General features: G+C 42.7%; 2 protein-coding genes across 3 annotated transcripts; both read left to right on the forward strand.

The window, feature by feature from the left end:
- The first annotated feature begins 9,007 nt into the window (after positions 1-9,007).
- LOC134624848 (NACHT and WD repeat domain-containing protein 2) lies at positions 9,008-72,499 on the forward strand. 2 transcript variants are annotated; one of them, XM_063469946.1, is made up of 8 exons: positions 9,008-9,136; positions 10,507-10,678; positions 22,915-23,003; positions 35,003-35,119; positions 54,434-54,637; positions 55,921-56,071; positions 57,971-58,560; positions 64,877-72,499. In XM_063469946.1, exons 2-8 carry the CDS (start codon positions 10,528-10,530, stop codon positions 68,771-68,773), a joined length of 5,199 nt encoding a protein of 1,732 aa, XP_063326016.1. In that variant the 5' UTR covers positions 9,008-9,136; positions 10,507-10,527; the 3' UTR covers positions 68,774-72,499. The 2 variants fall into 2 exon arrangements, with proteins under 2 accessions (XP_063326016.1, XP_063326015.1); XM_063469945.2 differs by lacking the exon at positions 9,008-9,136 and adding an exon at positions 9,402-9,526.
- Positions 72,500-78,171: 5,672 nt separating this feature from the next.
- On the forward strand, positions 78,172-106,157 carry zgc:194930 (uncharacterized protein LOC557813 homolog). The gene is made up of 3 exons (XM_063464369.1): positions 78,172-78,359; positions 97,867-97,919; positions 104,248-106,157. Exons 2-3 carry the CDS (start codon positions 97,888-97,890, stop codon positions 104,963-104,965), a joined length of 750 nt encoding a protein of 249 aa, XP_063320439.1. The 5' UTR covers positions 78,172-78,359; positions 97,867-97,887; the 3' UTR covers positions 104,966-106,157.
- Positions 106,158-114,253: the final 8,096 nt, after the last annotated feature.

Consider the following 114,253-nt stretch of genomic DNA (forward strand, 5'->3'; position numbering starts at 1 on the left):
TGGAGCATTAATGTTAAATTTGTAGGTTTTATTGGGTATACAGAAATGCCACCATATTCAATCACCAGCCACATTATTAGGTTCAACTGCTCATTAACACAAATACCAAATCAGCCAATCACATGGCACCAACTCAATGCATTAAGGCAATTAGATATGGTCGAGACAAGCTGCTGAAGCAGAGGTCAGAGGACAACGGTCGGACTGCTTTGAGCTGAAAGGCAACAATAACTCGAATAACCACTTGTTGCAGTCTGAACATACAGCAGGTCTAACCTTGAAGCAGATTGGCTACAGCAGCAGAAGATCACACTAGATACATCTACTGAGGCTGCAATTCAAACAGGCTGACCAAAATCGGACAATAGAAGATTGCAAAGATGTTGTCTGGTCTGATGAGTCTCGAGTGCCGTGTGATATGAGGATGGTAAGGTCAGAATTTGGTGTAAACTTGAAAGCAAGGATCCATCCTGCCTTGTATCAGGCTTCTGACTTTAGAAAACCTCAAATCATCTCACACTGAACACAACCAGTCAATCCAGTAAAGCACCTTTGGGATGTGGTGGAACAGGAGACTTGCATCATGGATGTGCACCTGACAAATCTGCAACAGTCCCCACGCTTTTCTTTCTGAAGTAGTTCTTCAGGAAGCAGCTGACACAACTAATTACCACCAGATGGAGGTTCATAATTCCTGTCCTGACATCATATTAATCCCATGTGACAAGGAAGCAGAGGTCGCAGGCTACCCATCATCCTTAGATTAATGTGACAATAGGTTACGTCCATGCTGCTGTCACGGTTTTGCCTTCACCAAGCATGCCAAACAAAGCGCGGAAGAGTCGTTGTTATTACTCCAGCTATTGTTTCCTCTTCTCAAGTTTGACAGGCTGTTTACTCTTTTTGTTTTCTATCAGCAGGACGACGGGAGCGTCAGGGAATCTGCTTCCATAAGCTTATTTCTTTGAAATCATGAGGCATGTGGCAGAATGTGTTCGCTCGCCGATCACAACAAAAGCTGTAAGAATCTCTCTGTATTATGGATCGCTGTTTGATCTGTCACTTTTTATCTGTCACTGTCTCCCTGTTAATTTCACCCACATGTGCTGCTCCTTATTGCTCTAATTTATTTATTTTTGGGGGAACATCCTTTCATGTTTCTCGATGCTGCCGCCATTTTTGCACACAATGCATACCTCCTGCTTGACTGTATCTCCTAAAGCAAATGCATGCAAGTCTGATCCCTTATTGGATCTGACATGTTAAAGCAGCTGTGTTTCTGCTCCTGCTTTGCACATAAATAAATCAAACATGCAACACAAGTATTGTTTTTGTTATGCATGACGGGAAACCTGAGAATCATCTGTTTAGTTGATTGATCTCCCATTTGCAGTTTCAAGGGGTTTTTTTTGGTCTTTTATTTGCCCCCCACCCGCTGTTAGTTAAAGAAAGCGGCTTAATGACAGACAGAGCAGAGGGCTGTGTTCTTTCCGCATTAGCCGATATGTAGCCATTACAGCCGTCCCTGCGCTTGGCAGCCTGACAGTTTAAATTGTGGAGAGAGAAACAGCAACTTCATTTAACATTACTCAAGCTAGATTGCCCAGTGGTTGCCTCACACACTTTGTTTTTGCCACCACCTCACAGGTTTCACTCCAAACTCCTCTATTCAGTAATTTCAGGAAGCAAAGAAAATAAAAAAAGATCTCCGTGAGGTCTGATCTAAAGAGGAAACCATCGCACGACCCATACTCACTCAACCAGCACAGGTTCTGGGGCCAGTCTGCTCTGCTGTTGTTGATTCTGCGTCAATAAAACCTCCATTCAAAGCGAGCAAATCACTGCAATGCACAAAAATGTTGTATCTTAGAAAAATACAAGATTGTGAATGCCAAGGACTTGTTTTGGCATCTCCGCAGCAGGACCGAGTGCAGCTTCCAGTGCCAGAGCCGTCTCAGCATGTGCTGAACACAAGATTGATTGCATAATTTGCTGCATCTATTTGAAGCTATAGACTTGCTGGCAAATCATCTGTTTTCCAGTAAAGTGCACAAGGACACACAGGAAACGGTTAATTAGTTAAAAATTGCAGGCAAATATGAAATTTCTTTGTGATTCGGGCAACGAGTGCAGATGTAGTATCACGCACACAGAAATATGAGACTGAAAAGTTGCAAAACTTGGAGCAAAGCAGCGTCAATATCATGCACATAATTGGGTCTGAATGACTGCAGCAGGCAGTGATCACTGGTCTTTTCACAGGAGATACTCTGACATAAACAGAGGCTCTGTTCCAACTAATCCCAGTTTAGAGGGACGTCAATACACTTCACAAGAACTTAAAGTTCACTGCACGCACATTATGAGATACCTAAAGCTAATTACCTATTTTTTAATCATTCCCTCTGAACGGGCGGTCGTGGCTCAAGAGTTGGCAGTTCGTCTTGTAATCGGAAGGTTGCCGGTTTGAGCTCCGGCTCGGACAGTCTCGGTCATTGTGTCCTTGGGCAAGACACTTCACCCGTTGCCTACTGGTGGTGGTCAGAGGGCCGGTGGCACCAGTGTCCGGCAACCTCGCCTCTGTAAGTGCGCCCCAGGGCAGCTGTGGCTACAATGTAGCTTGCCATCACCAGTGTGTGAATGGGTGGATGACTGAATGTAGTGTAAAGCACTTTGGGGTCCTTAGGGACTAAGTAAAGCGCTATACAAATACAGGTGATTTACCATTTATTCTTCTTCAATAGATTCTCCTCCCATACACTGATCCCCAGCATCCAAGCATTTCCACTTCCGGCTGGTCATTCAGTGAGTTTGTACACTTCGGACCTCCTGACAACGGCGCATCTTAACGAGGGTCGGCCGTTATTAATTTGATCATTTAAACCTCTGCTCTTCCTCCTGTGAAAAGAAGCCTAATCGGCTTAAAAAGGTGAGCTGTATCTTTCACTAAACTTAGATGATATAGTTTAAAGCCACAAGCAAATATAAACTAGGATTTTCTAATGTATTACAATTTTAAATAATAACATAATGCATCAGATTTTTTAAGAGCAAGAATATGTTTATTAGTGGATTTAAGTTTGCACATTCATGTCCGTCCATTAAGAGGCCAGACTAAAATGTTCTCCCACCAATAACTCTCACTGTGTATATGTGTATATATAAACTTGCAGTCATATCCAGTGCTGTGCAATTGTAATACTGGTGAGTTCATAACCAGCAGACTGAGTAAAGAGGAATAGTTTAAAGCAATCAAATCATGACCAAGCTTTTGCTGCAAAACAAGCAGGAAGCTAATTTCCATGTTGATCCGTCTTCATCTAATTCTAAAGTGTTAATTTCCATCTAAAGGCTCTGCAGTTAAACATGGCTCCTGAGCCTTTCCTCTGTGTGGGTATTCCTGCTTATGCACGTCTATGCACATCTATACGCACATTTGTGAATCTATGTGTCCCTACATGCAAGCACTATATTCCTGTGAGCATGAGCATTACGCAACGCAAGCAATCATATGCATCTATGTGTCATGTACAGTGTGTCTGTGTGTTTAAGACTCCATTTCAGTCATTACACCTTCAGTCACACCTACTTAAAAGAAACAAAAAAACAAAAATAGGTCCAAATGATAGAAAAAAGGTCAGAGCGAGAGCACAAACACCTGCTAATTGGTGAGCGATGAAAGGTGGCTCAGTTGATATGGCTATAAATACGAATGAATAACTGTAGTTTGGCACTGAGGTTTTGCAAACATAGCCAAATTGCATCTCACCCTCCCAGTGACCAAATATAACTACAGTACCTTGGCTGATGCTTGTTGTGGTGGAGGATTCACACTCCAAGGGAAGTTAGCAGGAGGAGTAGGAGGAGATATGTACATGTTGTGCAAAAGTCTGTTTGAATTTGGCTACAAGTCTTCAAGATTCACTAGTTTGGCTCCAAAAAAATCTGGCTGCTAATCTTTGCAGAATAAACTGAGATAACTGAGTTGCCGGGGTTTTAGCATCTTTGTCAGGAATAGAGTACATGGTGGGGATCCCACCCTCTGTGGTTTACATGTCCCACCTCTGCTATAGTGTTTTTATTCCCACCAGAGATACATCTTTTCTCCCTCTGATTTTTAGCCCTGAATTTCAAAATATCTAATCTATAGTGCAAACAACAGTAAAATCAGAAAGTGACTTCCACCTTCAGTGCTCGACATGCTCTTGACAGCAGAGATAACACTGTGGGGGGGGGGGATTTAACTTTTTTAAACCCCTATGTACCACCGATTCACAGTGAAAACTACCGTTAACTAACTAAAAGAGAAATGAAAGGAATTCAGAGCATCGAGCTTTACAACAGAGTCACAAAAACTCCTTGAAATATTTCTATTGTGTGTCAAACACAGGCTGATTGTTGATATCAGGATTCCCTTCAAAGGTGAGATCTGCACCTCCTTATTCTACCTTGTTGAACTGCAGTGATGCACCACGGCTACTTTGTGCAACATCCTGCAGTTAAAGTGACTTACTTTGAAGAGCATCTTCTTGTATTATGTATTTTTTTTTCAAAGAAACTGCAAGTCTGCTCTTGATCAGTTTGTGCTAATTAGCGAGGATTAGCATGCTAAACTAGCAAAAGCAAAATTATAAACACAGTAAACATTATATCTATAAACTATCCAAGTATTAGCATATTAGCCACATAATTGCAACCTTGTTACCACACTGACCCTAAGGTCAAAGCACCTTTCTGTCATATTTTTAAATCTGCTAGCTTTAAAACTTCTCATATATACACAGACTCTGTATATACTTATATTTTTTCTGAGATTTCTAAAAAATGAAGTACAAGCAATTACTCAAGATAATGCATCTATTAGTAATAAATTTGTCATTTAAAATAATAAAGTGCTTATAGTATATAAAATTTGTTAAACAGCTTAAATGCTCACCATGTCGTTAGCTAATGCTAGCACCAGAAAGGCTATAGGGCAGAAAGCATCTTTTCTCTAATGTTATTTGTAGTTTTCAGTCGCATCTTGCTTAGGTTTAGGAAACAAAACTACATGGTTTGAGTTAAAATATATTCTATAAGAAATGTTAACTACATCTAAGAAGGCCAGTCTGACGCAAAGCCCTGGAGCAAACTCCCTGCTTCATCTTTATGCGCTATCTTTCTGGATTATTGCAGCCTATAAAAGACATGTCTTTTATTCAGCACCATGATAGAGATCAGTGTTTTTCTTGGCATTTGAACTGGTTGCGACCGAATAAGATCAACTTTTTAAAACTCAAAGCGTTTTACTGATCCCATATATTGATGCAGGTGGGTGGTGGGTGGTGGTGGTGGTGGTGGGGGGGGGGGGGGGGGGGGTTGCCTGTCACCTCAGTGTTTTTCAGGTTAAATAGTGGAACAGTGAGGGATGTTGCTGTCGAGCTCTGATTGGGATCCTGTCTTGGCTAAAAGCAGGATTATGACTGAGTCGCTCTAATCCAGCACTGTTGCATTTTCATTCAGCTACATCCTGCGAATCTGCCTAATTTTTATCACGAGAAAAGATCCATTGCATGTCTGAATATAAAGGCTGGTGGACAGATCCTCTCACAGAAAAAAAAATCTAATGCTCAGAGAGGCCAAATCATTTAATGCATCACAATCAAAACTGGAATAGCAGCTCTTGTTTATCGATCGTGGAGATTTTTTCACTCATGAATAAACCCAGCGATTCGGAAGGTGCCAAAGTTAATCTGCTTTGCATAAATAAATTGTTAAGCCGCATCTGTTCCTTCGACAAGCTTGAAATGGAAGTCAGAAAATTACCCCATTATTTATACACTACAGAAACACCTGAACATGTAAATAAAATTACAGAAATGAGCTTTCTTTCTATGCAAATTCTGCAAGGGGTGGCGGAAGGAAGGCTTTCATGAAAGCGCTAGTTTAAAGGGAACCGTGATCACACAGGCAATATCTCTGCGCATACAAATTCATTCAACACTTTATGGAAATGAACACTAAGCAACGAAATGAGGTGGGGTCACAGTGCATGGTAACATGAGAATGCTTTCCCAGAAGCAGACTGGGGGATTCAAGGACTTGTCAAGGGAAAATCACAGGAACAGTTTTCACAACATTTCAAGGGATCCATGAACATCTTTTGATATTCCAGATTTAATTTAGTCTTCTGGCTTTTTGGTTATGTGAAGAGACGTGTTTATTGGAGCGAGTTCCCATATTGGCTACTGTATATTCTGTTTATCTGAAAGAAAAGCATGCCACTCACACTGACATAATTCAGCAACTATGGATAAATTGCCACAAGATTTTGTACAGACACTTCAGGATAATCCTTTGATCCTTTTTGTTGTTGAACAAGTGTTGGTAAATTATAATGGCATTAAGCCTGGTTCGGTACTATTTCAGGCACAAGTATAACAGAAAGCTGCAGAATATAAACAGTGTCAACCTATGTGGACAAAATGCCACAGATTAGCTGAGGTGGTAGGTTGCAGCAACTCCTTGTTTTCACTTTGAAGTTGTCCGCTGGTCACTTGTGGACATTCCAAGCTCCGGTTACCTTGGTAACACTCTAAAGTATTGACTGCCAGGTCATATGTTAGTCAATGCTAACCTGTGCTCTGATTCGTAGTCGCTTTAAACACTCACCTGGAAGTTGAGAAAAGCATATTTGGGTCCTGCCAATTTCACGTGGCCAGTGGTTGTAGTCGCTTCAAGTCACCAAGCATCACTTGCCTTCTGTGGCTGTGGTCCAGCATGTGGAGCCAGCATAACTTTCTAGTGTTTTGAGACCTTGGTGTTTTATTTTTTTCCTTTTTAAAAAGAAATGGAGATGAATTGGTCATTTGTACATTGATTCTATTTTTTTCCTTCAAGATTTTATTTGCAGTGTTCACAGGGAGTATTGGATTTTGAGAGGCAATTTGCTCTTTTTAATCTATACATGAATATATGAAGTTACAATTTCCTCTTGTTCACTTACACCCTTGATCTCTGAGTCAGCTACCTAAAAAAAAGAAAAGAAATCCAGAGTGAGGATTTCAATTAAGGAGTTAATGTAGTGGTGCCAGTGGGTAGCATACAGAAATAGACATTCCCAACTGCCTCCCTGACTCCCACTCCCCTTGCTTCTTTCCAGCTGTTTTAAAGAAACAACCATCCATCACCAGCCATTTTAAAAGCTGGTGTGTATCTGCGAGTGTGCGTGTGGACCTGCGCCAAGTGAACAGCTAGTGTCTGTCTTGTTCGCCTGCGTGTCTCCCAGGTGACACATCGCATCTCGTCACAACGGTGACTCACAGAGTGGTCCAAGGTTTGAGGAGCGGGAACACGAGGAGAAGCACATGGCTACAAACCCAGCAACTTGCAGTTACTGTGTCTGCGCATGAATGCACTAACATGCTCAAACACACCCAAAGGTGTTTGCTCACTCTCAGGGGCACCAAACCAGGGAGCGCTACTAAATGATTTAAAAAGACAGAGCTGGACAGCAGCCCTGGAACATACTGCACATACTGTTGTTTTTTCACTCTTAGAGCTACTTCCAAATGGCGCTTCACTTCTGTGCATGTGCAGAAACACTGTTTTTGGCCTGCCACATCACATTTCACCCAACCAGCTGTGTGAAGTCTTTTGAAAGACTGTGGTACGTTAATCCAGCGCAGGTGCGCTCATGATTAACTGACTGGGTATTATAAGAGGAAGCGGAACAACCAAGTAAAGAAAGGTCACACCGCTGTTGGGAACAAGGCTCCGGTCTCCGGTGCTCCACTTGTGCTTTTCCGGAGTCTCAGTTTTGTTCTGGTGTGAGCTGGATGCCCTGCAGGCTGCCTTAAATGGGTCGGCACGAGCCTTCAGAGCCTGAATCATCTTCGAGACCTGCAGCAGTAAGTAAGTCACATAGAAGCTGATTATTTTATTGCATGAGGATAATGTATTTAATTTGGTGTTTGCATTCATTGTAACCTGCTCTGCCTAGGCTTAGGAATCAGCCAAGCATAAGGTAGAGGAGCTGTTTTGTTTTTTAATCTCATTGTGAATTTTTCTGTATAACTGGCTGCTAAAAGATTGAATCTTTCCTTTGTTTCCATTACGTATGATATGGATCCATGTAGACATCTTAAAGGTTAGTAATATGCTTAAACTCCTATATAAAATTGTAGCCATGGATATTATAGATCCGTAGGCCTTTTTTTCTTGTGTGGGACCATAATTCAAAAGCATTTGTGCAGCTTCGAGCAACAGACACACTCTTCATCATACAGGTTCAGAGAAATGCTTCAACACCGAGACTGAGAAGGGAGAGAAAAATATATGGTTCAGCATCTCCCCCACCCCCCAATCCACCCACCTCACAAGAACAGCACAGTAATCAATTCCGTTTAGTACAAATCCAATGCACTTAAACTTCCAGCACGAATAACCAGAGGCTGCAGAGCAGAGGTACATTTATCGATAAAGCAATTAATTCAAACCACTCCTCCTCTTTCTCCTTCTCCTCTGGCTGCTGCCTCCCCCATGCTTGGAAAAAGGGACTTTCGTACCTGTTACTCAAAAAAAGAAGTAATACAGGATGTAATTAAAAGGTAAATGTAAAAGCAGCAGCGTGTGACAACGTGTCATTTCGAAATGCTAAGTTTTTTTTGTTTTTTTTTTAATTTAAGGACATAAAGTTGGGCAAAGTTATAAAGTTAGCTAGGAAGATAGCGAGCTAGGGGGGGGGGAAAAAGCCAAATACAATGACGAGATTTTATAATAGAATTAATTTTGATAGGCACTTAAACTTTACTTGACGTCTACTGGGTTAAAAAAAAATAAAAGCCTACCAATAAGGGCTTTTGTGTAACTGTAACGTCGCTGCTCGTTACTTTATTTGCGTCGTGACTGCTTTAAAGAGTTGTAACGTCATTTACGGCAGCACACTGCTGACTTCGCGGTCCACTGCAATCTTAATAGAGACTGAGGGAGCACCAGTCCGTCCACTGAAGTGGAGGGAGACAGTGGAAAAAGAGCATCTAGCAGAGCTTCTCTCTTCTGTCACCGCCGTCAAGTCAGACGTTAAAAGCTGGGGCACCACCGGAATTGAAGTTCTCACTCTCAACATAAAAGCGCAACTTCACGGAACGAAGGCTAGGTGAGTACGGAGCTGAAGGCTGTGCATATTTCTTTGCTTAACAAACATATGATATGGGAAATAATTATATCCCTACGTTTAACGTTTTCTAAACTTCTTGGTAGACCCTTGAAAAGCGACATAATCAAAGACGGTGGCTTTATTTTGAAAATATCCACCGGTAGCCGCGGTCTTATTTTGTCCGGCTTCGCGCTCCCTGTGCCTCTCAGAGCTCGGTCGGCTCGCAGAGACAGCAGGATGCCAAGGGGAGCACTCCGGCACACGGCGTCCGTTTTACCGTCTCCCTACGTCGTCTCTCAGTCACGGCAACTCTGATGGGCGTTTTTATCTTGCCTTTACCGCCCTCGACGCTTGGATATTTTCGGAAGCCACGAAATGAAGCGAATGAATGTGAGCAACAAGAAGTATCCTGTTGTTGTGCCTGTCTCCAGCATCACTAGTAGTCAAGTACTCTCTGTGGATGCGGTGCCTCTAAGTGATTGTAGTTGTCTGATTCTTAAGAGGATTTGATGTAGTGATCAGTAGTGGACTACCCAACTTTTTTTCCCCTCCCGCCTTTTTGTTGTCTATTTTTTTCTTTTTGAGGTTTTCCGTCTTTGAAACAAAGATTTCAGGATAGACCAACTCCGGAAAACCGGCGACTTCACATCTGCTCCCGGCGGAATAACCATTGTTAGCGGTTATTCGCCTTTCACAAGCATCTTCTCTGGGGTGGGAACACGACTGATGCTTGCCTTGTTCGTCCATACGAGTTTTGTATCGTCTCGTTCTTGTTTGTCTGTTTGTCCCACAGTGGCATGAAAATTCATGAATGCGTCCAAGGACATGTATACAAATTACGCATGCACCATGACGGTAGTAGTCTGTGCGTAATATCCTATTATTATACCCCTACTACACAAATGCAATAACAAACACATTCAGTCTCATACCTGTGCTTGGAGAAGATTTGACAGATCCATCCTAACTTGATTGGTGTGTGTGTGTGTGTGTGTGTGTGTGTGTGTGTGTGTGTGTGTGTGAAGCATGGACGTTATGACTATGACAAGGTAGACTACTAGATCATGTTTTATAAATAGATTATTTTAAGTAAGCAGAACCACCTTAAGAATAATTAGGTTTCATGCCATACCAGTGCCTGTAAAGGTGGTCAAACTTAGTAGCAAATTATAATAATAAAATAATAGCAAACATCTGTTAGACACAGCTCCATGTCTTTGCCATAATTAACGCTCCCTGCATGCGTGTGTGTGTGTGGATGGATCAGGTGAATCTGCGCGCAAACATGCATGTGTTTTCCATGTGCCTGCCTGTGGGTCCCTGGCCGTGCTAACATGCCCTCCCTCCCTCCTTTCTGTGCGTGTGTACAGCCACGCTGGAAGTCGCCTCCTATGTGGCCGTCGGGAGTGGGGAGCAGGCAGCCCTGCCCGCGGGAGTCTGCGCTGCGCAGGGCGGCCATCAGCGGCAACATCAACGCCCTGCCGCCGCACCATGTCCCCACCGGCCGCAGCGTCCGGGTCTTCATCTGTGCCAACCCCGACGGTAAGAGTGTCAGCGTGACACCCCCCCTCTCTGCCTTCCTACCCACCACCCCTTCCTCCTCCTCTACGTCTCCCTCTTTTGAAGCACATGCACCCTCACAGTGACACAATGCTCTCGAGTATTTCACCATATTCTTCATGTCTGGAGCTGTACTCTGGCTTAAAAAGAATTTCTGGGTGAAATCAGCCATGCTCATTTCAAGACAGCGTCTCAAAAGTGCAGCAAGAGGCTCGTGCAGCTCCGCCGCTTTGAAGCTCGCGGTCCTGTGATCCACTATTGATTCAGGTCTCCTTTGGAAAGACGGGTCAGGACTCTTAGATTGAGCCACAAGCTGCGACATTTAAAGACCGGCTTACTTTAGCGGCTGGCGACATCTCAGATGAGGTTACATTAGGCCATGTGACAACTTTGACTCAAGTGAAATTGTGTATGTCACTGATGCAATATAGAGCAGACTGCTTTCAACCTAGCAGAGTGCAAGACAGTCGGGTCGTGAGGGAGACACCCAGTTGCAGCTCTGTATTTGAATATGCCCTTTGGGTAAGGGGGTAAAAATAGGCTAGGCAAAACTGGAGTAAACAAGGCAAGGGAAGTAGAGTAGGCTACGAGAGAAAGGGATGGAGGGAGAGTGGTGGAGGAGGAGAGAAGCAGGGCATGCCAAGGATTTAAAAAGAGAGTTTGCCTTTGTCGATACGTCACTGTCATTTGCCTTCCCTCACTGAGCAAAATTGCTCTGGAGCCCAGAAAAACTTGAATGAGCTGACCCTGGATTATTGCACTGTAATGGCCTCTCGGTCGCCGCTGAAAAGTCTGGCATTGTTTAGCCACCTGTAGCTGAGTCAGATGTTTAAACCGTCCCGCCTCAGCACGAATTTAATGCTCCAGTCTACACGTGGATTGAAAATAAGGATGAGGGGGACTTTTCACACCGATCGCACTAATGGAAAGACACGCATCTCAGCCTGAGGCACGAAGACAGCTAATTATGAGCTGCTGTTTTGAGATGTCTGGTATCCAGCTTCTAGTAATGAAGCCGTAGAGGTGCAGAGGCACAGGCGATTCTCCCTCAGCCTCACCTCGGTCAAATAAAACAGCAGTTCTTTGCGTTTCTTTTGGTTTCTTTGGTCAGAGGTCAGGCAGTTAGCCACATTATCACTTACATAACACGCTCGTACTGTTCTCAGGTACTTTCCCATACTTTCAAACTTTCTTGTTTATGTCTGCAGGCACTGCATGCAAGGAAAGCATAAAACACAGACTGTTTTTAGTGGATGTCACCCAGGTCAGCCCACAGCCTGACTGCAGAGCTTCTTTCTGCATGTTCACTAGAGGGGGCTATCCATGCATTTATTTACTGCGTTTCACACGACTGTGCATGCATTCAGACAGCTGTTGTGCATTATTGCACGTCGACATCACACTTTTATGTCATTTTTCCGCAACTCATCATTTAGTGAAAAAGCAAGTCGGGCTTGAGGCTGGAAACTCAGACAAAGGTCAAGTTTGCAGCCCTTTGTCTGAGCTGCATTCAGAAATGGGAAGATGAGCTCTGCTTCCACATGCAGGAGTTGATGGTCAGGTGGACTCACTCAGTCTTTCCCTTGGTAACAGTTAGCGAAATATATGCTGCACATAACGCAATAGATTTACTATTTGTAATGTCAGACACTAGAAAGGGGAACAGCGCTGTTGGAAGTGATCACCTCGCTGTCGTAAAAGTGTAACTGCTTGGTTTTATTGCGCCTGATGATCCGGGGACCTCTGCTTTGACTTATATATAAACAGACACACACATATAGTTTCTTGCAACGTGTGTTACGGTGTAGGCTCTGCTGAATACAATGACCCTGATGCACCTTAATCAGAAAGCCACAGATGACCGCAGAGCACGGTCTCCGCTGCGTTCGCCCTCGCGGACCTCTGCTGTGTTTGTTTACATCGCCTAAAAAGGGGCACGACACTCAATTTGAGCAGTAATTTAAAAAAAGAGCGCGAGATCACTGCAGAAAGTTTACTTGCCAGTGCGGTGATACAGACTCTATAGAGGTATTTGCGTCCTTGCCACAGTGTACAGCAAAGAAATCCCTCCTCCTGTGGATTTTAATGAGTCTTGGCTCAGGTGGATCTGTGTGTGTGGGTACAGCCGATCAATTAAAACCCCCACTATCTGTTCTTGCCAGTAGTCAGACGGCGGCAACAAACCAAAGAGAAATGTTAATGTGATCCATTACGCAGCCCGTCTTACCGGCCCATCTTTGTGTGTCTCAATTCATATGAACATATCAATACAACTCCATTACCTTGCTCTAGTCACCCCAGGGGCTGTGTTACTGGGTATGCACTATGGCGAGGTATTTGTATGCAAGCTATCACATCACTTAAGCTGTTTAAAGTTGATAAAAGGCACCAGACCTTTAGGGATGTGATGCATGAAATCACCTAACCCTCCAATGCGCCGTCATCAAGGCCTATAGCATGTCACCACAGAGACCACTAATTATATTACATTTCACCTTGCAATTATTCCCAGTGTTCCAACTGGCTCTATTTAACTTTCTTTTCAGCTTGTTTTGTGGCTTCTGAGCGCAGATTTCCTTTAAAAAAATTCTCCCTAATTATCCACTTTTTTTGGGATTGAGTCTGGTGAAAGAAAACAAAGGGGAGAGAGTGGGAGGGATCGGCAGGCAGGACCTGCAGGGAGATGGCAGGTGGAGAGGGTGGCTTTTGTTCAGCGAACTGCTCATCCCGGGCTCGGCAAGCGCCGGAGTTTCGGGACGAGCCCAACCCCATTACGCGGCGAGTTTATGACACGTGCCGCCAAGGCGGTTTTTACCCTCTTGTGGCGTCTGCTTTCCTCCTGAGGGTAGCGAGGAAGCTCACACTCACTAGTTTGGCAGCAGCTTTCAGTGACCTCTTCTCTGAATTTTCCAGAGTGCTGCGGAGCAGTTCGGCACCCTCCCTCCGGGAACATTGTTCTGACAAATTCTGCAGCTGCCCTGTCATGCCCGTCTAACTCCCTGGGTGTTGGAGCCATTTCATGGAACGCACTGTAAAATATTTTGTGAGGAGTGATGGCGATGAAAGGAAGCAACGTGCTCACATAATTCCTGGAAAACAGATGCGACTTGTAATCGGTTTATATTAAATAAGCGAATCTTTGTGTTTGTGTGTGAATGTGCACATAAACTGCACTTCAGAGGCAGAGATGGGGCGCTTTTCAATCTCATATTGAAACTAGCACGCGCCAGTAAATGGTTTTTTGTGCATCTTGAGAGATATTTTAAATTTGCTAATGGTTTCCGAGTCAGATTGACTTCCAGTTATTCAAACTTACTGATGGAATAAGAAGAGAAAGGCAACTTTCCAAACTGATCAAAGTAAAAGGAAGAAAGGAAAAAAGACACTTTAAAAGACGGAATTTTTCAATTTCGAATTTTATGATTTTGCAAAAAATTCCTCCTCAGAAAACATGCAGGGGCCAAAAACGGAGTCGACATCAAGTGATGATGAGCAGGTCCTGATGTTTCTAAGCAACAAAAGGAAAAAACTGAGGTTCTGGGTTCATCCAGTTATCAGGAGCAGGGACAATTTCATGGTTTGATCCAGGAGTTGAAGCTGTATCACGGCCGCTTTTGTACATATTTCGGGATGTCAGCAGAGAAATGTCAGCAGAGTGGAGGCAGAGAAATAATTTGGGCTACAGCCCACTTATTACCAAACGCAGCGCTCTGATTGGTCAGACCTGTTAACTCGCATACGAAAACTGAAAAATCGAGCTTGATCCTACAAAATAAAGGCCACAAATTCATCCTGCAAAATTATGCGGTCGATGTCAACGCCTGCGTCTGAGCTGAGTCCAAAAAATATTTTTAACAAACAAAACATTGGGACAGATTTTATGTGTCCAGAGCATAAAGGCCTTTACACTACACGGGCCACAGCTCGTAATTTTAAACTCTGAATTCGGGTGTTTTCGGTCCCTTTGCTGCAGGTGTATAAAATCCAGCTCCTAGCCAAGCACTCTGCCTTTACAAACATTTAGAAAAGAGTGGGTCGTCCTAAACAGCTCACTGAGTTCAAGTGTTGTGCTGTAATTAAATCCACCATCAGGAGCCACCAGGAGCTTCATGGCACAGGTTTCCATTGCCGAGCACCTCCCTTTGGTGTAAAGTGTAGGTAACACAGTACTTTTCGTCTATATAGTGTGCATGGTTTCCAGGTTTATGTGGCTGACAACAGTGTTAAAGTTCAGCAACATGACAGACAATCCCGAAATGATTAATCACCTGCAGCCAGCGTTCATCCTCAGGATAGCTGTGACAGTAGCATCGATGCATGCAAAGGGGGCTGGAGTCACATACATAAACTACAAAGCAGAAATGGAAACGTGGAGAAAGACCTGCAGCTTCAACACTTATTTAGCATCTACATTACTTTAAGTTCATTTACAGTAATAAATTATTTATGGGTTATTTTAATTGGTGAGTCTAAATGTACAGCACGCGTGAATATGAGCGTCTGTCTCTCTGTTAGTCCTGTAACAGATTGGCGACCTGTCCAGGGTGTACCCACCCACCCCCACGCCCCCCACGCCCCAACCACCGCGACTCTGAACTGGATAAGGAAATGGATATTATTAAAGAAAGAACACTAAAATAGCAAGATAATGACAGCCAAACAGGTGGAAGCATTATACTGTAAGGTAAAGTCAGTGGATCGTTTCCATAGTTACGTTGTCCTATCATCCCGTGTTAGATTGCCAATAACTGATACACTGGGGCAGGTCCGGGGAGGGTTTAATTGGCACTGCGCACCCTCCATAAGGCAGGAGCAAGAGGAGGTGCACACCTGGGAGTTTCATTTGTTCCATGATGAGCAAAAACATAGATTATCAGCAGTAGAGCCTCATTCACAGACACGGTTGAACAATTTAGTGTGCCAAAATTAGTAATGATCAATGGCGGGATATCATATAGACATAATATTTGCCTTTTTGCTCCTTTATACTTGTTTTTTTTTCTGTAAGCCTATAGTTCTGCTGACTTGTTCGGTCTGTTTTTATATGTGAATATCGGTAAAATCAATCCACCAAGAGTGGAGCCTGCAGCTTAAGATGACTCAACACAGAGATGCTTGACCCCTCTCTCCTTTACGCCTTTACTCCTCAGACACAGCGGAGTCTTTCACCAACAAATACAAACACCTGGTAGAAAAACAGTTGATGAGAAGAGATAGACCTGTGTCTCTGCACGTGCACGGTTACATTAAGTTCTAACTGAAAGTCGAATGAAGAGATGGAGACACCCTTTCTCTGATTTCTCTGGTTTTATTTGGAGTTATATGCAGAGGTACTGACATGAGGTAGATTGCTTTTAATATGACTCATAATTATTTTAATATAGCTTTAATGGAACTGATAGAAAAACATCACCTTGATTGGGAAGCTGCTGGCGATCCTGTGACCATCGTCAGTCCATGAGGTCATGGTCCAGCTGCACATACAAAGCTTACATTCTGCATAGAATAGCAAACCTAGCTGTTGGTCTTCCTCTATAGTTCCTTCAAGCACTCAGTAAATACACTGCAGTTGTCTTCACAAAGGTCATACTGCATGCAAGTCGCCTTTCTAAGATTAGAAAATGTTGGTATAAAGTAGATGTAAACACTGTAAGCCGGAACATAAATGAGTCTGAATAAACAGTACTCTAAAAATCAAAGCAAATGTAAACAAGCCCAATAGGCGTCTGATTGCACATTATATAAAAGGAGCGTCGATATCCTCCACATCTGCTGATGTTACAAAACAAGCAAAAACATCCAGGAAGTCATCTCCACCTACTAACATGTGGAGCGCCACAATAACTCAGGAAACCTTACCCCGTCCGCCATGGATAAAATGCATAATAATGCAACCTGGCTCTATTTTTAGAGGGTCACAGAGGGTTTCCACCTGATATTACTGTGACTAAAATGTTTGGAGCATTTGTTGTGCTTCATTTTCGTTGTCTAAAATTTGGTAATTTTTCAGATGAGACTGAAACAGGTGCACTAACATTAGAAATTTGTGACTCATTGGTATAAAAGGTGTTTATTTGCTCTTTAATTCACATGCGAATGGAACTCTGGGCCGGCTGATCTGAGCCCAGTGTTGGTAATTTCGACAGCTTTTCAGTCTTTGGGGCTGAATTTCTGGGTATTTTTCAGCCCTGGGGCTTCAGGGGTTAACCAGAGAGCTGAGTGAGTCTCAGCGAGGAGGCAAGATATTAGTCTGAAACTTCCATGAATTACAAGGTAGCATGCCGTGTCCATGGTTACTGCCATCTTCTACACGGAGGAGAGCCTGTGAGATGTTGAAATTCTCCGCTTGTTGCGGCTCGCTGCAACATAGCTGTAAAAGGTTGTGCATTTAAGGCACGAATGTGAACATGTCAAGCCGTAACTGCCCTACACGAGTGGCTTTTGAGTGAACAGCTGCAAGCACAGATGTTACAAAATGAACATTTTCATGTTGGGTAGACCGGTTGTGCGTGCGGTCACTGTTGTGGATATTAAATCAAATGCAAATTAAGTTGCTGGCAGAGAGACCGTGGGGAGTCCTCTAGTCACGGTTACATCCAATACCGAGGTACCATCCATTACTGTACATTGTTGTTTTCCCTAGATGCGCGTCATCAAGCGCGGGTGGAGGGGCCGCGGTAACCGGCCCCCCACGTAACATACGGGGTCTCCTTGTGCTCAGGGAATGCAGGAACATCTGGCCTTTATGGATGGCCGATTTACACAGCCACAATTTGCCTTCAGTATCTTCCAGGTCACTCGGTATTGATTTGCTCACTGACTATGCGTTTACTTTTCCGCAGTTGACGCTTGTGTGGTACAGTGAACAGCCTGAGAAGGAAATGCTTTCATTTTTTAGCCCAGTACATCACCATCCAGTCGAAGTCTAAGTGTAAACCCTAAACCGCAGTTTGTTTTGTCTCTCGTCTGTGTTCGTGTCATTACGTCCAAATAGACACAACGCATAGTATCATCCTAGAAAACATTTGTGCTTCACTTTTTATCCGTCTCCAACTTTTGGTCATTATTCACAACATACAGTCGAACTAAACTGTCCAACTAAAAATGTCATAAATTGACTTTTCAGAAACTCATGATGTCATCAGAGAACAGATACTGATCATCCCAATCAGTGACCTTAATGCGGTATGATGACATTCTACACAGACTTTATTTTGTTAAAGAAGAATTAAAATGAAGATATGTGCAGATGCATGATTGTTATGAATCACCATCTTGATCATGTATGCATATGACCGAGAGGGCGTTTTTGAATTGCTTTGTGAAAATGTAAACCCCATAAAATTCTAAGGTTTTACATATTAGAAGATAATAATAAAAACACCTGATCCTTAACAGATCCATCCATTTTCTTCCGCTTAACCACTCAGGGTCACAGGGGTGCTGGGTACGCCCTGGTTAGGTCACCATTCTGTTTCGTGCCATGTCATTATTTATTTACATTATAAGATTCAGTTACTTGTAAAACCACCTTTAAATGGTAAATGGCCTGTATTTGTATAGCGCTTTACTTAGTCCCTAAGGACCCCAAAGCGCTTTACACTACATTCAGTCATCCACCCATTCACACACTGGTGATGGCAAGCTACATTGTAGCCACAGCTGCCCTGGGGCGCACTGACAGTGGCTAGGCTGCCGGACACTGGTGCCACCGGGCCCTCTGACCACCACCAGTAGGCAACGGGTGAAGTGTCTTGCCCAAGGACACAACGACCGAGACTGTCCAAGCCGGGGCTCAAACCGGCAACCTTCCGATTACAAGACGAACTCCCAACTCTTGAGCCACGATCGCCCATTGCTCCACAAGTCTTGTGCTTTAGCAGCAGTAAGTCTTCAGGACTTTGATTGGAGCATAGCGCACCTTGCAACTGTGCTTTAGGTCATTGTCCTGTTGTATGACCCAGTTTTGGACAAACTTTACCTGCTGCACAGATGGCAGAAGACTCTGGAGTACTTTGGTAATCAGACGAATTCATGGTCGATTCATAGCCTGTGGAGGTAAAACAAGCGCTAATCATGACCCCTCCACCACCGTGCTTCACAGTTGGTACGAGGTCTTTGTGCTGATATGCTGTACCTTGTTTTCACCAAACATAGCCCTGTGCATTAGGGTTAAACATTTCCACTGTGGTCTCATCTGTCTAAAGGACATTGTTCCACAAGTCTTGTGCTTTGTTGAGATGCAACTTTGCAAAGCTAAGCCGTGCTGCCATGCTCTCTTTAGAGAGAAGAGGCTTTCAACTGGCAGCATCTCCAAACAAAGGATACTTATTATCACTACTTTTAAAAAACTACTCTAGTGTAGTTTAAAAATATATACAAATGAAGCTGGAAATGAGCATATTAGGTCAGCCTGCAGAACCAAAGATGACAAAAAAGGACTGTAATTGTCTGGACTGTGTCTGTCAGACTTTCTTTCTCTGCTCCAGTACAGTGGAGGTGAATGGAAGCACTGATGCATTGTAGATCCTCCAGAGCAGCAGAGAGTCTGAGTTTCTCCTGAATATATTAAATTCCACTGACCTCTGTGGTATCCGGCAGAAATCTGAGCGACAGATTAAACCTGGCCCTTAAACCCTTAAATCACATCAGAAACGCACACACATACATCGTCACGACAGTGAGGATGACCGCTCTGTCCCGCCACTCTACTGTTTGCTGAGACACCCGTCTTGTGGACAACGCTCTCTCTCTTTTAATCAAAGATCCCCAAAGCAGTTGTGTATACCGAGTGCCTCTGGAGTGAAGCTTGATGAGAGCAGAGTGATTGCTTTGTCAGAGCCTTGTTGATGAGACTCAGAGAGGGCAGCTGTAGAGTGACCGCCATCTGGAGGAATGAATGACCAGCAGAAGCAATGTCAAGCATAACCAACTATAGAGGGAAATGTGGAGATTTTAATACCGAGCGTTGCAGCTTTCCAAAGTGTGGCTTTTGTATCATTTTTCAATCAAGCCAGTTGGGCGTTTGATGGTTGTTTGGGCAACCCAAGCAATTTGACGCCATCATTTTGGACTTTGTTATTTTTCTATTTTTTTAAAATGCTTAAAATAAGTCAGGATGAAAGAAATGAAAAAAAAAAAGAGCAGGGAAAGCGTCGGGGACATTTGGCTGCCTCTCTCTGTTCAAACTGACTGCCCATTCGTTACCCAAAAGGACAAGGGAGAGGGAGGAGGAGAGGGGAGAAAGGGAAGCTGGAAAGAAAAATAAAGCAAGTTGACAGGACATATGTGAAAGGAAAGATAGATTGGTCGGTGCTATTGAAATGAGCAGATTGGAAAATTGTTGGGAGGGACACACACAAACACACAGAGCGAGAACGCGGGCGAGTGAAGGATCTAGTCTTTGTCCCTTTGCACGTGGGAGTGCAGACACACACATACATCAGGCTGCCATAACTCATCATCATCCCACAAAAAAATAAATAAAAAGAAAGAAAGAGAGAGAGAGAGAGGAGGAGGGGGAGAGGAAGGCATCTCACTGTTATCAGCACAAAAACAAACAACAACACAGTTTAGTCTGTCAGGTCGCATCGAGACAGAGTCGAGCGAGATGCTGATTTGGATTGGACTTCTGCGTCGTCCGGAGCACACGAACAGGCCAAAATCCACAAATTCAGCTGTTTTCCCTCTGCTGTGCCCCCCTCACCCCCCCCAATCCGTGTCACTGTAAACTATTACACGTTTATTGTGGTCAAACGTATCGCTGATGGAATGAGATGAGCGCTCCTTTGATGCAGCAACTGCCATTTATTTAATTTGCATACGATTACAGCCGTTCGGTTTTTCGAGCTGACATTTTGCTGGGTTAGCTGTGGGCAGATACATGTACGGTCACGGCCCGAAGCCTTACTAAAGATAGATGAGAGATAGATACGTCAGACTAAATTTGTGGGCTCCTCTACTCATGCTGCATATGACACAGTTAGCAGCTGAAGGGCTGTTTACCCGCCGTGCGTGCACGCGTGCCTGCATATGCGCGCGTGTTCGAGCCGGCTACTCGGTCACACAGGGCCTCTCTGTTGGGCATATTCTGTTTTTAACTATCCGTCCACACCCTTCAGATAAAGCAAGGGAGAAAGAGGCCGGGCCTGTCCAAATGAATTACAGTAACCATTTGGTAGATAGTGAAAAAGAGGGGAGAGGAGGAAAGAAAGTGGGACACAAAAACAAGCCGTTGGGCACTCGCTCTGTGACACTGACTGTCCAATATGATCACTGCCTGTGTAATTCTGGATAATCCCACATTCTTCAAGAGTGTGAACACTGCTGGCTCTTCTAGCTAATCATGTTTTTATAGGTGTAAAAACAAAAAAAAGGTGGGGTACACATTTGAGAGTTACATACACATTGACACACTGGCTGAATTTGAGCTGACAGGTGAAACTATCAGTCCCAGTGTTAGGTTTATACCACAGCTGCCTGAAATTAACAGTATTGGAAATAACTAAAATCTTCTTTTGTTTCTGTAATGATTAATCCGGCAGCATGCACAAGCTCTGTAAATTAAATGATGTCTTTAATGCTAAAATACAACTCTTCTTATCAATTTAAAATCTGCTTTACAAAGAAGCTGAAAAAATAGTCAAACATGTTATTACTTTTTGATCAAGATGTCAAAACACAGCTATTTACACGTGCTCTTGAACAGGAAAATTGGTTTCTGTGGTTGAATGTTGTGCTTGATTAATTTCTGAGTTCTCAGAGACGTCGAGTGTGCCGGCTCAAATTTGAGTGTAAGAACATGAATGTGGTTTATTTGCTGAGTAAACAGCAACACGTTTGGTTTTTTTCTTAGTTTATGAGAGATTATGACAGTTGGTCTAATAAATTTGTTAAGCCCTGTATATGCGTGTTGCATAGACTGTATATAAAAGATGGACATAAGATCATGACATCATCCATTCATCCATTGGTTGGAGGGAATCTGGCTGATTTTAAGGATACGATGAACCCGTGTACGTTAGCTGCTTGTTGTTGACTAGGTGACCACGCCCCAGAGAAAACTCTTTCTGTTTCCTCTAAATGTGAACATAGCATGAACATCATGTTTGAGTAAAGACTCAAAGGAAAATGTTCACTCAGCCTAGACATCAAATGAAAACTCTTTTTTGTCAGACTTATATCAACTGACTTGTTTTTGTAAGCAGAGCAGTCGCCCCCTGCTGGCCGTAGGAAAGAGCAGCGGTTTAACAGAGCATTATCATTCCCAACGCGTAACATGCCGACAATATGTCACGTCCCGAGGCGTCCCACGGGAACGCGAAAGGTAACCGCGTCCCTATGATACGCGCCCGATTGTGGATGGAATCCAATAGAATGACGCTCCCGGCGGTAACAGACGTTCCAGCCTTGTATTCCAGCCCTAACCCTAACCATGACCTGAATGGTGTTAGATAGTGTTTTCCAAAGCGATTAAAGCAAAATACATGTACACGTGCAGATTGAGTCCAAACGGTTCCCATGTTTCCTCCTTTTTCCCAACGTTTGGGTGGCTGAAAGCGTAACATCCCCAAAATTTGTCACATATGTTACGTGTCGGGTTTAAGGGTCTTAAATGGATTAGCTTCAATTTTCAGACTCAGATGCTAAATTGCTAAAGTGACACCTAATATATAGATTTTTGAGTACTTTGAAAGCTGCTGAATCCTTACGTCTGTGAAAGGATTTTGTCAGCTGTGTAAAGGACAGTCGCAAAACTTGTGACCTTGGTGACCCTTGGTTGGCTTCAAAACAGAAGCAGATAACATGTGATTGCAAAATTGTTCCTTGTTAGGGATTCTGAACTCCTGGATGAATAAAAGGGGGAATTTAAAAACATACATGACCCTTAGCTCGCAGGACGACTTGTTAAATAAGAAAAGTAACAGTCAGATTCAATTAACGTTAAATACGTATCTCTATTCTAAACTGTGGCAGCATGGAGGCAGATTTGCAGAAATATGAATTGTTATTAAGCAGATTATAGTAATTATTAATGGCTAAGTTTCTGGATGCATTTGAGAAATAAGTGATGGTTTTCTGGAAAAATCCCCAACAATAAATTATTATTTTCACTTTTTTTTTTGCAGTCAGAAGTGCAGGTGTGGAGCTCATTAGATTGCAAGTAAAAACGGTTTAATATGCACCTCTTAATATTTTATCCATTTTTCTATTTTTAGACACAGAGGCGGAGAGGAACGCGCTGAAGGAGCACGTCTATCCTAAACTACGAGACTTCTGCAGGGAGAATTATGGAATTGAATTCCAGGTAAATGGCTGCTTTCTCCTTTCTCTTTCTTTCTAACGTTGATTTATTCTTTTTACGTTTCACCTTCTAACAGCTGCAGAGACTTGCGACTTCCAGAGCGTTAGTGCTTTCATATTTACATCATAGCTTACACAGCTTTAAGGTGCCCGGAGGGAACCCCGGAGCTGCTAGCAGAGGCGCCCGTCCCTTTAAGCGGACAGAAGGCCAGCAGAGATAAGGTTTCCATCGGTGAAGGCTGGCACAAATCTAGCTATGGATAAGGCAGCATGACGCAAGGGCTTTCCCTTTGTTGTTGTCAGGGGACGGCTGCATTCTCCCTGCGGTGTCCACTGATCGAGATCATTTGCATTGCAAATGAGCATCAGTGTTCACAGAAAGATCCCTATCAGAGTTTTGTTTGCTTAACAAATCCAGGTGAGCCCTCAAGTCAGAGGGAGATGGCTGCCTCAGATTGTTCCTGGAAGGATTTGTGGAGATTTGTTTCCGATGAGGGGGCTTATGACCCATGAATTGTTTTATAGAACGGTAATCAGCGGGGTTTCGGCAGCTAATTCTCATTTCACGCCAGGAATGTTTGGATCCAAACAGCTCCAAGCACATACCATCTAAAAGACTTGGTACATACGTGTTTAGGTTATCTCCCCCTGTATGCATAAGAGTTGCTCAGACAGTTGGGTATTGTTCATATTTCAGTGATTGTGGTACTTCCAGATCCTCTTTTAATGTTCTCATTGTCAGTGGGGTTATGGAAGCAAACTACCATGTGGCGCCATAATGAATTATCATTTATTTTGTATTAAATTTTATCATTTCTAATCATAAAACTTAAAATGACCACCCCAGAGAAATGGATATTAAATGTGGCCTACGATTAAAAACCCATAGTACATTAAGAATTCAGTGGCTCCATGGTGTAATGGTTAAAACATTCGCCTTGCAAGGGAAAGAGAAGGCACAATCCCAGCCTCAGGGGTTTGCAAGCTGGTGTACTCCTGGTCCCGGTCCCGAGCCTGGATAAATGGGATGAATGCGTCAGGGAGGGCATCTGGTGTAAAATCTGTGCCAAATCAAATATGTGGATCCATCTACTGTGGCGAACCCTTGGGAAATAAGGGAGCAGCAGAATGGATCACAGTACATAAAGAATTCAGGGGCCCTGAACAAGTTTGCACATGAATTTTAACTAAAATAAAGTAATATGAAGTAGAGAGGAACGCATACATGATTGAAATAGCTTAAAATAGCAAGCTTAAAGCGGGATTAATGTTCACCATTGTTAGCTAGTAGCATGTAAGCTGTTGATAAGGTTTGTTTGTATTTTTGTCGTCGTATGGATAAAGTGAAAACTTTAGCTAAATATTCTGGCAGGTAAAATAACTAGCTAACAGTATGAATACAACATTGGGAACTATTTCTTAAAATGGCCAGTAATTAAAAAAGTTAGCTACAAGTATTGATAAAAAACATTTAATTGTTAGCAAAACATGCTAGTTGCATATTAGCTTGTTAGCTAAAACTGTTGGATGCATGTCAACTTAAAAAAAAAGATTTTTAATATTTTTATGGTTTATTGTCCTTTTAAGTTGTTTATTTACAATGGACTTATTATATACATGTTAATACAATTTGGGATATAAAGGTTGTAGTGATGTACAGCAAGTTGAAATGCTCTAAAAATGGCACTACAGCATTTACTTGATTTACACTACATTTGTTTAACTTGATTTGATTTATTTGCAAAGACGGCATTTGACCATGTCACAGTTTGTAGTGAACCATAGACACGCCTCACAGGTGCGATACGTGACTGCTAATTTAGAAGCAAGCCTCTTCCAAACATGGAATGAAGACTCCTTGCCTTTAGGAAATTTGCATGTTTCAAACATCAGCTGTTATTTAGCTCACAGTCTTCTGCGATTACTGAATTCATCAGAGCACTTTTTCTCCCAAATTTTGTGTTATATGTGCTCAACCACAGACAAATTCATTACACTGTTGTAGCAAAGTACACAGCACAGTATTGGGAGAAAAACCTACATTGAATATACAGTATAATTAACCCTACGGCGAGCTGAGTAACCTTACATGAATTACACAAGTTTCCAGTATTACAAGCATCTCTGAGATGACTGTACGTGACGGAGAATTACAAGATAAAAGAAGCAAAGTCTTGCAGAGACGATTTGGCTCCGGTATCCGTGGCCACGTGTCTGTCTGGTGATTCAGCTCGCTGTGATGCAGCATGAGCCGAAATGATTAAGCAGAAGGCCTGGGAGTTAATACTGTGACTCACTTACGCTGCTCATCCTCCTCCTCAACCAAACCCCCCACACCTCAACTTTACCCACACCATGTGAGAACTGGCACCTTGGATAAAACTGGAGCCTGATCATGATTTTTACTAGTAGATACGATGTTGTGGCGAGGACGTCTTTCACGTGTGAAACCATACATGATTTCCACACACAGTATCTTGTTCCTACAAGATAATGTGTGTGGAAATCATGTAGACATTTTTTTCCATTTCTCTTTTCTTTTGCTTTGATTTGTAATTTATGCATAACTCCGCCTCCCCTTTCACACGTGCCTCGTTTCTCCGCTGGCGCACACTGACACACGTGCCAGGTTGGCGAAACCCAATTCTCCCAGGTCCCTCAGCACTTGACTCAGTTTCTATCCAGAACCTGATGGAGGATGGATTTGAGGAGATGCGAGGGGGGGGGGGATAGGACACGAAAATCCAGCCCAGGGGCCGAGGGCCGCATCCTCATTCAGTCAACGCTCAGCAGCAGCGGGAGGATCAGGCGCCATGATCCCTTTTTAACCAATTTTTTTCCCAGTGTTTCCTGCCCTCTCTCTCTCTTTCATCTCCCATGTGTATGTGTGTGTGATCATGTTTTTTTACATAAATTGCCAGGGTTGTGGTCCATTTATGCTCAACACATTTGTTGCTTTTGCACCAATGTGGCATCATCACGCAGTCGCGTCCATTTATACTCACTGTTATGACATTTTGGTCCGTTTTCAAATCTTTCCCAGCACCGTTGCAGATCTTCCACCAGGAGTTCGGTGCCATATGGGCATCGTATAAATGCCTGTACAGGTGGACTCGTTCACAGTCTCGCCTCAAGCTTGTCCATTTTAAAAAATAGCTACAGTAGCAAACAAGCAAGGTTACAAAAACTGAGAGATGCATGACCTGCCGGAGCGACAACGGAGCACGACTTGTGCTTGCAAGCAAAGAAACAAAGAAGTAGCAAAAACTGCAGTTCCTTTAATGGCCACTTGAAGCTGGCTCCGTCCACATGTAAACGGCATTTTGGGTCACGGAGATTTTTAAAGACTCCTTGCAGGGCGGAGATTTTTGAAAACTCAGTTTTTGCGTTTAGGTATGAACGAGGAAAACGGAGATTTACTCACGCAATGTGAAAGGTGTGCGCCGTTTTTTTACGTCATGCTAAAGGCGATGTTATTGTTTACAGGGGTTAAATTTCTACAATGGCGGTTAATCTGCAGTTTTCTATGTTTACGAAAATACCTGTGTACGTGTGGACGTAGCCTTAGCTTTGCATTCATGCAGTTTATAAGTGCAGCTTTTTAACCAAACTAGCTGATAAATGACTTCTCCACCCTTTCATCCATATGAGGACACTTTTCACTCCCAAGCCAATGGATGACATCACAGTGCTCCACCCATCCTTTATACTCTCCACGAGCAAAATAGATGGATTATAAATATATTGGTAGCTCTGATTTCTTGCATCTTAATAGTTCTAATGTCCCCTTGTTTTATATTTTAGTGAGTTTTAGTGAAGCTGCTCATGCTTATATGTTGTCTGCTGCTAACAAATATACTTCTATATACTTAGTACTCTAACATATTAAGAGAGTTGATTTTAAAAGACGGGTCATTTGCAGCACTTGACAATAATAAGCTTTTCTGGTGAACAAACAGGCTTTGATGGCTACACTTCACACACTTTCCAGCTTATTAGACACACCTAAATCAAAATTAATGCTGAGCAATCCAAGCCTGCCTCCATAACGTTATGGTGTTCTGCTTTAGTTCGGATTGGTTCAGTGGGGATCTGATGTTAGAGGCTTACAAAATCTCCACAAAAGCCATTTTAAGAAAAAGGGAAAACTCCTCACACCACAGTGTTATTGTCGGGGGTCATAAGCGAGAGTCCTCCTCGCTGTTATCGACCGGTTCCTCCTACCACATTGATTAGCCTATAGATTTGCTCCTTAGTCCAGTTTTTATTGTCAATTTCTCATCTCGTGCTGCTCTAAAATACCCAGCCCCCTTACTTCCAACCCATCTTGCATTTGTTAGTCCAATAAATCATGTAACAATACAATCGCTTCCTCCCACAGACTGAAGTCAAACTGAATCTCGAGGCCAGTGGAAGCGGTTCTGTTAATAATGTGGTTGCCAAACTTACTGGCCGTCTCTCTCTCACACACACACACACACACACACACACACACACACACAGACACTCACTCAGTGCAATTCCAATAAAAGTTTTCTGGCCACAGCTGCGCAAATCTGCTCAGCGGCTGTCACTCTGACGGCTTTTACATCTCCCAACACAAGCGGCACGACGAGAGACGAGATGAGGGGTGAGACGACGTTCTGCGATGATTAAAAAGCCTATTCATGCATTCTATTATGCTAAAACGAGGGGTGGGGCTGTCAATTTGGCTTCTTCGGAAAAGATGTAGTGCTCTCGAAATATGTCACACGCTTAAAAGTTTTTTTTAATCTGCTTCCGTGCACGAGTTTGCGGGAAAACGCAGGTAAAATTGGACAGAAGCGATTTCCCGGGAGACATTTCATCACGTTCCTTCCGTGTCTTCCCACCGAAACTCTGGCAATAAAAAGCAATTCAAAAAGCTTATAAGTATAGCAGGACTTCTGGTTTATTTATCACTCTCCGTCTGTTTACCTGGATGCCAATATTTCCAGATTTTGTGCCTTCACATGTGGGCAGCAGGCCGCTATCTCCGTTCACATCTCTTTAATCTCTAACGGAAACATGTCAGCATACCAACAAACAGCCCCCACAGGACCGATACCGACAACCGACAAAGATAATCACAATCAAATATAAAACACAGCTCCAGTCACATAGAGAACTATTCACTCCGCGATCAGAGGACCCCTCATTACCTCCGCCACGATTGTGGTATTTTCGTTGCTGTCAGATGCTTCAGAGGAGAGTGTTTGTGGGAAATTTGATGGACAGAGAAATAAGTGAGGGTGGGCTGTAATCACAAAAGCACAGACCTTATTCTAATATTTGCGTGATGATGATTAAGACGTTGCATATTTACACGAATGACTAAATATAAGCTGCTCACATTTGCTTTCCAAATGCCATCCAGCAACACCTACGCTTAATCTCCTGCACTCCTAACCGTCGGGAGGTTTGAGCTCACCTCAGCCTTCTTATACCCGGTGGCCAGCCTGACTAAGAGGCGCAAAAAATAAATAAATTAAAAGAGCGATGTTACCCAGATGATGTTCTTTGGGCAGTGTTTCCTCGATTAGAGAAATGAATAGACTCAGAGCAACTGGTTCCCACAAGCGCAAGCGGTGTGTTTACACCATTAGAGTTAACTTGCCAAGTCTGTGCTGTCAGGTTTATGAGTGGTTAAAATGCAAAACAGCTTGTATGCCCCGGGATATACAGTCTCTGAAACACTTTCATTCATCTCAAACTGCTTATGTTTTGCATAACTGTTTCTTTGCCGTCTGTAGAAATTTCCACATTGATTGGGCCATGGGGCGTCTAAAAAAGATGAGAAATATGCATGAGAAGCATATTCTTTGTCCTCACTCATAGCATGCGAGTTCCCAAGCCAGGTATCCTGACTCCACAATCAAAAGGATAAAGACTGAGGAATCCCACAGGCGAGATTAGCTGCAGGATTAATAATTTAATTTCAGATGTTTTGCTTTGTGGTTCAAGTTTGAACCTCCCAGAAGAGGCAACTGCACACCTTCAGACAAGTTTTAGAAACTGAGGCACATCGGCCTCTGTGCATTCAGCTGGCCCACAATTGCTGCACCTCTGCAAGCAGCTTTGCAACCCAGCTCCTGGCTTTCATCCTGTTCCTCCTGCGTTTCATCCTGCCACATCCGTTGATTCTCTTCTCCCCCCGCCTTCAGGCACGGAGGCCGCTGCCGAATATAAATAGCTTTTCATGATAGGTGACCTGATGGAAATGTATTTAGCTTACAAGAAGCAGACTTATTCTCATTCAGAGCAGCGCGCGCAGGCCAGCTGGCATAAATGGATCCTTTGTTTACGACTCCACAGTACACCCACGTTGGTCAACAGGCCTTCTTTTGGGTTTTGCTTATTGGTTTGAGGAGCTTCCCAAGCTGCACCTGCTCTCATTTAGCTCTCAAGCACTTCCATCTGTTGCGGACGCCATTAAGCAAACAAACCTCATCTCACATTAGGAACGCTGGTCCCAGCGCAGAGTTCGACAGCCTCTTAATAAGAAGAAATGTGATTTTGTTTGAGGAAACTGGCATCCTCGGAGTGCACCGTGCAGAACCCTCTGCCATAAAATATACATCTTCCCCAGCCATTTTTGCTTAAAGCCCACTCCCTCTTCTGCTGCTGATCTTATTACCTCACGCTTTTGACAGCTCTCGGTGGCTGAGCTGCAACGTCTGAAACACTGTGCCCAAATTACCCCGGTGTGTCAGTGCTTGACAGGTTTTCCTCAAAGTCATCTTCTCTCTGCCTTCATTATTGACAGCTTTAGCCTTTAGAGTCGAGAGTTTAACCTCTTATCATTGCTAAAATAAGAAAGTAACCACGGCATTAAGAGAGCTAACATAAAAGTCAAAATCTCTGCTTAACCCCATTGCCCCTTAGGTGGCCACTTTATGTTTAAATCACTGCAAGAAATGTATATTTGTGTATGCATTGGGTGCTAAACCTGAGCTTTCCAAAATGGGCCAGTATTCATCAAACATTCTTAGAGATTTACTACATATTCTTAATAAAACTGCCTGCAGCACAGAGCTTAACATATATTCATGTTAGAACTGTATCTATTTTTACCCTTGTTTTATTTTTTTAGCCTGAGAGTGCTTCTGTTGGTGGGTTTTTTTGATTACATCCCCCTTTTTCCTGCTCCTCTTCGGGCATAATCCCAAAGTCTAATAGTCCGACATTCAATACATTAAAAAAGAGAAAAAAACAGCTTCTCCTGGTCTTGACCCGCCACGGGCAAACGCCTTCCAAGGGCATTAGAAAGCTGCTTAGCAGAAGCTGCTCCATCTCTTACGTAAGCAACGGCACCCCCACCACTCTAGTTTAGGGAAAGCGTGGGGAGAGGGAAAGCTATGAGAGAGAGGAACGGCAAAGACAAAGTTGGCATAAAAGAAAAAGTGAGAAGGAGGGCGAAAAGACACAAGGAAACTGTGAAACAGTTCCAGCCAAATCCAGTCCCACTGGAAGCTTTCTTCATCTAACCGAATAATCGTTAAAAGCCTTCGTAACTATTCCCCCAGCCAACTGCTTTCCCTCTTAACTTCATTTACGTGCCCTTGCCTGTTTTGGATCAACATTCCCCTGACTGTTTTTGTTGTTTCTCCCCATCCCTCTGTACTCCGGTGAAGCGCGGCAGGTGACGGGGCAAATTTAATCAGTATATCCTCCCCCACGCACATGCACGCAGTGAACCGATATGACTAATGTCGTCATTTAGCTTTTAATTACAGTGCATCCTCTCCAATCACCTGCTGAAGCCCGGTAGAAACCTATCGTAATCAGGGGCGCTCATCTCACTTCATTCCTCTTCCCTCCGGTCGTTGTCAACACGCGGACGATTGCCGTCCCCCGCACACGGCCATGGGAAGTAGATTAGTGGCGCTGATACGCAGTGACTGATGATGCCAAGTGATGAGTTTTACACAACAGGCCAACTCGACGGATGCTAATCATGTGTTCCCACTAACGAATGGGATAGGTTTGTTTTCCTGTTTTTTTTCTTTCAACTTATAGTCTTCTGGTAGTTGAGGAAAAAGTAAAGGGTTTTTATCTAACGGAAGCCACAGTTATTTAATTTTTATGCAAGTGGTGCCCAATTAATTTGTCTTTTTGTCATAAACTGTTTTTAAAAGTTGGACATGGACATTCGTGGTTAGCGTTTTAAGGAATTGTATTGTGATGAAGAGGGGTGGGTCTCAGTCGAAGTCTGGTGGTCTCTGATATAATGCAGGTTTAAGGTACTTCCTTGTTGGCTTCAGATTTCCAACCCAAAATCTACATCCTTGTTGTATACCAGTGGTCCCCAACCCCCGGGCCATGGACCGGAGTTATTTGGTACTGGGCTGCGAGAGTTGAGGCTCGGGTGTGAAATTTATGGGTTTTAGGGTTTTTATCGTTAACTCAGTTTCCCTGGGTCTTTTCCCGTGTTGTAGTTGTGTGTCTTATTTTGAAAGAAATATTTACGTGTTACCATAGCGACCAGAGAGCATTAAGGGGCATAGAGGAGGATGTTACTCTCAATGTTGTTGGAGCATTTCAGGAGGACGCTGCTAATAAAGTTGCACAATTACACAGTGAAATCACGTTTATTATTATATTTACAAAATACCACAGTTTTTGTCTTGGTCGTATCATTTTATTTTGTTGTATTTATCCGCGACACCTTAAAGGCCGGTCCGTGAAAATATTGTTTGACATTAAACCGGTCCGTGGTGCAAAAAAGGTTGTGGACCGCTGTTTTATACCCTCTAGATCACCGATTGGTTACATTGACTTGTGGGAGTGCTATATAAACCATATGATTAATGGGCAGCTCTTACAAACCAAACAGACATTGCACAATCATAGGGGGAAACTTGCCAAACAGCAAAAGAGCTAACTTTTAAACCCCCTTTATTATATCTGTTAATTTAAATAAGACCATCACTTACAAAATAGAGCGTTGGGAGTTTATAGACTTCTTTGCAAACATTTCTCTTTTTAACCAGAAGATGTGCCCCCTGCTGGCCATTAGATAGAAAGCATATTCAAGGCTACTAGCTTCAACATGGGAAGCCGTTTCCATCTTTCATGTACAGTCTGTTTATTTGCCATCTAGCTAAAACAAAGAAAGAAAATATTCTCTGGTTCTAGCAGCTTAAACTTGAGCGGTTGGAGCAACTGGCTTGTTTTCCAATGATAATATTTGCCTGCCTGAGGCTGTGGAAGAAATAAATATACTGTTGACAGCTGTCCCCTTTCACAGTAATACAGATGCTCACAGGTGCACAACAATCAAGCAGATGAGCTGAGGCGTAGTTCCAGCCCTCCTGCTGCTCTTACCAATAATGGGAGAAGCGAATATCTCCCAGACTGTCCCACACTCTCAATTTCCGTTCTGTCCAGTTATATAGGCCTGCCAGTCACTGCTGTTCTCTGCCAAACTGCGGATGTGTCAGTCATTGTGCCAGGCTAAACTCATTTGAACTAGCAAGTGTGGTGAGCAGCAGAGCATGAAGGAAGACAGCAGCGATGCTGTATCACTTTGGCTTCATCTCAACCCTCTGAAAAACCTCCTTTTTGCTCCTTACGCTCAGCAAGCATGCAGTCAGTCTGGAAAAACAGCTAGTTATGAGCAGCAGAAGAGGAAAGAGTCATGGGATGATGCTCATACAATAAGGCTGCTGAAACGTGAGCTCCAAGTAGTAAAAGGCCATCATGTGTAGCCATCCATCCATCCATTATTCTTGAGCCTTCAAGCCTTCACAAGTCAGGCCCAGTCTAGCGGGCTGATTTCAGGAAGATGGTAGTTGGTGAGCCCTGAACCAGCAGCATCGTGTTGGAGACACACACTCACATTTATACAGGCGTTCCCTCAGCCTTCCCTCATCTACTGAGAAATCCTCCCTGCGGCGTGTTTATAGTTGGATTTGTCTCAACTGCCAAAACTTGTGACAAATGTGTTGAGGGAGGATGAGTGTGTGTGTGACTGGTGTAGTGGGTTTCATTGACAGCAAGCAGGTGTGTGTATGTGTGTGTAAGTCGGTGTTTAAAGAAAGTACTGGCTTTGGTTCAACTGATTTGCAGACTTTAAGCCCACTGATCCCCTTTTGAGCCGTTTTGCTTTGTTTAATTATACGCGGTCCCTTTTGTGAAATGACAAAACTTGGCGTCAGTTTTCCTTAAATTTCTGTGAATACATTATTACTTTGGTTAAATGATTTCCTCCGTTTTATACGGCTAAGCTTATTATGCTTCAGTGTGTCCACAGAAACTGGCCATTCTGTATGTTTGCAAGTTTTTAAATTATTGCCAAACAGAGGTTTCTAGGAACTGCCAAGATTCTCCAGCTACAGCACGAAATCCATAGTTTTATTTTTTTTTTAAAAAGGAGAAAGCTTCATTGAATTATTTATTCTTCTCTTATGGAGACTGATTATGAGATTAGTTTAAGTAAGCTATAGGATGTTAGATAATGATGACTGAGCTTAATGCCAGCCCGCCTCAGCTGATGGCTCGTTTACCACTGCAAGCTGCTTTGCAACCCACTCTGTTTGATGTGGTATCATAATTGTTGCTGTTGTGTCATGCTCTCTTCTGAAAGGTTTTCTGTAAAAATGACACCCTTACTGCTTCCATAGGAATTAAGAAATACACTTAACTGATCATCAGTAATTGTGAGCACCATTGTGAGCATACATTTTGGCAGTTGGATGGTCTTCACACCTGTAGTTGGTTTATGTTGGTCGAACTCATGATGTTGATGCGTTTGTAAAGTTCTAGCTTTGGTTTAGTTTCTTTTGTTTGTGGGCGACATAATAAATACAGGGAGAAGGTGCTGCATTCTGGAATAGTGAACGTGGAAAATTTACATTAATTTTATGGTTAGTTGCTACCCCGTACTGACGATTTGTATACTCTGCACATCTATAGTACTCTACTGCATCCCAGAAAGTGAAGCATACCTGGGTACGGTAGGCGTTTAGCTTTAAATTTCAGCATACACCTGGTAGTTGGCTCAAATCAAATTCACACCATAAAAAGACCGCTCTAGAGCTCGGTACCGGGCCACTACCACCCCCTCTACAGGGTCTTTGTGTGATTGTTTTGGTCCATACCCAAGTGCAATTACTGTGTTCACAAAGGGGAAATCAAACCTGACTTTGATTCAAACTGACTAAACTCTGCAGGTGTGAAAACACCCCAAGAAGAACTTGGCAGCACATTTTAGGTTTGCACATTTGCATCTAAACAGGCAACAAGACGTCTGAAACGACGTCCTTTAGAACGGATGAGACCAAAGTGAGGACGTTTGGCCATAATGCACAGCGCCATATTTGTCGAAAGCCAGGAACAGCATTACAGAATAAACACGGTATACCAACTGGCAGCACAGTGGTGGAGGAGTGGGCTTGTTCTGCAGCCACAGGATCTCGGCACTTTGCAGTCATTGAATTGACCATATACTCCTCTGTACACCAATGTTTTCTAGAGTCAAATGTGAGGTCATCTGTCCCACAGCTAGAGCTGAAACTGGGTCATGCAACAGGACAACGAGCCCAAGCACAACAGCAAATCTGCAACAGAATGGCTGAAAAAGAAAAGAATCAAACTGCTGTCAAAGTCCAGACCTCAGCGTGACTGAAATGCAACTTCAATGAACTGAGGCAGCAGCGCTGTAAAGTGGGCTAAAAATCCTCCACAACCATGTGACACACTGATAAAATCATACAGTAAATTGTTACCGCAAGTTACTGCTGCTGAAGGTGGTTCTACAAGCTATTGAGTCATGAGCCGTACTAACTGTAGTTCCAAAAGTAGCACCGAATTTAAATGAGTGCAGATGGGAATAATAATGTATTTTGCCTAAACTGGTAATGAATTAAAAAGTATTAAGATGCTGCAAGGCACAATTTCCAGAAAAATAATGATTCTGCATGTCTCTAATTTGTCTTTGTTCTTATTAAACTGAGAAACACTCTTGCTTGTTTGTGTGTTCAGGTGGTGGACCTGTACTGGGGTGTCGATCCCGAGGAGTGGGACAGTCCAGAGCTGCAGCGACTCAGAATGAAACTCCTGGAGGAATGTCTGAAGACCTCGGCTGGACCGTGCTTTGTCGTGAGTATCGTGCACTGCGTAGGTTATCCTTTTTAATGATCTGTTGACTTTGTGTTTACACGATAAGTACAAAACTCTGTGAAGAAGGCGTTTCCTTCTGCGACTGTTATTCGATTTCATTCCTTGCCTCTGACGTGGGATTAAAACTGGGCTGTTTTTGGGCTCACGTGCCTTTGAGTGAAATCACATTTTACTTTTAGACCTGTCTTTGTGCTGAAACAAATACTTTGACAAACCTTCGAAATCCTTTTGTGCAGCTGTTGTGTGCAGTGTGTGTGCAAGCAATGTGTGTGCGTGTTTATTCTGTTTGTACAGTACGCAGTCCGCCTTTTTTCTGTTTTTCAACGTGTACCGTTGTTAAAGGGGCCATCCTCCTTTCAGAGAATAGCATTTGAACGGTAACAAAAATAAAACGAACTCACCAAAGTGACAAAAATGCTCTGTCGCCTGTCAGCATGACTGATACGAAAGTATTTCCCACAAATGGCGATTGTATTAGCGCTGAAAGCTCAATGCAAACTTAAAGATGCGCTTGCGTGAGCGCAAGATGTGAAGACCTCTGGAAGGAGAGAGAATGGCGTGATACATCTTTACGCTTGACAGTTCAGTGATCTTTTTTAGATAATTTTAGGTCACATAAAAAGGAAAAAAAAAAACAGGCCCAAGGAGGAAAGGATGGAGACAGGACTGCACCGAGGAAGACGACAGGAAGAGAAATTGATGGTGAATTATTCAAATGGAACAGATCCGTTTCTAGAGGTTGAAATTGAGGTGAGAGATCACAGGGAGACATAATGCATTATGGGTGTAGCAGGAGCGCTGGTCTCTAGAGGGAATAATCCCCATCCTTGGAATGACTTTTGTATTTCCTTCTTCTCCTATCGTCCACGCACTGCTGCCCACTGCTATTCTAATTCAGCTGTTGTCATCGCCGTCTGTCACAAACACATTTCACTACATCTCAGATTCATCATACCTCGTATCCAGTGGAGTGATGCTACTTATTTCGAGCACTTCCTCCAGTTGATGACACCTAATGCCGCATGGGGAAATTTCATTCGCTGGACAGATACAGTATATTTAATAGTTCTTAATATGGCGTCGAGACTCCTAACTCATCAGTTTTCTTGAATGTAAGCTGACCTCGGCCCAACTGAGGAAGTAAGTCAGAAACCAGAGTCAAGCTTTTGTTTGGAGCTGTAAAATGAAGCTTTTGCAATTGAAGGTTGCAGTTCCTCAAATGTCCACTTCTAAGTGCACATCAGCCCCCACAGGCTACCATGTTAAAATGTTAAAATTACAGCCATTTTTATACATTTATACGTCTCTGCCTTCAGTTTTGTCTTCTATAACTCCAAAGTTGGGTTGAGATCATTGAAGAACATCCACAAATATACCTTATATATCAAATATACCATCAATACACACTAGTGACCACTGGCAGTCATGCATGCCCATGCCACAGCATTTACTCCATGATTTTTGGGATTCTGTATGAAATGCTGTATTAGCAGTGGTTGCAGAGAGTAGCACCTTGAAACATGAGTGAAGCTGCTGTGACCATTGTAAGCGTTTTGAGTGGACATGCAACAGTTTGCAAGCTCAAAGATTTCTATGCAAGTGCACTTCTTGCGACATCTTTTCACCCGGGACTCTGTCGCAGCGTTTCCTAATGTTTCTGTGATGTAGCGTCAGCCCAATCAGGCTAAACTGGCCTAAAATGATCACATGCGATTTAAAAGGAAGTGGCACAGCCTCCTCTTTGTGCCGCTGCCCGGTGTTGGTCGTAGTGTTGAACACGCCGCACTGATTTCATTCATTCCCGTCGGCCTCTCCGCTCTCTGTCCCTGCTGCAATTTCACCAATTTAACCCTGACTGACCTCCGAGCAACACCACACTGCACACTCAGGGAAAGTAGACACAGGTGCACACACACACACACACACACACCTCTTTGTTCTGTCTCCGATCCACTTTTCTTCTTCTATCCCACTTTCAAGCGTACAAACAAACACCCCCACAGGAAGTTGCAAACAGAGCACAGTGACCTGAGGGAGACTGAGAATCACCTCGGGTGTTTTCTAACTTTGGGTGATAGAGACTGTTCCACACACCCGTACACAAGCATGCACACATCCTCCCCCATCTGGCTGCTTAAATCTTTAATAGAATATTCTCGTCCTGTGCTCCCCGTGGTGAATGTATTTATGCTGAGGAGTCCGCAATACCTCCACAGGATTAAGTCCCATTCAGACTTGTCAAAGCCAGCTGCTGCGCTCCCTGCAGCGCGGCTCCCTGTTGTCGCCACACAGGCCGTTCGGGCGGGATGGCAGCCCCGTTTCCAGGACTGGGGAGCTGAAAGTGGCGGCGGCGGGCCCTTTGATCTGGGACTTGGATCCTCATTTATGACAGTTCTGGGTTGTCTGAGCTGTCTCTGGAGTCCCGTTTATTTTTACAGGGCGGTAGACCTAGATATATATGTGAGGATGGGGAGTATGTCAACAGAATTTAAGGTCTTGTTGTTTCAACAACAAGGTAGGTCGTAGGTTTTAAGGATGTGAGGCTGTGTGTGGATTCAGTTTTCTCATTTTGCATCCTGTACGTTTATTTATCTTATTTTTTTGTGGGTTTTACGTCCTTGCAAACTCAGCCGCAGTCTATGGTGGTTTCCAGACACAGTTATCTTCAGACCTTCTCAGGGGCTGTCCAAGTGTCACCCCAGCTAACACACACATACACAAACACATGGCAGTAAGAGGAGACTTCAAAGACAGGCAGGTCTGCCGGGTATGCAGCCCACAATAACTGTCACAGAGCCCAGTGCATCGACCAGAGAGGAGGGATGGCCAGAAGAAAGGAAAGAAATGAAGGAATAAACGACGAAAAGCTGCATTTTTTTTCCTGCATGCAGACACTACAGAGGGAACAGAGGAAAAGGATTGACGTGTGTAGTGTAGGTGTGTTTCTTACTGCTGCAGAGGATCTGTGAAACAACAGGAAACCTTTTACACTTTGTTTGGTACGTACAGTGCTCTCTACAAATGCTTCCATGCTGTGCTGTACTCAGATTCAAACTAACAGCTTTGACACCTTGTCTAACATATCTTGCTGCTAATAACTGAAACAAAAAGCTATGTTCATTTTCTCCCTTGCCACAAGAGGTCGCCACAGCTGGGTAGCACTGCATGGTTTGTTTGGCAGCTTTAAAAGGAACCCCGGCTATTAAGACATGTTTGCGCTAAAATATGTACTGTGCTTTCAATAATATATATGTGGTATTAAAATACGCCAAATGTTTTCCTTTTAAGCATTTTTTTAAAATAAAACCGATTTACCAGTAGGCCACCATTGTTATTTACTTCTCAATGCACTCTGGGTAGTGACGTCATACGGTTGCACCGCATCGAGTTCATAGTTAGCAGCACACTGGAAATGGCTTCTGTTCAAACTTTCCAGTTTGAACCAGAGCAAACCGAGAGAGAGGATGAAAATAGTCAACCAGTACATTCGTTAGATAATACGTTAATTAAGATAAGATAAGATAAGATAACCTTTATTAGTCCCACACGTGGGAAATTTGTTTTGTCACAGCAGGAAGTGGACAGTGCAAAAGTTATGAAGCAAAAATTAGAATAAAATAAAATAAGAATAAATACAGTATACAACTGTACAGAATAGAATAAAATAAAATACTATATACAGTAGAATAAAATGGAATAAAATATGCAATAAGATAAAAATAGAATAGAAGTGCTATATACAACTCAGTAAAAATACAACGATGCCAGAAAAGATTATTGCACATTAGTGTTATTGCACATTTGTGAATGTGTGTGTTGATCAGTTGGAGTCTTTGTTGTGCAGTCTGACAGCAGTGGGGAGGAAAGACCTGCGAAATCTCTCCGTCCCACACCGTGGGTGCCGCAGTCTCCCACTGAAGGAGCTGCTCAGTGCTGTCACAGTCTCATGCATGGGGTGGGAGATGTTGTCCAACAGGGATGACAGCTTAGCCACCATTCTCCTGTCACTCACCACCTCCACTGGGTCCAGAGGGCATCCTAGAACAGAGCTGGCCCTTCGGATCAGCCTGTTCAGTCTCTTCCTGTCCCCAGCAGAGATGCTGCCACCCCAGCAGACCACACCATAAAAGATGGCTGAGGCCACCACAGAGTCATAGAAGGTCTTCAGGAGTGGGCCCTCCACTCCAAACGACCTGAGTCTCCGCAGCAGGTACAGTCTGCTCTGCCCTTTCCTGTAGAGGGCGTCTGAGTTATGAGTCCAGTCCAGTTTGCTGTTCAGATGAACACCAAGGTACCTGTAGCTGTCCACAGCCTCAATGTCCATACCTTGGATGTTCAGTGGTTGCAGTGGAGGATGTTTGTGCCTGCGGAAGTCTACCACCAGCTCCTTTGTTTTACTGGCATTGATCTGGAGGTAGTTCAGCTGGCACCAGTCCACAAAGTCCTGAGTCAGTCCTCTGTACTCCTTGTCGTCCCCATCAGTGATGAGGCCGACTATAGCAGAGTCATCAGAGAACTTCTGCAGGAAGCACTGGGTGGAGTTGTGGGAGAAATCTGCAGTGTAGATGGTGAAGAGGAACGGAGCCAGAACCGTTCCCTGTGGGGCCCCCGTACTGCAGACGACCCTGTCCGACACACAGCCCTGAGTCCTCACATACTGTGGTCGGTCGGTGAGGTAGTCCAAAATCCAGGTAGTGAGGTGATGGTCCACTCCAGAGTTCTCCAGCTTGTCCTTCAGAACCGAGGGAAGAATAGTGTTGAAGGCACTGGAGAAATCAAAGAACATGATTCTCACAGTGCTTCCAGCGGTCTCCAGGTGAGCGAGGGAGCGATGTAGGAGGTGAATGACGGCATCATCCGCTCCAATGCCAGGCTGGTAGGCAAACTGAAGTGGATCCAGTGATGAGCTCACAAGGCGCCGAAGCTGAGCCAGGACCAGCCGCTCCAGGGTCTTCATCAGGTGGGATGTCAGAGCCACCGGCCTGTAGCTGTTGAGGTCCTTGGGGCGTGAAGTCTTTGGCACTGGTACAACACAGGAGGTTTTCCAGAGCTGTGGGACTCTTCCCAGCCTCAGGCTCAGGTTGAAGAGGTGCTCCATCACACCACACAGTTGGTCCGCGCAGGACCTGACGACCCTCGAGCTGATGCCATCTGGACCCGCTGCCTTCTTGCCATTAATCCTCCTCAGTTCCCTCCTAACCTGGGTGGTTGAGAGAGACAGGCTGGAGCCTTGTGTTGATTGTGTATTGGATGCTGTTGTTGGGGGTGGGGAGGAGTGAGCAGGGTGAATAGAGGAGGTGTGAAGTGTCTGAGGTGTCAGAGGTGGAACAGCAGCAGTGGGGGTGGGTGAGTCTGCAGCCGATGTTGGAGACAGCCTCATGGCTGAATCAAATCTGTTGAAGAAATGATTCAGTTCATTTGCCCACCTCACATCCCTCCCAGGAAGAGAGTTCTGATGTTTGTGGCCTGAGATGGTTCTGAGGCCTCTCCAGACTTCACCAACGTTATTTTGCTGAAGCTGGTTCTCCATCTTCTGCCTGTAGCTGTCCTTCCCATTCCTTATCAGTCCCCTCAGCTCTCTCTGCACCCTTTTCAACTCCTCTCTGTCTTTGGATTTGAAGGCCCTCCTCTTCTGCTTGAGGACGGCTTTAATTTCTGGGGTAATCCAAGGTTTGTTGTTGGAGAAACACCGTACAGTCCTGGTAGGTACGGTGTTATCCACACAGAAATTAATATAGTCAGTAATACATGTAGTAAGGCTGTCGATGTCCTCTCCGTGGTCGTCACAGATCACCTCCCACACAGTCGACTCAAAACAGTCCTTAAGAGCCTCCTCGCTCTCCTCCGACCATCTCTGTACTGTGCGGGTGGCTGGTGGCTCCCTGCGCACTAAGGCCTCATACACAGGGACAAGGTGCACCAGGTTATGATCAGATCTGCCCAGGGGAGGGAGAGGTGATGAACTGTATGCCTCTTCTGCATTGGCATACAGTAAGTCCAGTGTTTTATTGTCTCTGGTTGGGCATGTCACATACTGGGTGAAGGTGGGCAGTGTGGAGTCCAGTGAGGCATGATTAAAGTCCCCTGATGTTATGAGGAGGGCTCTCTGAGATTGTGTTTGCAGTCTGCTGACCACTGAGTGGAGAGTGTCACAGGCTGCATCCGCGTTGGCCGAGGGGGGGACATACGCTGTTATCGCGATAACATGCGAGAATTCCCGGGGCAGGTAGTACGAACGCATGCTAACGGCTAACAGCTCAATGTCTCTGCTGCAGAGTTGTTCTTTCACAGTGATGTGCCCAGGGTTACACCATCTGTCATTCACAAACACTGCCAGTCCCCCTCCTTTCCTCTTACCGCTCTCTCTCGTCCTGTCCGCTTGCAGCAGCTGGAATCCCGGTAGTGTCACGCTCGTGTCCGGAGTTAGCGGTGTTAGCCACGACTCCGTTAGCATCATGATGCTACATTGCCGGTACTCCCTCTGTGACCAGGTTAGCGACGTGAGCTCATCCAATTTATTGTGCAAAGAACGTACATTTCCAATAATTACAGAAGGAAGAGATGGTCGATAACGTCTCCTTCTCGGCCGACGGCGCTCCTTCCCAGCACGACACCCCCGTCTTTTCCTCCTCAGCTCGCTGGGAATGTCAGGTCTGTCCGCCGGCAGTACCGCTGCGGGACGCAGCGCTAACAGCTGATCCTTACTGTAAACAAAGGATCCCTGCTCTGGGTCCCCAGACACGGGTGAAAAAAGTAGAAAAAAACTAAGAAAAACGACCAGAACTAGCACAAAACGGTAGAACATGGTTGCAGAGTCTAATTACTAATACGTTAGTTATAAAAAATTACGAGAAGAAAAGATAAGAAAGAAATAAACTCAGAATGAGCAGAGCTGCTGTAACAGGCTGCCGCACACGGGGGGCGCCGGAAGAAGATTGTGCTCCAACTTAGATGAAGATGAACGCAATCCGTCACACGAGGACGCGAGAGTGATGGAAAACTACTGGTGTCTATGCGGCTACTGCTTGCCAATGTCAACGGCGACTGAGAGCGTTTGTTGTAAAGAGCTCAATTTAATGGCAGCAGCTATCCATGGTATCGCATAACCGCCTGATAAAAACATTAATAGAATTCTAATTTTTATTATACAGTGAAATTACGATCGTTATTTTTACAGATTCTCCATGCACCAAAACTTAACCCAGATGTTCTTTGGGCAGCCCTTGTTAGCCTCCATGATCGGTATACTGCTAGTCTACCAAGTCGTAACCAGGTCACTAATAGGCAGGTTAATTAATACGGTTGCTACACTATAAAAAACAAAACAGGTTAGCTGAACGAAAGCGCCTATACTACCGACAACCAATACATGTCATCGCCATTCCTGACTGATGTGTGCCCAGTGAATGTGGTCACCACGATACTATTGCATGCACTAACTAAACTAAAATAATAGTTAAACTATTGCAGTATTGTGCTACTGAGATGGCCACATGTTCACATTCAAATCACAACAACAGTTGCCTCAAGGCGCTTTATATTGTAAGGTAAAGATCCACATTTGTTCTCTTACTTCTCTCCTCTCTAAAGTTACTTGCAAGCACATGTGAATTCAATAATCAGACAACCCAGGACAGTTTTCAGTGCTGCCACAAGCACTGTTAAAGAGCTTCCACACAGGAAGTGACTAGCAGTAATGAGCAAAAGAGGTGACACCATGTGGGCCTGTCCAAAGTTAAGGGTTTCTCAACTTCTTAGCAATTGAAGTGATTACAAATGAGACCTTTGATTGACATATGGCACCTTGATGTTAGCAGCCAACCGTCAGCAATAAAGCGATGAGTGAATTGTTTCCTGTGCCTTGAGCTGTTCCTCTCTCGAGCTACATAAATTGAACACGTTTTTGTTCCTAGCATCCAATAAAAACATGACAACCTAAGTTATAGATCATGGTTGGGCAATATGTGAAGTTTTTAACAGAACAAGGCACAACCCACACCTCCACCTGGTTGGAGGTGGGGGTTACAAGTTAATTATTAACCAAGTAGAACAACCCCGACCAACCTCAGCAGATGTTAAAGTGTTAAAAGGGAGTTTTTATTTCCCACTGTCGCCAAAGTACGGAGCCCCGCAAGGGACATTGGAGAAAGGAAAAAAAAAAAGATGAACTTTTGTGAGATCTCGCAAAATAGGCCGCATCCTTTGCAGGTCGCAGTTGAAGGTCGATCACGTCACAGCCAGGCGACAAAGGCTGTTCCAATTTGAAGGCCGCTCCAAATGCGTTCTTCATTTCCCCAAATTTGAAGGATGGGTCGGGTGTATCCTTCGTGGCCCAACCTATCCCAGAATTCATACCGCGGCCCAGCCAATTCCAGTTTCCAACAGTGGCGGCAGCTACTTAGAGTAAGAAAGAGTAATCTTAAAACTATTTTGCAAAAGTTCATGTTCAGTTTTTTTTTTTCTCCCATGTCCCTTGTGGGGCTCCGTACCAAAGCGCTCAGAGAAGGTCGTCTGATTGTCGAGGTTTCCTCTGTATTATTGTAGGGTCTTTATTTTATATTATAAAGTGCCTTCAGACTTGAATTGAATAGAAGTCTCAGTGACACTAAATTAGCAAAATAAAATTGGAAAATTAAATACATTTGTTAATAAAAAAAATCTTGTCCTACTATAAGGAAAGTAAAGAACTAAAGGGCATGTAGCCAACTTATTTTTCACTCACACAAAACAAAACACATCAAAATTCAACAAACTAACAATAATGTTGCTTATATAAAATAATTTGCAGAGCAAATAAAGAAAACAAAGAGAAACTACTACAGCAATGTGAGCTTTCCTTTTACAGGAATCCTTTCATAACGGGAGTTTAAATTCCATTTAATTTCTCAGATTTATGAAGACTCTTCAGTTCAACCTTGTTAAAAGGATTTAAGGTGTAGAATCTCACTATTTCAGAGTTAGAAAAGATAGCTCTTGAGAGGAATTGCTATTAAATAAGATTTCATTTTATGTAGTCATCCCAGGTGTTAGTTTTGGGGGTTTTGGCAGTAATTGGACCCAGAAGCAGAAACCTTTTAGGATGTTTACTGTAAAAGACTCTTGGAGATGTGGCTGGTATGGAGTGACTGATGACGGCTGGAGACTGAGGCAGGTGGGAACGGGAGAGGGGAATGGTGGTGAACCTGGCAGGAGCGTGTGGCTGAAGAACGAGCCGAACAGGCAGACGTGTAACTGTGGATGGAAAGAAGCAAAATGAAGGTGGGCTGAGAGCTTCAGTCTGGCATCACAGCTTTCACTGATGAGATGATGAGGTGCAGGTGTCCCAGCTGCAGCACACACATGCACGCTGTTTTTCATTAGGATGACATGCCTCCTCATTTCTTGCCTTTCTATCATCTTAGCCCCTCCCACCATCAGCTTAAGTAACGTCAGCAAAGCTGCATCACCTGTCACATGCAAACATCACCTGTTTATACCACAGACTGATAGATGTCAGTGACTTTGTTTCTCAGCTGCTTCTTTAGATCGTGGCGTGATGTTGCTTTTTGGGATCTTTTAGCCTGCTTCACTTCATCACACAGGTTCTGTTTAAGCAGGTTTGCAGTAATCAGGCCTGTGTGTGTCTGGTGAAACTGCGCTCAGCTGTCCAAAAAATTGCAGCTAATCACAATTAATTCATGATTTAACAAGGGCGGGAAGTTACTTACACACAGGGCCAGGTAGGCTTGGGTGTCTTTTTTCCTTAATAAATCAAGACATGATTTAAAAAACTGCATTTTGTATTTAAAATGTGTTTGATGATCTGAAACATGCCAGTGTGACAAATATGTTTTTCACAGCACTGCACATGTTAGCGTAAAGTAAGCCAGAGAGAAACACCAGAGGCACGGCGAGAATGCGCGGCCATCTAGATTTAGAGTCGCCTCACTTCATAAGACAGACTCGACTGTTATATAACCAGCTTTGTTATTGGACGTGTCAGTCTTTCTTTATGAGTAACAGTCACTTTCAGCGAGCGTCACTCAAAAGGCACAACTCAACGCAAGACAGGTGGCAGTGCAGGGCTGTGAAACACACACACACACACCTGGCTACGAGGGGCTTTTCTCTAACCTGTCGATGCAATAAAGCTGGTCTCCATGGCGATGGTAGGGGTTGGCATGGTGATGGTGTCACTGACCCGGAGATTAAGCATGACAATGAGCCATGACTTTTTTTTCCTTTTCTTTTTTCTTTTCTTGTCCGTTCCTCTCATCAGCTCTCCAGTGGTCTCAGATTTCCCCCGGTTACAAAAAAACGAAACTAAACTAAAACTTGACGATCGCCTCAAGGACACATATCAACAAACTGTTCCGGCTCTGCTGCCCGCACGGCAGCTTTACTGGATGTAAGAGGATAGTTGAGGATACTGTAGCTCGCGTTTGTTTCCCACTGCTTCTCCTCCATTCAGTTAACATGATGTAAGCGCTAATACGATATCCCAGACCTCTTTTCTTCAATGATACTGGAAATTGTGTCTTCATGCTTGTGGAAAGATTGCTCCGATTCAAGCGTAGCTTCTTTTTGGCCACAGAGTGTTTGTACTGAGGGTCAGGATGCATACTAGTATTAAATCTGCCAGACTCTTGACTGCACTGATAAGCTGCTCCTCACAGCTTCAGAAAATCAAATGCTTTTCAAGTGGTGCAAACATTTCTCGACCTTTTATTTCTTTATCTTAACCTTCAACTCATAATCCAGATCATCTAATGTTATTTTAGTCCATCTGGCTATATTTTCTTACTCTCCTGAATGCATTTGTTCCCACTCAGCTGTAAATCTTAAAAAAAAAAATCATGCCACAGATATGGAGTTTCATTTTTATAAAAGGCTCATAAATTTCAAATGGGTGCTGCAGTTTTTTTATACAATGCATTACTCATGCAGGAATAATTAGGATATATTTTAGGGGCTTCTTAAAGGAGTAGGAAAACACATGTGGGACTGAAATATTGTTCCAGTGTTCATTTAAAGAAGACCTCCCATGTGCAAAGCTCAGCCTTTAGACGGCTTTCAATGCTGAGTTTGAGGCAGTTTTCTCTACTCGTGGCTCTGTTTGATGTCAAAGGAAGTAAATACCCTGAATACACAGAGACACGCAGGTTGCAAAGAAGCTCCGCCCTCCTGTTGCTCATACTATAGACTGTAAAAAAAAGATGGACATAGCCACCGTGATGTCACCAGGCCATTAATGAAGTCATATTTTTGAAGCCTCATTAAATTAGATTAGCTTTTTCTTCTTGGCGTATCAAAATTGTAACAAGTGAGGGGGCGGATCTGAATGTGAACCCACGCACTCATTGGCTAATGACTTGTTAATCAAATCATTAGCCAATGAGCATATCCTGGACAATCCTCCTTTCTGACACTCAGAATGACCCAAATTTACAAAATGGGTCATAAACTCTGCAGGAAAGTGTTCACAGAGTCAGCGGGCCGTTTTCCCAGACCAGTGAAACCCAAAGTGTGGGCCTGGGCCCCTGGTGGGCTGCAAAGGTACTGCAGGTGTGTGAATTAAGTGAATTTAAAAAAGGCAGGTTTAAGGCACTTATGCATTTGGATTCACTTTCCATATTTCATATGATAAACTAGCGTATCATACATGTACTTCGAAATCTGCATTTAAAAGTTTCGCTTTTAACAGTGTCGTTTTTTTGAAGCCACAAGTTACCGTACATGGATGAGAGAGTTGAGTGCCCTAATCAGCTGGTGCTGTTCAGCTGGGTTATCAAACTGAATTTATAAACTGCATATGTGCAATGCACAGAGATGCATATCAGATTAGTGCTAAGCAACTAATAAAAATACAAGAATTTCACTCCTCCATATAAAGCACAAACATGTTGGGTGGATGCAACATCATAACATTCGTTAGATAATACATTAGTTGTGCTCCAAATGTAACAAACAACATTATCACATTGAAGAAATCCAATCCAAGTCGTGGATGAGTCTCAGCTGCCTGTGTTAGAAGAACTATCAGTCACTCAGTGATGGATCGATGGGCTATAAAAAAAATTTCACCCCACTCCAGGAAGCCAAAACTGTATTTTTAGGCCCCGAACATGCTTTTTCATGCTGTAACACAGGAGTCCTTTTGGAGCCAGTCTCAAGTAGATCCTAGAAAAACTATTTTTGCACTTCTGCACTGGCGTCATGTATAAGCTTAAAGGCTGGATCTTTAGTTTATTCTATCTATTTAGGACAGCCAGTCAGAAGAAATAAATGGACAGTAGATGAATCAGAGGGGAAGGCGACTGCACCAAGAAACAGTATAACATGGATATGGAATACACAAATGAGTTCAGATTTGAAGTTTTTTACCCGTTCTGTTCTAGTGAAGTCAAAATGATGGCGCAAAACTAATTTCTTGCAAAATTACCATGACAATTGGCACATACTACATGCTGATAGGCTCCAGTTTGCACGTAGTGAGATGTAACACAGCTCTCCAAGTGTCAGAAAAAAACCATTTTTTTCTCACATCATCTGCTTCTGTTCAGAGCCATATTTCCCTCTGCTGTGCAAAAGCTTATGCAGCAAATACCCGAACAGTTGACTGTGTCTTTCATTGATTAATTGACCGTGTGAGTGATTGATTTGCTAATTCATACTGTAGCTGTGCACAAAATCTTTGCTGCCTCTCTCAGCTGGCTCATCAGATAAAGTGCACTTAGTCAGAGTATATAGCCCCTCACTGTCACCCCCCCCCCCCCCCCCCCTCCCCTCAAGGATAAAAAAACACAGTAGGGAAAGAGGGAGCGAGGCAGAGTTGGCACTGCCATTTGGCCACTGTGTGCTTTGCTATTGCCACTTTAGCTTCATGTGTTTCCTGCACCTGTGGGTCCTAAAGTGTAATAAGCAGTAACTCCTCTCAAAAGACTAGCGTATGGAGTGACACACTCACACACACAAGAAGGAAGTTGTCAGCTTCCAAGCAGTAATCCACTTAAGATAGCCTCGTTGCGTGCCTGCTCTCCGGCTAAGACACGGGAGTTAAAGCCACCCGGACAATATTTGCAGTTTTTTTGTTTCTTTATTTACAGTTTGACTTTAGTAAGCTAAGTGGGTGACAGAAGTGACAGACGGGTGGATTGGTGTGAGCGTCTGTGTCTGTGTAGGCATCTGAACACCTGATTTTGTAATTTTGATAGGAAACATCAGTTGGTTTTATCCTAATCTCCATCTCTACACACACACACACACACACACACACACACACACACACACACGTGCATGCACACAGCTACTCCATTCGCCCTACATCACTGGGATGCAAGCTGACAGAGACTTTGTCAGCAACTTGGAGAGTGACTGTTCTCTCCTCTCTCTACCTCTCTCACACACACACACACACACACACACACACACACACACACACACACACACACACACACACACACACACACACTCAGTATTACTATAGCTCAGCCCAGTGCCTCCATCCTCTCCGACACATCACTGCAGTGCCGTGAGTCACAGAAGGTCATCTGAGGTAGGTAGATGAGGTGACCTGCAGGGCATTTTAGTGTTCGCAGGTTCCTGGAAGATCTAAGCTGCATCTAAACAGTTGCTCCTCGGGAGGCTGTTTGATTCTGAAATAGGTTGATCTTACATAAAGTAAAAAAAAATGGCTGGATCAAAATGGTCACTGCCCACCTGAGTGTCCCCGATGTGGATAACTGCTGAACTCTGTGGCTTTCTCCATGTGCCTGAGCAGCGTGTATGGTGCTGTAGCAAGAGGTGAGTTCAGTATAGAGTTTGGAGGAGTGGAAGAACATCTGTGTTTCTTTTGGCTCTGAAGAAAGCCATCAGCTAGCTTAACTACAAAGACAACCAATGGCCATTCATTCCAAGATCAATGGGAGCACTTATTATTATTATTGTTATTATTATTATTATTATTATTATTATAGTTCATTAGAGCACATCCACTGTATTCTACTCTGTTGTACTTGCTGCTACAATAGAGCCAGGCTACTTTAAACTCAATCTGATATACAAGAATAGGCAGCGCTATCCAAGATAGCATTACTTTTACATTTTTAAAATATGTTTGAAAATACAAATGCTGAAATACAAATTTAACCTCCATATTAAATTAGATAGTCCAGTTATTAAAGCAAGTAGACTCACTGCATGAGAGAAACAAATTCTCACAGATTCTCACAGCTTATGTCAGTCAGACACATAGAAAGAGTTACATTTATAAACAACAAGATCACTTTAAAAAGGAAAATGGTGATCATCAGTTGGTTTGAGTGTTGTTTTAGTTCTGTAAAAGCCCACTGGACAGTTTCTTCTAAGAAAAAGGAAAAACTTTGGCCAGCTTATTAGGTACACCTGTTCAACTGCTCATTGGAATAAATATCTAATTAGCCAATCACATAATAGCTCAGTGCATTTCGACATGTAGACATGGTCAAGACGACCTGCTGCAGTTCAAACTGAGCATCCGAATGAGCAAGAATGTGGCATGGTTGTTAGTCTGAGTATTTTATAAATTCCTGATCTGCTGAAATTTTCCCTCACGACCATCTCTATGGTTTAAAAAAAAAGGTCTGAAAGTGACCAGAATGCTTCATACTGACAGGAAAGAAAGAGTAACCTAAATGCAGAAGCGCGTCTCTGGACACACATTGAACCTTAAAGCAGAAGACCGCTCCGAGTGCGACTGCTGTCAGCTAAAAAACAGGACGCTAAGGCTACAGCTTTGGTGGGCTCACAGGACATTGTTTGATCTGATGAGTCTTGATTTGTGTTGCGACATTCAAATTGTAGGATCAGAATTTGGTGTAAACAACATGTGTTGTGGTGTAATGGTGTGGGGGGTAATTTCTTGGCACCCTTTGGGCCCCTTAGTACCAACAGAGCATCATTTAAACACCTAAATATCATTGCTAACCATGTCCATCCTTTTATGAACAGAGTGTACCCGTTTTCTGATGGCTGCTTCGATCAGGATAAGAATCACATGAACCTACTGTAGAATCTGGGACGTTTGGAACATCTCATTGAACCATAAAGAATTAAAACAGCTCTGAAGGCGCAAACTTGGGTCCAACCCAGTGTTCCTAACAAAGAGGTCAAAGGGCAGTGAAAATCTTTCCAAAAGGCATCAACACCAGAGCATAAATCCAGTTTGGTGGCTGAAAGTTTGCACACTTATTTCCTGCACATGTATCTTCATGCTGTCCCAGTAGCTCAGTCTCAGATGTTGCTGCTTGTACAGAACACAAAACCTGTGTTATCACATTGATCTCAGCAGCGTTATAGGTTGTTTGTTGGTTTAAGTAACAAAAGGAAACGCGATATTTTTGTCTTTGTTTTTGGAGTGCAAATGTTAAAAAAGACAAGAAACCACATGGTTTTATTCATTCTCTCTTATTTGGAGCACTCTGAGCCAAACAGTTCATCCGTTACTTGAAACATTTTGGGCTTGGATCCAGCTCATGACACAACTGAAGATAGCGAGCAGCCTGCCCTACTTTTCTGTGAAAGTCTTTATTTTGGCAGGAAGAGCAGGCGGGGAGTCGCACACACAGGGGGAATCCCAGCCTTCTCCTGACATTTCTTACTTGTATTGTGTCTGTCTTTTAAATTTGCCTGGCACTTATTTTGCTCTTACATTGGCATTCTTGTCTTAATGGGCTTCTTGCTTTATTGGAAATAAAGTCACAGTAGCGCTAAGCCTGTTGTTTCATAAAAGCCCTTAGCTTTGCTTTTTGTTGCCAGAGCACCATCTTTAATCTGCTGTTGCACTCAAACACGGCACACCTCCTCCTCCGAAGCAACTGACACAACCATCTTGTATGTTTAAACGAACACTCGCTACATGGACACAAAACTGGTTGAATGTAAATGAATCTCACACAGGCGACAGTAGGCCGTCCTACGGACACATGCCGTCATCTGATCGTTCTCTGCATCTGCTCCCACTGCGACTGCCAAGAGAACAAGAAGTCCAGCATGGAACGGCTTTGAATCGTCATTGAAGAGGGGGGCGTACCGTCGCCGTGGCTTTCCCGCTCATCGGAGCTCGCCGTCATTTGGCTTGTAGCTCGCACGGTCTGTGTCATGACACGTGGAGTAAAGATCAGCTGGTTTTACAAAGGAGGTCTTCTAGTATCTTATTTATTTTTGCTCTCATTGTCCTCAGATGAGGCTGATAGAGAGCAGCGAGAAAGGCGCCAGAAAATGGCCCAGATGATTTCGAGTGGTATTGAATGTGCTGTCACTCCAAAGCTGACGGGAAGCTCTACGGCTCACTGGAACTCTCGGCAGATATGCCAAGCGGAGTTCGAGATAATAGCGGGATGAAGAGGCTGTGATTTGATTCGATGCTGCCTAATTATTCGTCCACTCTTTGCAGTGTTCTTGCATCTGACTTAGAAGATTGTGGATGAGATTGTGGGTATTGCCTTGGCGTATGATGGTGATGATAATAACCTTTACTTATAGCACACAAATTCAATTTCACAGTCCTACTTCAAAATCTGCACACTTCCCTTTAATTAGTGCATTCAGTTCCTTTCCTTTAAAACAGCCCCGTCTGCTCTATATGAAAAGCAAATCTGCTTATTTTCCCTAATACTGCTTATTACTGAGAATTAGAAAATTTGGCCCATGTCTGTGCATTTTACAGCCGCTTGTCATTCAAATGTTTTTTGTGCACCAGCAGAACAAATCTGTTTTTTGAGCAAAATAGAGAGCAGATCATCTCCTATGTTTAAGGGTGCACTCTGCTTTATTTGAACATATATATATATATATATATATATAGATAGATAGATAGATAGATAGATAGATAGATGTATATATGCTTGACTTTGATCACCCTCATGGTTGCAGGTGGGCTGGAGCCTATTCCAGCTGCATGGAGACAGCAGGAGACGGGGTACAGCCTGTGACAGGACTAGAAGAAAGAGACAAAGAGACAGAGAACCATTCAGATATACGGGGAATTTAGAATAACTTGTCCTCATTAACTGCATCTCTTTGGATTGTGAAAGAAAACCTGAATACCTAAGGTGGTAAAACCACACAAATGCAGTCCAGCCAGATGGTGGATTCAAACCCAGAGCATACCCTGCTGTAAGGCAACAGTGCTAACCTCTGAAAATGTTCCGTTTTAAAATTAAAAGTAATTTTAATTGTTACTGTATTGAAAGCACATGTCAGAGGCAAGATTCAGGAAAAATCAGAACAGGTATCATAATAAAAACATCTACCTCACCATGCCTTATACTCTGAGTTTCGAGCAACAAGGGCCGAGTTGGCAGCTGCTTATTTGCATGAAGCTGAAGCCTAGCCTGCTTTATGCAAATCAGATGCCTCTGCAAACTCCTGAAAAATGACCACTGTTCGTGTAATATGGCAGCTTCATGCCTTATTTCCCTCTTCAATTGACATACATTCAGGTGTATATATTTCCTTAATATAAGAATGTTTGCATGTTAGCCACCGGGTTGGTTTCAGTTTGAAAGTGGGATGCAGACAGGTCGGTGTTTGTGCCTGCAGGAGAGTCGGAGCACTTTCGTTTTCATGCTTGCGTGCAGAAACCTGCCTGTGGACATGTACAATACTGGTTAACAGGCACCAAAATAATTTAAAGTGTATTTTTCTCATGTCATCATGTTAGCATAGGTTTAGGAAATATTAAAAATACAACAACGGTATTCATTGTGTACTGCCCACCCACTGCAATACAGATCACTTCCAGGGGTTGCCTGTCTGCACCTCTGCATACAGCATGAAGAGAAAAGAATGCATACCTGCCGGCCACTTCATTAGTAACATGTTGCTAGTACTTGGTTGGCTTAACAAGTAAAAAAGTCTTTTTGTTTGAGTAAAAAGACAAAAATTTGATCAAGTTGTCACGAAAAAAAGTTTCTGAGTTCTGTGGGTAAAGGTGTATACTGCTTATCCACTTCATGGTGTAATCATCAGTCCATCCTGACAGGTTAGCATATAGCATCAATATAGCAGAGCATGTGGACCATGTCCACATGTCTGAAAACATCAAGTTGTTGCCACGTAATTTGCTCATATGCGCATTAACAAGCATCTGAACACACACACACACGAGAGTAGTCAACTCAAAGCCACTGCCTTGACCGATGCTCAGGAGGTAAAGCAACTCATCTACTCATCAGAAGGTTGACGATTTGCTCTAGTCTGTATACGAAAGTACCCATAGGCAAGAAACCGAAGCCCAAATCGCTCCTTGTGCAAAAACAAAAATGCTTGTTAATGAGGCATGATGTATTAATCGCTTTGGGTGCTCATGTATAGTAAGAAGGCACTAAATAAGACCCAGTCCATTTACCTTTTTAACCTCGTTTGGATCCATTCATAAATTCCAAAAAGTTTTATTAAAATAGTGCCAAATTGCAACAGCAGAGGTCTCAAAACGCTTTGTAAGTTAAAGATCCTACAATAATACAGAGAAAGCCCAAAAATCAGGCAGCCACCTGTGAGCAAGCGCTTGGCAACAGTGGGAAGGAAATACCCCCTTTTAGCCAGAAGAAACCTCTGACTGAACCAGGCCCATCTGCTGCGACTGGTTGGGGATTAGGCGAGGAAGACCGGACAAAAGACAGACTTGTTAGGGAACATAAGTGTATAGACGTCAGCTGAACAGGTGAAAAAGTATTAGGACATAACCTTTTCATGGTCTTTACCTGCTTTTTTAATGTCTTGAGTGTTTCTGGCTCATGTATGAAGGGTTAAGCAAACAGTAACTAATAAAATAAATAACTGGTGGAAAGCTTGTGTCTCCTTCTGTAAACTAAAGTTTTCTCTTTCACAGCACTGTATGTTGTGATATTTGTGTGATAGTGAATAACTTTTGGTGAGCATTATTTCTGAACCCTCACCGAATAAATATTTCTGTGTGGGGAAAAGAGGCGCATCATTTCCTTACTATAACTGTCGCGTAAAGCAATTTCCATCCTCGATAAAGCTGTCATCGCTCAGCACGGTGCGCACGGGAGTGGGGTTTGCAGCGGCAGTTACATCCCTGCCGTCACAAAGTGGCTGCTTGATGTCCCCACCGCACCGCGTGTGCGCCCGTGGCTCTGAAATTGCTTTAAATAAGTCGCGCTGTGCGCATCATTGACTTCGCCATTCACCCCGCGCCACTGATCCAAAAAATAGAGCCCCCGAAACTGTCGCGACGAGACGCATTTCCCGCCTCTCCTTCTCACCTTGCACGCCCTCTTCCTTTCTCTCCTTCCTCTTTCTTTCCATCAGGGTCTGGTGGGAGAAAAGTACGGCAGCATCCGAGTGCCGGGGGAGGTGGAATCGGCGGAGTTTGAGATGATCTTGGATGCAGCTGTGGAGGCGGGGCTGGACACACACATCCTGGAAGAGTGGTACTGCAGGGATGAAAACTCGGTGCCACCCGCATACTACCTCAAACCCAAAGCCCAAATGCTCAAGAACTACCAGAACTCTGTGAGTCCAGAGCTTTAATCGCACTCAGTCACACTAACAGGAGGCTCGAGCTGTTCGTGTCCTTGAGTTTTGTGTGGAATGAATTAAATTTCAGCATGTAGGGAAAAGAAGAGCAGCTCTTCTTTGAGGTCGATGAGTGAACTTCTTTTTGTCTTTTTTAAATGTTTCACATCCTTGCAAATCAGCCTGAAAAGCCACTTAAAGAATCTGTTAGCAACATTTATTTTAAATAAAACGTCCAAGGTCTGCCTTTAACTTTCAAGAGGTAGTACGCCTCAGTTTTCTTAAGTACACCATCTTGATGTTCCCTTGAGCTTCACTGAAGTTAAAAAAAAAAGTAACAGTGAAAGACTTTGTGATGATAAAAATAATCACAGAGAAAATTCAAGATTTAGGCATTAAAGAGAACCAGTCGTTTTGCATTTCCTTACTTGCTGTCATATATAAACACATTTTTTAGGTACACTTCGTCACACATTTTTTAACACAGATATTTGTAGGGTCAAAAACTTCAACCTGAGCATCAGAATGAGGAAGAAAGATCATTTTAGGTACTTTGAACATGGTGATGGAAAAATCTGAAAGGAAAAATAGAACTGAGCAACGTTTAAACAGCACAGCCTACAGCCAGGTATTGTTTCTGACCATGTCCAACCCTTTATGACCAAAGTGAACCCATCTTCTGATAACACCATGTCACAAAGCTTTTTGAATATGGCAATGAGTTCACTGTACTCAGATGATCTCCACAGTGATCAGATCTCAGTCCAGTAGAGCACCTTTGGGATGTGGTGGAATGGGAGCTGTGTGATCCTATCATGTCAGTATGGACAAAAATCTCTGAGGAATGTTTCCAGGACCTCGTTGAATCTGTGCCATGAAGAATTAAAGCAGTTCTGAAGGCAAAACAGGGTGTAATCTGGTACTAGTGAGGCATATATAATAAGTCCAAGTAATCTCTTCAGACCATCCATGCTCCTTTGTAGACAGTTTTTGAGTGACTCTCAGTTAGAGGAATAGCTCTAATATGTTCATCTTTATGAGCAAAGAAGCTTTTGTTTGCATGTGGCAACCAATCAGAATAAAATGAACCTAAAGGAAGAGGAGCTAAAGTCAGCTTTATGATGAGCTTGTTTCATATGAAACACTTGAATGTTTCCTGTGTCGCTGCACATATTTGCACTCTTCTTGCACAGAAGCGAGTGACAGCACTCGCTCCGTACATGGTAAGAGTCCATGCTGTGCAGTCAGACTGTCCTCTCTCTGCCCCCTCTTCTGCTTAGATGGAGTCAAGCAGCGCAGTCAAGACCAAGAACGACAAGGCCTGGAGGAACGTGTCAGAGGAGATCAAGAGGATCTTCCGAACGGCGGTGCTGCAGCTGCAAGAGAAAGGGACCATGAAGAGCGCTCAGGCCAAGAAATTCCTTTGCTCTGGTAAATTTCACGTCTGCTTTTTCTTTTCGTGTCATACTTTTCTCGATACCTTCTTTTCAAACAGGATCACGTCTCTCTGTCTGCTGGACTGCTGCTCACTTTTATCTTTCTGGCTTTTCATTTGGTTTTTGAAAATTATTGCAATTTTAGATTTTAAAAAATTGATTTGTTTCTTCTGTGATACCTCGCTGGATGTTTTCAAGTTTTAAAAAGTCGGCTTGGCTTTGTTACAATGATGTTACAATAAAAGCCAGCTAATTTCTCCTTACAATTCTTCAATAATGACAAAAGTGTGTTAGTCGCAGCCTCAGTTGCTACAGTAAATAAAAAACACAGTGAGTTTATTCCTAATAAATAAATTAAAAAGTTGTTATATGCGCACAACATAAAATACCCAATTAAAGAACACTTGTATGCCAAGGTTGCAACTGGCTGGAATAAAAACAACATTAACCTTTGTAGGGAACAGAAAATCACACAGCAAAGGCCGTATATTTAATAAGTGAGCCTGTCACCTTGTAACTAAATTGATAACAAGAGATGAGATGCAATCAGGGTCTATCAGAGTCACCTCAGTGGACGACAGTGATTGATCGATCACATAGTCGCTTCTCTTCCGAGTTATTTATCCAAGCAGCGTGTCGCAGTGTCAGACCTTTTCTTTTTTTTTTCTTTTTTTAATCAGAAAGAAGCTGATGGTTGCCTTTCACAACTTTTTATTATTATTTATTATTATTATTAGTGTCGCGAGTCTGTTTTCTGTGTTGTCTGTGCCCCATAGCAGCAGGGGTGTGTCTAAATGGAGATGTATGTGGTGGCACTTGCCCTGGTTGTAAGTAGACGGCAACAGATTTTTGCATTTCATTCATCACAAGCAGATTTCACACAGTTGATAACGTGACTGCGTTCAATCACAAACCGACTGAATACTAGAGACTGGCTTCTGATTGTTTCTTATTTATTGCCACTTTGATGCACCAAAGTTGCTTCGAAGACAGCAACTGACTGCAAGTGGTGCAGACCTGGTCCCCGTCTCAGAAGCAGTTATTTCAAAGGCAAGGATTGCAAGTTAAGTGCACAAAGTTGCTGCAGCAGTTCTGGTCAGTTGCAGCTGCAGCTGCAGTCTCCAACCATGGTGTTTTTCTAGTGTGACTACAGAACAATGTGTCATTGCAAGTATACCAGGTGAGTTATAGAATATGAATCTAAATTAACTCTCAGGGCAGCCATATTTCCTAATGCATGTTTAAAATTATTAAAATAAGAAATTAAAATCATTACAACTTGCTGAAGTTGCATCTAATTTTCTGACTGAATTTTTTGGAACTAATCCTTCAAGAAATCTGCTTTTCTTTTCTGATGCTGTCACAGTGCAAGCAACACACTACTAATGACACTTTAATGACAGTCTTATCAACCAGGCACAGTTTAGTCGTTTAAATTGTGGAAATCAGGAATAATAGGAGCTAATTAAGGAGTGTCGCTTAGAGTTTTATCATTTTAGATAACAAGGAAGCTTCTAGTTTTTATGCACTTTAATTGAAGAGTCTGTGGAGGAAGTTGTGCCGTCTCCCAGAACTCCCAGCATTTCTTTCTCTCTTTGTGTCTTCCCCTCCGTCATTAGCAGACTGCCCTGTGAGCTCAGCTGAAAGCAGAGTTTCAGTCAGTGGGCTCTTTGTGGGCGAGCCTGTGATACAGTTCAGTAAAGCTGCATTGTATGATTTTTACAAACCTTCTTGTGAATAAGATTCAAGAGAAATATAATGGGAGGCTAAAAGCTCCTTAAACCTGTTCGGCTCTGCTCGTGTCATGTCATGAATTTTTACCTTTGCAGGTTGCTCGTGGGTTTTGTGCTACTCGAATATGATTAATTAAAGAATGTCTTTTTTCTTCTTTCAGCCTTGGAGGATGAATTAGACTTTGCCCTTGGGAAACAAACGCCTGCCTTTCTCAGGAAATGTGTCTGCTACATTCGTAAGATCTCCAACTTTGACCGCTTCGCCAAACTCCCTGAGATGGCTCGCTACATGGACATCGTGGTCAGCAGCGATCGGGTCATGCGCAACCAGGAGGCCTACGAACGCCTCCTGAAGGTGCGGGATGAGTTCATCCCCACGGTCGTGGCCGCCTCCAATCTCCGCGTCTATTCTTCTGTCACCCACTGCGACATGAAGTTAGGCTACTCCCAAGAAGTGGAAAGCCACTATGTAGAAGGTCTGTGCAAGCAGTTCTACGAGGACATGGTGGACATCATCCAGGCCACGGTCCAGCAGAACTTTGACACGGAGTCTGACCCGCTGTACGACGAGATCCTGCAGCACCTGTCCCTCTGTAAGTCCTATGCGGCCCTCTACGAGTACAAGACCGAGTCTCTGGATTACGTGCAGGAGTATCTGATGCCATCTAAGGGGAGCAGGACGAGCCCTCTAGTGGTGTACGGGGGACCCTGCACCGGAAAGACGCTGCTGCTGTCCGAGGTGGCAAAACAGGTGAGACATGCAGGCGGTAACTTCGTCTTTTTTTGTGCCACCCGCGTCTCAGTTTTCCTCTCATTTTGGCTCTCGCTGTGCGTTCGCGCTCGTGTGTCTGTCTGATCCGAGCATGTGTCCATCTTTGTACAACAGAGTATGAGGGGGCGTGCGACTGTTCATCTCTTCTCATCAAACGCTTGCTTGACCATCTGTGTGTCTGCCAAGAGGCAGTCCATCACCATGCACATGCCTCTAATTTCCCACGAAGCCATGCAGCTGCATGTGTACACGTTTGCCTACATCTGTGTGGAACTTCTGGAAAGTTTGCCTATTAAAACAGTTGCAATGGGTACATTTATTGTTCAGTGGAAGCCAGTGTGTGTGGATCTTTGTGCACACGCACCCCACTCTCTGTTCACTCTCCGGCTTTTGTGTGCCATCTGGCTGCCCGGCTACATTAAGATCACACTGTAGCCAAGATCACACAGCAGACACCCACACATCCACCCCTCCTGTCCAACCTTTGTAATAAATCTCACATTTATTTTAAGCACCATTCAAGTATTTGCCCAAAAACTGAGCTATAGAGGTGGTATAAAAATGTTGCAAGGTGCAACAAAATGATGATGAAAGCCTAAAGTTCAGCGTTAAAGATTACCGGGAGACGACAGGAAAAGTTTTAAACTTAAAAGTAAAAGGATGAGTGGGAGGGTGTAAGAAGAAGCTGCAGTTTAAACAGCAACATTAATCCGATCTATGGTTCTAAATAATTTAACTACAGTTTTAATCATTAGCAGTTTTAGCATTAACTGCTATAGGACTGCTTATCTATTTTCTACGATCTGGTGACTGTGGACGCCGTCCGAGTACAGTGAACTCGTCGTGTTCAGGAAACCAGTTTTAGATGATCGTGTTGCCATCAGAAGATGGTACACTGTGGTCATAATGCGATGGACATGGTCAGCAACATTACTCAAGCAGGCTGCGGTGTTTAAGTGATGCTCAGTTGGAACTATGGGGTCCAAAGTGTGCCAAGAAAATATCCCGTACACAATCACACCACCGCAAGCCTGAACTGTTGATAGAAGGCAGGTTTGATCCCTGCTTTCACGTTGTTTACGCCAAATCGAGACTCACGAGATCAGGCAACATTTTTACAATCTTCTATTTTCCAGTTTTGGTGAATCTTTTTTCAAATGTTACCCTCAGTTTCCTGTTCTTAGCTGATAGGAGAGGCACTCAGTGTGGTTTTCTGCTGCCACAGCTCATCTGCTTCAGGGATTCGCAGGTGTTTTTCTGCATATCTTAGCTGTAACGAGTGGTTATTTGACTTAGTGTTGCCTTCCTATCAGCTTGAAGCAGTCTGCTCTTTCTCTGATGACCTTTGACGTCAACAAGGCGAGATCTTTCTCTCTGTCAGACCGTTCTCTCTAAACCCTAGAGACGGTTAGTGGATCGGCAGTTTTTGGAATACTCACACCAGCATCTCTGGTACCAACAACAATGCTCAGTTTGAACTTCAGCAAATTAGTAAGAAAATAAATGTATTTGAACTGTTCGGCGGGCCTGGGGTTTATGAGAAAGGGATGCTATTAGATTCAAGGGGCTTAATAAGGTGTAGAAGCTTGCAGCCACTCGAGTCCGGTGGACACAACTCACACTGGGAGTGTTGGGTTTGTTTCATTTGAATCCCAGCTTAGGCAAAACTGGGTCTGCTGGAAAATATAGATCTGTGTTCCTCCACGCTCTGGTTTGTTTGTGGAGAGAAGAGCATTTTTATTACGAAACAATTTAGCGGAAATGTAAACGCTACAAATGATTATTTAATAACCGTCAGCTATTTCCTCTAAATAGCATATTTTATTACCCTGCTTCTCTGTAAAGCATCTGTGATGGAGAAGACCCGGACAGCCAGCACACAATCTTCATTTCCATCTGAAGATGAGGTGCACTGCATATCTATTTAACTATGTCTTTGATGTATTATGTAGTATTTAGCCAGTCCCAGTCAAAATGTCCTACACTGGTGTTAGAGTTTGGACTTTCAGCTGTTTTATTAAGTGTTATTTCTAATAATACTGATTTTCTTTGCACACTTTAATAAAGTAGCTGAAAAGAATGAAATGACAAAGACTGGATTTTTTATTTGGAGCTTAAATACCTCAGTTCTCAGAGTAGCTTTAGGCCTTGGTCGTGTTTTATGATGATAACAGATGTGTGAGGAAATAAAACAGATTTTCATATCATCACCCAAACCACACACAATTGCAGAATAAAGATAAATATATCGGATGATAAATTCAACTAGCCGTTAAGGAGACTTTAATAGCGTAATACACAGCAATAGGTAATGGGTTCCTAACAGTGGAATGGCTGCTTTGGCACAGTTAGAGATTACTGGCTATGCAGAAATGAGTCTTTAGAGGCTGCTGAGTTTGCGGCTCGTGATAATCGTCGGCATTTAGTGTACTTAAGGATCGGGTTAATTAAAGTTATGCACATTTATAATCAAGTCACTTTCAAAACGAATGTGCATTTTATAGTTCTGTGGTGTTTCTGTTGCGGTTATGTTGTATTTTATGTATGTGCTATGTTAGTTGGTTGTAATAAAGATGGATGTAGCTACGCCCAGTGGTTTCAGAAGTCCTGTTTTAAAGCCTTGAGATCAACATGTTCCCCGCTGTCAGATTGGTGTTTTAAAAGCCAGGCGTGGATATGACGGATGATCTGATATTGTCGTGTTGGTGTTGTTCCCAGATCATCATGAAAATGTTGTTCCAGGTTCAACATTGCAAGTGACCAATCACAGTGTTGTGACGTTATTCTTTTGCGCGCCAAGCCATTCATGCATTTATGAAATTCCAATGTTGCATGGACAATATCAATTCTGCTTACCGTTTATTAAAGGGTTAGGGTTAGGGTCAGGGTCCGTTGATCGGCGGACAGAGGCGGTTTCTCGCAGCTTAAGTACAGTTTTTTGTTTTACGGCGGTTTTTCCTGAAGTCGCAAAAGTATGACGTCATAACATTCTGATTGGTCACTTGCAATGTTGATCCTGGAACAACATTTAGTATGATGATCTGGGAACAACACCAACACGACGATATCAGATCGTGCGGATATGACAGTGAAACAGCGTGCTCATTGGCTAATCACTTATCAATCACCTTGTTAGCCAATGAGCATATCCTGGATAATCAAAGATTGGATTTCCCATAGACTTCTTTACAGTCTTTCTTCTTCAGCGCTCGCCCCCTGGTGATCATTAACAAGAATGCAGGCTGAAGGCACTTCTTCATTGGTGTCACGTTTTAAACCCGTAACAGCCGATTTAGACTGATTCCAGTTGGACATGGAACTGGAAACCCCGTTTAACCCTACGCCGTAACCTTCCATGTAACCTGACATGCACTTCCCGGGAAATGTAACTACACGCAGGGTCAGTGCACGCCAGGACGACTGAGCGGTGTCGAAGGTTATGGCGAAGGGTTAAAAGAGGTTTCTGGTTACATTAAGTTATGACATAGATTCATTTTCTATCCTGGATACTCCCTCTTTTGCTTTTTTTGATAGTTTCAGAAATGCTCCCTTCAGGAATTTGCTGACACATTTTCATTTGGGACATTGGGACATGGTTGTTATTCTCTTACTGAAACGTAACATGTGAAACAAACACCAGCGAAGACTATAACATCGCATTTGCATGTGGCTGAACCAAACATAATATATATTATATTGGGATTTATAATAATATATACACACACATGCGCTACAATCATTCTAGTAAGATTTCGGATTAAGTTGCCCTTTATATAGGTTTGCAGTTGGAAAAATCCAGAGTTTACTGAGTTTATGTTTAAATAAAAAGAGTAATCGACACAGCCAAAACAATAAGAAATGAACTCTTTTCTATAAGTTTGCAGAATGGATTATTTTGCTATCACGAAAACGCCTGTTAGCCTTGAGAAACACATTGTCATTGCCTCACCTGGTGCCCAGGTGCTGTGTGTGTGTGTGCGTGTGCGTGTGTGTGTGTGTGTGCTGCTGCTCTCTTTTGTTCATCCTGCATCTGTGTGAACGTAGCTCCTCACAGCTGCTAACACACTGCTGTGTTGCCTGGCTCACTGACATTACCCCGCGTACAGTTGAGTGGTGAAATTTTGTAAATGTGCAGTTCCTAGTGTTTCTTTTGTGTGCCATACTGTTTGCTCTGCTGAAAAATTTCTATGTTACTGTTAACTGTCGTCTTACATTGATGTGATTACAGCTGTGAGTGAGAAGCGTGCACAGTTAATACCATTCGCAGCAAAATGTCACCTCTCCTTGATCCTGGTTCTGCTGGAAGTTTCTTCCTGTTAAAAGGGAGTTTTTTCTTCCCACTGTCAACAAGTGCTTACTCGTAGGGAGTTATGTGATTATTTATAATTTCTCTGTATTATTGTAGGCTCTTTACATTACCATATAAACACCCAGCACCAGTGTTGGGAAGGTTACTTTTAAAATGTATTCCATTACAGAATACCGAATACATGCCCCAAAATGTATTCTGTAACGTATTCCGTTACGTTACTCAATGAGGGTAACGTATTCTGAATACTTTGGATTACTTAATATATTATCATGCTGTTTACAACTACGTGAATGTACTATTGCTGTGATTTATTACTGATACTGAAGGTCCGCGGCTCCGAACCGTAGTAAAGGGACATCTGGCTAATACGTCGGGTTCCGTGTCGGGCTGGTAGCTGAAAACTAGCTTTACTTTGTTGTCTGGGTCAACTTTGCTAGCGAGAGACAGAGAGAGGCGTTGAAAGGCTGCTCCAACGGAACTTATTTTTTCCGGAGGAAAACACGAACACAGTGTACAGTTGAGTCTTAATAGCTTACTTACAAATGGGCTCGTCAGGCACTCTTCTTGGCTGCAGTGGTTATTATTATATTTACATGCTTCCAGCTCCCGTTTTTGCTCCGTGACAGCTCGGACTTTTCCTTTCTCTCCCTCCCTCGCTCACAGACACATAACGTGTATGGTAGTCCATTCTCGCTGCAGCACGGACTACACTGCCCATGAAGCTACATTCTTTAGGGCCATGCCTGTAGCATTCTGCCTTTTAGCTTAGCACAACAACAACAACAAAAAAGCGCTCTCTCACCCAGGAAACACGCAGAGAGAGAGAGCGTCACCCTGTAACCATGGCAACCGTAACGCTGCCGCCTGGAACAACAGAGCGTAGCTGTCAAACAAACCCAAACAGTCCTGACCCGCGACAATATGAAACAGGAAAGTACCGCCGTGTAATCCATTTATTTCAACAAAGTAACTGTATTCTGAATACCACCTTTTTAAACGGTAACTGTAACGGAATACAGTTACTCATATTTTGTATTCTAAATACGTAACGGCGGTACATGTATTCCGTTACTCCCCAACACTGCCCAGCACTAGCCTGGTGTTCCAGGTTTGCAGAAGCAAAGCTTTTAAACATTTTCTACAGTGTTATGAGTTCGCTGTTTTATTGCATTTAAAGTCTTTTAAACTCTTTTTTTTTTTTACTTCTATGTTGGTAATAAAAGCCTGGACACCTTGAATGCAGCGTTGCTAAAATAAACCGATTGTGCACAAAGACAGCCTGTTGTGATGATGTCTATCATTATAATGTGCTGTATTACAGTTAGCGTCATGCAGCAACTTTAAAAAATATTTATCTTTGAGCACAGGAAACTGAGACTTTGTATTTGACAGTATACTATTCAAACAGAAGGTCTTAGAAACAAAAGCCGTGCTCTAATGTAAACCTGCCTGAGAATAAAGGCTGTTATCTTCTGCCTGCTGAGTTAAATAAAGGTGCCAGACACTGTTTGAGGAAAAATGTTAAATGATTTTTCTACACATATGTTTGGTCTTTGATATTTACAGTTTTATAAATTCAGCGTCTGCTCACATTCCTTACCCGCAGAATGAGGAATGGAGGCGCAAACACATGTAAAACATAACATTTTAAATACGCAGTAGACCGAATCTGTCTGTGTGTGTCTGTCTTTTCCTCTCCCTCTCTCTCAAACTCACTGAAAGTCAAATGTGGAGTGTCTTTGCGTTGCCCTGAATATGTCAGTTAACATTTTTAATGTCAAATGAAATCTCAGCTGGGCCATTTAATGAATTCATGAATGAAATTATAAGATCACTATAGCTTCAAAACTAGAGTAGTTCTCATTCACAGAATATTTTAACTGAGTGTTACACATTACACATGTCCAGTAACTAGAAAATGATTAAAAATGGTTTCCATGTTGGATTTATCCACAGTAATAATCTGTCAATGCTGTTTTTCAGGCCTACACGTGGCTGCAGAAAGAGATGGGCCCTGAAAGCGACCCAGTGGTCATTGTTCGTTATATCGGCTCCAGCCAGCTCTCCACAGACCTACGAACCCTCCTCCAGAGCATCTGTGAACAGATTGCATTAAACTACCGCTGCCTGATTCACTTTTTGCCTAACAAGATTCAGGAGATGAAGGAACTCCTGATCAACCTCTTAGGGGAACCGTCATTCCACAGGCCCTTGGTCATTGTCCTAGATGCCCTGGAGCAGCTCTCTGAAGCCGATGAAGCTCGCAAGCTGTGGTGGCTCCCCATACACCTCCCTCGGACGGTCCGCATTGTGGTGTCAACGTTGCCCAATAAACACGGCATCCTGCAGAAGCTTCGCCACCTCATCCATGATGAGGGGTATTATGTTGAATTAATCCAGAGAGACCGCAAAGTCTGCAGTCAGACATTAAAGCAGCAACTGCTGGGGGTAAAGAGAAAGGTCACCTCAGGCCAACAGATCTATGTCAATGAGGCACTTGCCAAGTGTACTTTGCCAATGTTTGTTAACCTCATCTACAGGGAAGTAGTTCACTGGAGGTCACATAAAGATGTGGATGATAGGTCGCTCTGCTCGACGGTGCACGAAAGCATAGAGCAGTTGTTCTACTCTGTGGAAAACAAGTTAGGCCAACGATTTGTCTTCAGAGCACTAGGGTATATCACCATGGCCAAGGCTGGGCTAACTGAAGTTGAGCTGGAAGATATCCTGTCCCTTGATAACATAGTTCTTGGTGATGTCATTGTGGCAACTTACCTCAAAAACCCATTGAGAATCGCCTATGACTTGATTGCGAAGCTAAGAGAGGAGCTTGAGGGGTATCTGGTGGAACGTCAGGTACGGAACGTCACTTTGATGGTCTGGGCCAACAGGCACCTGCACCTTATTGCCCAGAAGCTGTACCTTAGCAATGAGGAGGACGTGCATCAGATGCATAGCCTCTTAGCTGAGTATTTTCTAGGGGCATGGTCAGGGGGTAGAAAGAAGATCTTTACCTATGATAACAACCATTTCACTTCCTTGAACATTTCTCATCACAAAAACCCTCACCATCAGCAGTCCCATGAAAAGACATCTTCTGATAAGTACTCCTATGACAGACAGACTCCTGAACAACCTTGGGTGTTCCAGTGCAACCTTTTGGAGCCTGACATTTTCTTTGTCAACCACAGAAAAATGACAGAGCTCGTGTACCACCTTACCAGGAGTGGGCGTACAGATGACCTCATGTTTGGTGTCATAATGAACTTCAGCTGGCTCTACACAATGATCAAGATTGGCCAGTTTGAAAAGGCTCTAACAGACATTGACCTAGCTTACAGTTACACCCAAGAGAAAGAGCTGAAGTTTTTAGCCACAACTCTCCGTAGCATCAAAGTAAAAGTGCTGAAGAATCCGGCGTCGCTGTCTGCAGAGCTGCAGCAAAGACTTCTGCCAGTTGTCACCTCCCTGCCTAAACTCAGACACCTCCTTCTGGAGTGTGACAAAGATGGCCCAAAGTACTGCTCTATTGTGCCTCTCCACTCCTCTATGGATGTTACTTACAGTCCAGAGAGGCTTCCTCTTTGCTCCAGCTACATGCAGATTGTGGAGATCCTGCCCACTCTAGCCCCAAACATAGTCCTCGTAGCACTGGAAGATGGATCTGTCAGCACCTGGGATGTAGAGAGCAGGCAACTTCTACGGCAGATCGACACAGCCAGATCTGTTGTGCTGGGAATCAGGTTAACCTCTGATGAGAAGTATCTGGTTGTGGCCACAACTAAAAACACACTGCTCATCTATGATAATCACAAGTCCTGCCTTTTATCTGAGGTTGAAATCAAGGGCTCCAAGCATGCTGGCATCACTGGTGGCGTTGCCTTCATTAACGGTTTTACTTTATCTACCCATCATGCTTTGGCATGGCTTGAGGCTAGTAAAGATGTGAACGTCATTGACCTCCTCTATGGTTGGCCTTTGTACCAGTTCCACTGCTGGTATGAGGTGACTTGTGTCCAGTGCTCGCCAGATGGAATGTATGCCTTCTGTGGCCAGTACCTCAACACGGTCTCCATCTTTCATCTTGGAAATGGTGACAAGTTGGCCACTGTGACGTCTGAGTTTTCTGGAGGGTTTGTCAAGTCCATTCTTGTACTCGACACTCTCAACCAAATGGTGATGATTGACAATGAAGGCAGTTTGTCCGTGTGGAACACCAAAGAGGTCACCAACCCGAAGCTGATGGAGGATTATGATTGTAGAGGGGATGAGAGCGAAGTAGTGGGCATTGAGTTAGCGGAAGACCAACGTTCCATTCTCATTTGCAAGGCTCGAAGTATAGAGGTGCTGGACACAAAAGTATGGAAAATGGTAGAAAAGTTTAAAGCCAAACGTAGTGAACGCTTTGTTGCTGCTGTACTCTCCAAGAACGCCCAAAGCATTGTGGCCTCCATGGAAAATACCTCCTCTATATTTGTCTGGAGGAGAGACAGTGGACAGTGCATGGCTAGCCTGATTGAGATCTCAGGGGCTATCGTGAAACTCATCAAATCAATCCACCACAACTTGCTCCTTTCGGTTGCCAGCAGTGGAGTTCTGTCTGTTTGGGACATTGATATCATCACCGCCATGTCCAACATTGACAAAACAGGGAAGAAGATCCAGACCTTGCAGCTGTCTGGCAGAGAGGACTATGTGTTTACCATGGACGGCTCAGAAGCTGTCCACAAGTGGAACTTTAGCACTGGCTTCATTGAGACAGTCTTTAAGCACGAGGGCATAGTAGAGAACTGTGTCCTAACCTCCTCAGGGGATCTCATGGTGACTTCAGATGATAAGTCCAGTCAGTATGTCTGGCAAACCAACACAGGAGAAAACATATTCCGCATCAATGGACAGAGAATATCACAATTGTTAATTACGCACAATGACCAGTTTGTGGTGTCCCTTTGTGAGCAGAATGCCTCCAGAGTGTGGAGGCTTGCTACAGGGCACAAAGTCTGCAACATCTTAGTTACCCTCCAGAATGCACTGATCACCACAGCGAACACTTTCCTTGTGGGAACGTCAAAAAACAAGCTTCTCGCTGTCAGCCTGTGGTCAGGCAGCGTATCAAAGAAGTTTGTCTGCGATGATGGTATTACCATTGTCAACTTCAAACTCATTCCCGACTGCCCTGACTGTGTAGTCTTCATCACGTCCACCGAGACAGTCTTCATCTGGAGCGTTGCAGATGAGTCCGTTTGCAGGAGAGTCCAGTTGCCAGCCAATTTCCTCAAAAATCTAGAGGACTTCCAAATCTCACCCAACGGGAAATTAGGAATTGTCTCCAAAGGTGACGAGAATATTAACGTCTTGGACCTTCACAGTGGGAAGCTCAGGCTTGTTCATGCCGCTGGTATAATTTGGCGTCAGAAGTTATCAAGAGATGGACGTTACCTTGTATACATATGTTTCCGGAACTGTGACGAAGACGACGAGGCGGGCGTTGTGTCCAACCTGATCGTGATGCGCCTTGCCGATGGCAAGAGCATTGGCACATGCTCGCTTTACAAGACCCCCACCTTCCTGTCTCTCTCCCAGCGAGCGCTAAACATCATCATCGGCTTTGAGGATGGCAGCATTGGCACGTACACAGTAGTGGATCGTGTGGATGCTGCCCTCAAGATAAAGATAGCCACCTCCAACAGCCGACAGATTGTCAACAATGCCTCTCAGAAGGTCCGTCCCAAATGCAGCAATCATTCCTTTAAGACTGTTGCCGACTGCATTTGGAGAGAGTCGACAGAGGTCTTTTCCAGGGACAGCCCCATCAACGTGTCCGACTCTGGAGAAGGTGAGTCGACAACACCTACGAAAAAGACTGAACTGCTGCAGTGACAGGTGGAGAACAGAGGAGTGGGAGGAGCTAAGGTGGGAGGGCGGAGACAGGCGACAAAGCTTAGAATCTCTGGGGTCGCAGTTGATTCTTGTTTACAGCCACGTGATTCAGCTGCAGATGTCAGCCCTATGGGTAGTTAATGGGCCGACCGGTTTTTATCGCTGCACTCAAGTTATGTATGAATTACTTCCAACTTACGACACACTTTGTTTTACGCATTAAGACTGTTAGAAAATACTGTTTTTTCAAAAGAAAACACATGTAAATCGTGTGAAGTATTAGTTTGCCATTATGTGTCCTTTTGCATTTGAAGAACAAAGTTATGATTCAGATGTCTCGTTCAAACATTTACAAAGCCATTCCAGTGATCTTAGCCACTATCATCCTACCATATCTTTATTTATATTGTGCACATTAAGCCATACTGTTGTTCGTAAAAGAGTATATTCATGTTTGTATTAATATCAGGCTGTACTGTACAAAATGGAAGAACTATGAACATATGTACATATCTCTTTTTGGCTGCTGCAATTTGTCCTTAAAAAAACTAAACAAAAAAGTTATGTTGTGCTTAATGCAATCAAAGTGAGTGCCTGGAATTTAAAATGTTCTTTATGTGCAGATTACAAGATTTATGAAAATGCAGGGAATTTGTACACACAGTCTACGCACCGTTGCATAATACTTGCATTGACGCCAGATGTGAACGATCAGTGTACCGGTCAACAACGCGGGAGATGGAAGGCATTGCTCTCTGTAACGATAGTTGTAGAAATTTCTTGGAACAGTTTACGTAAATTGGATGTGAATTTGCCTGCAGTTCCATCAGTTTGTCTGCTGTTCGTTTTTTAAGGGAAACACCACTATTGAGCATAAAAGTAGCATAGCACCATGCACATTCACGCCTTAACCAGTGTATTTGCTTTAGGCTTAGTGGCGTTTGTTCAAGTGTTTCAGTGTTAAAGAAAAGAGTGATTAGCCCAATGTTTCTCTGAAACAGCTCGGCCGTGTGAATATATTTAGAAGTGTAGGCTGTAGGTGGAAGCACTTTATAAGTGGTTTTTGTGAGAAATTATTAGATTTATTCATATGAGACGTATAAATTGTTGAAAGTGTTCTAGGTTTGTCTTAAGATTTATCTACAGAAAGACACAAGCTATTCAGGCACTTGCAGGCTACAGCGGGCTCACTTGAAATGCTAGTCTCTTCATATGTGCCTGGTATCATTACAAATGTCGATGCTGTCGTTTTAGCAGCTGACGTCATAGGGGAACAGCTTTGGTAATCAGTGGTATTAAATATGGGTCAGTATTTGACATTGTTTGTCACCCTGTGTAAAAACTTTGGACAAGACACTGAAGATTGTGAATGTGGAGGAAAAATGTATCTTGTGGATATTTCAGCACAGATGTAAAGCAGAAGTTACATTTTAAATGTACATTTTTAAGTTGGACTTCCTGCTTTTATTTCAAATTGCGTGCCACATTGACACTGTTACATTTTTCTTACACATTCACCAACTTTAGTTTTCATGCTGTTTTTTTTCACAACTTTTCAGAAGGTGATTTCTAAATTGTTTCTGAACTCTATTAAAGTCATTCTAGGAGAAAATCTCACCACTCAGCAGCCATCTTGCTAACACCTCCGGGCCCTTAAAACAAGTGCTAACAATACCAACCCCTTATCTGAGTCAGTGGGGAGAAACCCATTACTTTAATCCTGTCGAGGCCACTTCAGTCAGAATTGGATTTGTATCCTGTCTGCAGTAACTTTTATGTGGTCCAAGGTGCCTGGGACCTTCCAACCCGTCCATATATTGAAAGCAGGGAGGGGAGCAGCAACACCTCCTTAACAGAGCAGACTGAGCACCAGTGGCATTAGACAGAGTTGGCCAATAGTGGGTTGCAAAGAATCTTGCGGATCCAATAGCACACCCTAACGGAAGGCTACTTTCAGCCACTCGTTTATTCCGAAGGGATCCCACCGGCGGGTAGTTCCACATATTTGATTTGGCAGATTTTTATACCGGCAACTGCTGTGGCATTTTTGTCTCCTCCCAAGATCAAACTATGGGTCTTTCGCTTGTTAGAAAAAGTGTAAAGTACCACACTATGGAGCCACTTATTGAATTTTGCACATAGGATGGACAGAAGAGAATCAACTGATCCATCAAATGAAGTGCACTGGTACTGACTGATCTGCAGAGTGCAGGCAGAGATTAACTGTGTGGCGTGCCAGAAGTAACATTGTGCCCATTTTGCAGTGATCACCTGCAACAGCAGTTACAAAGTTTTGTGACTTTGCTTTTACTAAGTCTGCACAACTTTATGGCTCAGTCTTGAGTGCCAATATGCTCAACAGCTCTGGATCATCCTAAGAGAGCACACGCAGAAGTATTGGGCAGCAGCTCTTAATTTTCAGCAGTCTGCCTTTACAAACATTTATGAAAGAATGAGTCTTGAAGAGCTCACTGAATTTGAGCGTGGTGCTGTAGTAGGATTCCACTGTTTCAAAAAATCTGTAAAACTTCCTAGATATTCCACCATCAGTTGTAAGTGTGGGTGGAAATGAGGAGTTTAGGAACCTACTGCCTAACAATAAAAAGCGCGGTTGTTGATTGAGCTTCAAACCTCCTCTGGCATTAACGTCGGCACAAAAACTGTGTGCTGGGAGCTTCGTCGCATGGGTTTGCATGGCTGAGCAGCTCCCGTAGCTGTAGCGTGTTGCTGGCTCAGTACTTTCGTCCACGTAGCATATTTCCAGCTTCTGCTGCAGCTCTTTGGAGAGGTGGGAAGTACGGCCATCTTTAAACATTTGTGTCTCTCTCTGATCTTTTTGACACTTGCTTGATAAATCGGACCCTGATAACATGTTAAAACTGTTGAGATCAGCTGACAGTCTGAAGGAATACTGGAACATCTTTGAGCTCGTACCTTGCAGGTGCCATGGGTGGCTTTTCTTTTTTCAAAGCATGACTGTAATTGAATTTGTCTCAAGCAGTGTTGAGCTGTGGTGAGTCCAAACTTTACCGAGGCATGACAGAAACAAAAAACACACACTTTCACTTTGACATATACTTTTTAAAGGGCTATTCCATCTTATTCTATGTTTACCAGTTTTGAAGAGTTAAGATAAAGGCCCTTGGATAATTTCAAACTAAGTAGCAGCACCGAGCTTTAAAACACTTTATTTCCCTCCGACTCAAGAGTTTAAAAAAAGATATTCTTTCAAGTAATTTGCCAAAGTCCCGATTATAGTTTGTGATTTACTTTTGTCGACAGTTGTTTCTGAGGCTTGTACTGTAATTATATTGTTACCAAATCGTTTCAGTGTTCGACTGTGATTATGTTTATGATAGAGAAAAACTTGCTATCTTTGCTAAAGAAGTTTAAAAAAAAAGAGTCCTCTTATAAAATATATCGGAATGCCAGTTTAAGAGTATATTTGAATGTGTCCATATGGAAGCCAGTAAAATGGTATTATTGTATGTTAAGTAACTTGAATGACTTTTAATAACTTACATGTTTGCAACTCATAGTTGACATACTGGTAATGAATGTTTCTATCGTATTCTTATCGTCAGGACTGACTTACCTGTTTAGAGATTTATATTTTCATAAATGTTGTACTTACATTTTGTTACAGAGTTGTTTAACTGGAAATTCAAAGAGAAAAAGAAACTTATGTCTGAAGCAATATGAACCTAGTGTGTATGCATTGTTTGTATGAAAATTTTAATGTAATAAAATGGTTCACTTTTTGCCTCCACGCTGCCACCGCCTCTGGCCTTTTCTTTTGTTTTTCCTTCTGCAACTAGAGGTTGCTGGACCACATTGTCATCGAGTGTCTTCTTTTAGAAATGAAAGTGTTCTCCTTGTGTGTCGAGAGAAGCTCTGCTCAGCTCATTCCTGAAGTACCGGTAGCTGTAAATGAAGTTGCAGAGCATGCTGTGAAACAGGAAATTCATGAAGGTTTGTTTTTTTTCCCCCGGAGAGCCAGAAAACATTGACAGAGCTGACAGCCTTAAACACACACACACGGAACCGAGCTGTAAAATGATTTGATAGGCCAGTAATTGCTCTTCTGCACGAGATGCCCAATGCCAGACAAGCGTGGTGAATATCTCTCCAACGCCGGCTGACGTTGTCATTGTAATTAGGCGATGCGTGTGCTGTGCACCTGTACACTGCCCTGCACATGCACGCGTACACACTTGCCGAGACACACAAACCTGCACCGTAAACACATCCAGGATCAAGCCGTGATTAGCCAATAAAATCCTGTTGCTTTGGGCTAACATTTTAATTTCCCAGTGGTCTAACTCTAAGCAGATCCGTGTGTGTGACTGTGTGTGTGTGTGTCCTGTCTCCACAGCAACATCAGGTCCACAGCAGTCACAGGCTTGGCCACGCCTCCTATTGTAATGACGGTGAGCTCATGTCTGTTGGCCGTTGTGGCTGCTTCCAGTCATTAGGACAACAAGGGCTTGACTATCGCTAGCACATTCCACCTGCAGAGCCACACAGGCTTATAATTACACCACTTTGTTTGTTCAATGGGAGGTCTCTGCAGGTCACATGGTGCGCCGATGTGTGCGCGTGCGTGCATGTGTGTCCTACAGTAGGTACAGTATGTCATTACCTTTTATTTACCCAGCCCTATAAATAGCCACTTCACTGTCAGCAGCATTGAGCCCTCCTTTTTGTCATCCTTGTATTTTTTCAAGTGTGACCTGTATTTCCTGTGATGGGAAAGCCTGTGACTCACCCATATCTTCCTCCCTCCCCCTCCCTACAAGTACACTGTGGCACACCAGATAAACCAGCCACAACTAAACACTTTAACCCCACGGGCACCTGAAATTTAAGCAAACTCTGCACAGTATGAGCCTTAAAAAGAAAGGAAAAGAGAGAAAAAAAAACCCTGAATCCTATGGTTGTAAGATGCTTTAGCCGCCTGTGTTTGACCAACTAAAAGCTTTTTGCCAAATACGGGGTGTTTGCACAGGGAGATCACATCAATTTTGTGCCACCCGCGGGCAAATATTGTATCTGCGAGGAGAGTTACGATGAATCCCATCAATGGAGCACGACCGCTCGTCTCATCTTTCGTTATCTCGTATTCTCTCCTCTCAACAGCCCGTTGCAGAAGCGCCAAACCTCAGTTACAACTACCAACAAGCCCTGACCTAGTTCCTCTGAAGCACGCTGGGAGCAGAGACGTGTGAGGAAGGCGCTCCTCTCCGAGTCTGCACCTCTGTTTCCATTCCAGGTGAACAGCTGGAAATGGGAGATGTTCGAGGAGCTGTTTGCTTGTGACAGGTTAAAGAGATTACAGCGTCCGCCGTGTGCTGCAGCATTTAGGGGAGAGTTGATCTGATCACAGAAGAGAAAGTCAGACATTATATGGGGTGGACAGAGATCTTCATTTACTAATTGTTCTTATTTTTCTTCAGTTTTCTTGCTTTATATCAATTAGATCAGTGACAAAATTTAGGAGGCAAACGCTGGTCTAGCCGTGACTCAGTTCATGTCAAAGTCCGTGTACGTTTCTGCAGACTGACACGTCACGCCTCAAGCCCGACAATGAGGATATTCAACAGTGTTTGACATGGGATCAAAGCTTTCTGAAACTGCAGAAGTGACTAAGCTTTAATAAGTGTTGTTGTTTTGGCAGGAGAAAAGGTCAAGACCACAAAGTCGGGGTTTCTGAAACCATGAATATTGCCTTTAGAAAGCCCAAAGCTGAATCCTCGACCTTGGAAACAGCAGGTGAGAAAAACATCGGACCACATTTAGTAGCTTTTTACGCAGATACTAAAGGTGGTGGAACAGTTTTAAAAGCGTGGCATGAGCTATTTTCCTAGCTGCTATAGAGTTGAAACAAAACGTAATGAAATATAAGTATTTTTTTTAGGTTAAAACAAAAATCATGCTGTAAGAATATAGGCATTTAAATGTTACGTAAAGTATTTGAAAGTTGAGAGAAATACATGTCTTAGGTGTACCTTGGTAGTAGTGGGTTGGAACCGTTTTCCTACAGGACTACCTTCATTCTTTGTGGCATAGATTCAACAAGATGCTGGAAACGTTCAGAGATTTTGGTCCACGTTGACATGATAGCATCATCTATAATGCCAGTCTTCCCATCTGCAAACAGTGAGCCCAGCACAAACATTCTCTGTTGGATCTGGTGACTGTGGAGGTTACTTAAGTACAGAGAACTCATTGTCCTGTTTAAGAAACCAGTCTGACTTTTGTGACTTGGCGTGCTATCCTGCTGGAAGCAGCCATCACAACATGGCTACACCCTTACACCACCAGCAGCCTGAACCATTAATACAAGTCAGAATGGATCCATGCTTTCGTGTTGCCAAATCTTTACTCTACCTGGATGTTGCAGCAGAAATTGAGACTCAACAGACCAGGCGACATTTTTGTAAACTTGTGTTGTCCAATTTTGCTGAGTCTGTGCAAACTGTAGCTTCAAGTTTTCTCTCCCTAGCTAACAGGAGCAGCGTGTGGTCTTCTGCTTTTTGTAGCCAATCAGCTTCAGAGTTCAACATGTTGTGCATTCACAGATGCTCTTGTGCATACCTTCTGCATAGGAGTGGTTATTCGAGTTACTGTTTCATTCCTATCAGCTCAAAGCAGTCTGGCCGTCCTGTTCTGACCTCTGACATCAACAAGGTATTTTCTCCCAGAGAACCGCCCCTCACTGGATATTTCGTCTTTCTCAGCCCATTCTCTATAACCAGATGCCAGAAGATCACCAATTTTTGGAACACTAGCACTAATAAAGCAACTTAAATCACCCATTCTGATGCTCGGTTTGAACTTCAGCACGTCGTCTTGACCATGTGTAGATGCCTAAAAGCACTGACTTATTGCTACGTGTTTGGCTGATTAGACATTTGCATTAACAAGCAGTTGAACAAGTGTATCTAAAAAAGTTCCACTGAGTATATCCTACTCAAAGAGAATCTCCCAGAAACCTGTGACAAAATAACAACACAGAAGAAGCACAGCAATGATAGTAATTGGCCTGCATCAAACTTTTTAAAGAAATAAAAAGGTGTAAACATGACAAGAAGTTCTTTAGGGTTCAGCTTCATATTTAGCAGATACATCTGATCCATACAACATAATGAATGAACTCATGTCCCCAAATTCTTTAAACTATCGACTTGTCATGTATTTCTTCAGCAACTTTAAACCTTCCGTCCATCCTTCGTCTGCATGAAACCTTCATTCTGCTCAAGAATGAAAGTTAAACATAGAAAAACAAGAAGGAAGCAGTGGAGTGAAAACAGACGGAAAGTATTTATGCGGCACCACAGGCTGTATCTTTGAAAATGTCTAGGAGGGGACTACTTTGCATCCAATGCGTAACATTGTTGTCATGTTTTGTCTCTTTACCGGAATGTTAGATGTCATCCTGTCAAAAGCTGCCAGAGTGGAAAAATGCCTCCACTGTAGTTTAAGTTTTTCTTTTCCAAAAGCACACACACACACAAACACACTAGACTGCTGCCACTTAAGTCTTTTTTCACAATTAAAGGAGAACACCCCAAAGACCCTTTTTTTCCTGTTATGACGTTACTGTCTTTTGTAACACAGCTCCAATTAAGTTTTTAAAAAATAGTTTTTCCTTTGATCCCTTCAAGGATGAACTTACTTTGTGCATCTGTAAACACTCAAACCTTTTTTTTAGTTGCATGTCATTATCAGGGAAGTAATTTGTCTATTATGTCCCGTAAAAAGTTGCTCGTCCATCCTGCTAATATATTAAATGTTTAATAATTCCCTGTCCTCCAAAGAGTGTCACTTAAGGATCCAGACCAACACACGTACACATTCTTGTTGTTATTTTCCTGAGATTTCCTCTAAAAAAAAAGTTAAGATTTCATTCATTTGCACAATAATAAGTAAGTTAGTTAGTTAGTTTTAAGCCAAACTCATCCAGGAAGTGCACTTCTTCCTTTTTCTTTCTTTTCTGGATGGATGCCAGGCTGCTTTAAGGGGAGAGGGCGTCTCAACTCTAATCACTTCCAAGTCATATGATCAACTGTGGTCAGGTGGTGGCTTGTCAAGCTGGACGTGGGTTAGGTGGTCAAGACAGGAAGTCACATTAAACGTAAATCACGTTCATTCCACTCAGTTTTAATTCCTTCACCCACAGATTAGACCCACTACCATAAAGCTTCATACAAACTTAACTCACTGTGCCAGATATCAATATGTCTGTTATGATCTGAACAGAGGTGACTTTTATCTGGCACTAATCTGAATTACAGCGATGCTGTGCTTTTTAACAGAAGTACATAGCCTTTATCACTACAATATGTTCATGATTGTGATCTCTTAAAGCAAATAATTCTTGTTATTTTATGAGTCTTTATTTAAAGGTAAATGAATAAACTGTCAAAACTAGAAGAATAAGAATTATGAGAATGATAAGAAAGAGAAGATTAAGAAGAAGGAAAATAGAAGAAAATGTATTTCCAATTTTGAAAATATGTTATTTGGCAACAGATTCACAATCCACAAAACACTATACATGTATATAGTGATTATATCATTACTAAAATTATTTTATTTACGTGTTCTAATTTTAAAAGTTTTGATCCTGATACACTGTTTCAGGGGTCAAATACTGCTTTTATGGGCATGTTTAAAAACTGACGTCAGAGTGTGTAAAAAATGCAAAGGCAGGCATGCAAATAGATATTTAAATCAAAAACAAGGGAGGGAAATTAGTGCTAAAAAAAGACACTGAAAGAAATCACTAAGCCAATTTATATATATATATATATATATATATATATATATATATATATATATATATATATATATATATATATTAAAAAAATATAACAATACTTTTTTTAATCTGGTGTCATTTTCTTGTGATCCGTCAATTATGACAAATACTCTAAAATGACCAATAAGAAAATAGGTTTTACAAGATTTAACACCTCAATAAAATAAGATACAATATACACCTCTCTAAGGTAAAAACTACAAAATATAAGAAGCCGTATTACCTATAAAAATAAAGCTAGATAAAAAGGTTTTAAAAAAAAGACGCTATAAGAAGCTGAATACAAAATAATGACGTGGGATACAATCACTCAACATTATATATGCAGATAGTTGCAGCTCTTTTATGTCTTTTTATTATAATAAATTAAATAAAATTAAAATCAAGTTAGCAAAGAAGAAGGGTGCTGAAAGTGAACGTTGCTTTGTGGCTTTTACTGTGAAGGGTGCAACAGGAAGTAGCTCCGCTTTGGTCCGCTTGTTTCCCGGAGTAACTCCCCGTCAGCGCGCTCCTGCCCGCACCGGAGACATGGGACTGAGTAGTCACTGAGGGGGAAACTCTTCAGCGACTCAACACAACAAACCAAACTAAGGAAAGCAGCTGTGGCTCACCATGTCGTCCGGACTCTTTATTTTCTCACCTGAGTTTTTAACTTTCACTCAGTGACATTAAAAAAAGGACCGGAAGAGAAGCTAGATAAATGACATCCGTGCATTTTTGATTACCTGGGGCAAAGTGCCACACCTTCGCTCACCAAGACAGGTAGGTTGAAACAGTGTTTGTTTTATTGCTAATCTTCGTTTGCTGCTTACAGTGAGTTTGAAAAAGCTGAATTTGAAAAGTGTTGCTGAGATGTTATTAAAATGCTGTTTGACGGTTATTCACCGTCAACAGGTGGACCGGTGCAGTGATGTCAGCCATATGGCGCAAGTGTCCACATCAGAAAGCGCAGCAGGCAGAACACAGGCACAGATAAAATAAAATGTAAGTGTGTTACAGTCGTGCTGTGCCACAGTAAAACAAACTTTAAAGTTTAAAACACACACACACACATGGTTTAGAGTATTTTGATTAGCATAGCCACAACTTGAGGCAGTTTTTACAGTGACAGTGGAGGTGTGAGTGCACCTGCTGCACGTATGACTCTTTAACCTACTGCGCTAAAACAACTAAAGTAAATATACCTATCTCATGTGATTTGTTTTATAAAATATTTTCCCAATGTAGCCCTCATCATTTATGAAAAAGTTCACAACAAGCCAGCTGTTTGAAATCCTTTATAATAATTATAATAATAAAAATAGTTGTTATTCTTGTTCTTATTATCTGTCTGTCTTTTCCTGGCATGTGGGTGTAAGAAGTTTAACTACAGTGTTTGTAATTCAAATTTAAAGCATGCTTCGGTGGATGTAAGCCAGGCTAAAAATTTCCATAACACCCTGAGCTCTTTGGTCATGTTCAGGTGAACTGAGTGAGAGTGTTGAAAGCTGTTGTTATTGAGGTTTGTTGAGTTGGAGTAGACAGGTAGAGGAGCAGGAGGAGTGGTCTCGATTTGGTGACCCACCCCTCCACCCCCCACACTCGTGTACATGGCCTTGGGCTGTGTTTGCACATCTAACACGCTGGCTCAGTGAACCCAGGGTCAGTGGAGACTTTGTTTCTGGGTCCGTGCCCTTGTGTACAGCTGTTATATGTCAGTGATGGCTTTAGATTATTATACAGAGTATAAAAGATGGATGGGGCCCGCTGTGACATCACCCAGTGGTTATGGAAGTCACCTTGGAAAGCCTCCAGTTGTCGCCATCTTGGCGACGATGGGTCTGAATGTGAAACTCAGGAACACTGCACGCTCATTGGTTAATGGCGTGTGACTGACAAGTAGCTTTCCGATGAGCATTTTCTGACTTTAAAAGTGACCATGAATGATTCAATATGGCCTAAACCTCACAACTGAGACCATAAACCCATCATGAAAGTCACAAATAAAGGAAAGCGAGGGATTTTTCTTCCACCTAGACAACCAAAAATGTTTCTCAGAACCAGACAAGTCGCCCCCTGGTGGTGATTTCTTTTTTTTTTTAAAGACTAACTCTTAAGTCACTTTCAAGATTCCTTCAACTTGCAGTTTTGTGCAAATTATTCCACGGATTTGTTGATAAAGAAAGCCATCGATTACAGCAAGGTGCAAAATGTTCAGGTGTGTGAGCCTCCACCCCTAAAATCTCCTTTAACTTTTCAAAGTATTTTCTTTGTTGAGTAAAATTATGTCCCTAAAAATTAGCGTGGAGACTGGTGGAGTGAGGCGGGAGCGAGTCACCGCGCCTTGGCTGGTGATTTACACTCAACTGTGGTTTGTATTAGCCCATTTGCTTGCCTTTAGTGGCTGACTCCACCCACTGGCAGCTTATTACACAAACCCAGACATTTAAAGTGCATGCAAATACCATTCGCCCCAGGTCTAGTTTGCTTTGTGCTGCAGGATCAGGACACAAGCATAAGAACAACTCAGTGCTGCTGTTTACATTACAGTGTAGAAAATAGCTGGCACAGGTAATGTGTCTCTTTTACTTGGATGTGTTGACGTGTACGAGCAGAGAAATCACTAAAAGCCCAATAAGATAACAGAACAAAGAGGTGTAGCACTAAAATGACCAGAATAAGAAGGGGAAAAGGCTTAAACCAACATGAAAAGCCTTCAGCATATAAAGGCTGATATACAGTACGAGGCAGTGAATGTAGGGCTGCTGAGTCATAGACGGCCTGCATGTCCGACATCCACCGATTGTGAAATCAGTACATTTTTAAAAAAACATTGATTTAGGTTTCTTAGACTGGCGTTAGTCATGTTCTGATTGACCTAAGCACGTTTTTAATGGTGGCAATAGTGGAATTTAGTCTGTGTAGGTTCAGTGAAAATTTTCACTTTCTTTAGGTGTTTTCACACCTGTGAAGTTTAGTCCGTTTAAATCATATTCAGGTTCTTTCTTCCCCCTCTGTGTGGTTTATATGTGCAGGTGTGAACACGGTAGTCGCACTAAGCTGTGGACTGAGGTGTACAAGTACAATTTAAACAACTTTGCATTCTGGCACGTGGCAGGGTACCACCTACTTGTTAAGTGATGAGGTGTCAACCGTGCTTCTGTGTCCAGGCTCCTACTGCATTAATTGAGGCTTTTATCGTGTTTTATTCAATATAAACAAGTCTCTAAAAATAATCTGTGGTTGTTCTCGGCCTTTCTGTTTTTTCACTTTACCTGTTCATGCGCAACACATCTTTAAGATCATGTTTTAAAACCCCACCATGTAACTACAGCCCGGCTCGCGATTTGACAGGCACCAAATATTTGAACCCTTCAGAAAAGAATCACTCTAAGCCTAACTAAGATTTTGAGTGGATATACGAAGCTTAGGATCTGGAGTTTTTCATAGTGAGTCATCCAGACCACGCAGTAGCATATCGATGACTAACCTCATGTTGTGGATGGATCATCTCGACCGTTCTTTTGATTAAAGTTGGCTCAGATTTTGGCGTCTCTTTCCTGCCATATGATTTAATTTGTGGCTGGTTGTCAGGGACCTTCAAATTGACTTTTACTGAGGGGAACAAATTTAATGTTCGTCCTCCATCTTTATTCTGCTAATGTGTTTATATTATCCTAACAATAGCTCTGTAGCTAGCCACCAAGTAGCACACAATTAAATGGCAGCTAGCCCAACCTCAATAACCCTCCAAAGCTGCTGCTGTTGAGTTTTCTGTCTTTATTCATGTCTAAAGTATTAGCAGATTTTAGAAATCTCTCAGTGAGAACTTTGTATATCGTCTTTGGATAGAAGCTAGCGTGCTAACTTCTGAGGTAATAAAAAAGTCCTTCTGAGTACATAAATGTACATGCACGGTCAGTATGGGCTAGCAACTGGCCGTAAAATTAATGTAAATTTTCTGTGTTATCCACCAGGCCACACTGCCTTCTCCCTGTTTTTACTTTTGTTGTGCTTCTGACCAATGAGCTAACTAACTGTCCTCACAAGATTTGTAGTAATGTGTTTTTGTTCACTTGGAGTTTTTTCTTTTCCAATTCGGACCACAATAAATTAACTGTAGGTGTGAAAACGCCCTTAGAGTTTTCACACTAAGGGTCATCCGAATCATTGGCAGAACTTAAAGTTCACATGATGCTAGCCTGTGTATTTGCCAGCAAGATAGAAGGTAGATAGCATTTATTAATCTCCAGCCTGATGGAAAGATTGAGGTTGAGTGAAAGAACATTTTGGGAGTATCAGGATTATGTAAGTCTAGTTTGTCATGCTCTGCCACCATACAGTCAGAATAAAAGCGTGCTGATCTATTATTACCTGCTAGCTGATGATCTGAAGCCTTTACTTTAATGATAGTGACCCTCTGATGAATAAACCATTGATGTAAATCTGGCCTTCAGGAGATAAGACTTTATTGTCAGTGTAGCTATACAGCAAAACTTTGTTCCATAGCAGGCAGTGCAGTGTTTGTGTACTTTGTGGTCTGTTTGTTTTTGGTTTATCATTAACATTTATTGTGTAAATCTGACTTTCCTTTGAACGCCCTGTCACTGGATGTGCATCTGGCCTTTATTTTCTTTATAGAAGAGGGTTATTTTTATTAAGATATTTGACTTATGTTCAAGGGCAGCAATCCTCAAGAAAACATGAACCAGTGTGCATTTTACATTCATTTAAATTTATTAGAAAAATCATCTGTTTTGCTTTGATTAATTAATTTCAAGATGATACGTCGGGCTGCTGCAAAGACCACGATTCATTATACTTCATTATACTGAATAATTAATCAACAGTTTGGTCACTTTAAATATATCCAAGTCCGTATCAGTGGTTAAAAGGGGTGCCTGCATGAGCTCACAAGTATATGAGATATAACGTGCACGTGAAAAGCAAATGATGATAACGCAAATGAAAGAGCCAAACGGGGATTGCGAACGGAGAGGGCAAAAACACCGGCACAGGACCAGAACGGAGCAGCAGCAGGAGCTCCACAAATCCCACATGTGCCAGTCCCTGCTTTTTAATCATTAACTTGTTTTGTTTGACCCACAGTGGGTCACCTTGGGCACCAGGAAATTCTCACTTTTCTACACGAAACAACTTAAAAATCAGTCAAAAGGAAAAAGAGCACTTCAAGTGTTCCTGTTGTGCACTGTGGTGCAGTTGGTTTATGCAGATGTGAACACTGTAGTCGCACTCGGGTGTAGAGAGAGACAGCTGAGAGTCTTTGGAGGAGGTTTTTGCAGTCTGGGTCCAAACGAACCCCAGAAGGGTTTCTTTATGGGTGAATGTGACGGAAACCAACTACTAGGTGTACACATGTTTGAGCTTAACACCTTCCTGCAGCCAGGTATGCTTTGCATTTTGGGATGTAGCAGAGAATGTCTGCAGTACATCCTCCATATTGTTCAATAGTCCAGAACACAGCACCTTCCTTCACTATAAACTCTTCCTGCTCTAACTTCGTACACATCTGGCCAGTATGCAGACAGAATGTTCTCATGTGGTTTGCAGTGACGCCTTTTAGTTCACTTGAAACTCATCAACTGATTTGGACTCAAGCAAATGGCCTATAGGTGTAAAAACCCTCTTGAAGTTGAGAGGTTTATTTCTGTTGTAAATTCATGGAATGAGATCAGGAGACAGGGAAACGCTTAATGAAAACAGATTTAAAAAATTCATCTGCAGCGGTCTCGGTAGCAGGCAAATGATTATTGTGATTTAACCAAGCAAATAAAAAGTATGAAAACTTGACTTTATGGTAAATTGAATCTCTTTGAGTTTTGTAGTGGTTTACAGATAAAAGAATAACATCTGAAGACATCACCGTGGGGAAAATGAAAACACTTCATATTAGCTGCAGGCCTTGGTCCACTTTTTTTATTAGCTGAACTTCTTTATATTCAGTTCTGCCTGGCTGGCTGTGCGTTATTTAAAACTGCACTCTTCTCAGGCTCTTCGTGGGCTTGTTTACTTGCTAAAGCGCTGTGGAGGGCTCCTGGGTCAGGAGGATCCACGGGAGGAAAAACAGCAGCAGGTCTATGCGCAGTATGAGAGAGCGAGGTGAAGGGAGAGCTATTGATGAGTGTGGGCTGCTGGGTATTAGAGAGGAGACAGGACTTGTTTTCATCAGACTGCCGCCCAAGGCCATCACAAAAAGGATGTTTGTACACAGCACATCATATTACACATGCGCAAACACACACGCATGCACTCGCAGCTAAAATTAGAGGAGATATTTTCATATTTTGCAATGACACGCCGCTAACACGTTGTGTAATCGTGCACGCACTTGTTTACACAGCAGGCCGTACGTGGAGTTTAACGTGAAAAGAATGCCCGAGATTGTCCGCTAATGAGGAATGACTTCACGTAAATGGGTTGCCCTGACAACTCACCATGGATACACTCACCTAATCACACCTGGCTCATTCAAATCAGCCACCTCAGCGTCAGCTAGCCGAGCTCACTTGTCAAACACACAAAATCCAGAGTGTCACTTTGAAGGAGAGACTCTGTCTGTCTCGTGACACACATTGAAGAGTTCTTCCCGTCTTTGTGCGAGCTGCAGAAAATACTGATGAAATGCTCAAAAGTTCTGTGGGAAGCATTATCAGGTGTGCAAGGTTATCTCATCTTCGTTATATAGCAAGTTATGAAAAGCAGGATAAAGCCATGGGTCACTACACCGACTTTAAAATAGCGTATTGACATTTCAGCTTCATTTTAAAAGCCTCCGGGCAGATAAGAGGCCTAAATTGACCACCTTATCGAAGGCTACAGTTTCCTTTCAGCGGGGAAATGCAGAGGGTGACAACGGTCACTGGTGATTACGAGAAAATCCAGTCAATAATTGCTTTGTTTTCAGTATTGCTTTGGGAATATGTTTGTTTTAAGGCGTGCACGCATATGTGTGTGATAAAAGCCATCAGCTTCGCTGATCCGGTTTAATTCAGTTTAAAGAAAACTCTAATGTGTGTGATACAGGTATCTGACAGGATGGTTAAGGCTCCAAATCCACAAGGTGGTTCTTATTTCGGCTTTAGTGCCATTATGACTTGTTCATTATATATCATAGATATTATTTTTTTATTTAAAGATCATTTCTAAGCCATCACAGCCTTTTGAGCACAGTGATCTCTTCGTCATGTTGAAGAAACCAGTTTGAGATGATCTGAGTTTTGTGACATGAAGCGTTATCCTGCTGGAAGCAGCCATCAGAAGATGGGTACACTGTGGTCATAAAAGCCGTGATGCTCAGTTCACGGTGTGCCAACGAACTATCCCCCACACCATTACACCAGCAGCAGCCTGAACTGCTGATACAGGACAGGTTTGATTCATGCTTTAAACGTCAGAGAATTGTAGTCTTAGTTTCCTATTCTTAGCTGACAGGAGTGGCACCAGGTGTGGTCTTCTGCTGCCCCTCCTTTAGAGATGCTCTTCTGCATGTCTTAATATGTAAAGAGTGGTTATTTGTTATTGTTGCCTTCAGATCAGCTCAAACCTTTCTGATCTATCTTTCTGATGCTCAGGTTGAATTTCATAAGGTCGTCTCAACCATGTCTACCTGTCTAAATGCACCGAGTTGCTGCCATGTGATTTGCTGATAAGATAATTATGTTAACGAGCAGTTGAACAGGTGCACCCATATTGTGTATACATTTTAAATTCATCTATTTGAGTTAACGAATTATTCTGCTTTACAGCAAAGAAATGATCTCATGTCACAGACTGAAGCTTGAAAGTTCAGGTGATAAAATGGCCATTTTTATCTCACTGCCCCACACCTGCTCAAACTGCCAAAGCGAGGGTGACACTGCAGTCACAGTTGTCATGAGTAGTCCAGTCTTATGACAGCACCGCACTCCTCCTGTCTTGATCCTTCTGAGATCTCTTGCTTTTTATGTTCGGGAAGAGCGGTTGCAGCAAATGGCTGCTGGTGTTTTGGTTTTGACACACTGTCCACACTGAATCAGCATGTCCGCAGAGCTTCTCTATCTGTGCCCGTGTGTACTGATTAAAACAGCCACACTGTCACACATTTCCTTTAGAGCTATACCCAAATATATGAATACTGAGATATTCATTCAGTGTCCACAGGCAGTATCATTTTTGGTGGGTTTCAGCTGCTCTGCGGCACTCTGACCCACTCACTGAATGAATAGAACAGCACTCATGCATACAAGCTGACGTAGTATATATTTTCAGAGTTGAACACTCAAACATCCAAATCACCAAACTGAGAACGGAATACCAGCACAATAAAAAAAAAAAAGTGCAACTTAGAGATTTGTGACTAGATTTAGCGACAGCTGTCACAGATTAGCCTAACGTGACATTTTCACACGGTGCATTTGACATACAAAACAAAAAAGAGAGAAAAGCTGTAAAATTTCAGAGTTAAGGAGCCGCAAACATAGACAGCTGTCTCCTTAATTTAGCCTTATAAACGTACATTCATTATTATTATTAATATTTGTTTCAGTTTTCTTTGGATTGACTCAAAATCCTAATAGGACCAAGTCTCACAACCAGGCGCACAACCAAGATTATTTTGGACCATCCAGAATATTTGGACCTTGTAATTACAAAACTTTTAGTATTGCTGCTTCTGTTTATTACAGGGCATGTCTGTAAGTTGAGGGAACAGTGACCGATATATCATTGTTGTTTTCACGTAAACATGAGATCCAAAGTGTAATTAAACAAAGAACATCTTATTTGAATGATTACTGTCATATAGGTGAGAGAGAAAGATGCTACATTGACTTCTATCAACAGAGAGAGCTGTAATTTTATTGGCTTATCATTAACTTGGTAAGATGGAACAAGATCATCCAGACAAGTCTGACACAGTCGTCTGGACAGAGCTGTCTAAGAAGCTCACCCTTGTGCAACTAATGGTTTTATGGGAAGAAGGTTGTGAAGCCTATGAAAGGCAGAGCTTAAAATATCCTCCTCCAGGTTCATACAGAGGAAAGGTGCAACCATGGCTGTTTCTCGTACAGGTTTCCCAGTCCGCACCATCCACAGTGCGGTGCTCACTGCACTCAGAGTTTTGTGGAATAAGCAAAATACAGCTATGTGCACGATTGGGGAAGCAGCAGGAAGAGCCCTTGTCGGTTTGGTATAAATGGAGGAGTGCTGGAAGCCTGGGGGTGGTTGGCAGTGATTTGGCCACCACTGCTGAGTCGCCAACTGGAGGGTGTCACAGTAAAGGGTCAAAACACCCAGTGAAAGTTGGGCACCATCTGATGACATCAGCTCAAGGCCGAAGGCCACAGACGCTCTTGAATGCAGCATCCTTGTATAGGTTAATCAAGAAATCTAGGTAGAAATCAACTGTGCTTTCAAGGAGATCTAAAACAAGCAGAAATTCTCAGCTCTGGCTTTTTCTACTTTGAACAGAAAATGTATTTGCTGCATTCAGTGACCTCAATCTAACTGCTTACTCACGATCTGCCAGCGAGAAACTGACTGAGAAACTATAATACTTTTGTAGTAAAGCAAAAAAGAGCACCCATGAGTTTCAGGTGACCTGTCGGTTAACTTTTCCATGATAAATGAGGATTTTACACGTAGACTTCTCGTGTAAATGTTAGAAAAATGTTTACTTCCTCTGCTGAACAACCTCTGAACCATGATGCGTATACTCAGATTTAATTGGATGATGTGAAACGAGCTGTTACGATTTGTCTGATGAAAACCTAACAAATGTTGCCCTGTATTTGTTTAGAAGTGAAAACATTTCTTTTCAAATATCTTTGTTGATATTTGAAAGTAAAACCTAAGAATATATGTCCCATGCCCCGGCCCCTTAGGCCAACTCACACCTGGGCGGCTGTCTTGATTCATATCAGCCTTTTATTTTAAAGCGCCTGCCTCAATGAACAGGGTGTGAGCTGTAACTGTACAAGCCGTGTTTAAGGTCCTCGTGATCCATGAAATAAAAAATCATCAGTCAAATCCAATAAAATGGCTTTTTTAGCCTTTATTAGGCAGGAAACCAAGGACAGGGCACAGGGGAATGACATGCAGATGCCCTGCAGCTTTTCAGCATATGGGTCACCTGCTCAACCAAGTGAGCTATCAGAGAACGTAAAAACAGATTTGGTAAAAGTTTGGTGAAAAATTTAAAAAGAACCAGTGTAAAAACATTTCTCTAGGGAAGAAACTGGAACTTTTTCTGTCATTTTATTGATTATCTATACTTAATTACTTTGTAGTATAATTGGCCATGAAGGTCTAATCAGTAGGAAAAGCTGCCATGTATGACATCCCTGAATTAAAGCATCACAGTTGTCTTGTGTCTTCTGAGTTTAGATGAATGTTTCCAACATTTTTGAAGTACAAATAGAGAGATATTTATATATACACTAAATAATAAAATAATCGTTTCATTTTATTACACATGTGAAAGTAAAGGAGAAAAACATGCGGCCCCTCGTCTGCCTTTTGACATACAAGACGTGGATCGTAGTGATGGAAATGCGCACAATGACAACATCCACTGCAGACAGAGAAAATAAACAAGAAACTGAAATAACAGTCAGAGAGATGAATGTCAGACCAGTTGGCCCACTTTTCCCATCACCACACCTTACCAGTGTCACCAGCATGAACACGATCGCCCTTCTCACTGAGTCTAAACGCACAGAAACACTCAAACTAGCCCGGAGCAGGTGTCAAGATTAAATTATGACTTTATAATGGTGACACACAGGTTACATAAGGCAAACTTTTCAGAGATCTATCAGATGACTGGACTCACACAGCAACAGAAGCATGTTGTCTGTAAAAGACTCAGCCTCTTTGTTGAAGCGTTCATTAGAAACCTTCCTTAGAAATATTCATATCTGCACCTCAGGCAGTACCTCTGAATTTCTGTTCAAAGACTGTCAGCAGAGAAGCAAACAGGGTGTTTACTTTGCCTATTAGCAAACCCCTATTGTTATTCCAGCTCCCTGTTCTGGTATCCAACCCTTGTCTACCAGTATTTAGGGCTATAGTGTTGGTATGTGTAATATTTGGAGCAGCAACTAAACTCTCATTGAAACAGAAACAATTTGTGGATGGATTTCAGCCCTACGTTATAAACTGATGGTATCAGATATATGACACTCAGGGAAGGTTATCTCAGAGAGGTTTTTGTGTTTTGAGGTAGGGTTTCAGCAACAGTGACACCTTTGCATGTCTTTTAAAGTTTGTGTCTTATAGTATTAAACACATCTGATGATTTTAACATGGAAATGGCATTCAAATAAAATTTTATTGAGCCTCTCGTATAGCATAGTGCAATTCTAATAAAAACTAAGACATGGAAACAATGATTTGATCTGGTAGCTGTTTCTAAAAAATATCCTCATTTGTTAAAGAAAAAGGTTCTGGTGATTCTGGAATGAAATGTAACTGAGTTGCTATAAGCTTCCTGTATATCTTAGCAACATACAAATTCTACAGTATTCATTAAAACATTATAAAACATGTTGTGAATTTGGTTATACTTATTATGCCTCCATCACGTAGGCTTAGCGATCGACTGCCGGTGGATTGGCTACCAGCTGGCAAACTCTGGTCACTAAAATGTGTTTTCCCCGTTATGCAAACTGGAAATGTTGAACACACTTGAAACAAACATGTTTCCAATGATTTTTCGTGAAGGCAAACTGCCTCTGTTTTTGGCTTGTGTTGCACTTACAGGTTTCACTACTGCTCGATGAGCAGTTGGTGAAGGTTTGCAGACAAGTTGGTATCTTCCATGCAAACTGCAGGCAATCTGCTCAAAGCGATCACAAGGAGTTTTTCAGTGCAGCACTCTGAACCTCTGTGCAACCAGTTTCAGCTAAGGACTACCAGCAACTGCTCACCAACTGGACAGAAAGCAGTGTCAATGGCTGCCTAACGGTCGCCAGCTGGTCTCTAGGCCTGTGCGACTCGTGAGCAATGAGTTATCAGATAGGTTAAATGAACATTCATGTTATTTCTCATCTGCTTGTAAACTTTGTAATATTAGTGTTTCTGCCCCTTGAAACTTTTGATTTGTAATTATTTACTTCTTTTATAAATGCTGAAATGAAAACAGACATGTAGAGTTTATCTCTAACTCCTGACTTGACTGGTTTCAAATTGTATTAGCTGTTTTTCCCTGAGTAATCAATGTACCTGGTGTATTGCTGCCCTATATACAGAGAGTACAAGTCACCTTTTCAGTTGTTGTATCAACCACTCATCTTGTGTTATTATAAAAATAACTCCTCCACCCACAGACGATACCTTCCGTTTCCAAACAAAACTCTGAACAGGTCAAATCACCTTAAACCCGACTCTTTCTGTAGGAAGAATTATTTCAAGCCTCATCTTTCCAGATTAGATTTTTCCACCTCCAGCAACCCTTCACAAATGGCTCTGCCTGCCAGTTCTTCAGGTATCCCCTGGATTTCAATCCATTCCACATTTAGAGGACACTCTACAGCAATCTCACCTTTATTGCACCTGTTTCTCCAAGATGAAATGTTTCAATTTCCCCTGAAGAAAACCCAGAAAGTGAGAAAAATGGGAGCCCAGCCAAGCTGCCTGGGCTGAAATATCTCTCCCCTTCAGTGATTGTCCGACGATCTTCCCTATCATAAAAAACAGGAGCAATATATAATCTATTGAATGGCACAGAGAGCAGATAAAGGACTATTATTGCCAGCCAACAATGGCACATATCTGAATGAATGATAGTCATTTGATGCACAGATTGAATCGTCAATCTCATTATGAGTTTGGAAAGTCTCCAGGGGAACGTGATTGGTCATTTGGATGTTCTGAAATGAGTCTGTTACTAACTGTAAAGCCTGGTGGAGGGTTTAAAGGCTCATTACAGATGGGCTTGTACCTCAGCTCCATCACTTGTACTTCTCATGCTGCTCGTGTGTTTTGGACATGTATAGAAAAGACGAACAGAGCCACCCTATTACTTTTTGAACTCTTGCTTGGAAACTTCGGCTCTTGCATTTTAAGCATCGGGGGTCCTTTTGAAGCCAACACTGACAACATTTGTCAAGATTGTACAGTCAAAGACACGTGCTTAGTAGTGTTAGCTAACATTCACTGTAAAAAAAAAAAAAAGGCATAAGGACTCTTAGTGCATACCAAGTCAGATTATTCTTCAAATAAATTCATGAAAATTGGTGCAAAACAACAAAAAGAGCAAGATTTAGAGGTCCATCTCAGATAGTTCTATGACTCAAAGCTACAACAGCCGGTGGCTGCACATATTTGTGAGCCAAAGCATCCACGCCCTTAGTCAGTTATGAGCCTTAATATTTAAATTTAAACAAATGAGTTGTATGAATATTAATAAAGGGTATAACAAGCTATACAGAGGAAAACTAACTTTTCTACTAGGCCATGTTTTCTGTTGCATTTTAACCTGCGAGTCTGTGGGGATTGACTTGCTTTTGGAGCCAGCTGACCACCAGTCACCTTTTAACATTTTAGTTAACCTAACATGCATGTCTTTGGACTATGAGACTAAGCCCAGAGGCACAAAGGCATGAAGAACATGCAAATTACACACAGGAAGGCCCCAGCCAATGCTGGTATTCAAGCCAGGAACTTTCTTGCTATGAAGGTGTCACAGTGCTAACCACAGTTTTATTTCATTTGAAGACAAAAATAAAATATTTGAAGAATTTTCTAGAAACTACAGTTGTAAAATAAATGTAGTAGATTGACACTTCAGGAATCTCTTCTGTAAATAACCACACAGATATATTTATATACATCAAGGAGCTTTAAAACAGCATGGTCATATTGATGTGAATATTGAAATCAATTTTCAATATTCTAACCTTAAATAGTCTACAACAGCAACTGTTGAGCTCAATAGTGGATAACCTGCTGCGTTTTCCACTGTTTAACTCAGGTTAGCGATTGGCTCTTTAGCACTGACCTTTTTTAAACGCCAAAAAGACTGAGATCATGATTATAGCTCCTCCTGAACTATATCGTAAAATCAGTCCTTTGTGTTGTTTATGGGAGGGAATCATTATCTAACATGAAACACAACTTTTCATTTCTAGCTCAAGATTTTTAAAGACATTTTGCATGTACACACGGCGTGTGAACAGGTGACTGTGGTAGCGGTTGCTTGTGTAGTACGAGGGCATATCTTTGAGTTGCTGGGTCATCAGTCTGACCTCTGTTCCTGTCTTTAGTGACTTGGTGTTCGTTGCTGGTCGTTCCCACACCTCCCAGATGAATCCAGTGCCCTCGGCTGACCCTGAAGCCAAAGCGTGGCCTCAGTGATGCCGTAAAGTTTCTTAAACGTTGAGAAGAAGAGACGGGCGATTCTTTTTTGAGTGACAACTTTTACATACACAAAATCTTTGCATAAAAAAGAAAAACAGTCGAAACAACTCTCTGACTGCCTGTCACGTGCACCACGTTAAAAACAATCGATTTGCTTTACCAAAGGTTGATCTTATAACACATAATAGTGATGGGAACTCACGGATGTGCACTGCACTTGTTCCCTTCTCCCTGCGTATCAGTGCTTATTTACTCTGCAAACACAGCATGGCAACTAGACACCGAGGAGCCTGAACATACAAGAGCCTGCCCTGTTAATCGTGTTTGTCTAGTCGTTTTCTGTAAGCCGAGGTTTTGGGAGTTGTCTTGGACTTTAATGCTAATGTCTCTTAGTTATCGGAGCTCTGACGTAACCGTTGAGTTACTCATTGGCCCTTTGCCGCTTTAAGAAGCATTTGTGTCATCTCTGGCCGGCAGGACTAGTTCCCCTCTGACTGCGAGCCGTTTGTGCTGACCAACAGCAGAAGGAGTAGCCCGAGGCAGGTAACACTACAATCACATTGTCAGCACTGACACAACCTAGAACCAGTTTTTGCCTTGCAAATTTGCAACCCAACTCCATTCCGATGCAAAACAGCTTTTTCCGACCCAGGCAGCCAGCCATTAGTCATTCCGCCTGACGGTGTGTCCTCCCTGGATGTAAACCAAAACACAGCAAAATATACAGGCCCCTGGCCCTCAGGTGTATGTTTCCTCTGGAGAGAATAAACAGAAATATTCAGAATTTCTACTGTTTGTTTGAATCTTTATTTCAACATCTTTCCTCAGTAGTTTACATAACCTACTGTACCAAGCTGAAACCTTAATTTGAGTATTTTTTTAAATGATTCGGATGTTTTTGTTTTGTGTGGCTTCTCATAAAAACTCATCTCAAAACCAGAGTAATTGTGGGATATTTGATTATAGGTCACCAAACTATAGGAGTATAAAAAAATGTTTGGACTCACCATGGCCACAAGTTCATACATAATACTCATAAAAATAGCGTGGGATGCATCACGCTCTCAGGTTTTCCTAACCTTTTTCAATTCCCATGATTTGACACATGAGAGGGAAAGTCATGAGATTGACTGCAGGGCTAAATATTTTTGAGACCTTGTGCTGTCTTGTCTTTGTAGTGAATTTAAAATTGCACTTAATGGAAAATATTATCTTTTGAGCAGCAGATCAAAAAAGCAAAATTAAGTTATGCAATTGTACAAAAACCTAGCATGCAGTAAGTATCAGCAGTATTAGCAGTTTAATGCTCTGTTTGGAGACTTTGCCTTGTTCTTATTCAAATATTTGGCGTAAGCAGATTTTGTCTAGCGATAAGCCATTAGCCCTCTGTGTATAAACACTGTTGTAGGGAAATGTCAGATATAGTAGATAATATGTGACGCTTCTCTTTTGGACAGTCAGGGAACAAAACCATAAACATCCTGACTGATAAAGGTAAAGAAGAAAAAAAAATACATGTTTCAGTTTCTCAAATGTGCTTATCTGTTTGAATTATCCTTCTGTTTGTACAGGGTTGGGCCAGAATATACAAAAAAACACAATGTAAATAAGACGCCATAATTAACCCCTTTTATTAAACAGCAAAAACTCCAACCAGGAACCAAAAAAAGCTCCAGGCCCGGTACTATAAAGCAAGTTTAGCATACAGGGGGTCACACGAAGCTGGTTACCAACATCAACATGTAAAGTTAACACAGTCGTTCACCTATTACTATCTATCTATCTAGTATTTAATGAAATTAATTTTTAAATTGTAAATGTGTTATATTGTACAGAAGTAGGTGTTCTGGTTTATCGCCATGTGTCAATAGAACAACAAAATCACTGCAAACGTGTTTACAGCTAATGGAAAAATATATAACGCATGTATATAAAATATAAAACACTTTACATTTTAGTCACTGTGGGGTCACCACAGCAGGTCCCTCCTGACACAACCCCGAAGGGATCTGTGTCTCCCCCCAGGATTGAGTCTGGCATTTCTTTTTCTTTTTTTACTTACTAGGTGAATGTTTAAACCACACCTTCATCATTAGAATAACCATGAAGTAAAACAGTAATCAGAGACTCGGTAATGTCAAACAAGAATCCAACACGGCACAAAGCCATGGGACGGTAACACTTCTTGTTTGTTCAGTTAAAAAAAAAAAGATCTTTTTGCTGAAATATGTTTGAAATCTTCATTTTAACACATGTGGCTTTTATTTTTTTTAATGCAGAAAAACACAGAGGAGTGAGTCAACTTGAAGTTAGTAATTACCTTAATTAGTCCACTGTCACAACACTTTATAATCCATGTGCTCCCACATTGTTGTGTTTTTTTTTTTTTGTTGTTGTTGTTGTTGTTTTTAATCTGGAGTGAAAACGAGGTGCCAAGAATGTGCTGAAGTTATTCATAGACATAATGAATTTCTAACAATTCAGACAGAGTCAATTATGCCAAAGGGTTTAGTACTACTTATTGCACAGATACAGTATTTGGCAGAGGAGGCCCCGAGTTTGAGGATGTTCCCCAAAGAGTCCCAGCAGCCTGCAAGACTGCAGCACATTAAAACATCCTCGAGGGCATACAGAGCAGAAATCAGCAGACGCGAGTCTCTGAGATGTGGAATATACATAATGCACAAGGAAAGAAATGCCACGGCACAACAAGAAAACAGGAGGAGGAGGAGGGAGAAGGCTGCACATCCAGCAGCCTGAGCAATCGGAGGGTTGAGAGCAGGAGCTTGTCAGATGATTATTGACCTGCCTGAATGTGACTGGTAATTGTAAAAGTCGGCTCCTAGTGACTTCGGCTCTCCATTAATGTGATAGTTCCTGAAACCCACTGGGAAATTACCTCTTCTCTCACTCCCCTTCCAGAAGATAAGGGACACTTCGGCAGGGCGGGTGCTCGCCAGAGCAATAGTGTGTGAAACAGGGCCCTCTATTTAAAGCGCAGCCTGTCGAACTGCTGGGCCTCTCTGCCGCTCTGAATTGCACTCAGCGTTTTGCACCCCCTTGGCTTTCTCATAAGTAGCTGCGAATGTGTCAGAGGTCCCCATGAAAATGTAGATGAATTGCTGCTGAGGAGATGGCTTCAGCCATGTTAAAGTCAAGCCCACCTCAAATCGTGAGAGAAGAGGACAGAGACCGCTCTGAGACGAGAGCGTGCTACCGAGATTGATTCTGTGTGCATGCTGAGGTTTTTGTTGTTTTTTTTTTTTCCTGCGTGCTCAGTGTGTACACCCACCTCTGGCTCTGGATTCTTTATATGTCTTTGCACACAGCAGCAGACCTGTAGGAGGATAATTAGACGTCTTGGGAGAGCTAAGTCATGCTTTGTTGCTTTTCCACAAATAATGCCGGCTTGCATGCTTAAAAAACGAGGTGGGGGAATGAAAAAAAGGAGTGACCCAGCCGTGATGGAGTGATAGCCTTGCTTGTACGGCAGCTTGTACCATTATATAAATCAGCACACCCTTGTTTGCTTTTCTTCAATCGATCCAACACGAGAAGCAAATTTGCCGGTCCCACAAGCATTTTTCAAAGCAATACCCCAAACAGAGTCCACCTGAGGTCTTGGCTCATTTCCTTCAGGACTATGAACAAAGATGTATCGAGTCCCACAGCACCTGAGACCTTTTACATCATACAAGCCTGGTCTTACTGCAGCTTAAAAATACTCAGGAGTAATGGGTACAGATTGCCTGAGCGGTGGCACGTTCATGTGTTCCATAAGTTGCGCTGGTTTCTAATGGTCAACAAGTCATAAAATGACCGCAGCACAACAATAAATTGATCCCAGTGTGACGCTTGTTGTAGGTTGGTCTTCTACTAGTGCTGAGTGATTAGTCAGATTTTATTTTCAGCTTTCTTTTAACGTATAAAAACAAGATAACTGAGGTAAAACTAAAACTACTGTGCTGCATTTAATTTCACAGCGATGCTCTGGTTTGGTCTTTGGTTATAAATCCAGCACCACCCATTTTTCTCCATCACTAAAAGCCCAAACACCCACACGCTCTTTAGATTTACCTGAGCAAAGATGATAGAAAAAGAGCCTTAGATCAGCAAAATCTTTATAGAGAAAGTAAAAGTTACACGGAGGTATCTGTGATTCTATAATGAACAGCATAATGACGTCAGCATCTGAAACCACAACCAGAATACAACCAGTTGGCAACCGGCTAAGTCGAGTCTCCTGTTGTAAAGAGACGCGTTGCAGATGAGTTGTGCTCATCGGCGCAGACCGACTCAGACTGATTGCAAAGTGTTGGCGGTGTCTCTGCGTTCATTATTAAGATTGCAGTTATTTGCAAACCGTTGTTTGCAAATAACCTTTGGTCTCCATAACTACTTCCACTCAGTCGTTGAAAAGAATGCGAGAACATTTCAATACAGTTATGGCTTAGGGTCTCTTGAAGAGCCTTAAAGGAGACACAGCTGGTGCCAGGGCACCATTTGCCCTTGAACGATAGACTTTGAGGTCAGAAACAATTGCCAGTCTGGGCCTAACTCCTAGCCAGGTGACCTCATGCCAAATCCTTTTATGGTTTCCCATTCAGGGAAGTTTCCTCTAAGAATAGCAGAATGTTTTGGCGTTGAATACATAATGAATAATGATATCTCTGGAGGTGATGAGTAATCATGTTATGTTATATAGTAATGCTGAGAACAGGAACCTTGAATTGCTGCCATTACAGCAGTAAAAGTGGATCAAGTGGTTGCTTCAATGAGGCCTACTTCCAACTTATTTAGCTGTGAATCCCACCAACTCATTTAAGTTTACCTCCATCTAAGTCCAATTATATGAACTGCATCTGCTGTACATGTTAAATTATTTATCTTTTTTTTTTCTGTGTTTAGAAAAATTACTCAGATGTTTCCAAGCTCAACATCCATCCATCCATTCTCTTCCACTTATCCAATTCAGGGTCCCGGGATGGGGCTAGAGTCTATCCCAGCTATCATAGGGAGGCGGGGTAGACCCCGGACAGGTCTCCAGCCTGCCGCGTGCTATTTATAACACCAGACAGATCGTTTAAATGAAGTCCAGCAGTGTTTTTATGCTACTCCCTAACATCATGATATGGTGTACAATTTTCTCTTCAGCAATGACAAAGACATTATCCCCTATAATTAATTCCTTGTTGACAATGTGTCTCTGCGCCAGTGTCACCCTATAATTTCTGTCACCACATTACACTCGTGGAGCTTATTCTGATCGAAGGAGTCAGCTAGAACCAAAAATAAAGCGCAGCAAGGTCAGAGAGGTAAGGTTAGGAAGAGAAGTTGTTTTCTCAGGTGGCCACGCAGCCTTTCCTTTTCCTCGCCAAAGAGACAGGGTGTCCTCTAACTCCCTCGATCTCTGCCTCTCTCCTTCGCGTTCAGACAAGCCCGTTCAAGACTCGGTGATTAATTATTTACCCAGGCAATGAAATGCCAAAGCCTGAAGAAACATACCACCAGGAGAGAAAAGGTCACTCTCATCCTGCACATAGATACAACACACTCACACAACAGTGATGAATGGCAATAACATCTCTATCGGCGCTTCAGGCAGACAGAATTTTCATGCCAATGTTCTAACAGCATCCAAAAGCAAGGGCAGAGCAAAAAAACTTGAGTGATGGGGTGAAATCTTCAGGAGAGCCCTGAAAAAGCTCTGGTTCCTAAACCCATCGGTATGTCAGAGGTGGTGAACGGTCCGATCCACAGCAGTGTGTGTGTGCGCGTGTGTGTGTGTGTGTCCAGTACAGTAAACTGCAACCTTTCCTTGCGGTGAAAACGATATGTGCACGTTTTGACACCTGAGAGTTTGCGTGCTTAGTTTAGTTGAAGGGTGTTTGTGCGATTAAAGTTTGATAACTTTGTTCATGTCTCTCTGCAGCTCCACGACACAGCAGGCCAAATGGGGTGCCAATGCTGCCGGATGATTAAAAGGTGAGAAGTGTTTCCTCTTGTTGTGTTTCTGTTCTTTTCTTTGTGCGCCACTTCTCCGTCTTACGCAATCATCGTCCTTTTTGTATATTGTCACAACACTGATGCTCAGTAAAACCCCACAGTAATCAGGAAGAACTCCCTGAAGAACTCTTGTTACGGAGAAAAAGAGGAGGGAGGAGAAAGAGGAAGGGTTGCTCTACCAGGAAGGGCTGTGTGTAAAGAATTACAAGAAAACTATATAAAGATGTCACACCACTTCCATATTTACCTGTTGGGTCACCTTGAGTTTGCTAAGGGTTTATAAGTAGTGTCATGCAGCTACAAAACTAAAAGACTTTTATACAAGTAGGAATTTGTTTACTTCCCAAAAAGATGATTTGACTAAAGTAAAAAGAAGAGTTTTGATTTTGGAATAGGCCAAAATGTTATTTTAGACAGAGTTTGGTGTTGGCACAGGGTTTTCCAGTGGGTGCATTTCATCTTAAAGCTGATTGTTTCTGTTTATTAAAAGGGTTGATTCTTGGAAATGTTCAAGGTTTTCATCAGGGGTTATAAAGTCAGGTTTCACAACTGCAGTATCACTTAAAAAAATCACTATTTACAAGTTAATCATGCCTGCTCTGTGATTTTTAGCTGTATTTATAGCTATATAAAATGCTCACTCAGATACATGTCTCCCACTTTTTCCTCACTCTGTCTTGGTGCAACCGCTAGCTGAACAGGGATTGCCTGATCTTTTCTTGCAGAACAGCTAAGAAAATAACCCCCACATATATGATATACCGTATTTTCCGCACTATAAGGCGCACTTAAAATCCTTTAATTTTCTCAAAAATCGACAGTGCACCTTATAATCCGGTGTGCCTTATGTATGAATTCTGGTTGTGTTTACTGACCTTGAACGGATTTTACGTGATACACGGCGATCAAAAATCTGTCAAAAACTGTTTAAGTACGACTTTGGTAAGCTACGAAGCCGCACCGCTTGATAAATTGTCGGAGCATTACGGCTACCGTAGTCAGGAGCCTCATGGAGTAATCTGGGTCCAAAACTCCGTCCGCTTCAGGTCCCAAAGTTAAACGAACACTGCAGCATCACTGAGAGTTAAAAACTGTCTAAATTATTTCATCTTTAATAAAATGATCAGCGTTGCTGCTTTACCAGGTGTAACAATTAAGTTTAACATCCAGGCATCGATGAAAACAGAATTTATTCAATTTAACGGAGTTAGAAGTTAGCAGGAAGTTAGCTCGCTAGTTTCCACCTACACATGATATAGCATGTTCTGACTGAGAGATTTCTGAAAAAATTTAAACGTATAGATCTACTATTACTTCCAACATAAATGAAGACAGAAAACTAAACAGCAGTGACGTTTGTAGGGTTACTGAAGTTGGACTAGCTGGTATCTAATGATGTGCTACGTGATCGCTAGCGACACAGCTATGTTAGCATAACATAAACACAGTTAAGCTGGAGGATGAACGCTAACTTTTTGCCACTCGACAAAAGTTAACGTGAGGGTTCCCGATGGTTAGGGACAAATGCAATCGCATGGCAGGATGCTGTAAACAGACCAAACTTCAGTCAGGAGAACAACTGAGATAATTCGTCCCCAATACGAGGTTAGTCATTAATATACTGCAACAACATGGGAATAGAGCAGCTGCGAGAGAATTCAACAATAATGAATCAGTGGTACGGAAGTGAAGGAAGCAAGAAGAATGAGTTGAGTAAAGTTTGACTTATCTGACTGTTTTGTTAGCTTAATGCGCCTTATGGTCCGAAAAATACGGTATACTTTTTATGTTAAGAGAATTTTTTACTCACTCTAATGGGTCTCCATATACCTCTAAACAGCTACTCAATAACAACCTCTCACTGTTGATTTCCCAATGTCACTCGTCAGTGCCACTTCTAATGTCTTCTTGGCCACTTAATGATTTCTTGTCTGTTTCATGCAGATAGTGAGAGGTCCATTTATAATACGTCTGCTTTGCGAGCCCCATGTGGGTACTTGGTACAAACTGTGAGTCGATATGCCGATAGCCTTCACCTCCATGTTACTGTATTTTTTAATTTATTTTTTGCAGGGCTGCCTAGTCATTAAAGCCTACACGACATCGTTGTCAGGGCTCGACATCACCGTGCTTTGTGAGGCGATCGAGGAGACAGAATAGAGCAGAGAAACAAGGCCTTGATTACAGATTAATGAACGGGCACACAGCTATTCACATACCACAGTCATAATCCCACTACACAGCTGTTTTTTTTTCTTTCCCATGTCAAAAGATACATATGTGAATGCTTGTGACAAGCACGCATTCCTCTGTAATTGTCTGGAGTGTCACATTTCTGGGATTAACAGGTTTGGGGAGGGGGGCTGGCATGGCTGGGCCTTTAGATTACTGGATCAGCAGTAGGAGCGATGCATCAAATCTAAGAGGAACAATCACAAACAAGTCTGACTTATTGTGGTAGATGGAGTCGGCATGAATGGAGAAATCTTTGGGTCGGGGTATCTTGGGCATGCACGCTTTGCGAACCCTTCGCTGGAGTATTTCCTTTGAACTTCACAGTGCAAGGTGGAAGTTTTCATCCACTTAAGAGGACAAAGTGCCTCACATTGAAAATATTAGGATGTTCATCACAGCTCTAATGGTTTCACTGGCATAAAATCTATAGGCACCTCTGCACCATTGTATTTCAGAACAGATGCAATCAGCTTTAATCTCTGTAGCACATGAGGGGAAGTAGTATTGTGCTTGTGCACATGTGTCTAATCACTGAACTGCCTGTGAATGATCGCCATCGGCTCTAAAGTGAGCGCCCTGAAGAATCAACTTGAGCAACATATATGCAAAGAATATGTTGCCTCTTATTTTTTTTGGTCCGTCCACTCTAGCAAAAGACCAAAACCAGAAAGTTGGAGCAATGTGTCATTTATTTAGTTTTGCTCTCAGGTGATAGGCGTCCTGTCGTCCCCCCCGCAAGTCTTTTTGTCCAGCTTTATGAATTATATTTTTTTCTGTAGTAAAACACCCTGTGCATCTCTCACTTTTCTGAAAGTGCACCTCAAATTTCACCTTGGCAGCCGGGAAGCTGCAGCGGTGCTGCCCAGAAGCAAAGGAAATGGAAAACATTCATTTTCTCAGCTTTCCACTGCGAGGGGAGACAGAAGGAAAGGATGCAGGGTGAGAGAGAGGTGCTTAAGTCAGTGGGTGAGCGCACGTGTGTGTGACTGTAACCGCGTAGGCAGGTGGCTTTGTGTTTGTGTGTCTGCGTACTGGGAGGGAAGACAGAAAGCTGCAATTTAATCGATCTGCACGTTTGAAAGTTATCTTCTTAATTCTAAGGACTTCTCGAGCTCATGTTGAATACTGAACAGTAAAAAGTGAAGCCAAAGGAGGGTTAGATTAAAAAAAAAAAACATAGACAAGTGAACATGACAACTTAAGACGAAGCAGGCGGAAGGTGAGAAAAGCTTGAGGGAAGATGCTGAAATGAAGGAGAAGTCAAGTGCGAAGCTGTAGAAGATTAGTGAGCTGCAGCTACACAACGGTGACGCTGAAGGAGACGTGAGGAGGAGGAGGTTGTTTTGGAACAGGAGCTCCTGGAGAGGTGAAAGATGGAGGCTGGCAGGGTGGAGGAAAAAACACATGAAATGAAGAAAATATGGGCGTGAAAAACACAAGCTGCTCGCAGCAGGCGATGTCTGACAGACTGTTTCACCAACCCCACCGCAAACCCCCCGCCCTCGCCAACACTTGTAATACCTGTCGAGGTGTGTGCGTGAGCGTGTGAGAGCAAGCCGTCTTGTACTTGTACTGCTTGTACTACTTCGTCTCGTGTCCTTGTAAGAACATCCTTCAAAGTGGAGGTATCAGGTTGTCGTTATGTCCGCGAGGGGATACTTACTGTACCGAGCGTAAATGAGCTTTAATTAGTCTCAGACCTTTGCCGACCTCTAGCATCCTTTGAGGAATTGGGACGACATCAGCGAATCTCTGGCCGCGCGTATCGCTGCGATATACACAATGAAAGTCATTTCACAGCAGGGATAACAAAGCAGGTGAGGGCAGAGGTTCAGCAGAAACATCAGATGAGGCAGCGACACATGAGGGCGATGTAATGCGTCAGTGTTACTTTTAATGCGATTTTCTTATTCTGATTGAAAACAGACGCTCGTTAAATTGATTTGTCACAATGCCACTGTTTAACTCAGTATCACTCATCCCAAAGAGCCAATTGAGCACCTTTTTCTAAAACAATTGACTTTATTTGTATGTACTTGGAATAAAATTCATAATAATACATTTCCTTGCATATAAGAAGTTAGCTAACAGTTAGCATCTTGTAAAATCTAGCATTAGCAAAAACCCCATTTGATTATAGTTAAATTTAATTTACTTTATACTTAATTTAAAGCGACAGCTTTGATTTGTGAGGAATTTGTTTACTGTGCTCTCTGAAGTTGGCCTAATTGACTGTTTAACTTAGGTTTTGCTTTTTAAGCTAAGCTAGGCTAATTGCCTCGTGACTTCACCTTCGTACTGAACAGACACACCTTAAAGTAGCATCCTCCCCCTGAGCTAACCCTTAGAAAGCAAACATTATTTCCCCTAAAACTGTCTTCATTTTACTTTTCAACCTGATGTGTTATTTGAATGGAAGCTAATTGTATAAGAAACACTTCTTTTATGCTAAGGTTAGCTTTAAGCTTACAGTCAAACAGAAGTAACTAAACATCTGTGTGTCTTCCACTGTTCGCCTCTCATAAACCAACATCTGGAAGTAAAAGGGAGTACTTCACATTTTAAATCCAAAAGAAGAGTGCAGTCAGGCCTGTGCACATTTCCTTCCTACAACTCTCTGCATAATATATCTGACATTTACATGAGCAGTGCAGAACTGCTGAGGCTCTAGGCAGCCTCTGTAAACATCGAGAGCATGCACGCCCCGGACATCACATTGCATTTAGAAATGTACAGCGGCTGCACAATAAAGTACCCTTGTCGTTGTCAGTGTACAGTATGTGGTCGTCGGCGCATCTGACCCGAGGAGCCCCGTCAGACTGACGGAAAGCCCTCTTCGTCTGTCGCCATGGTGATCCGCAGACTAAAACCGAGTTGCTCTTCTAGAAGTTCGAAATTCATCTTCAGTTTGTAGCAGTCAGAAGTCATCTGTGCTTAAATAAGAAGTTAAAATGACACTGAATGTGAGCTTGCATTTTAAATACAGTGGGGTGTGTTTTCACTACATCTAGTCGTTGAAGGTTTACAAAAGATGTCTCTCACATGTGTCTGTAGCCCACAGTGACCTCTTTAAAACACTTACTTTGTCACATTAGCAATTTAAAACCCAAAGTGTAACTCACTGAAGCACACGCGTGCAAGTACTGTTCCTAAGTACAAATTTATATTTAATACTTCTACAGCACTTTATGTCAGAGCGAGATACTGTACATTTACACTGGTTCAAGTTTACCATCAGCCTTCATCTGGCTTCAAAATGGTTGATTGACTAGGCAGTACTTCCATCCTTTCACCTGTGCTCCTAACCTTAATAATTAAATGAAAAAATATTATACATTATTATTGATTTTTTTATGTGAAATTATTATTAGCATATTTATTAGCTTTGTGTTATTAATTCCCTGACATGTACAAAACAAGCCACGGTGCTGCCCTCACCACTCCTGTTAAGCCAACTTTCTTCCGACTGACTGATTGGCTTTGAACAGCAGGTAGGTGTGGTTGCTGTGCTCTTCACAGACAACGGCAGGTTCACACCGAGCACAGAAGTGAAAGAGTCTGGAGATGCCATGGCGAACGTGATGCCGCCTGCAGCATAACCCAGCATGACTGGGTTGGGGGATGCCAGTTGAGCTGTATCGTGCTAATCTGAGCATACGTCCTATTAAAGGGGACTTCATGCCTCCCTCATGGAGTCTGTTTGGTCAGAAAGGCTCTGTCAGTGCTCCTCCTGCTCCTGTTTACACAAAGGAGCAGACACTGGTCCTGCTGATGGGTTTGATGCCCTTCTGTGGTCATGTCCAGCTCTCCGCGCCTGACTGTATAGCCTCCATAGCATTAAGACAAAGCAAACCTCCCTGCAGTCATACATACTGATGTGCTCTTCCCTTCTGGGGGTTGTCTTGTTTCCTCTGCAAAGTGATTTACAGGTGAAGTGGTTTCAATGACACCCCTAAACTTTAACTGAGCATGTTCTTTACCCTCATGTTTCAAAGTTTTAGCTTTATGTTTTTGAGCAGTCTATGATCATTGTAACTCTAGCAGTGACTTTTCTGGTCTTGCTCTCTCACAGCTACGTCTACGACCCCTCAGCTCCAGTGGACGTGAGGAAGAGCGACTCCACAGGCAGCTCGCTCTACCAGCCCCATCGCCGCCCGGGCGGGGCCCCAAACAGGGACCTATATGGTGAGGCCAAGCAGAAGCATGGCTTTCATAACATGGCTTACAGCAAGTCCAATGAGAGCACACTAAAACTCGAAGTTGACAACAACCATGTCAACCAAAGACTGCACCGTCAGGGGAGTATACCACCGACAGAGGGAGGGCTCTACATCATCCAGCCACAAGGGGTGGGGCAGCAATGGATGACGCAGGAAAAAGGTCCGAGCCAGGTGCCCGTGTACCCCATTGTAGAGAATTACGAGATCCAGAGGAGCCAAGCGACGAGTAACGGGTGGACCAGCTCCGAGCACCGGCTCAGCAGCACAGAGCTTTCAGCAGACGAGATAGACGAGGGTGTGGGAGGGACACCGGAGTACCTGTGTGACACGGGGGACGAGGGCAGCGTCTTGTCAGTGGACATCCAAACCAGCAACACCAGCTTGTCCTCGGGGGGCACGAGGGACGAGCTCACGCTGACAAAGACTCCCGACGTCTCCACGATGGAGAGCGGGATCTCGGTGTCGAAGAGCGAGGACGAGGAGCAGGAGGTGCAGAGCGTCACGGACTCAATGGTGGCAGAGGCTCTCGCTGCTTTGGAGGCCGCCACGGCAGGAGAGGACTATGAGTGAAGGGCGAATGCGCTCACCCACCACATGAAAAACTCTGAGGACTCAAAAGAGCATCAAAACCACGATGAGACGTTGCCCACGCTTCTGGAGAATAACGCTCATATCTAAGAACACGGGAATGAATGGAAACTCTGTTTACAACAAAGATATATTTTTGAACCCTTGGATATTTTTTTTAAGCTGTGGTTATACTGACAGAAGATAATGTGTGCCTTGTGAAGGAGGCTACATTTCCAAAGCTGCAAGTTTTGCATGAAGCCACAACCAAAGAGACGTCAGAGTGCACGCTGAGTTTGACCTGCAGTGCACCCAACACTCCGCACAGTCCCAATAAGCCTGCATGTGCTCGCTCCCTGCTTTGCCTCGTCCATGCACACACACACACACACACACACACACACACACACACACACACACACAGTTAGCGATACACCACATGTTGCTTTTATCATGTTTGGATCTTAGTGTTTCCCCTGCAAACACAGTCCCTGCCATAGCCTGTACAGGAACCGAGCACGTGGATAAGGAGAGGTCATCACTTTAGTTTCTTACCCATGGTTTTGTTCCTTATATTTTGTTCTGCTGTTATTTATAAAATCTTACTGCTTTCTAAAATTGATCTACTGAATATTCCGTAAATGAAGGATGAGGAGCTGTCTTTTAATCAAGGCTTATTCACTCGCTGATCGTCGCTATTATGCACGTTATGACTGTGTGAAAACATTTCATAAATAAGACCATTTATTCTAGTCAATGTGAATGTAAGATCAGCTAAGGTCAAACTGCTGCTGAGTGAACCTCGAGGGGTCATCGCTTCACCCTCTTGGCTTTTTACTTTTAATTTTTATTCCACTTTAAGGCTTTGCGCTTCTCGTCCGGCCTGTGACGTTAGTTCAGCTCAGTGATGACCTAACTGAGGCTGGGCAGCAGAGTGTTTTTTTTAAGCGTTGAAGGACACCTTTACGTTAGTGTGAACAATTGATATCAATGCCAGCAGCCCCCATGGCTGCTCAGTGTTCACCATAGTTCCATAACAGAGTACACGCTTCTGTCTCTATTCACTGAATCTCATACAAATGTAAGCCAAATCCAGCTCTCGAAGGTCTTATTGCTATCTTTATCAGTACTTTGGTTTTGGAAGAACACTCAAGTAATGTTGATTAATCACAAGTAATAAATAAGCTGTTCTGATCAGTTGTGTTTTAATTTTATTTTCCCTATTTACCCCCATTTCAGTCATGGTTTGGCTGCCAAATGATTTCTATTTGTTTGTATTGTAAATTAAAATAAAAGTACTTGAAAAATTGTGTCTAATTTGTGTATCTTGTGGATTTAATGCTACACCTGACAGCTAGCTGAAAGATGGCATAGTCATAAGATTTTATTTTTCTCTCACTGAGTTTTTGGACCTGGAGAAATCTGCGTGTTGATTGAACGTTTATAGAATTATAAACTAAACAAGTTCAGTACTTGAACTTCTTGTAATCACTACGTTAACAACAAAGAATACAAACAATTAACTGCTACTTTAATGTGCTTGAATTAAACCCCCGCTTGCACTCAGCGTGCTGCCCGTTTAATAAAGAATAAATATTCCGCTACAGTAGATTCCTGCATGTCAAAGTAAGCCTCTGCTTTCCTGTGGAGGCCTCATCTGTAGCGGCTGCCCTTCCTTGACCCGCATCTGCAGATCTCTGGACAGAGAAAGAGCCAAACGCTACTGAGATTAACAGCAAGCAGACTTTTGGACTTTGAGTGAATGAATGTCTGAAAATGACTCTGCTGTGTTCTCCAAAAGTTGCTTCTGTTTATCTGGACGTAGCGTTTCAGAGGGAGAAATGTTTTCGTCACTCATCCAAGTGACTTCTTCAGTCTCAGCTGACTGCAGGTTTCCCCAAACCTTATAAACAGCAGAAACTAGCACCACTGAGGGAACAATGGGCTGGGAGGTCAGTTCCTTCAATATAATAATGCAAAATCTCATGGCCATTGATCAACAACCACTGATTAATGGCCATGAGTAAAACAGGAATGAAACTGAGTAAGTCTGACATAGGCACTTAACAACTGTGCATTTATATAGGAATATAAGTTGTGCTCATCGGTGTCGACTGACTCAGATTGATTGCAGCATGTTGGTAATCTGGCTGTTTATAAATTATTCGGCAGTTATTTGCAGATCTTCTCCAATCTGATTGCAGACAGGACCCCACAGGTTGCCTCCCACCTCCCGATCGGCGTCATGGTCTAGCAATCGAAAGCAGTTGCAAAGAGGACTGATGCACACTGGACCTCTGAAACTTTTTGTTGTTGTTGCCGTATGCAAAAAAAATTAAATGCACTCACGGGGAAACCACCATTTCTGTCCTAGTCACAAGGAAGTTGCCGTCCTATTTTTAGTGTGACTGAGGTGTGATCTAACTTTTACATAGAAATCTATGCAAATGTGTGATGAGCAGTAGCTTAGTGTCCCCGTGATGATTCGGACTGAAAAGAGCACTAAAAATAAGTTACTTTTATTTAATTCCAGATCCTGACTGTAGTGGAAGGAACTGTAATTTCATTTTTAGGGTCTAGTATTCATAAGTTGTAAATGAATAGTCCAGTGGCTGTAATTTTACAGGAGTAACACAAGTAACACAGCTCCTGTAAGTAACCCAGCAGGTTTCTAACTATGATGTTAAAAACTGCTCTGCTGGGGATCGACAGTTCAAACAGCTCAGTTCTTTCAAAATATTCTCCATCACCTAATGCTCACAAAATAAGACATAAAATCATCCTCACAGAAGCTCTCCTTATGTCAGCAGACTTGTCAGATAACAGCTTGGTTGCCAAAGGGAAAGTGGTCGTTTCCCTAAGGAGGCAGTTTTTTTGTCAACCTAAGAGCATGGAAAAAAAAAACCTGCTCCAGTCACTACTCCTGATTTTCCTCCGCACCAATTCTGTTACACAATTAAAACATCCAATAAACGTATACCAGTTCATTTAAGTGACGAGCAGATGGCATGCCGAACACATTTTTAAAGTCACTTTTTGGCGTTCGCCATTCTCCACAATATCTAAGCGTTTGTTTATGCCGCTTCGGTCCCTTCTTCATAATAAGTGTGATCACCGTGGGACTCGGGTGTTTAAACCTCGCCATCGCAGCAGTTAGAGCCTCAGCGGGCAGCGTCCAGGGCCTCGGGGCCTCGGGGCCTCGGCTAATGAACACCTGTGGGTGTTTGCTTGAACCCCACACAGCTCACGTACACACCTCAGGAACTTCCACGGCAGCCAATAATCCTAATCGACTGGCTGACTGAGTTCGGCTCTTCGTGGCCGGAGAGGCTTCTTTCCATCTTCAGCCCTCTGTGCTCCTCTTCGTGTTATAGTGGGCTCTTTATTTAAACCTTTGGATTTTTGGCTAGTTCGTTGGTTTTACATGAAATGTTCAACTTTTAAATTCATTGGTTTATTAAGATACGCCTGTTTCGAGCAGGTGAAGTTGCTGTTAGCACGTCGCTAGTTTTTTACCCGCTCACCACGATCCCGTGGGTCTGTCAGACTGTATCTGTCCCTCTCTGACTTTTCACTAAAATCCCTTCGCACGTCCCACTCACCGCTGAGTTTGAGACGTTGCAGAAAAACCACACGAGACCAGAGGCGGTTTCATGTCACGTACGGCGTGCTGCACCACAGCGGGATAGACTACCAGACTCCAATCCACACTGAGGCCTGTGTGCGAATGCGTTCACAGTTTAGCCAAAGCTTTGATCCAAAAATGCCTCGGAGCGAGCAAACAGTACAGCCTGTTATGTTTTTATTTTTACTTTTTCCCCCCATGGACAACATAATTTGTGCACTGCAGTGGGCGGCGGTTCAGCTACCAGGTGAAATCACAAGCGAAAGCACAAATGAGCACAAAAGCTCGTTGGCGGGCTGTTTTTTGTGTTGTTGTTGTTTTTTTTTAAGAAATCAAAAAGAGCAGTTTTCTTTATGAACTTCTGCTTCTCAACGTTACGAACAAAGACATTAAAGACAAAAAATGTTTCCGTGCAGCGTGATGACAACAGGATCTGCTTAATCAAACCAGTGACTCATCTTTCCATCAGAGCTGAGCTCGCCTAGTGCGTCACCGCCTCACTTTGATCCTTTCACTCGGTTCAAGGATACACAGAAAGGTAGATGATACACTCTGCACAGGCAGATAAATAACAGCTGAGGCTTTACCTGCACACAAGCAGCAGAGCACGAAGTTTGAAAAGAGACACGTGTCGGTGTGAGCAACTTTTATCGGCGAGCGTAACATCAGCACAAGCTACATGTTATTGTTTGTGCAGAAAGGGAACATGTGAGCTGCTGTCAGCTGAGAACAGGCATCGACGAGCAGAGGAGGGTAGAAGCCTTTGAGGTGTTTGAAAGCAAACAAAAACCACATGACATCTGAGCAGAGGAGGAGAACGGCTTTAGATTTATGTTGACCAGCCAGCTCTCCACAATAAATGCTCCTTTCAGTAAGTTTAACATCACCTCCAGCTACAAGTCGAGCGCGCAGTTTGTGAATTTCAACTTGATCACTTCTCTCATTGCAACTGTTTTTAGTGAGAGCTCCTAGGATCCTATGAACTTTTTCAATTTTATAATATCCCAAAATTTCCAAGTTCAAATCTTTTAACACAGAAGCAAAAAATACAAAAGATAATCAGGATAAAAACAAGCAAACATAAACAGCACTTTATGAGGGGGATAATTCAGAGTTTTCTCACTGAGACTGACTCATCTCCTTAATAACAGAGGAATATGTCACTCATATGTACTTATATCATCCTTTGGATCAGCGATGGACCAAATTAACTTCTAACGCACAGCTTGTTTGGTTACACATCCATGCTTTTACCTTTTTAACTGTAGTGACCACCTCAAAACTACTAAAATCAGCTTTCTTTTTAGATTCTCCAGTCTTTAGCAATTACTAGATTACTAAATCTTCTTTTTTTGTAATCAAGATCTCTTGCAGAAATTAAAAACTAAAAATAAAGCAACATTTGTATGCAGTCATATATGTATGCGATCGCATATATTTCCTTGTACAATCTGTTGATCTTTGGTTCAGGAAGCTTTCTGGTTTCGGTTTGTGTCCGAGTGCTACTGACCCATCACATTTTAACAGACTTTAAATAAGCGTATTCACAGTTACGAGCAGAGGGCAGAACAGGAAGTCCCGATCGAGACAGCTGCAGCCTGTTATCTGGATATCTGGGCTACAGACTGTATGTAAAGGATGGCCAGTGAATGACTGCAAATGACTTCCTGGAACATCTCTTGCTCGGAGGATTTCATGGACTCACTCAGCAGTTTCAAAACTAAATAAAATGCTGTCAGTTGGCCCTGTTCGAGTCAAAAAAGGAGGATGAATTTGTGTACACTCATTTGTCTTAATGCATGCTCAATCATCCAGGTAAGTAAATCCCAGAAGGTTGATTCTGTTCATCACTTGGATGAGTGGCGAAACGTTTCTCTGACTGAAAACTCAACAGAATCAACGTTTTGGGATGTACGCTCATTGCTAACGAAGGTTCATTTTCAAGTTGTTAGCCAGCGACTGTGCAGTGTCCTCGGTTTCAATCAGATCCACCTTTTGCTCTTTGTGTTCAGCTTCAAAAGGCCAACGTGGCGAATTTACACCGACAACACACAAATTATGCATGCAGCCCACGTATTGGAGTGACTTCATGTTTCTCCAGCCGTCCACGTCCACAAAGTACAAAGTCAACCACATAGTTAATACACAGGATCCTTTCCAATACTGTCTGGTCTGTTATTAGGAGTTAAAAAGATTATTTTTAAGAAAACAGCACAGCGGCCCTGAGAGGTCAAACGCACTGCAACTTAATTAAATGTCAGCAAATAGAAAAAAGCCACAAAAGCGAGAAAAACATGACCCAAGTTGGGCAAAAACCTTAGAAAACACAACATGTCACATGATTCCTGCTGTAGGTAACAGTAGAAACAAGTTTGATATTAGTTTCCTGCTATTGTCCTTTCTTAATTCCTTCAGTTGTGATTTGTGTGCTTCTGCAGCGTTTTTTCTAGTTGCTGGTGTGTTTGACCTCTCAGGGCCAAGACATACATTTTTTTATTACAGGTCCTGTTTTGCACATGTGCATTTACACTTTGTGAACAATATTTCCCATCTGCCTGTAAAGCAGAGGCAGGTGCATTTAATGGTTTTCCTTTAGTCAAACATTCATCCCGATGAAGGTCTTTTCTCCCATTTAGCAGGAGCAGAAAGAAAAAGGTCTTTTTCGTGGAGCCTGTTATTGAACTTCTCCTCCAGAACCACAAATAATTGTTGTTAATTTCTATGAATGAACGTCACTTTTCTACCACCTAGACTTCTGCACGCTGTAAGCCAAGCTCGCATCTCTGTAGCGTTCACCGTCTCTTCCCTGTCATCAGAGCGACTCGAGATAATGGCTCAAAAGTAGCTTCACAACGAGTTAATTTGTGCTGTACATCCACACAGCGAGTGCGGACAAATAAAGAGCACTGGCGTGTCGGATTCCTCCGCGTTGTTTTTATCAGGTCCATTAGGCAGCCGGCTGTAGAGTCCCTGAGGTGTGCGCGCTCAGTTAGCGTGTTTGTTTTTCTCAAGGCTCTGTTGGCGTTAATGATGTCAGCCTTTATTGCAGCACACAAACACACTTCCTCATCTCAGAGGAAAATTTATACTTAAAGAGAAAATACCCACCTCACAATAAAGAGAAATAATTGTTGTTATTGTTGTCTTTAGCATTAGCTTAAAGGAAAATGCACAGGACAAAATAAAAGCATCGTTCATGTTTGTTTCACGGTTTGAGGGTTTTATTCTTTCCGTCTTTAGGCTTGAACATGAGTTAAGATAAGAGTTTAAACAAAAGTTAGATGTGCTTTACTTATCAGCAGCTACAAGCACAATGAGTGTTTCTGGAGCCGCACTAAACAGCACAAAGAGGGATTTTCTCTTTCCTGGTCTCGCTTTTGTTAAGGTAGGATTTCGTCGGTCATCCAGCTGTGAGTCTGTTGATTTATCCTCCCACGCTCTTGGAAACCCAGTGAACAAACTATAAACCTGCTAAATTAGTGTCAACACTGAATGTAATCTTTAACCTTTTAAACGTCTGAGAAAACAGCCCAAAAATACTCCACCTCCCCCCATCCTGGGAAACCTGCTAATGTTTCACCAAAGTTAAATATGAACTCTTTCATTAGAAAACCAACCTGGAGGTTTTCATAAAGAGATCCCATGTAAGGTTTTCCAGATTTAGGTTTTTATTTCTTAAAAAGCAGCTGCTTTACTTGTAGAAACTTGGAAATTTCAAAAAAGTCTGGCTTTTTTTTTTTTTGTCCTCTACTCACCACACACTTTCTTACCGACACCTTGCTACTACCATGTTTGATCCTCTTTGGCCTCCTTAATTATTCAGATATACAGATTCAACAAGGTGCTGGAAACAATGAACTGTTCATAAACAGCAGGATGGATCCATGCTTTCAGATTCTGACCCTCCCATCTGAATGTCACAACAGAAATTAAGGCAACATTTTTCTAATCTTCTGTTGTTGAATTCTGGTGATTCTGTGTTAAATGTAGCTTTGGTTTCCTGTTCTTAGCTGACAGAAGTGGCACTAAGTGTGGTCTTCTGCTGCTGTAGTCCATTCAAAGATGCTCTTCTGCATACTTTGGATGTAGTGAGTGGTTATTTGAGTTACTGTTGCATTCCCATCAGCCATTCTCCTCTAACCTCTAACATCAAGAAGACATTTTCACCCACACACCTGGCGCTCACTGGATATTTTCTCTTTTTCTCTTAAAAAACCCTTGAAATGGTTGTGTGGGGAAAACCCAGCAGACCAGCCTGTCTGTGAACAACGAACAACATAAATCACCTTTAGTCCACTTTGAGATTCTCGGCTTGAACGTCAGCAGGTTGTCTTGATCATGTCTACAAGCCTAAAGGTACTGAATTGTTTTCATGTGATTGGCTGATTAGATATTTGCAGGTTATCTAAATAAAGTGGCTGGTGAGTATTTATAATAATAAACCCAAACAACTGAACCGTCTTTCAGCTTTTCCAACTATATTTTGAAGATTCGATCTTCACATCAGCAGCTGTCATCTCGCTGATATATTTGATGATACAGATACTGGAATGATATATTGGAGCATTCATGTTTATTTCCACTTTCTGTGCATTTAAATAGCTCTGAAGTTTCAAATGGTCATTTCTGCCATCTAAGTACACACTTATGAAGACAGTCGAATCATCTTTTTAAAGTTAAAGCCCTGACGCAGTTCAAACACTGTTAAACATCGACGTGACTTCCTCCCTTTAGTCCCATTTGTTTCCCCCCCAAAAAAAATTTAAAAAAGAAAAGGAAATAAAAGAAGTTTCTCCCCCTGAGCTCCGTCCTCTTGGCTGATAGCCAGCGACAAAGATAAGATGTAGGGCACTTAGCCTGGCATCAGCATGGGAGCCCTATCGCCTGGAGGCCTGAATAATTCAGCGCCTGAGATAAATTTACTGCTCATGAAGTCATGCAGAAAAGACACATCAGAGCAGCATTATCACCTTTACTCTCTTTATTTGAATACCTAATTAGGAGATTTCTTTTTTTTTGTTTGTTTTGTTGGTGTGAAAACCTCGCAGAGACCGAACCTCGACTAATAGCAAAAGTAAACACACATGCAACAGGAGTCCATATTTGTGCTCTTGTGCAGCTTAATTGCATTTTGCACCGTCATGCACAACCTTCCTGACAGGTTTAACACTCTGAAGGCATCTTTGTGCTTTGCGTTTATCAAGGGCGGGTTAGCTTTGAGCCATGACTCTAGCGTCGTCACGTTTCGTTCCTTCCCACCACCACACTGTAAACATCTCCGGTTGCTGTCAACAGCCAGAAAGTCAGTCGTCAATCCAGCGCTGTCGAGCGGCAACAACGTGTCACCCAGAAGCCTCGTTTAATCACATCCTGGCTGTTGTTCGGGGTGAAGTTATAACCTGAATTAACAGATTTGGATCTTTTTCCTCAGCTCTCCTGTGCCCTTTCTTTTTTAAGGTCACCAGCTCGGGCATCCTTTGTGTCTTTTTTGCACGACCTAACCCGATAAGACTCAGAAGGTCAAGAGGAGACAAAAAAAAAAAAGGAGTCGAGCATTGTTAATCCTCCGTCTAGCGCTCAAAACACCCCTCCATCTCCATCTCATCTCCATTATGTGGAAATAATATGATAGAGAGCCGGAGGTCGACAGACTACCTCCTTGAGAT

This window comes from Pelmatolapia mariae, linkage group LG3_W, assembly GCF_036321145.2.
Source record: "Pelmatolapia mariae isolate MD_Pm_ZW linkage group LG3_W, Pm_UMD_F_2, whole genome shotgun sequence".
NCBI classification, from domain to species: Eukaryota; Metazoa; Chordata; class Actinopteri; order Cichliformes; family Cichlidae; genus Pelmatolapia; species Pelmatolapia mariae.

Bases quoted from the DNA above. Each gene is read 5' to 3' on its own strand.
- LOC134624848 (XM_063469945.2), top strand. The intron at 10,679-22,914 runs GTAAGAGTGTCA...TTCTATTTTTAG, and splicing joins CATCTGTGCCAACCCCGACG to ACACAGAGGCGGAGAGGAAC. The intron at 58,561-64,876 runs GTGAGACATGCA...GCTGTTTTTCAG, and splicing joins TGTCCGAGGTGGCAAAACAG to GCCTACACGTGGCTGCAGAA.
- zgc:194930 (XM_063464369.1), top strand. From the start codon at position 97,888: ATGGGGTGCCAATGCTGCCGGATGATTAAAAG. The intron at 97,920-104,247 runs GTGAGAAGTGTT...GCTCTCTCACAG, and splicing joins TGCTGCCGGATGATTAAAAG to CTACGTCTACGACCCCTCAG.